This window comes from Ylistrum balloti, unplaced genomic scaffold (genome assembly GCF_031769215.1).
Source record: "Ylistrum balloti isolate Yb309-2 unplaced genomic scaffold, AGI_CSIRO_Ybal_v1 Utg370206, whole genome shotgun sequence".
Taxonomy (NCBI): Eukaryota; Metazoa; Mollusca; class Bivalvia; order Pectinida; family Pectinidae; genus Ylistrum; species Ylistrum balloti.
In genome coordinates this window covers 151,265-263,025 of record NW_026782178.1, presented here as the reverse complement: position 1 = coordinate 263,025, position 111,761 = coordinate 151,265, and the positions used below count along the sequence as shown (strand labels likewise).

Below are 111,761 nucleotides of genomic sequence, written 5' to 3'. Positions count from 1 at the left end.
AATGGCATCCCTGTACACCAGTCCTGTTACACGTTGACGGAAGACGCAAAGAGGTGTCAGATCGTGGTAACTGAAGGCTCCCCATACCATCACTCTGCCGCCACCCCACCTGTTAGCCTGCAGGACGCAGAAATTGGCGTAACGTTCGTTACGTCGACGCCACACACGCAATTGGCCATCATCATAGGAAAGATGAATTCGAGACTGGTCTGAGAGGAGAACTCGTCACCAGTCAACACGTGTCGAGGTGTAGGATAGGGATAGTTCATTAGAGAGGTCACAAAATGTCTTAAGGCGAGGGTTTTACTATATTTTGTGACCTCAGGGTGATATACCCATCCTTCGATCCGACATATGATAGAGCATTTTTTTCTCGTTTTTCATTTTAAACATTAAAAACAAATAGCTTTAACCGTTCACAATGTACACCATATTACACCAAGAAAATCATACGTTTTACTACTCAATTTATCGACAAATTGACATAGAAAATGAATTCTCCGTACCTAAAATAGGCAAGCAAAGTTTTCCATCGAAAAATTAAAACAAAACACAAACGGTCACGGGACATAAGTATTTGTGCACATGTTTGTATGCATTGTATCAGGCGATGACGTTCATTGTGAAGGAATCCGGAAACGTTACATATTTACGCGCGCGTGCCTGTATTGCATGGTGAGTGTGTAAAACAAGACCAATGAGCCTGGGAATGTTGCCTTAGACAGACCAGTATTACAAAGGTAGAAATGGGAGACAATGTTTACAAAAGGGCTTGTCAAGCAAAAGTGCCTTACCAAAATACGCAATATTGTAGGCCGGGTAGGTGATATACTGTTTCTGAATCGCTGGAATTTTTTGGGAGTCAAAGCGGAGGATGAAAAACAAAAGATAGATTGCTAAAGTTCTTACAGAACTTATGTTGGAGTTGTATCATTTTTGTTTTCCGCTCAAGAAATATCATATCTTCAGCAACGAACTGTAAGTAAAATGATCAAAACAGATCAAGCAGACCACAGTTACAGGACGTTTGGCTGGTCTCTTTACATCAAATAGCTTTACAATGACCTCAAAGTCTCATTTATGAAAAATGTAATATCTGGACAGCAATGGTTTCCGCCATAAGGGAATCCTAATCTTAACTTAGCGAAGAGCTGACTGACTCTACATGATCCTGGAGAGCCTGGTCACTGCATCCCAAACTGCTCACACAGTGCATATTCTATTTTCATCAGCTGTGTCTAGGAAATCACTTGTCTCATTCTGCGCAACTTGAAAAGCAGAATTTATACTCATGTGGTCCCCTCCTCCCCTTCTTCTAAGAGGCTCGGCCGTTATCGGAATGTTTTCTTGTACCCACCTATCTATTTGATGTGAAAATAAGACACATTAAGTGACTGTGATTTACTTTCTAGGTTCAAATATGTTCGGTTTTGCGCGTTTTCAATACACCAGTAATACATTTTATATCTTTTTCATGATAAAGACACGATCAGTTTAGAGGGAACATTTAAATTATCATTGTAGAGAGACACTTTCTTAAGTAAATTGTATAATAGATCATTCGATCTAAGCCGCATCAGCGTATCTAAGTGGGAAAGGATTTCAATTTTGAATAAAAAAATTGAAAAGTTGCATATACATTGAAACATTTGAATTTTCATCTTTACGTCCGCAACTGTGCTTTTCACACATTTGTATTATCTACTGCTTTTCAACGTTTCCGTGTGTGAAGAACATACCACAAAGATAATCATAAACTTATGCAATCTCAACACTATTATTTCCTGAAATATGGTAACCAGAAACAGATTGGTTTTATAAAGACTGTTTATGCTGTAGTGCAACAGCTGCAAATTGCTTAGAACACGCCATTTGTAAATGTTGTCGGTGTCATTTTTTACATAACAGATTGAAGACGGACTACATGTCGAAGTGATTACAGATACTGGATATGACTTCTTTCACAAGTTCCAACTATTGATACTTAAACGTGAGTTACAATATGATATGATAATGATGGGATATACCTAAGCTGTCAATACCAAGAGAAAGATAAGCCACTGAAAGATTTACATGTATCTTGAAAATGTACAGTTATAAGGTAAAAGCTTCAGACGGATTAGCGTTGCGGAACTGCTTCACAAACGATACCACCATGTTGAGAACTCTTAGTAATACCACGTTCTGAAAATAAGAACCGAGGTTATATGAATATATAATATCACCGATACACATATCGCGCGAGGAATACTGGATTTCTTTCGTGTTGTTGTTATTGTTCACTAAGGTAAACAGGTCAGATCACACACATGTATGGTCATAATATCTATCGGATAGATCAATACCATGAACTAAAATGTTCAATAAGCTTGTATGATGACATTTCATTTACAAGCTTTCTAACCAAAATGTAATCATCAGTTCATTTTATGACTAAATCCGACAACACCTTTGACAACTATTCTGCTGTGTACCAAAGCAGACAGTAGCCAATCAATAAGACTATTTCCATAATGAGCAAAATTAACTGCGGAAATCAACTATATCTAATTATATAATTCTGCCAATAATTCTCATGGGGTTGAATTATCAAAAGCTACTTGATTTCACGGATATATATACATATGCCAAATTTTACAGTTCTTTGATATGTGAATTCGTTGATTAAGAGTAGCCACGAACTGAACGAAAATAACACTCCCACGAGCAATTAATGATTTCATAGTATGTGTAGTGACTGATGTCGAACCTAATGTCTTTTACGAGTTTATTTTAAGAAACTATTAAAGTTATACGCACATATCTATAAATGTCTCTGACCAAGTCTGCTCGAAGAAATGTTTCTGTATAGAACGGATTTTTGCCAGTGGCAGAACCATAAAATATGTATTGCTACTACAACTAAGAAGGGTTGTAAAACGGCAGATCTACCTGAGATGGATAATTTTACCCTAGTGTTGTATGTGATATTGCAGTGTTATTGGTTAACCCTTCAACCAGAAAATCACACATTCTCGTTTGTGCAAATTCTGCGTGTTTAAGTATTTCGTAAACCTTTGACATTTTAGTTTACTGTAATGCCGATTGTATGTACGATGTAAGGTGTCCCTCGGTGATCACACATTTGTCAATTCTTAAGAGATCAATCACTTTTGAAGACTCGAACAGAAACTTCTTTCGTGTATAAAATTGTACAAAAGACACACAAGTGAATAGCACCTTTTTATTAATTGAAAGTAAGATACAGTAGAGCCAAACAATGAATTATACTGCATCCTACAGCTGTCTCGTCCTTCTAGCACTCGTCAGCAGGGGCGTGGCTAGCCTAGCAGAAATGTGTAAGCCTAGGCGAGGGGTCTGGGGGCCACCCCCAAATGAAAATGAATTTCATGATTTCAAGGATGTTTTGAATCGTTTTCTGAGACAGTTTTTTTTATTTATTTATATAACAATAAACTTCAGCCCCTGACTAAATTAAAGACTTTATTTTGTTTGAAAATCTTGTCGATCGACGTCTGGAATCCAGAAGCCTTCTTCATTTTGAAAATTTGCACTTAAACAACATTATAACGTGTATAAAGTTCCGTAAAGCAATGCACTGGGCATAGTTATTCAACATGTTTCTATTTATAATTTTTTATTTATCAAAAATATCAGATATTCATTTTCAAAATTAGTTTTGTAATTTTGTCCGACATACTCTATGCACGGATTTTTTATGTGTAAGCTACGCCCCTGGTCAGTGGTGCTAGGGACCTAACTTTAAGCCTAGGAGGCGACCGAAGGAAAATCCAAAATGATCAAAAGAAAAGACAAAATCTTGACGGGGAGGTGCAACAGCCCCATGATAAGATTTTATTTTTAATTTTCATATATCAGATAATTTTAGAACAGCGTCAAGTACATGTGTATTTTCTTAACTTGCTACTATTCGAGTGAATTAAAACGTGGCAAACAAGCTCTTACACAGATGGTAGATATTCAAGAGACATTGATATAAGGAATAGAATATGTTTAAGATATCTATTGTTTAATGTCCAATAGTAAACGAGGAAAATTATGCATGGGAGTCGAGGAAATGATGTACTGTTGATGTCTTCGTTGCCGTAATGACCAAATTGTAGTGAGCTTTTGGATTATCTTCTACTAATTTTTAAAGCATGTCATAATCTTCTGACAAGTAATTTGTTTTTCAATCTCAATTTATCTATTGACAGAATCTTTTTATCATACAGTAGAATTTAATATGATTTTTGCCTGTATCTATAACTGACATCATGTTTAGGTATTCTTTACTCGTGTTCCTTTCGTATGGCTCTCATATTGACTGGTGGTTGTAGTCTCTCTCCACACATATTAAACTTTCCCGATGTTTGTTGTTCATATCGGATGTTTCACATTCTTACAGTCATGGATATATGTATCCAAACATATTAAAGTGATTAAAATATGCGATCGTTGCACTTATCATTTTCACTCTTGTTTATACTGATCTACTGATAAGGCAGCATCATACATTTCTGAACGCCTAATTGTCAATGGACGAATTTCTTTAAAATATCTTACTCGTCCTGCCATTTCATTTCAAATAGATAAGTATATTATTTTCTAATATCGCATTTCTTTCTCTGTGGTTTTAGAAACATGCGGGTACACAGATGATTGGAGAACCCAATGCGCATCTCATTTTTAACTCGACATAGACAATGAAGTAACCTAATACGCAAAATATTAATCAAAGAAACGATAAGTTTAAATGTAAAATTTCTGCCTGGGATGTTTACACGTAGTCTGCACTACTAGTCTATGAAGCCTTCGTAGTAAGTGCCCAAAATTGCCTTCGTCTAGCCAGATTGTCGATGTAGGTAAAATGTACGTACCTGTACGATTTCACGTCCGTTTTATTGCTTTATAACTAAATAATATGAGTCTCGATTCTGATTAATTTACAATGGAATATCCTTATTACACCTACCTGAAGAAAGATACCTGCTGTTTCTGATGCTCTACATAGTTCTCCATATGATGTCCCTTTCTATTTCTTGTCTCGTTTGACAAAGTTCCGGAAGCAGTAAGTGTAGGCGTATCTTCATTAGTGTCGTGAATTCGACCTGGGACGATTGTATTACGGATGATAGAACGTGAAGCCATTTGTCAACGACGTCCAATTTATTTGAACAAATCAGGATGTTGGAGGAAGAAGACTTCGGTAAACCTTATAATACCTGACAGTGAACATCTTCATTTGTGACTTTCTTTTATCTGCTTTAACGAACATTGTGAATAACAATAATGCATCTATGTTGGTCTATTGCTCTAATTATTGATATATTTCCCCCGCTGTTACACGTACACGTGATCTGTTAGAGAACCAATATTGGTCAATTATTTTACTGCAGGTCTGGATGACATGTTGTACTCTCTTATTGGAGAAAAAAGTCACAGGATAGCTTAGCATCATACGGTCACAACGAATATAAAGAAACTTTGTTAATGGGAATCCCTCTGTGTCGCAATAAAACACCTAACCGAAAGGAAGAACTCCATCAAAGCATGTTGACATTCGTAACTTTTCATGTTATTTGTCTGCACTTTTCTAAACTATTGATTTTTTTATCTGATACATACGCTTCTAAACTACATTAATGACAAGCCTTAAGCATTTCAGATTATATAAAAAATGCTAGATGTATCTGACCTTCCACATTCACGTCACTATGAATATAATGAACCCTCCATTACAAAGTATAACATTTACCGATATATAACCAGGTATTGTGTTTTATAGCACGTGCTGAATTGATGTGTAATAAACATAATTATAAGTCCTATATGACCTCCATTCGGACATCAACTAAAACAACACGTTACAATCATCAGCAAAACGATATATATATACATATATATATATGTATCTGTAACTGATAATAGTACACAGGTCAGTACATGGTTATATGTTCGAATGCCCTCGAGCAAAAACTTCACCTGGCCACATTATACTGTCCCGGTGTCAGCCTAATGTAGCCAAGGTATACTTCAGTGGGATAACACTATAAAGTCGGAATCAGTTTTATACTATCATGATAAAGCTGACAAAGCGGACAAGTGTTGGCCTCCTGATGACACATTCACCCACCACGGTTACATAGAAGGGCAATCCTTAAAGGACCTTAGAAGCTGATAGGGCATACTCATATGACAAGGACATAACCTAAGCAGTCAGATTATTTTCCCATCAACACTCTGGACTCTGGAGTATTTGACGCATCACCTTGATGGTGTACAAATTGTTTTGCAGTTATTTAGGACATACCATGCACGGTCGTTATCGCGTATATATTTCATGAATGAATGACCACGGTGTCATGTGGTTGGTAATATTGTCTTATATCTATTTGTTACCCACTTTATATAATATTGTTCTTACAAGCCATACGCTGCTTGACAAAAATAGCGAATGTGGAATTTTATAACTGGTATTTTGATACCCAATCCCACAGTATATATGATTATACTTTAAGCGAAAGTCGCGGATTAAATATCAAGGGGAGACCTTAATGCTTCTTCAACGCAATTGCTGTTAGAAACTTTCCCTGGTTAGGAAATGCAATTAGTGAACATACATGAAAATAGTGATGTTTTCAATGCCATATAATTATAGAGAGATAACAGAATAAGATATTCCCTTGGATCGTAGCAGGACAGCCTTGTCTGATGAGGAAGATCGATCATTTTAACATTATCTATTTGAAGACTTATGTAGAAAATTGATATTTTAACAGTAAAATTATTCACTTTTAAATGACATAGTACTGCAGTTTATGCTATTTAGATAAAATTGTTACATTATTTTCTATCGAAATTCTTAGGTAAGCTTTGATATGATGTTTGCACCTTGGCTGATCTAGGTCGTTAGACCGTCATTATTTCCCCTTCTGATATCACCATATCTGTTATTTGTCTACTTAGTGTGATATGATATCGATTCATGACATAAATATGATCACTGACGCGATCATAACCCACCTTTGCTGTTTACATCCTGTTAAGTGTTTTATATTTACGTCAGAAAATTGAAAAATCCAATGGGAAATGCATAGGAGTCGTAACACAATCATATGGTCACTGGTATTTCACGTGCGATCAAGTATGTGAATGGTGCAAAGCAATGCCACATTTCAATACTGGATGGGTGTTTTTCTTGAATATATACAGCCATAAAATGAAACGGCACCACTTTTAACAGCAAGACGATTGTTGTGTTCAAGCTATACTTTCAATGTTGTTTTTTTTTCAATTATACAGAAATAGAGACAACAACAGTAAAATATGTTGTTGATATAGAAGAAAGAAAGGTACATAACAAAATAACTTACATAACCATAAACAACAGGTTTACACGTGCATATTCATAGAAAACAATATTTTATCTACAGCACTCCTTAATTCTTCTTGAATTTCTATCAATTTTAAATGTGACGATTTTCCGTCAAGCAGTGATGAAATATTAATTTTTAGATGAGATGTGATATTGAGTTGAATTGAGGAAATTAACCTCTGGTTGCACCTAAGTATAGGATAAGAGTCTCCGCTTTTACAACAATCTGTTATAAACGAATTGAACATTGTGTACCAACCTTACATTACAAATGAAAGACTTTTATTCAAATAATGAATCAAACCATGATGATTACAAAACTTTATTCTGTTTCATGTCTTTTATCGTCTGATGTTACCTTGTAAAAGATAAAAATATGAATGTTACAAATGTCCTTTTGACAGATGTCTTAATAGAGGCAAGTTTCAATGAAAGCACAAGGGGAACTCAAGGTTAAAATATACGTAAATACACGAGAAGATGTGATTCAAAATGAAGACATGAAGAATCTTAAATGAAAAACAGAGATGAATTCAAATGGTAAAGACAAGTGACCTGCCACAGCTACATGTAAATGTGTAGATAGTGTTTAAAATTCGAGTGTCCTGCTGTGTATGATACAGAAGAAACGTCAAGAAATCAGCGAATTACATGTTTCTTTCGCTTCCATTTCCACTTAAGCGAGAATGATATCCGTTTCTACTTCTTTGGTGCAGTATTCCTGGATGATGGCGGTCACCAATAAGGCTCCGTTCAGGGTCAGCATACAACATTTTCCATATCCATCTACCATTGTAATATCTTTTCAACCGTACGACACATAACGAATAAGTAAGACAAACATAGAGACCATTAATGTCAAAATACTAGTTTGCTTGGATTCTTCAGGGACGAGACTAACAAAATTGCTTCAATAATCTACTCTTGTAATATGTTTTCTGATTGATCCACAAACACAAATACAGACTGATAAGACTCGATATTTATTCTTTAGAACAGAATTACAATCTTGTCCAATTTGTAGAAACATATGATTGACGGATTATAGATAGAAGAAATGGACGTCGCTATACATCTATTAGATTACACCGTGGTACGTATTCTTGTATCAGTGCTTCGTCATCTTTTGAGATTGGTACAAGACCATTCCTATAATAAAATTATTTTTTCTCTTTTTAGTTTAAAGGCGACAGTCTGTATATAAGTCCATTTCTTGATATGCTGTCTTGTAAAATGCTCCTACAGAATGATGTTATCATCACATTGCACTATACTAAAATTTTTTTGGTACAGCACAGAAAAAATATTTCAATCGAATATATATAAAATCGCATCACTCAAAAATAGATTCAATTAATCTGAAATTCAGAGCACCTGAATGTCTATACATTGGTTTGTGTATATTCGATATAGATAATTGATATTTATGTCTTTTTGACAGTAAATGTTTTCATACTTTTTATGTCGTCGCGTTGGTGTTGCTCTGAAGGAACTCCGATGTTACGCTATCATCGTTACATTGGGTTGAATATAAGAAACCGCTCGAGTAACTTCAGGTAGTAAACAAAGACTCTGACGTCGACTGTATAACGAAAATAGGTTTTTCTTTATTTATCATCAAATGAAAATCGTGAAACCATAGGAAACAAACATGGAATGTCGGAATTAACGTAGACTTTAAATGATAAAACAAATGAACCCAATGTATCGCCGATACTGTTTTCTTGTGGTCACTTTTAAAATTTGGACGATTTCTTCACGAAAAAAACAAAAACCAGAAAACGAAAATTTGTCATGCAAATAAAAAGGAATTTACTATCAAATATGGTTTGATGGAACCACAGGAAAGTTAGAAGGCAACCGAGGTAAATGTACCTGAGCATTATTGTGATAACATTATGTACTTTCACAGCTATTTCATGTTGGGAATGCGTGTGTCTACGAATGACTAAATGGTGTAAGGGTTTTCGAACTTATTTTCGACACATATATCGACATAGTTCTAGGAATGGAATGATGAAATGAAAATTATCATGATTCGTTGACAAAATAACAATATTTGACATCCCAAAGAGATTTTTTAAAAAGTGAACAAGCTGGTTTTATTTTGACATTGAACAGTTTACCATCAAAGAAAAAAAGTTTTCCGACATTATCTGACTTTGTACTTTCCATTCTGTTAAATCGTGATGATAATAAGAGAACCAGTAACGACAAATGTCGACGATTTTGTGGTAATTACCAGAATATGTAGCACTGAATGAATAAGTTCATCCATGGATTAAGCAGGCCATGTGAAAACCACAGTTTGTTGCAAATAATCCACAAGGTATGATTCATTAAAATAGTGTCGCGGTTTAGAATAAACACACTGGCCCCCTATGCTTCAAACTTAAGGTCCCGAGCATCGCTGACGAGACCTAGAAGGTATGAAACAGCTGTATGATGTAGCATTGCTGACGAGACCTAGAAGGTATGAAACAGCGTTATGATGTAGCACCACTGACGAGACCTAGAAGGTATGAAACAGCGATATGATGTAGCACCACTGACGAGACCTAGAAGGTATGAAACAGCTGTATGATGTAGCACCACTGACGAGACCTAGAAGGACGAAACAGCTGTATGATGTAGCACCACTGACAAGACCTAGAAGGACGAAACAGCTGTATGATGTAGCACCACTGACGAGACCTAGAAGGTATGAAACAGCTGTATGATGTAGCATCGCTGATGAGTCCTAGAAGGATGAAACAGCTGTATGATGTAGCATCACTGATGAGTCCTAGAAGGATGAAACAGCTGTATGATGTAGCACCACTGACGAGACCTAGAAGGTATGAAACAGCTGTATGATGCAGTTCGATTCATTATTTGGCTCTACTGTATCACATTCTAAATTTGTATTTAAATGTGTCACTCATATGTGTATTTTTGTAGAATCCTGTATAAATACGTTCCCTGTACCAACAAGGTAGTGTGTACAGTTTACCTAATGGTTGACTAACTTGCATTCGATGAAGCATGCCCAAGTTTCTCTAAGGTTTCAGAATCCAATGCATTGATTCAACTCAAAGAGTGTTCATCCTTTGAATTATCAATCAAATATTGTCTATAATGACCTTATGGCTTTAACAGTTTAGGAAATCTTTTAAATCTTTCTGGATCTGTATTCTTATACACGTTACCATGCTTTAAAAAGTAATATAGCATCATGATTAGGAAGTAGATTTCCTCATTAATGTGTAGATTCGATGTCTTTGAGCATCAAGTTTAACTTCAGTTTCCAAAGAGATAATGTAATAATGTCTTTTTCACTTATCTATTGGAGCTTTGTCAGCATGTTCACATATATGTGCTGTGACATAAATCACCGATGATATTTTTCAGGCAATCATCAGTTTCAATAGGATTACAAATTTTGGCAAAGACAAGAAAATATTTATATATCACTTAGAAATGATCAGTTGTTGTGTAATACTGAAATTTGAATTGCATGAGTGGTAACATGAAATGACAGTCTAAAACATCTTCCCTTTAAATTTGTCACCGACTAGCTGAGCTGTTTCTAGTAGAGTGTCATCTTAAACCCGCGTCTGACACTTAGATAACGTTGAATATGAATGTCTTAATTAATTTCTTGGGCCAAACGAAATAGATACAATTGCATTTCCTGAAATTGACTACATAGAATTTCCATTTTACATAAAAAAAATCACAACTTTATGTGTCGAGCTTGTAAGAGAAAATTATCTTTTTTTTTTTTAAAGAAATGTCACTTCAGCATTTTGATGAAGCCTGGAATATATATCGTCAGACAGGAAGTATATCTGGTTCAAAATCGTACAACAGGCAGATAGTGGGAACAGATGGGGATGATACATGACAGGTTATCTTCGGACATCTCTTTTGCTCTTCTTATTCTTAGTTTCTGATCTGCATTAAGTTGTCAACACTGTAATTGTACCTGACATGAGTAAACAAAGGAAATGATATCAAACGATACCTGAGTAACACAGACGACTGTTCAGACAAGTTTTTTGTTGATGTATATGTTAACAGCTGTCTGACAATTGTAGTTTGATATATCTAGGTTGGTAAGTAGAAAACATATGGTACGCTTGTTTATATCCCGTAATCGTAAAACAGTACATTTACACTAACAGAATAGCAGAAATTAACAGAGTACGTTTATCAAGTAGCACTGCATACCAGTTCAAGAAGGATCTAAGTTTCCCAAGCAGATTTGGCGTAATGCTCTTCCTGACGTCATAAACTTTGGTATCGGTTTTTACTTCTGATGTGAATTCTGCTTTATACTTAAGTATCAGCTGATGACATGAAAACGCCAGCACTAATACAAGGACCTCTAAAACGTGTCTATATCTCACCTCCAGACCGGGCCTGTAGTACATAAACAATCAACCCCCCTAACTCCGTCATATCAACATCGTTGTTACAAGGTTAGGTGTGTCTAGACTTGTTAGAAACGTTGGATTATTTGTCGAATGCAATCATTCTCCATCTGACGTTGTAACACTAAAGTCTTCAGAGTAATACTCAATAATCGTATTAAACGTAAGAGCCGTCGACATATAATGCGGTTGCTAACAGATCTTAATACGACGTGGAACGTCAAGTAACTGATTACCTTGTAACAGCTTCAAAAATCACGTAAATCCTGACTGCAGTTTTCTCGGGCATTGAACTATTGTTTCCCTATCGGATGCTTAAATTGAGGCAAAAAGCTGAACGCAAATTTGATAAGTGATTCGAGACGTTCAATTTGCCACTTCTCGATCGAATCAAGATCACATTTTCTCGATACTAAACGTATCAACATTGCCGATCTTGTTCTGGTGACATTTTCCTCTTTCTGATCTTTATCATGATGAAGTAGTCTCCATAACAGCAACTTTACGCATCGTTATACATATTACTTTGTAGACATACTGTAACGCAAAGTTTAGAGCAAAGGGAAACTACTCGTATTATCTTCAACGATAGGACGTATTTTCACAAAATCCTCCTGTTATCCTGTCAATTCGGTCATGTAATATTTTTGCATTCTGTCACTTTTGTATCAAATCATTGGTTGCGCAAGTCAAAAATCGATTTTGATTTCACAATTGAACATAGACTGTGCGTCAAGAATTCAAAATAGCGCAACAAAGTGTCTGTCTCCGCATCATATTGTAGTCCACGTGTAAATTTTAAAATTTGTCAAAATGTATTCATTTATCATTATGGGATACAAATATTAAAGACTCGCAAAAATATCTTGAGACTTGTCTCCTTAAATCTCCTATGAAATGAAAACTTATTTAAGATCTTCTTTGAATGCTATTTTAAGATTAGTCGGTGAAACAAAAAAAAATAAAAACAAAATTGATGCAGTACAGTTTATCATTTGACACACACTGTTTTGCTTGCTGTTTGTCTGATCCATCATAACCAATTTAGATGTTGGTTCGTTTCAGATACCATAACTGGACAATAACGCTACATAATGAATGAGGTTTAATAATACACAAAGATGATGAATATTCTACAATAACATCTGCCTGAGATATACTGAACAACGTATCACTGTTTTGTTATTTTGTGTTGAAAGTACGTGTGGAGAAGCGCCAAAAGCAAAAACTGTAAGACCGTATAAAGATATTTTCAATAGACGAGTAGAATGCAGATATCAAAACAGTGGTTGTGTTTACAAATTATTTGATATTTGTATATTCCTATGATTAAATCTTCATATTAAAATTGTAAAAGTGCAAATCATTTCATCCCTGCATTGCGGCATCACTGACTTCAGGAACGAAAGGTTGCCACGTAAAATTCGTCTCGAAGTTCATACGTGTACTACAAAAGAAGCGTCTTGCCCAAGAAAACTCTTCCGCGTGTACCGGGTCGTTATTGTTTGAGAAGAGTGTCCACTGACTAATACCAGCCTGAATAGTACGACATCTTTTGTAGAAAGAGAAAACCATATCCGTTACCTTTGAGGAACATCTTAGATGATAAAATGGTTTCCCGTTAAATTCCTCTTTGATGACAATTGAGTAAATAGATGTGATAAATAGCAATGTGCTGACATCATTGCATACATCAGATTAAATCAAAACAGGGAATATCATTTCAATAAGGAAATTAAAGCCGATCGGTATTTCCGTTTCTGATACAATGTCTACTAATTCGCTCATTCAACAAGGAATATGCTGTTCCGTTAGTATTTTGGTGAAGGTGTATATGTATATATGATAATTTCAGAACAATACCATGTACATGTGTATATTCAGAAGCGTTCCGTCATTTAGATGAATTAACATGTAGCCAACAGGTTACGGCAAACCTAAAAACTAAAAATGCACTAGCAGAGCTTTTCACCTAAAATCAAGATTCGGATAGCATTGTGTCATCGGAATTTCCTGTTAAAATTCTAATTGTAGAAGCAGATCAATAAAACATGTCAGGTTAGGTCAACATAAAAACTTATCAACCATACAGTGTATAAAATATTTATTTCATTTTGATGTAGTGCATTGTTTTGTGATATATAAAAGGTAAGCAATTAGTCACTATAAGATAAAGAGACAACAACCGTACAAAACATATCAAAATTGTTTAAACGTTGACTAAAATCTTACTACTACAGACCATTTTGTTTAATTGGTGTTTCATTTCATATATAATAACATAAACATAAAATCATGATTGGAAACAAATTTCAAATATTGTCATAAGAATACGTTTTGGAAAATCTTCTTGTTGGTAATGTCAATAGAATGGAAGTCCTTGTTACACAACGAGAGGGACGTATCGATTACGACACGACAAATGCCCAGTGCACTAGCACTGACGAACATAGTGTACGAGACGGCACGACTCGACCAACTTTTTCGGTGTACTATAATCATATGTACACTGAGGTCGAAAATAGTGTGACGAGATGGTAAACAGGAAACAATACACCAGATGATAACAATGTGCTGTAGTCAATTCGGCTACACTTTAGTGCACATACGATTATAGTACAGCCGAAAAAGTTGGTCGATTCCGTACCAACTCATACATTACGTACATCGGTGCTAGTACACTCCACTCTGGTCATTTGTCTGATGAAGGTGACCGTTTAGTCATCGATACGTCCCACTCTTCTGATTGTGCTATAAGAACTTCTATTCTAATAGTAATCGTATATCTTTAAATATCATCACTGTAAAATGTTTTTTGACGAGAAATTCTACTGTCGGTTGAAAGTTAAAAAGAACTTAGCAATAATGGCAATTTGTTTGGTTCCAGATCCATAAACATTCATAACCATACGATTGTTTCTATACAATATGTAACGTTAAACACTAACCATCCGTATGTGCACAATAAGACTAACAATATGCACAAAAGACATTTACGGAATTATTTAAGTTAAGTGTTGGTATCATATTTAGCTGAAACACCAGCAGCTGGATATAGTTTTCCTATAGAATTTCGATTCATATCTCTATTGTTATATATCAATCAACGCTAATTAGAGTTACTCCTTCACAACAAATGAACACAAAAAAGTGAACTAACTTCATCATGGCCAATAACGGCCGATCAACATGACAAGATAGGCAGAACAAAATTATATTACATCTTCACGACCAATAAGCACAATAAGATTATACAGCTAATCAGTACAACAGAAAGCTACTGCCAATAAATCAATAAGACTTTAGAGTTATTCGCCGTCAAATCAACAAAAAACAAAAAAACGGGATATTCTGCACAGGTTGGCCAATTTCTAGCTGTTTTGTGCCTTTTTAAAACTCTTTCTAATTACATGTCAGCATTAGAAATAGCTTTACTAAGGTCAGTTTTGAAAGGTGAAATTGTTGGAATACTACTTGTTAATGTAAAGTTACACTGTTTAATTTAGCACATTGGGGAATCAGAAACTCAGTCACTGACTGGTTTATGCAATTTATAGTCAGTATTGGGTAAATACACTGGTCTGTACGCTATTCACATGTAATGCCTGCTGACCCAGTATCGGAATTCAATTGCTTTGTGTGAATAATTTCTTGTAGAGTATCAAACATGCACGAATATTTTACACCGTTCGGCTTAATGAAAAGTAAATCTGCTGTGGTTAAATCATGGTCAAGCTAATGTTTGTAAATTAATCTAGCTAGTATATAGTATTTCTGTCAATTAGATATTTTAAGTTTGTTAAGTGTTGAATTAAGGTGTACTAGAACATTAGTAGATATGTTTGTGTGTGTATTATGTATGTCCACATAAAACATCATTCGAAGCCTTAACCTATGCTGAATATCCCTTTATGTTAAGTATCAATAGTTATCTCCAAATGTTCATCAGTAAATAAGGTTTCAAATCATTTAAATGACAAGACAATTTAATAAAGTTTCCTTATCCTTAAAAAAACCTATTAACATGGTCAGAGTAAAATAAGGACTAGGTAAATCGTAACGATTACTAAACATATTCCAGTCACCATCTACCACTACTTGGAAGAGGTCAATTGTCAACTTTCTTTCGAAAAGTAATACTTTCATGACATACACAGAATACAAGCGCCATATTATCGTAATAAATATTTCTTCTGTGTAGGCGGTTACGTTTCGAAAAATTGGAGAAAATGATCATACGTCATGAAATTTATTTTTTGCTACACAGTCTACTTAATTTTGACATTGATGAATATGTGTTTTCCTTGGTAACAAACATATGGGAAATGTAAATGTGGTGTACCGGTACATTTAGTGACTTAAATACTTCCTGAAGCACTTAGTGTTATAATCACAGTGAACAGAACTAAAAAACAGGCTCCTACAACAATTAACAATAATGTCATTTTCTTATTTTTCCACCATTGTTTTCTTCGTATCAACACGGAGGTCCTCTGGAACATCTCAGTCTGAAATGTAACAAACGAAAGTAAATTTGCCTATCTATAATACACAGCCAATGTCTACGTTATACTGACACAGTTCTGGTCCATTAATGATATCACGTTCACTTATTTGAACGGAACGCTGATTTGACATATTTCCCACAGAAATTTTGTACACGTTCACGCGTGTCGTTTTCTAGGTTGGAGTAAAGACAGAACACTCAAGCATATCTCTTAGTTATATATACGTCACTAACTTTATGACATGTGGTATAGTATTTCTAAAAACATTGTTAAAATCTTTCCGTGGTTATTGCCATGCATCCTTAACTATCTAAAAGATTTTGTTCTAAAGGTTGATTAATTTAAACAATTTCAAATGGAAATGGACATATGCAGGGTACATGTCTGATATTATGGTAAATTGATGCTAGCTTATTATTTATTTAGGTGTTAGGATCGTATTAGCCTTTATTCCACCTTAGCCATATCGCGAAGTTCATTAGCAATTTTGTTGAATTATTTATTTTCTAAAACAATAAGAAAAAACATCAAATGGACATAATCATAATCCTAACTCAAAGTAATTTAAACTTGGGCAAAATATGAACAACAGACATATTTTTACAGAGACTTCTGAAAAAGTACAATAAAAATAAGTTCAGGTGTCCCGGAAGTGTAAGAGTCTTTTGCTTCATCGACGACATCTGTCAGTTAAATATTGTTCAACCCAAGTTAGTAATGTGACATTCTCAAATGAGAACAAGGATTAAGTAATAAGTTGAATTCATTAATCATACTGTCGATTTCGAGGTATGCAAGATCTTAATTGATATGTGGTTGTCAGTACTTGGTTTAACAGCGTCTAGAAGGACGTTTGACATTTTCGCTTCAGGCTAATTCTTGGTCTGGTAATGTTCTATGTACTTGTTAACGTTGAGAATCATTTTAAGATCACGTGCCTATCCCTACCTTTCCCCATTCATTACTACTTTCCAATGAAAACCTTTTACTTGATATGATCTACTTATTCAGGAGATGCTATACACGAGTGCTATAAAGTAACACGTTCCTGTGAATCCAAGGTTACTATTTAATAGAATAAGTCCATTATCCTACAAGCTCTATTCATAAATAATATCGCTGTATTAGTAACAAATGCATAATAAATCTATTAACCTTCCCGAAGAATAAATTTTGTAAAATTATGAAAAAATTTTACTATACAATGTCGATAGTTATTACCGAGGCGTTAAGGCTTTCCGCTTTCTCACACAGATCGTCGAGTTTCCCTTCCCTGTCTCTGATTTTAACAACGTTTTCCATCATTATATCTGTGATTTCTTGTGCCTCTTCCCGCAGCTCGTCGAGGCTTTTCGAGCGGTGGGATGGACGAAGAGGAACACTCTCTTCCGTTAGGTGTTTGATATTTGGAGTAGATGCACTGTGAACATCGCTCAGCTCAAACAGATACAAATCGTCTTTCGAATATCCATTTTCTTTGTTCTTTTTGTCCTTTTTCTTGGTCTTCTTATCGCTATGTTTTTCCTTTTTGTCTTTCTTGTGTTTCTTTTTCATCTAGAATATTGAAATCCAAACAGCATTTAAGAGCTATGTATGATTGAATCCAAACAAACCAGGGATAGAGAAAATGGTGGCTGGACAGAAATATATCTAATTAGATAGAATTGTTTCAGATATACACTCAAAATGCACCCACAGCAAACCCATTTATCAGGCACCTATCACCGCGATCGATTTTAAAAATTCCAGTAAAGTTCTTTTTGTACAAGAATATTCTGTTTTACTTGTAGGCACCGTGTACAGTTAGAATTAAATTGACAAGCAACTCGCTTCGATACATTACAAACGAAAATATAAACATAAAAGACCATTACATACTGGAAGCATTAACGTTAGTCTCAAACATTTACACAACCATATCAGAATCTGTAAATATGAACCATGATTATTCATTTAAGGATTAGTGTGGGGTTGTTACATCTGAGTGTGGTGTTGTTATATGTGATTGTATGTTGTTACATCTGAGTGTGGTGTTGTTATATGAGAGTGTGGTGTTGCTATATATGAGTGTGGTGCTGTTATATCTGAGTGTGATGTTGTTATATGTGAGTGTGGTGTTGTTATATGTGAGTGTGGTGTTGTTATATGTGAGTGTGGTGTTGTTATGTCTGAGTGTGATGTTGTTATATGTGAGTGTGGTGTTGTTATATGTGAGTATGGTGTTGTTATATCTGAGTGTGGTATTGGTATGTCTGAGTGTGATGTTGTTATATGTGAGTGTGATGTTGTTATGTCTCATAATGTCTCATAATGTTATGTCTCATAGTGTGATGTTGTTATATGTGAGTGTGGTGTTGTTATATGTGAGTGTGGTGTTGTTATATGTGAGTGTGGTGTTGTTATGTCTGAGTGTGATGTTGTTATATGTAAGTGTGGTGTTGTTATATGTGAGTATGGTGTTGTTATGTCTGAGTGTGATGTTGTTATGTCTGAGTGTGATGTTGTTATATGTAAGTGTGGTGTTGTTATATGTGAGTGTGGTGTTGTTATGTCTGAGTGTGATGTTGTTATATGTAAGTGTGGTGTTGTTATATGTGAGTGTGGTGTTGTTATGTCTGAGTGTGATGTTGTTATATGTAAGTGTGGTGTTGTTATATGTGAGTATGGTGTTGTTACATCTGAGTGAAGTATTGGTATGTCTGAGTGTGATGTTGTTATATGTGAATGTGATGTTGTTATGTCTCATTGTGTCATAGTTATGTCTCAGTGTGTTGTTATGTCTGAGTGTGAGTGTTATCATTACATTTGGCTCTGTTGTCATTGTCTTTGTTGCTGAATAGTTGTTCTAAAACTCAATTTGTTTCATTGAACCTTAATTAATCCATTTATAACTGCAATATAATATAATAATAATAATAATAATAATAATAATAATTTATAACTTGCTAAGTGTATTTTACTTCTATATAGCTTAAGTGTAGTATGTTTGTTTGTTATCGATATATCTGTTTTGTGGAGTATTTTACATCAATTTTGTTGAGTGGGCGCTGAGTTGAATTTCAAAAGCATCATTGCAACACAGTATAGATATATGTTTGAAAGAGTAACGCTTGTTAGTTCAGGTTCGGTGGGGAATATGGTGCAATTACGTTAAATATACACCTTCAGGCTATGGTTTGACGCACACCACACAAATATTACGTTAAACATACACCTTCAGGCTATGGTTTGACGCACACCACACAAATATTACGTTAAACAAGAGGTCTAATGGGTGTACATAACTCACCTGGTATTGATTTGTATGATTATAGGCCTTTGGTTTCACCAGGAGAAATCATTTACAAAACTTTTTTATTAATCAAAAGGACAGTTGTTTGAAATTTTAACAAGATTGATCCAGTGACCTCGAATATGAGTCAATATCACTTGGTCTTCTTAACATTGTCACGCGTTATCTTAGGAACCTTCCAAGCAAACAAAATCATCATCAATCTAATGGCTTATGAAAAGAAGGCGTTTATGTGCTTTGACAAATTTTATCCTAGTGACGTTGAATATGGTGACACTTCACTAGTTTGTTATTGAGATAAATAGTTTGAATTAAAATGTCAACGCCGGACGAACGACAGATGCCTGGCGAACGCCATACCATGCAACAGACTAAGATTGGTCCGCTACAAGCCAGGTTAATTTAGCATTACATATTCATCATTGTGTTATCAAAACGTAAATCAGTCACAGTGTGGTTATATGTCTTCTAATATGCATTTTGAAAAGACTAAAATATTCTCTAATAATTATGTGTATATAATGTGAAATCTAAGTACATGTTTGTATCAATAATGATGACGTCAATGGGACAACTTTCAGTCACGCTTTTGGTTACATCTCGCCTTTCACAGTAAACTAGGCCTTACACCTCTTTAATTTGAAATAGCATACAGATACAACGTGGAATTGCCATTATTTCTTGCTGTTATGAAAGCAATAACACTGGATGATTTGATTGTATGGGAGAACGCGACTTCCCATAGCTATCACGTCATTAGTTATACTACACGGTTGGATGGGGTTGTTAAAGGATGAGTTATAATTTTCCATCATTTCTACATCACGACCACTAAGGGTAATATGTGAACATTCATTTATAGATTCATATCGATAAAAAAATGGCTGATTACTGTTACTAGAACATGTTTATACTGATAGGAAAACTCACGCATTTGTCAACTGATACATACCTATGGAAAAAACATCTTCTCCCATTGGTATATCGATGGAGAAAACTAATATCTCAGTCAGTTTGTATACCGATGGGGAAAACTCTCACAGCGATCAGTCTGTATACGATGGAAAAACTCTCACAACGATCAGTCTGTATACCGATGGAAAAACTATCACAGACATCAGTTTGTATACCGATGGAAAAACTCTCACAGACATCAGTTTGTATACCGATGGAAAAACTCTCACAGACATCAGTTTGTATACCGATGGGGAAAACTCTCACAGCCATCAGTCTGTATACCGATGGAAAAACTTTCACAGACATCAGTTTGTATACCGATGGGGAAAACTCTCACAGCCATCAGTTTGTATATCGAAGGGGAACTCTCACAGTCGTCATTTGGTTTTTACTGATAGAAATCATCGTCGGGCAGTCACAGCGATCAGTCTGTATACGACGGGAAAACTCTCACAACGATCAGTGTGTACAACGTAGGGAAAACTCTCACAGACATCAGTTTGTATACCGATGGAAAAACTCTCACAGCCATCAGTCTGTATACCGATGGAAAAACTCTCACAGACATCAGTTTGTATACGATGGGAAAACTCTCACAGCAGTCAGTTTGTATACCGATGGAAAAACTCTCCCAGACATCAGTTTGTATACCGATGGGGAAAACTCTCACAACCCTTAGTTTGTATACCGATGGAAAAACTCTCACAGCCATCAGTCTGTATACCGATGGGGAAAACTCTCACAACCCCTAGTTTGTATACCGATGGAAAAACTCTCACAGCCATCAGTCTGTATACCGATGGAAAAACTCTCACAGACATCAGTTTGTATACGATGGAAAAACTCTCACAGCGACCAGTCTGTATACCAATGGAAAAACTCTCACAGCGACCAGTCTGTATACCAATGGAAAAACTCTCACAGCGATCAGTCTGTATACCAATGGAAAAACTCTCACAGCGATCAGTTTGTATACGATGGAAAAACTCTCACAGCCATCAGTCTGTATACCGATGGAAAAACTCTCACAGCGATCAGTCTGTATACCGATGGAAAAACTCTCACAGCCATCAGTCTGTATACCGATGGAAAAACTCTCACAGACATCAGTTTGTATACGATGGAAAAACTCTCACAGCGACCAGTCTGTATACCAATGGAAAAACTCTCACAGCGATCAGTTTGTACAACGAGGGAAAAACTCTCACAGACATCAGTTTGTATACCGATGGAAAAACTCTCACAGCGACCAGTCTGTATACCAATGGAAAAACTCTCACAACGATCAGTGTGTACAACGTAGGGAAAACTCTCACAGACATCAGTTTGTATACCGATGGAAAAACTCTCACAGCCATCAGTCTGTATACCGATGGAAAAACTCTCACAGACATCAGTTTGTATACGATGGGAAAACTCTCACAGCAGTCAGTTTGTATACCGATGGAAAAACTCTCCCAGACATCAGTTTGTATACCGATGGGGAAAACTCTCACAACCCTTAGTTTGTATACCGATGGAAAAACTCTCACAGCCATCAGTCTGTATACCGATGGGGAAAACTCTCACAACCCCTAGTTTGTATACCGATGGAAAAACTCTCACAGCCATCAGTCTGTATACCGATGGAAAAACTCTCACAGACATCAGTTTGTATACGATGGAAAAACTCTCACAGCGACCAGTCTGTATACCAATGGAAAAACTCTCACAGCGACCAGTCTGTATACCAATGGAAAAACTCTCACAGCGATCAGTCTGTATACCAATGGAAAAACTCTCACAGCGATCAGTTTGTATACGATGGAAAAACTCTCACAGCCATCAGTCTGTATACCGATGGAAAAACTCTCACAGCGATCAGTCTGTATACCGATGGAAAAACTCTCACAGCCATCAGTCTGTATACCGATGGAAAAACTCTCACAGACATCAGTTTGTATACGATGGAAAAACTCTCACAGCGACCAGTCTGTATACCAATGGAAAAACTCTCACAGCGATCAGTTTGTACAACGAGGGAAAAACTCTCACAGCGATCAGTCTGTATACCGATGGAAAAACTCTCACAACCCTTAGTTTGTATACGATGGGAAAACTCTCACAGCCATCAGTCTGTATACGATGGAAAAACTCTCACAACCCTTAGTTTGTATACGATGGAAAAACTCTCACAGCCATCAGTTTGTATACCGATGGGGAAAACTCTCACAGCCATCAGTCTGTATACCGATGGAAAAACTCTCACAGCCATCAGTCTGTATACCGATGGAAAAACTCTCACAGACATCAGTTTGTATACCGACGGGGAAAACTCTCACAGCCATCAGTTTGTATATCGAAGGGGAACTCTCACAGTCGTCATTTGGTTTTTACTGATAGAAATCATCGTCGGGCAGTCACTAAACGTTTCGTTAGAATGATTATGTTCTTGTTCTAAACGTAGAAATCTAAAGGTGGTGTAATCATTGGACCGTGTTGACCTGAAGGTATCACTTCTTCAATTCAGAATTCTATTTACCTTGCTAATGTTAAGAAAACAACACCATGTGGATATCACTGGAGAGTTTGTTATGTATAAATAAGGATTGTAAACCCCATCATTCCTTTAACACGCACTGAGAAAGTAGAACTGATGTCAACACATTAGAAATATACAACCTTCAAAACCAGACTTCCTACAGTTCAATGAAAATTGAAATAACATAAAATTGTCACGCTCTATACATCAATGTGTATTTAATTCCCGTGTTTATTGAAACTGAATAATGTTTAAAAAATCAAAGCGTGATGTATCAGCACAAAGATATTGATAGAGAATTTGTCTTCTAGCAAAACCATCATTATAATGTTGTCCTTAGCAAAAGAAATCATATTTCATGAAATGTACACGTTCCTTAATATATAAAACACATAGCAGATTTCATTCTGTCTGCATGACCAGTCCAATTTACACGTTTGTAATTCTAAGCAGATGTGCGTGAAAGTAGATTTAAATCTTTGATATTCTGCATTCCACTGCACCCTCCTTCCTTCTTTACGCCACAAAGGAGTAAAGTTTGATACATATATGTTTCCCTGACAGTGATATTTTCTAACTCTGACACATTTTCAGCATCACTTGCCAAGTAGGTAGGCGTTTGGTAGTGACCTCGTTAGCACTGCTTTGTGGTTTTTATCAATGTCTAAAATTTAGCTCGAGTGAAAGAGTGATAAACTACATCAAAACACGCAATATATTACCAAACTAGAGAATGCTGTTTATCTGGCCCGAGGGTTGGGGTGATAAATTATTTTCCAGAAAACAATATTTATTACATAATTAGAGGCAGTGTCTTCTTAATTATTATGTCTAGCCTGAGGATTGGAGAGACACACTCTTTTCAACCAACAGCATATACTACTAAACTAGAGAAATGGGAGAGTATGTGTTTAGGGATACAAGTCATCTATAGACATTAACAGCATTTACTCACTGTAACACTATAACAAACATACCTGTCAGCAAATGGTTGATACAACATAACTGATTTAGATGTGTTTATTTTCATATGAGATACAAAACGAATTTCAGCATTTTTCGTATTACCGATTTTTGTGACGACCTCCAAATGAATGAAAGCGAATGTAAGAATTTGTTTATCATATAAATAATATACTATTGAAAAAGCATCGTGAAAACAGATGCAGCGATAGTTTCACACTATGTTTCTCACTTTTATGACGTCCCAATTGATATGACGTCATGAGACTTCGATATCACCATGGAAACAAAATGGAACATTCATGGTCGAATGGGTGTTTTGACAATAATAACAAGCCAGGTATATAATCAAATATTCATGATATACTATGCGTTAATACATAGCATACGAAGGTAATCACAGACAGATATATTAAACTCAACGCTAGTTTCATCGTGTTGAATATAAATAACGTGCCCCTATGTACATATATGTACATTTTCTTATGCAAATAACGTTTACTTTTGCACTCAAAACAGTTGATGAATTGAGCGTCATCAAATGGATTAAATACTTATAATTTACAACTGTCACACAAGCGTGGCTGTATTTAGTTACCATGCCAGATAGACAGTAGGTATGTGTGAGGCTTTTGTTTAGGAAGCCGTATCACTTAAACAGCCCGGAGCAGAACATAGTTCTCACCTGTCAGTCCAATGCTATCCACAAGCATGTGTGTATAACTTTACCTGCTTACTGAATTGTCCATGACAAAATCGATTGTACGACATGTTTACAGTTAAAATCAATCCTAGTGTAAGTATAAATGGTTATTAAAGTGATTGGTTTAAATGGTTGTTTTAGCTAATTTGAAGAAAGTGTACACCAGAGTATGATATTGTGAACAAGTATCATGAATTAGTTTATATATGCATCACTTGCCTTGATGTGTCACTATAAATGTTCCTCAGAATTTACGATTGTAGAGTCTTCTGGGTTCTTGATCTCACATGGGTGAAAGATGGATTCCTTTAATATGTTCTTCCGGTTTCGTTGAATTTTGTCTGCTTTACATAGGCTTGCCCTGACCTTTGACCCCAGTGTTTGTTAGTGGTGTTACTGTACCATGTCGGGAATGAGTTGGCGTGGTATCACTTTTACAGACTGTGCTAATGTGGTTTTTAGCCTGTATTGTTAAATAGCAGACGGAGCGATGTGACAGGTATCAGAGGACTTACAAATACTCCTTATTCAGTACAGGTAAACACATGATACTGCATAATTAATACAGACGTAAACAAAATGTCTGACAAAGTATATAGTGTAGTTACTGAAGTCATTTGGATCAAATGATGAATTGAAATTCTAAATGTCATTTCAAATCCATTGGCTTATCCATGCGTACTGCCATACGTCCGTGCATCAACATCACTCTTCTGTTCTTGTTTTTTAGCTTCATATTAATCAGAAGAAAGTTAAGTTCAGATTATTAAAACTATGATAAATATTCATTGCAAAATAAACCCAACTGTTACTTATTAAACACTAAAATTTTATGCCTTCTGCAGTCGATTCTGAAATTATAACTTGCACCAAGACTTCCGTTAAAAGTGACGCAACGCCAACATTTAAAAAAATTTAAAAAGTCTAGACGGGTAATATGCCTCCTAACTGGGAAATTGGACGACTTTCATCTTTTCGAGTTTTCTGTATGTCGCCGGTTAATACATATTGTTTTTCAGCACCCTAAATAAATTTATAAAATGACATACTATGTACCGCAGTAGTTGTCTTGATGTTACGAAGAGTAAGGGTAAGCATTGTCTTGGAACCTATATTTCCACCACTGAGCTGTGATATGGGGACAGCCCCCAGGTCAAACTACACGTAACTGTCGATATACAGGCTTAAACATGGTTTACTTAAATGACCATTTAGGTCTTTGTCACGACAATGTGTCAGAAGGGAAGTCTGCCATTATTTTCTAATATCTAGTGTTGCTAATGTTAATTACGTCCAGGGAAAAATTAAGGCAAATGACTGCTGTAAAAGAAATGGACCCTTAGTGTTCAAGATTTTCAGTTCTGGTGGTTGTATACGAAGGTCAGAGAAAGTAAATGTCTTATTGTTTAGATATCATATATCATCAGTATGTCTTAAAGTGAAAATAAAGTGCTCGACAAGATCGAAATGAATTGCTTTGATGAACTACTCGATGAAATCAGCTATGAGGCACCGTTTGTTATGGCGCACTCCTTCATTCTGAGTTGGTATATGGCAGTCTAAAGCATATTCACCAAGCAGCTGAAAAAGAGAACTTTGTCAGTAAAGTCAATTTTGTCAAGCTTGGGAGTCGTTTGAGCAATGTGACAACGGGAGATGGACTCTGCACTACAGTTACATATCAAGTCTTTGGGTAAGTGAACTAAAATCAAACTCTCTTATAGAAAATATATTTGAGGAACGGACCAAGATTGGTCAAAAGCATTCTGGAGTTCTTCAGAATCTAAATTCTATATCTTGCACTTTTTAAGTGAATGCGAAGTAAGTCTTTAACAAAGATTTGAGTGAGCTGAGAATGGTAGGAAAGTCAGAGATGAAAATAAAAGTTTAGTTAAGTAATTAGACGAGCTAAAAGTAACACGGTTTCTTTATATGGATTGTCAGCAGAATGATTGTAATATGGAAGTAAGTCTAGCTAGCATATTGTCTTTGGAAAGACTAGATAACGTATAAACATAGTTTTCTTCCATAAACCAATTAGAACAGACTTAATCAATTTACATAGAGGATGTTTAGTAATGTGTGATTTTGCCATTAAAACATAAAACTAGATCACATAATCTGAATAAAACATGAATGTTATCAACGTGTTGTGATAGATTATGGTTAAGGGGACACTACTCGTACATTAACTACATTTCTGTAAACGGTATGTATTTTACTTGTACCCTTGATTTAAGGCCTATTTATCGAAACATGTAGCACTGGTTGCATCAGTGGCGTTTAGTTTCGATTTTTTGAAGAGTTATGCGCTTTAACCAGCTTTTTTAAAATCTTGTTTATCTTGTCTGGAGATCCTCTCTTTCAGTTTTCAACGAGTAACTTTTATTATTAAATGAAATTGCGATTAGGAAATCATTGTTTCATTTTCATATTTTCATTCACTTATATATATTACATTTCATGTTGTAATGGGAGGGGATGACTTGTGTCTTTATGGTTGAGCGTGGTAGCCGGTCTGCATTAGTCTCTGAGGTTTGTCGTAACCTACCGTCCATGTTTTAGATGTACTTGTCAGAGTATACGTATTCTCTTGACGTTCTTTTGAGATCATTCTTTGTTAAAATGTCTGAAATACATTGAATATTGGGACAGGTGCCCAACAACAATCTTAAATTAAACTGAAATCGGTAAAAACAGAGAGGACAAAATATAACAATCTTTCATGAAGGTATAGGAAAAAGCATAAGGAAAATAAGATGTTCTGAAAGAAGTCTTCAGCTTTATCGACAACTACGGAGGACGAAATCATAAAAACAGTATCTTCGTCGAGTTTGGTCAGAAGATCTTCCAAAAGATCACTGTAAAACCTATGAGAACAAACTATGTCCCTTAGTTGGTTGACTTGTTTTGTTTCCATATGAGACTGAATTTATCGAAGGGCTCATCAAAAAAGGCCACAAAGACCATGCATAGTCGTTTAATTTCAGTTGCAGATTGCAGGTATATAGACGATGTCTTGTCTTTAAATGACACGAAATTAATTGACAACGTCCATCATTTATACCACCCAGAATTCAAATAAAGGATACGGTAGATTCTTCTACATCAGCCGCTTATATAATTTCCTACACCGAAAACAATGTGGACAGATTTCCCCAAGCTGTATACTAAGCCTGCATCCCCAACCTTTGGTCTTTTTTCCATGTCTTCGTTGATTCGATATTTAAAGGACCTATTCCCATTATTGTCCTGATGGACAAACTCTTAACACTTAGGATTTTAACACATGCTGATTGACGAAAACCATTGAGAATTGTTATGGTCGTCAAAGTGACCTCATTGAGATATATTCTGATTCTTTGTGCAATATGAAATCTTGACGTGTTTGCTGTTTGTTTATTTGCCTAATGTGTCCGTTGTTGTACACCTTTTTTTCTCATATGAGAACGTGACATTACTTAATTAGATTGACCAAGACTTACATTTGCGGATGTCGTCGAAGAAGCAGAAGACGCATACTCTTCAGGGACACCTCATATCTTCCTTGTATTCGTTCTGGAGTCTCCGTGTACATCTTTCTTTTGTTAGCATTTTGCCTTAGTTTTATTGAATTTGAGTTTGGATTATGATTATATTGACTTGTTGGTATTTTCTTGTTTTTTCTTCTATTTTCAACAATTTTTTGGTCTTTGCTAAAATGCTAAGAGCCTAATTTTAGACATAAGAGGCGGCTGAGGAAAATCTAGTGATAGAAAAAATGTCAAAAACTAGATGGGGAAGTGAACTAGCATATGACATATATCGACCGACCCTTAATGAAGATATGATATAGTGAACCTATCCGGGCATTTTCAAACTTGTATCTTAAAAGATAAATGTTCTCTTTTCAAACGCAGAGCAAAATGGCAATTAGAAATGTCTGACGTGTTTAACATAATCGTATTATCAACAAATATACAGCTATGTCTTAAATAACATCAAGTGATACGAAAAGCTAACTTGCATTGTAGTTTAAGAAAACGGTGTATTGGCTGTCATTCAATCCATGAAGGATAATATAGAATCAACTATTAAGGGCGACTTTTAAATCTGAAATCACATTACACACTAATACTGATAAAGTATTGTTGATTTCGAATGATTAAGTTTTTCATCACTCAATAACTATGCTATTTGTATTTACTGTTCCAAAGAAGCAAATATTAGGGTTAGGTTATCATGTGAAATAAATTAAATGGGCCATTTCAATGTATGATTTCACAAGGAATAACTGAGGTAAATTGGTGTAGATTTACCTATTGTAACCATAGTCTATCTCAAATTTGATAAAAAAAAAATCAACTACTGTATGTGTTTTTGTAGCATAAATACTTTACTCCTAAGGAATCAGAATAACAGTTCCGCCGATGGATAATTCTATATGCAACTACACCTTGTATATAACCACACTGTACTCCTACAATAAAACCATAATTCATATACATCATATCTATAAATAGCGCACCTATATATAGTCTATTACTCTGCGACAACAAATCCGTGATTAGGCTTTGTCTAAATAGATCCGAGTGGACAATGGTGGAAAATGTTCTCTTATCTGTAGACAGGATGATAAGGTTCCTTAACCCTTCATACAGCAGTATCATTAACAACTGATAATATTATGAACTGCCTTCTCCATGTGCATCCCGTTCTCTTTCTCATATTAATTCTATTTCTGTCAGCAGACGAAACGAAAGTGAAACATTATGGTTTCCAAGTAATGCAGGTTTATAAATAGCCACTGATATAACAGAATAAAAGTGGTAATACCTAATTGTTAACCAATCAAATCATAGCACATCGGGATAAAGTATTTATTGAACAAGTATGCAATGTAGTCAAACAGTGAGAGCCAAACTGTACAATGACTATTTTATATCTACGTCCATCAGAAATTCGTTACTCTCAGGATAGTGTAGCCTATTATTTCGGACAAGGGCGATATTCTGGAATTTCAATCGGACAGACATTGGACGAGCTGTTACTTCACAAATGTCATGTTAATGACATCCCAACCATAACTGTCAGTTTACATAACGGATTGTGGTACTGCGGGGACAACAGACGACTCTGGGTGTTCCGAAAATGTGAAGAACTTGGAATAATCGACAGTGTTCCGGCATATGAAGGATATATCAACCCTTCGAAATTCACCACCTTTAATCAGGGTGTGTCTATTCGGGTCCGGGGAAGTCCTGGAGGGCGCGAATGGACACGGAGGAATCGCAAAAATCTTGTAATCAAGGAACCTGAACCACCAAAGCCTGTCAGGTCTCCTGTGTTTCCTGTGCCTGCTACAACAATATGTCACGAATCTGTAGTAGAAAAAGTGGTACAAGATGACTTCAAACCATCTATTCCGGAGTTGTCTGATTCTTCTGAATCTTTGACAGACATTAAAAGTATCTCTGATCATTCTGATGAATTAGAACCCTCGCAGAGTGAAGTGTGCTCAGAACACACAGGTTCATCTCTCCAATGTACTCCATGTTACGTAAAGTATGATACGACAGAAGGACAAGTCAACCCAGTTTTTTATGGAGATGAGGACGGCCAGCAATGCACGTGTGATACCACGGTTCGAGCCTCAGTGATTAGTTTGGCGGAATCCGTTGGTGATGTTGAACAGGGACATAATTCAAGTGTTTTAGGTCTTGTAACATCTGGAAACAGTGATACATTCGTATCTAAGTGCGACTGTTCTCGCAAGGCCTTGTTATTCATCATATTGGCTGTTGTATTTACTTTGCTGATTTTGATATGTATACCTATTTTGATTACACACGTTTAGAATGATTTGCTTGCTAAATCTTATTGATATGGTTTGTAAAACTATGGTAAATATGATAAGTTTTCAAAATATTTAAATTTGATTGATGATTTAGAAGACATCACGGTTCATACGAATTAACGGCCATATTGTAATTTAGAAACAGCAGTAATGTGGCAGTGTAAAATTGCAAAGAGTTTCAGATTTTGATGATGAACTATTAACAACGTGCCTATGATTTCCATATTAATTCATATAGCAATTATGTTATAAAGCTAAATACATCAAATAGAAATTTGAATATATCTTTAACTTTTATATAAAGTCAAGTTTTGCTATTAACCCGTGTTGTTTTATTGTTGGAAAATAACACGTGAATTCACTGCGAAGTCATCCATGACAATTTTGTACTAAACTGTACATTTTATGTTGTTTCCGTTCTACATTTTATATTATTTCCGTTCTACATTTTAGAAAATGTTGACAAAACTCTAAACTAATTTATTTCTGTTTCTAACGTTGTATGATGTTACAGTCTCAGTCGGAGCCGATCAAAACGATAACAATAATAAGAAATTTCATATAGAGACAATCAAAGTCTCAAACTTAAAACGCATCTACCCATCTAGATTTTGACTTTTCTTTTGATCACTTTGGATTTTACTTAGTCGCCTCATAGGCTTCAAAATTGAGACCCTGGACATCACTGACGAAACCTAGAAGGACGAAACAGCCATATGATGCTGTTTAATTCATTGTTAGGTTCTGCTGTGTCTTACTCTGAATTATGAAAGGGTGTTTTTCATTTATTCATTTTCCATAACATGGCTTATAAAAATCTTTCTAGCTGATAATGACTGAAATAGGGAAAGCCATGTTAATTGCATAGAGAGTAATTACATCGTACATCATACATTAACAAAAACTAAAAAAGCTTAAATATCTGAAAGTGAAAATAGTATCAATTTCCTGGTAAGTTGCTGGGAATACAGTCTATTCTTTCTCCCATAGACATGACGTAATCGAATGCGATAACATGAAAGTATCCAATAGAAAATCGATACGAGATCTATTTATACCAAGGGATTACCACTGACAACAACATACACTCATGAAAGCAAATCTTAGATATAGCCTATTCAAATACCCATGTATTGCAACATCAATTAATACTTCCCTTTTCTGATGTGTAGAGATTACGGTTTAGAATATTTTACAGATCTGTTTAGAGCAGGTCAAAATGCATGGATTTTCTTTAAAAGCGAATCAGTCATTTAATGTTAAGATGTAACAATGAAATGTCAAAAGTCAGTTAATAGGTTTGGTCGTGGCTACATTGTTTGTACTCTTATAAATATGTGTTTTTATTAAGGAGTTCCAAATGTATCTTTCCTAGCTTCATTGTACTATCTCTTTAAACATTTGAACTTACAGAATTCGATTTAAAGACTTTTGTTAATACTTTGAATCAGCACGTTAAACATATCTCAAACTTGTAGTATTGTTATGTTGCATTAAGTTATTTCTTCATCCTCATTTAACGTGATATCATATGGTCAATACAAGATAATCGTATTTATGTTTCTTAAAAACCTCAATCATTAAATCAACTACCAACAGTATTCAAATATACAAAAGTGGAAGTAGTTTCAATTTCTTATTAAAACAATATTGATTTAAACATGTACGAATATTTATCTATAAACAAACATGACGTACCAGGGTATAGATAATGTAATAATACCCAAGGTAGAGTCCATACAACAGCTAATAGACCATAGGAATATTAAACAAAAACACTTCTTCATGTCCTGTGCTGCAGATTTAGATAGTATGCAGTGTATATTATTTCATGCGATGCAACATTTACAAAGTTTTTAATACTCAAAACAGTGAAAAAGGATCCAGAGACATTTTGTTCAGCTTGTATCATTTCTTGCCGTAAATTACAATGCATAACGGAGAAAAAATTGATACAGAAAAAAAATTCAACAAACATTATAATTTTAGTAATTGAAATCGCAGTTTTTTGATTTGGAAATAGAAACAAAGGAGAAATAAGAAGAGAAATATAGTATATTCCGATGTACTGCATAAACACAAACTATGTATCTATCACAACAAAGTAACATTTACATAACGGAAATTGCTGTGTGCTACTGTAAAGTTCTGCAACTTACCAACAGTAAATGGCACTGGATGGAAACAAACACATGGGAAACCTGATTCTACAGAGTTCATCTGCACTAAACTCTAGATATATGACATGTTCCTGTCAATAATCTTTACCTTTTTGTGAATTGTATCTAGAACTCATATGAGTTTTGGATAAATAATAATATTCACAAAATGGTTAATCTGACAGCCTTTATACACTCATTAAAACTTACTTGGATCCGAAGATTATTCCACAATAATGAAAAATGGCAATTTATATTAAAAACTTGTATAAACTCAGATCTTCTTGCAAATTGTGGTAGTGAATATATTGAAATGTGTAGTAAGAAATGTAAAAATGTCTTTAATTCCTGGTATGTTTTAAATATCAAGTATTATGACAAAGTTTTTCATGAGCAGATATTGAGAGTACCTATTTGGTACAACAGTCAAATAAAGATAGGGGGAAGAACTATTTTTTATAAAGAATTTTATGAGAAAAATATTGTGGTAATAAATGATCTGATTAATGATGACAACTCGGGCTCATTCTATACGTTTGCTGAATTTACTCGTAAACTTCATGTTCATACAAACTTTTTAAGATATCAGTCTTATTTCGTCGCTAAAGAAACTCATTAATAATATACATATTCATGAGCTAAAATAAGTTATCCCCACATTCCTATTAACCTGGAACTTGTTCTTGGAGATAAAAAAGGTTCTAAAAGGTTCTATGACATTTTGATCCAATCTCATCAAAATTCATCGGGTGGAATACAGTATTTAATGATATAGACAAACCAACATGGGAGATTTTTTTTAAATTACCGTTTATTGTAACGAACAATACAAAACTTCAGTGGTTCCAGTACAGGGTTGTCCATCATATTTTAGCAACTAACTCATTCTTGTTTAAAATAAGGGTAGTTATCTCCCCTTTGTGTGTTCTCTGTAACTCTGAAACAGAAATAACTACTCACATATTATGGGAATGTCAGGAGGTACAAAAATTACTGTCTAGTTTTGAAATACTATTAGATGCATTGTTAATCCCTTTTTCAATGAACAAAAAGTCCTTCATTTTTGGGCTAATTCTTAGGAATAATCTTCCAAGCAATAGAGTAGACAATGAAATTATCATAATAACTAAGCAATATATTTATAAAATGAGATGCCTGCACAGCTCCCTTAATATAAATGCCCTTGTAAATACAATTAAAGATAACTATACAGTTCAAAAGTATGTTGCCTATGGTAAAGATGACACAGTTAAATCTAAATTTGAAAAAGAATGGAAAAAATGGGACAGGCTTATTAATCTTTAATTAAATTTTCATATGCACCTTAGTTTTCTATTTCTACTAGCTGCTACATACTTATGTTTGTGCTTTTATTTTGAAATGTCTATATGTATACAAACATGTAAATCCTTCATTAGCCGAAATTGTTTTACTCTCCTTTCACAATTTATTTTACATATATAATCAATCTTCAAGTTTTATCATCTGACCCAACCACTTTTTTCTCCTTTCTCTTTCCTCCCAAATCTGCTTTCTCTCCTGAAGTCTCTCCCTTTCTTTTTTTTTCTTTCCCTTATCGCTGTTTCTTTCATTCTTACATAAAAAAAAAGGTACAATGTCTCTTGAGTGTGTATTGATAGATGGGTGTGATACCTGTGTGTATATATTCACATGTTTACAAGGTTGAATATACCTTTATAACAATCAGGTGGTGCCTCCATGTACATGTATTTATGCTGGTCTGTAAGTTTGCATGCATGTGAACTTGAATACAAATACATATGTGTGCTGTCAGTATGATATCTTACGTTGGTATGGAAGGTTTGTTTGATAGTATACATACAATGTACGTGCCAATATATATAGTGTATGTATGCTTGTGCGTACATGTAAATAAAGTCTGTTTGTTAGTATACAAACATATACGTGCTAATATATATAAAGTGTATGTATGCTTGTGCGTACATGTAAATAAAGTCTGTTTGTTAGTATACAAACATATACGTGCTAATATATATAAAGTGTATGTATGCTTGTGCGTACATGTAAATAAAGTCTGTTTGTTAGTATACAAACATATACGTGCTAATATATATAAAGTGTATGTATGCTTGTGCGTACATGTAAATAATGTCTGTTTGTTAGTATACAAACATATACGTGCTAATATATATATAGTGTATGTATGTTTATGCGTACGTGTAAGTAAAGTCTGTTTGTTAGTATACATACAATGTACTTGCTAATATATATATAGTGTATGTATGCTTGTGCGTACATGTAAGTAAAGTCTGTTTGTTAGTATACGAACATGTACGTGCTAATATATATATAGTGTACATTTTGCATGTATGCTTAAGCGTACATGTAAGTAAGGTCTGTTTGTTAGTATACATACAATGTACTTGCTAATATATATATAGTGTATGTATGTTTATGCGTACATGTAAGTAAAGTCTGTTTGTTAGTATACATACAATGTACTTGCTAATATATATATAGTGTATGTATGCTTAAGCGTACATGTAAGTAAAGTCTGTTTGTTAGTATACATACAATGTACTTGCTAATATATATATAGTGTATGTATGTTTATGCGTACATGTAAGTAAAGTCTGTTTGTTAGTATACATACAATGTACTTGCTAATATATATATAGTGTATGTATGTTTATGCGTACATGTAAGTAAAGTCTGTTTGTTAGTATACATACAATGTACTTGCTAATATATATATAGTGTATGTATGTTTATGCGTACATGTAAGTAAGGTCTGTTTGTTAGTATACATACAATGTACTTGCTAATATATATATAGTGTATGTATGTTTATGCGTACATGTAAGTAAAGTCTGTTTGTTAGTATACATACAATGTACTTGCTAATATATATATAGTGTATGTATGTTTATGCGTACATGTAAGTAAAGTCTGTTTGTTAGTATACATACAATGTACTTGCTAATATATATATAGTGTATGTATGTTTATGCGTACATGTAAGTAAGGTCTGTTTGTTAGTATATGAACATGTATATGCTTATGTATATATAGTGTATGTATATTTATGCGTGCATGTCAGTTTGTAGCATGCATAATAACATAAGTTTGAGCGCATGTTTAAGTTAGTTAGTGCACATGAGTAAGAATGTAAATGAGTATATAATGATATAATGTGTATGTTGTATACTGTTTGTATGTATACAATGGTGTATATTTAAATGCTTGTACGATACATATGTCTACAAATGTATATGCATGCATGTACATATGTGTGAAGGAGCGTAAATACAGATGGGTATACATTTGTATATGTAAAGTCTCAGTCTGAATATATAAGTGTGTTCTTGTGGGTGTGTCTGTAAGAATATGTTTATTTTATTCATGTATCGATTGTACATTGTACTGAATAAGAAAAAGATAAGTTATAAAAAAAATATCAATTAATTAAAAAAAAATAATAGTAATAATATTCAGTATAGCATCAAAATGAATGCGTGGACGTACACGATATGTACTTACATCAAAATCATGTCAACTATAATATGACCATTCAATTTCTTCGTTCTTCCGGAATGCGATATAGTTAGTATGATATTGTTTTTATTTCCGATACAGACCCGTTCCGGAGACCAATTTGACCGACATTGGATGGCCAGTTACAACACGAGTGTGATGTATATGATATTCAATCTATAAAATTCGGCTCTTGAAACGAATTGTGATATTCCAGGGATGACAAACGATATTGGGTGATCCGAAAGTGTAAAGAGCAGTGAGTGATCCTTCCGCAGAGATAGGAATGCGCATGGAGGGGGTCTTCTTGCATACGTCAGGTCAGACCTGCCAGCCCAGCGGAGGGCCGACTTAGAATTTAAGGATACTGAAACTCTTGTGATTGAGTGTTCTGTAATGAACAGGAAATGGGCCTTTGTTGGATCCTACAAACCACCGTCCATTAGGGACAACGACTTTATTGATAGTATGACAGTAGGTCTATACAAGGTATCAACCAAGTTCGATTATTTTTTAATTATAGGTGATCTAAATTGTGATGTCTTACACCCAACTAAGGGTAGACCCATTTTTGATTTGTGTGATATTTTTGACCTTAGGAATCTTGTTACGTCTGCAACATGCTTTGTCAAAAACTTTACACCCTCTCTTGTTGATGTTATTCTCACCAATAGCCCCGATTTTTGTTTTAATACTCTAAATTTTAGTTCAGGTACTAGCGACTGGCATAATATCATTGGTACAGTCATTAAGGGTGATGTTCCTAAAGTCAGACAACAAAAGGTCAAGTTCAGAAGTTTTAAGAATTTTGACGAGAATGCTTTTAATTTACACCTTTTTATGCGTCATTTATTTTGATGATATGGATGATGTTTATTGGGCGCATGAGTATCTGATGCACGACGTCATTGATGCCCATATCCCTATTGTTGAGAGAAAGCCCAAACTTTTAAAACCACCTTATTTTAATAGTGAACTTCGCAAAGCTGCTCTTAGAAAGCGTATGCTGCTGAACAAATATAGGTCATGTAGGAGTTCTGTAAATTGGAACAATTACCGTAAACAAAGAAACTTGGTTGTTAAGTTACGAAGGAAATCCATTCGTAACTATTTCTTTGAGAGATGTGCTGGTGATGCTAAATCAAAAGACTTTTGGACTACGATCATGCCTTTCTTGTCCAATAAGAACAAGTCCAGCACAACTTAAACAGTTCTATGTCATAATAACAAGATCATCTCAGACCAGAAAGAAGCTTACAATTTAATAACTACTTTGTACATGTCGCTGACAATATAGGTAACACCTTAGACGGCATTGCAGCGTCGTCGCATGGAACTCGTTAACCGGCGGATAATTCGAGGAGAGATGTTGTTCCATTCAGCGATCAAGGCTTGGGCCAGCTCCTGCAAGTTTTAAGGCTGATTTTGACGTTCTCTCACGCGTCGCCCAAGAACGTCCCAGACATGCTCAATTGGTGACAAATCAGGTTATTTAGATGGCCAATCTAACACCTGTACGTTATTCTGGTGCGTTATCCTGTTGAAAAATGGCGCCAACGCCATGGCGTCTTAAGAATGGCAGAACCACTGGTCTAAAAATTTCGTTCCTATATCGAATGCCGGTTAAATTAACACAACAAGCCTGGTACGAGTCCCTCCACAAATACCACCCCAAACCATTACACTTCCGCCGCCAAAGCGGTCCCGTTCTGCGACGCAGCAGTTCGCAAAATGCTCCCCTCTCGCCTCCACACTCTGCGCCTTCCGTCACCGTGTTGCAGACAAAACCTGGACTCATCTGAAAACAGAACATTGTTCCATTGTTGTAGGGCCCAACGATGGTGAACACGGGTCCAGTTACGCCGATTATTACGGTGACGTCGCAACAAATTGGGTCCAGTGAAGGGACGCCGCGCTTTCAATTGGTAGGCCCTCAACCTGTTGCGGACTGTTTGGGGAGACACACGACGCCCAAACAATGTCCTTGTAGTCTCTACTGCGATTACGAATCGATTGCGCAAGTGTATCAATCGTATACGACGGTCATCCCTGGCGGTCATTTTACGAGGTCGGCCGCTTCGGGGATGATCGGATGTTGACCCAGTTTGGTTTTAACGACTTACCAACTGGCATATTGTCTTAACACTGCAACCAAAATGCCGTGCAACTCGACGGCGAGACTCCCCAGCCTGGATCATGCCTACAGCCCTTTCTCTCTGTGTTTGTGACAGCCGGGGCATAATGATAAAGTTGATATATAGCAAAATTCGGTTATTTCTAAGTCCTAAGGATCTAAGGAACAGTTGTCAGTTTGAATGTTTATGAAATTCAAGCGAAGATACAAGTTAGTCGCAGAAAACCTCGTGCAGCTCTTTCGCTAATACAGACTTTCACGCTTGAATGATTTTGGTAACCCCCTTGGATTTTGTAATGTAAAACATTACCATTTTCTAATATTGCACAAACGTCATTTTGTTTTCACTCATTTACAGGTATTCGCCAAGGAAACATGTTAACCTTTCTTTTTTGTTGAGTATATATATGTAGAAATACTTGAGTGATATTCTAGTTTTCTATATTATGTTCCGTAAACCTCACTTTTATTGTTCTTCTCTCTGTCATAACTATTATATACTGCTGAGTTATCTTGTCAGACTTATGTTTTGCTAATTTTGCATGCTAGTCTGCTTCCTGTGATATATGTCTCTAATTCTTTTGTCCCATTTGTTTACTTGTCATGTTCTGCTTTTTTATGTTGTTTGTCGCAGAAATAGCGATACAGCGCTAATATTGTCTCTATTACATATATATGCGACACTAAATAAAGTTTCTTGAATCTTGAAAGGAAAGATAAACCTAAATACACTACTCACACTTAAGGAGTGTTTAGTCCATACGTGATCACAGCAGTCCATCAGGATGGGGATGGACACGGAAGTATCCCGGAAATACTGCTATCAAGGAACCTGAAGCACGAAAGACGTTCAGAATGGACACGGAGGAATTCCAGAGATAATGTTATCAAAGAACCCGAAGCACGAAAGCAATTCGGAATGGACACGGAGGAATCAAAGATATACTGTTATCAAGGAACCCGAAGCACGAAAGCCATTCGGAATGGACACGGAGGAATCAAAGATATACTGTTATCAAGGAACCCGAAGCACGAAAGTCATTCGGAATGGACACGGAGGAATCACAGAGGTACTGTTATCAAGGAACCCGAAGCACCAAAGACATTCGGAATGGACACGGAGGAATCACAGAGGTACTGTTATCAATGAACTTGAAGCACCAAAGACATTCAGAATGGACACGGAGGAATCACAGAGGTACTGTTGTCAAGGAACCCGAAGCACGAAAGCAATTCGGAATGGACACGAAGGAATCACAGATATACTGTTATCAAGGAACTTGAAGCACCAAAGCCATTCGGAATGGACACGGAGGAATCACAGAGGTACTGTTATCAATTAACCTGAAGCACGAAATACATTCGTAATGAACACGGAGGAATCACAGAGATACTATTATCAATTAACCTGAAGCACCAAAGACATTCGGAATTGACACGGAGGAATCACAGAGGTACTGTTGTCAAGGAACCCTAAGCACGAAAGCAATTCGGAATGGACACGAAGGAATCACAGATATACTGTTATCAAGGAACCCGAAGCACGAAAGTCATTCGGAATGGACACGGAGGAATCACAGAGATAATGTTATTAAGGAACTTGAAGCACGAAAGTCATTCGGAATGGACACGGAGGAATTCCAGAGATACTGCTATCAAGGAACCTGAAGCACCAAAGCCAGTCGGGTCACTTGTTCCTATCTCCTACAACAATATGTAACGATTCTGTGGTAGAAAAATTGGTACAAGATGACTTGAAGCCATGATACCTTCGCAGATTTCCATAAAGTCTCTGATAATTCATTGAGGATTTCTAAAAAGGTAGGATAAATCCATGTATCCAAAGCACCTCACACTACGTGAGATGGAACAGCGTGTCAAGTTAACCCAATATTTGGCGAATATGAGAATTGATAATAACACTCGTTTTTTTGTTTTTGCTTTTTTTGTTTGTTTGTTTTTTTTTTTTTTTTGTTAAGTTATTTTCGGAGTTTTTCTTATCGTTTTGATATTCTTATTCGTAGTGGCGTGATTTGTTTTCTTTCCTGTGTCATTGATACATATTAGTTCTGTAAACAATATCGTTATATTGCATTAATAATTGACATGATTGGTCTACTCCACATTACTACTAGGTGAAACTGAGAACATATATATGTACAATATACATATTTGTAATCGAGATCATCGGTTCTTATTTTAATGTAAGACTTTTAAAGTTTGAATTACCTTACAGAAAACGTGTTTTAACGATTTGATTAAATAACTGGTTGGTATTTGAATGAAGGGACCGAATGCAAGCTTGCATTTAAACTGTATTTCTGTACGGAGTGACATGCAGTTGTTGACAGGAAAACGTACTTTGTAACATTTTTACAACTAGAGAAAATCTATTGATGAAAACGATTGATTTTGGAGTTTTCATTTAAGATATAATGGTGTGTCAGATCCAGTCACCCAGAACAAGTCCACATTAGTCTCTGATCCAATTATGTTGTTAGGACCCAAGCGCCAATAGCGAATTTCCTTTTGATTTCTATCGATGCAAACAGTTATTTAAAAGATTACGGTATAACCAGAATAATGAGAAAACTAAAACAAAGCAAGCAAGAAAATATGTCAACAAGAAGAATAAGACCAGGTGTTCCGGAAGAGTAAGTGGCTTCTGCTTCATCGACGACACCTGTCATGTAAACATTGGTCATTCCAAGTAAGTAATGTCACGTTCTCAAATGAGAATAGGGTATACAAAAAACGGAACCAACAGGCAAACTAACAAGCATCAAACACAAACAAACAGAATATTTCTCAAAGAGATGGGTATGAAGACCGTAAAACATAATTTTCATCAACCTGCTTCTTTTGAAACCTAGTGTTAAGATTTGTTCGTCTGTTGATGACTTCTTGCAAAATTGTGATGATAGGAACAGGCCCTTGAATATCGAATCAACTGCGACATGTAAACACCATAGTTAGGTGTTGCAGGACTGTTGCTATCCAGAAATGGAAAATTAACAATTATACAGCTTTGTGGAAAGATCGAGATAAACGACTGAGGAAGAAGACAAATAAGTACACGTATTCTTATTGCTAAAGAAAATTATCTACGAAGACTTTAAAATAACAGTGAAAAAAGTGTTTTCCTTGCGAAATGTCTCTGACTGCAATTTTACCATAATTTATTGTAACTATATACGAAAACAGAGATGACTATGATTGATTTTTAAGGGAAAGGAAACGAATAGAAAAGAATAAGGCCACATTCTTTTTCAGAATCTGGAATATGGAATATTGATATCAATAGTATTAATTAAACTTTCTTTCAAAGTTGATCAAAAAAGCGTTAGAATAAATTTTCAAGATATCACAACAAAGGGATTTAACACATAATTCACAGAAAGCGAAGCCGATCATGTCACCATCGCGTTTAAAGGTGACAATTAATTTTACTTTTATGCGTTCAATGACTTAAATAACACTTCATAAGCAGTTCTGAATATCCCATGTTTATCTATGACCTGTGGCATAAGTATGCATTGATATATCGAAATGATATCAGCTTTATTAGTGATCTTTATGATGATTGATATTGGGGTAATTTCGGTTTCGTTCACCACCAAGTGGAATGATATGTTCTCTAAATGAAATAGCATAACAATATCAAGGTTACCTGTGAACTATTGTGATTTTGCAAAGAAAAGTAAAGGGCATAACCGAGAGTTTAGATATGTTTCTTTCATAATATATTGACGACTGCAATACTGTATTAAAGGGAGACTACTCGTGGATTCTTACTAAATCAATCTCTTGAGTCGATTTGTCTAAAGCAAAAAGCTTAATAAAAAGCTATTTCATACTTAGTACAAAATCATGTACAAATGTATTGTACAGATTCACTGTGTTATATACATGTACAAATGTGTTGTACTGATTCACTGTGTTATAGACATGTACAAATGTGTTGTACTGATTCACGGTGTTATATACATGTACAAATGTATTGTACTGACTCACTGTGTTATATACATGTACAAATGTATTGTACTGACTCACTGTGTTATATACATGTACAAATGTATTGTACAGATTCACTGTGTTATATACATGTACAAATGTATTGTACTGATTCACTGTGTTATATACATGTACAAATGTATTGTACTGATTCACTGTGTTATATACATGTACAAATGTATTGTACTGACTCACTCTGTTATATACATGTACAAATGTATTGTACTGACTCACTGTGTTATATACATGTACAAATGTATTGTACTGATTCACTGTGTTATATACATGTACAAATGTATTGTACTGATTCACTGTGTTATATACACTGTGTTATATACATGTACAAATGTATTGTACTGACTCACTGTGTTATATACATGTACAAATGTATTGTACAGATTCACGGTGTTATATACATGTACAAATGTGTTGTACTGACTCACTGTGTTATATACATGTACAAATGTATTGTACTGACTCACTGTGTTATATACATGTACAAATGTATTGTACTGACTCACTGTGTTATATACATGTACAAATGTGTTGTACTGATTCACGGTGTTATATACATGTACAAATGTGTTGTACTGACTCACTGTGTTATATACATGTACAAATGTATTGTACTGAGTCACTGTGTTATATACATGTACAAATGTATTGTACAGATTCACGGTGTTATATACATGTACAAATGTATTGTACAGATTCACTGTGTTATATACATGTACAAATGTATTGTACAGATTCACGGTGTTATATACATGTACAAATGTATTGTACAGATTCACTGTGTTATATACATGTACAAATGTATTGTACAGATTCACTGTGTTATATACATGTACAAATGTATTGTACTGATTCACTGTGTTATATACATGTACAAATGTATTGTACTGATTCACTGTGTTATATACATGTACAAATGTATTGTACTGACTCACTGTGTTATATACATGTACAAATGTATTGTACAGATTCACGGTGTTATATACATGTACAAATGTATTGTACTGATTCACTGTGTTATATACATGTACAAATGTATTGTACTGACTCACTGTGTTATATACATGTACAAATGTATTGTACTGATTCACTGTGTTATATACATGTACAAATGTATTGTACTGACTCACTGTGTTATATACATGTACATACAAATGTATTGTACAGATTCACTGTGTTATATACATGTACAAATGTATTGTACTGACTCACTGTGTTATATACATGTACAAATGTATTGTACAGATTCACTGTGTTATATACATGTACAAATGTATTTTACTGATTCACTGTGTTATATACATGTACAAATGTATTGTACTGATTCACTGTGTTATATACATGTACATACAAATGTATTGTACTGATTCACTGTGTTATATACATGTACATACAAATGTATTGTACTGAGTCACTGTGTTACATACATCTACATACAAATGTATTGTTAGGATACACATACATGTACCAGTGTCTTGAATTTGTAGCGTTCATTAGCTAGTCGTTTTCTACTTCCTAAAGATGTGATATATTTAACCGAAGGATTACTGCTGAAATTTGACTACATTAGCAAATGTCTCATTTTGCTTCGAAAACAAAGGTGTAATATAAGATTTCATTTAAGCATGAAAATGAAAACATATTCATCCAACACTCAAGTCCGAGTTCCCCTGGGTCAAACATTTCTTTCGCTTACATTTGCGTCCAGATAACAATTTAAGGATTAAGAGTAAATTTCTGTGGTTGGTTTGATTTCATAATAGGTTATAGGGTTGCCATTTATTGCAAACATTTTTCCTGCCTAAATACAGGAAATCATAGGTAAATATAGCTCTCAGGTCGTTTGCCATCACAGCAGGTATAAGTCATGCCTAAATCCGTGATACTGTCAGTAAAATTAACTGAAATCCCAAGTTTGTTATCCGTCATGGACGACATGTTCAACACAACACCGCTGAGGTAGTACCACGGTACAGCAAACATATGTAGCCTTCACATCCGATACCTAATAAAATATATGAATATGGAAATCATGTGGCATATCCATATGTACACGTACGTTGTTTTAAACCTCCTGGCTTCTTGGTATTTAGCTCAACCATAAAAATGCACTTGATGCACTTTGCTGGTACATGTGAACGTTCTTAAACAAATTATTGTCCTGTTTACTTATAGAATATTATTATATACCTTGTACAAAATTTCTGCACTTATTTCAACAAAATATGATTAAGTATTTGATAAATCAAAATTTTATCTGAGTTTGATTTTTTGAGAAAGAAAATATGAATGATTTTCATGATACAGCAGAAAGTAAGTTTAATCTATAAAGATATTTATCTATTGTCATTTGTTCATTACCTGACACAGCATTCAGATATAAAACCATTGACAGTTGTCCTCAGTTTAGTATAATGATTTACGTGATGATGATATGCACTATCTCAAAACGATGTTAATTATTAATGTTTATTATGCTGATAAATAACTGATTGGTAATAGTATAGTGATGTTTTACATATAAGGATTACTCGAGAGAAAATTAACACAGTTCAGCAAGGGAAAGTAAGTGTTCCACTTTCACTAAGTCAGATCAAATATATACAGTAATGTGATAATGTATATGAGATTATTTAGTTGGCTGCAATAAAAAAAAATCAGCAATCTGATCGAACCCTAAAACACTTTATACGGCAATGCAGCGTTGGTTTTAGGATATTATGAGGTGTATGTAAGGTAGCAGTCAAAACGTATGCCACATGCTTCAAGATAGGGTGACAACGTTAGGCCGAGTTTATAATAGTCTGGTATCAGTGTGTACTGCTCTAAATAGAGTAGTGATTTAGTGGTGATCAGCACGAACACTAGAGCTGAACGCAGCTTGTTTACAATCCTACAGTCTGATTTACAGGTACTTGCTGATACCGTGTGTGTTTGCTTTCACGTCTATACAATGTCTCATAAGCCTTCCTGGCTTACTGATGTCGGTTTAATTTTATACCCTTATTCAAACTTATGGGGCATAAAGTGAAGGTCAGTCAGCCTGTTGAGGAGAACATGAAGCAGACGCGGGGCACAGTTTTACAGAACAGTTCCTGATAACGGTTACATCTCAGGTAATATATAAGTAATATATTTTTATTGTATGATTTTCTGTATATCTCTAGTGTGTTTCCTTCTTACGTACATACTTTTAGTGTTTTTAACTTCGCTGAACTACTTTGTAAGTAATATCGAAGTATAAACAAGCTTGCAAGTACGTCACATACCTGTTCGGCAAAAAATAGACGTATGTTGTATTGCCATATTGTATACATCTCAGTTATATTTACATCACAAACAAGATACGCCAAAAGGTTCCTAATAACAAACGGACACAATATGCTGATCCCCGTAGCTATATGCGGATGTATAAACCTATTCAAGTAGAGGACATTTAGAATATAGGGCTTTACAAAGGCTTTTGTACGATGAAACTGTTTTGATCATTGTTACGCTTTTCCAGTTTTGACCTTTAAAAATGGCTGCTTCTTATTACATATACGTACACATAGCTGTTTTTCAGATAAATACATAGGTGCAACTGATGCATGTAAATAAACACCTGCATACTGAGTAAGTACAGGATATATAACCCTACTAGTCCCCGAACCTGTAATAACCTAGCATACTGTAGTACTGTAATCCTTTACGTGGATGTTGCCTTTATGTGGTCAGGTAGACAGAGGAAGTGTGTATCGTATAGCATGATTTGTTTTAATGTTAAATATTTGCAAAACACATTAACTAGAAATCAAATTGAGTGAATGCTATTAAGTCAGTGTGAAGTCAGTTAATAATGATGATACATTTGTTACACAGCAATTGAGCCGCCAACTTTAATGTTTGTAGTACAGTATGACCAAGAACAAAGGGCAATTACTTAGTAAACTGGAAGGTGTATGTAGGAGTTTCTTGTTTGGCAATCTTCTAGAAACAAATTTATAGAAAGCGTAACAGTGCCTTTCTAACAAATCTAATACGTGGTATTCTTATATTCGTATAACGTTGCTTGACCATTGTGTAAATCTAAATTAAAACATTCTTCAATCAAAAGGGACAGCTGTATGATAAGCATGATGATTGCAATTTACATATTGTAAACTTTCCATTTCTGGAGAGCATCAACCCCGCTTCCCCAACCTACAGTAATCCCGATATCCAAGGACTTGTTCTCATTATCACAATGAGAAGCAACAACAACTCAAAATACAGGATTTCGAGAGATGCAGGTCGATGATCTCAAGGTGAACATTCTATTTCCTTACGTGATATAAAGCTGGACGTGTTTGATGTTCGTTGGTTTACCTGTTGGTTCTGTTAATGTTGTTCTGATTTGGGAACGTAACATTACTTGATTGATTTGATCAAGATTTACATGTCGAAAGTCGTTCTGAATACCTTGTCGTATTCTCTTTGTACTTTTTCTTTCGTTTATATTTTGCACTAGTTGTAGCTAATAAGCTGTATAGAAACATTTCTACAAACATCATCATTATCCTTGTACTATGTAGTTAATCAGCTGTATAGAAAGCAACTTTCTACAATCTTCATCATTTTTCCAAGGACAATGTAGGTAATTAGCTATCTGGAAACATTATACAAAAAATATTTGATTTTTTTATTATTATTATTTTAGAGCGATTCAGACATCCCCACCATCATCAGTTTCAAGATTTAATGTTTACATTGTAGAAATGCCAAACAAAGGTAAATGCACTCGATGGTTCAAAACCGAAAATGCTTTCGTATAAACACCGTATTACACTTACTTTGGAGCACACTGTGTATCGTTTATAAGTCAGGAAATGCTATTGAGTGTTCAATCGAGAACTGCATGATACATGTTTGACAGGATCAAATGTTTGTTTTTATATAATCGTCAGCATCTGTTTAATTAGTCTCTGGAGTATATGTAGATGCTGTTGATTAGAGGACAGCTTTATTGATCTGCTGTCTCTATAATGAGCACTATCATTAAGATACTATATATAAACCTTTAATCACCGTGTAATACAGCAGGGCATGGCCTATAAGGCAACATACAGAATATATATATAATAATTGTCTCCAAATTTCGCCGTCCAATTATGCTTAGGAGTACGATGTGTCCGTGACATTTGGTTGGCTAGACGGTATAATGATGATCGTACCAAAGTTTAAACATACAACAGTGCGACAATTTCTCACCGAAAGTAGTTGAAATAGAATGGACATCGAGATATTTCACTTGTTTGAAGGCTTAAGAATGTTTCGTGTACAGCTGTATCTCTCTCCCAGATTGTCCTTTCCAACAATTATTGTCATCTTACGTTTCGTCATTAAATAACAATAACCTACTTCAGGGCGCCCAGTGTTTATTTACTACATTTATTTGATAAATCTCGGAACATTGTTATTGGTATTTACAACCGATGTATCGGTAGTTCTATTGTAATTGACATTACCTTGGTATATCTTCCAGTGTGTTGGCTGTAATTATAGTGGACCGTGGTAGTAATAACTATGTAGTAAATAATGCATTTTTTTATATTGTTCAGAATATTGTCACCACGACGTCCACCATGTGTGTTTAGATAGAAACAAAGCATCATACTTAAATCGTTACGGTGCCCGGTATCAGGCGTGACCTGACAACAATCAATGTTACTATCTGACACCCCTACAGACACCACTTCATCGTTAAATGTTATTGATCAGAAGATCTCACTGTAATGATAGAGGGATGACCAGACATAGTGTCATCGATTGTTGCTGGTCTATCGCCTCTTTGCTGTAAGGGGATTTCATATGTGTATATCAATGTAGATATGGTGACCAATTCTTGTTAAAATAACTTTCTTCCAAAGACAATGATGATCAATAATTTTGTGCACAGGAAATTTAAACATTAAAAAGGTGAGTTATGTTGTTTGCATACTGTTTCTGAACTCCATACGTTATTTGAAATAATGCATACATTTTGAGTTAGTCATACAACACGTCTTAATTACCTTTCATTACAAGCAATACCTAATTATTTATCCCACTTAGAAGAGTATTTTCGTGTATCCTTTGTACTACATTTTTTGTCTTTAGTGCTGCCGATATATACGCCTCACCAATGCTGTATCATTTATCTAGAAATATTTTCTTAACAATCACTTCTTCCTTATGTGGTTTTATTGATATGAGTAAACGATGTATGTGGAAGAAAATCTGTATGTCTATGTGCATTTATCTATAAATTTGACAGTAACCGTTTTTGGTATGCAAATTATATGTATGTTATATCCATTGTTTACTTTGTCAGGATAGTTTCTATATTAAGACAGCAGTCTTGTTTATTAACTAGCATATATAAGTAGTTAAATACATTAAATATTCAATGCTGATGCGATAATGAAAATCGATAGATTGTGTTAGCAAATTCGTATCAACAGTCTGTCTTTTTACCACGGAGATACCATGTTTACGTTGAAGAATTATACAAGTCTGGTGATCTCTCATTAGTAAGCAAGTATCAGTTATTCATTGTAGCTTAGATGTATTCAATTCATGAAATGGTCATCAGAATTTAAAGCCTATTAACATTCATTTACGCTTTTGTAAATTATATTATAGTGCATAATGCATGTAAAAATAAGGCACTAAAGTGAAGTAAAGTAGGGAGGTCCTTTTTCAGCCCGACTATTCCCCGACTAGTTAAGGCTGTGTACCCGAAGACTGGAGTCATTTAGTCAGTTTATGTCGAACAGGAAGCTCTCTAAAGTAAACAAGGCAAATGACTTTTGCAAAATGAACAAATCGCTAAAAGAGCACTGATTCAATATTTGCATAAGAAAGGTCTAGTACCTAAGGATATCCATACTGATATGGTAGCAACACTGGGGAATGATGCCCCTTCATATGCTACAGTGAAAAGACGTGGTCAAGAAAGCCCATAATATCGTAATGGCTGACACGTGAGTTACATATATATATATATAGCCATTACATTTGGGATTTCAAAAGAAATAGTGCATTCCATTCTTACGGGAGAAAGCCCTCGGCCCATTAGGACAGATGATCAGAAGCATACCATGCGGACTTTGTCGCGTGCTAATCGTGAGTACATCATTTCACCCCAAAGGCCAAACAACAGTCTAAACAATGGAAGCACCCTGGTTCACCCCCGCCAAAAAGACACAAATCTGTCATTGCCATGGCTTTCAGTAACAACTGTGGCTTTAAAGTGATTGAGCATCCGCCTTATTCGCCTATTTTCGCTCCATCAGACTTTCATCTATTTCCAAAATTGGAAAAAGTAATTTCCGGTACCCACTTTCGGTCAGATGATGACTTCATATATACAGTGGAGGACATTCTGAACGGTCAAGAAAAAGCCTTCTTTTAAAGTGCCATTGAGGCCCTTTAACATTAAAAGCAGAGTTTAGATACTGAAGGGAATTATAATGTAATATGTCCGCCAAAAGTCAAATCCTTAAATATAAGGCTCACAACTTATCAAACAGCCCTCATATAATATTCTACCTGAAGATAGCTCGTTCTAAGTTTTATTGATTCATAGCTTCAGTCCTGGAAAGCCAATCAACACAGTAAAGTCATCATTACCAAAATAGATGCTGACGTGACAAGTACTGCACTGCTTATCAAAATGTTCTTATAAACACACGAGACGCTGCTTAAGTCCTATACTAGCAGGAACAATTTGCTGGTACACCAAATATCTTCCAAGCATACACATGATTATTTCAAAACGGTAGATTATATCAAACGCCCATCAATAATAGATTATCGCCTATATACATAATTCAAAAGTACGGTGTGACCTTCCAAAGCCTGTAAGAATGGATATGTCGGAATTTCCAAGTAAAAACCTTGAACTTACTCCCTTTTTCTTGCCTTAAAGGTTTTGTCGGTCTTTTTCTAAATCATTAGCTTTATGTGTGGTTGATGTTCGCGACCTTGGGGATACCCATGTATGTATTATCATATATTATACAATCAGATTAAACCTAAACACTAAATAGACAAGCCACATCCTCGAGTGTAGAATAACAGTTCAAAACCTCGGCCAACTTCTGTTCTGACTATATCAATGCCATGCATGTATGTTTATTATGGAAACGATATCTAGTTTGTTCTTAGAAATGTATTCTGTTTGTCTTACAGGAAAAGATATGGCAGCATCGACTACAGGTGTCACAGACTCCAATCCCATCCGGCTGGTCAGTACTTCTGGTGTGACGAATATCAAAGGTGTAGGAATAAGTGGCAAGAGAATCCACTTCTTTACAGACTTTTTCACCAACATGATTGAAATCAAATGGAGTTGGAATATAATCATTTTTATTGGTGGATTTACTATTACATGGTTATTATTTGCGTTGTACTATTGGCTTGTGTGTCATCTCCATGGTGATTTTATTAATTATGCAACTACCGACTGGAGCCCTTGCATCACCGACGTGAAATCGTTCGCATCCACCTTTTTATTTTCTATTGAAACGCAGACCACCATTGGCTATGGTTCTAGGTCCGCCACAGAGGAGTGTCCTGTTGTATATTTGGGGATTTTTATACAATCTATAGTGGGTGCAGGATTGCAGGCAGCTTTAGCCGGTCTTGTGGTTGCCAAGATCAGAAGAGCAAAAAAGAGGGCAAGGACAATTTTATTCAGTACTGTTGCGTGTATAGTAGAGGAAGATGATCAGATGAAACTAGTAATTAGAGTTGGTGACATGAGGAAGTCTTTTATACTGAATGTACAGGTGAAAGGCTACTTCTTCCAGAAGATGGCGGCAAAGTCAGGGAAAAGTTACCCAGTTAATTACCATCCAATGACTTTTAAAGGTGAGGACAGCAGTCTACAAATTTTCCTTGCGTGGCCGACACAGCTGGTACACGTGATCGACGAGAAGTCGCCACTGTGGTCTTTATCTCGAGAAGATCTCAAACGATACAATTGTGAGCTTGTGATTATTCTGGATGGTACAGTGGCAGCCACGAGTATGCCATTCCAAGCCCAAACATCTTACCTCCCGTGGGATATATTATGGGGCCACAGATTTGATACGTTAGGCACAAAAATGAACAAAGCAGGTGCTTACATATTGAATTTTGCAAATTTCCACAAGACTCATGCATTAACAACGCCAGTGTGTAGTGCGCGTGACCTCAAGAGAATGATAGACGCTGGACTGCCAGTTCCGAAAGAATGTCCCAGAGATTCAAAACATAATCAACTTTCACTTACCGCTGATGAACGTATGGTTCGATTCCAGTGTGAGGATAACGATGCGTTCGAACAATCCTTGTCAGCGGACAATATCCGGAAGTTTGGGGTCAGGACATCCGATATTAATTCTAGAAAGAGGACGTTTACGGTGTCGAGTAGATGACGTCCTTTTCACGTCATTACACTGATAATGTTAATAATATGGTGCTGACACATTGAAGTCTTCCTAATAACATACGATATGATGTATGTTCATATTGATTCCACAATTTATAGACACGTTAAAGAACAGTGATTTCATATAGAGTTTCCTTGCTAATATATCAAGAGATTTAATCAATTCTTAATTCAAGGGATTTTTTTACGTTAATCCTTAGGACAATACTAAAATAATTATTCGTTATCACTATTTATTTGCCGGGTTATACATTCAAATATGAAAATAGAAATAACATCTAACAGGATTTTCTATTCCATATAAGAACGCATATTGCATTTTAGCTCTCTCTATCAATCTCGTACTTCCTCGTATTGACTTTATGTGTTCAGATATGCTGTACAAGGTTCCTTAGTTGTAGTGTTACATGTACAGTGCTGACGTCGTCTGTTATCAAGGTCAAATATAAGTTGATCGGATAATCAAATGTTTTGAAATGACTCACAAATAATAAAGAGATTATATTCCAAACTGGCCTGAATAATGTCTGGCACTATCAATCTACATGTTCCTCTTCTAAAGATAAAATTAAGACATTGGCGAAAAATAGACTGAAAGATCAATAAATCCAGAACTGGTTCGACGATATTCTTAACACCTTTAGAGGGAGACATATAAAATATTTAAGACAAAATTTGAGCAAGAAAAATGTTTAATTAAGCTTATTACTGAAAAAACAAAAATATGTGTAAGGTTCGTTCTTCAAATACGCATTTATCTGTGAAAACAGGAAGATGGTTACGTATTCTTCGCCCAGAGAGAACCTGTAATTTATGTAGCTCCGATATTTGAGATGAATTTTACCATTTTAATTGTCAAAATGAGTCAGTAAATGTATAAAAGAGAAATACATACCAAAATATCAATTAATTTATCAAAGTCAAATGAAAATGCAAGGTTAGTTTGATATATTCAATGTAAAAATCTTCACACAAAAATATATAGATTTATAGAAAAATTATTTATAATGCAAAAGTGAATTATCAATTATTATTTACAGAAAATGTTGTAATTTTATACTTATTATCACACGCCTTGTATTATATTAACTATATGTATGTTACCTCTTGTTACACACTTTATGCGTCAGAGTGATAGAATGAAATCTTGAATAAACCCTTGAAACCTTAACAAAGAAATAAAGTTATCGGAAGCATATTTGATTTCACTATTTAGAGAGAAGGTGCCTAGTCATGTGATCATTGAAAAACATAAAATAAATCCCGTTAAAATTAATTGTAATTGGAAACAGAAACTAGAATTGTGTCATTCAAATTAGGAGGAAGGTCATTAGTCTCCGTTGGTAAATACCAAACATAAACAATGGTAACAAGCCAACAGTGTACGGTAAAAGGTCACGCCTTTCGGTTACACAAAGGTTTCGGTATAGAATTCAACTAGTATATTGTCATATTTGAGATAGTCTATCTCAAAATCGATATTTCAAAAGGACCGTTCGATAAAATCATATATAAAAAATCCGATGGCTGTGGAAATGTAAGAGAACAAGTTAATGATGTTTAAAAGGTCGCAGGGAGAAACATCGCCATATCTAGAGCTAGTCGCCACTAACGAGACGAGAACATTGTCCTTTTTGACCTTTCCAAAGTAAACTCTTCCCTGAGTATTCCGGAGGAATGAATAACGAGATCTGTAATTTCAATTGAGTTCACGAAGCAGCAGACCAACGATAGGGAAATCAATGTATAACGTGGTTCGTTAGACCGATAACATTACGTTAAAGACGAGTTTTTTTAATGTCTGGGTTCAAATCAATTAGCAACAACGTTTATTTCACACCTCAAATATGACAGTAGCACCCAACATTGATGTTTGAAATGGAAGATTAGCATCTGCATGACAATGCCGCAATATGCTTTATTCGGAAATAAGGGTGATTTAATATTAGGCATCCAGCACGTGATCATTATAACGTCATTGCTGTGGCCATGGAAACGGCGGCGGTTTACAGTCACAATGGCTGTTCCACTTTATGGACTACGCTGTCGATAATAAATAAGTAACTATTGTTTAAATCAAGTCTGTTATCAGCACAAGACAGAAACAAAGAGGGTGAATGCAAATATAAGCATTGAACTGTCATACTATGACTTTCATAGTCGTTATAATTGCCACATCATGACACTTGAATACCAAAATGTGAATTTATATATTAAATATTTGGAATTAGTAAACAGTAAATAATCGTGTTATTTAGAGTCTTTATGGTGCGGTTATTTACTTTCAATAAAAAAATAACCGTCTATTTTTCTGATATTTTGCTGAAACGTAATCTTAGGAGCTTATTTTCCTCCGCAAACTTCCGTTTTATTCAATATCAAAAGAGTGAGTCACGAACGTCACGCGATGATAGAAAGGTTCACCACCCGATATAACCAAAACGGTAGTACAGACAATAGGGCTAATTTGCGTGCTTATTTATAGTTTTTATAAAATGAAGGTTTATCGGCAATTAAATAATTTTAATACGCGGATTCAATTCAATCAGAATATTGGAATGACTATATTCATATAAAAATTATTGATCTATAGATACCCAATGAGAAGGATGTGCTCTTACAGACAAAAAAAAAGAAGTGTTTTCTTCATTTCTTCACATTTAAAGGACTTTTTCATTGATTGAATCGTGCTCAAGTAGAAATTTCTAACATTGCATATACTTGCATGTCTGCTGCGCTGCTTGCTTTTCAAAAGCATTAGTATGAATATAAATGTGTCACATGTTGGTTGTATGACGCTGTTCACGAACATCAGAGCGCGGCTGTATTCGGTAATCACTTTTAAAATCATCAAAACTATTAGAGTTGGTTCTTTGGGTTTTTTATTATTACTATATCGATCGCAAAATGGCGACAGAAAGATTTAACATTTCTAGAAATGGAGATATTTATCAATTAAATAATGAAGCTAATGCCGAAAGCGTTGCTCAATAAATTGGACACTTAAGGCTGACGGACAAAGTGTGTTGCATATCCATACAATCCGTTACATAGCAATTTCTGTTCATTGAAAATTACAGGAACATTCCTTTTTATCAAGGGATGGTGAATTTGAATTTTTATCCATTTAAGCTTTCAAAAAGAATAAAATTCTATATGCCCATATACCAGTTGCACGTTTGGATTGCCTTGTGTTTTCTGCTAGGTGATGGGTGATGTGTCTAACTGATAGAACAATCCAGCGTGTTGCACTCGAACCCAAAATTGATGATTAAGGGGCATGATATCATGGGGTTGAACAATTCAGTAGGGTATGAGTACTTTGGTCGTTGATCGTTTCGTCCTACTGAAAACAACATCTTAACTATACTTTTAACATCAAAGATTGTACGAAATACATTTCAGTTCTCAGATTCAGATACTGTAGAGCCAAATGACGAAAGCTGTATCATAGAGCTAATGTTATGACGATGATGACTGATTCTGTAACCAACAATACCGTTTGTTAATATCAACTGGTGTTTTCCAATAAAAAATTCTAAACTTTTGATTTAACGATAATGGATCGATGTTGCCCTTGTTGACCTTTCCGTTATCAATCGTTCTTCTTGATCATTAGAATGTTTTTGTCGTCTTTGTTGTCCACATGTGCACAAATTTATAACTCCTTCAAACAAAAATGTCATCCTGAAAATACAGAAGGCGGAGGTAAATTGTTTGAATGTCGAAGTTGGAGTGAAAGTGTGATCTGCAAGACATTGGTCCGACGTGTTATACTATACTAAGTTTAGACATCTTAGCTCACCAAAAAGACTACTGGAAGTAAAGCCCTTAAAAAAGGACAGAATTTTCAGAAAAATCCTTGTAAATAAATTTTCACACACTTGAAAAATCCACCGATATATCAGTGATTGTGTTGCTGTTGCTTTGTCTTCTCCGTTTCAAAATTGTGACGAAAACAGAACGAATCAATTTCTCTGTACAATAGTTATTTAAACGCCAGATCTGAAGATCAAGGACACGGTATACTCCTCCAAGGCAGCCGACTATCTTTTGTGACAATAAGCAGCTGGACCATCCTTCATAACACAATAGTGATAAATAAACTATATTACGATTGGATATGTCAATGATCAGAACAGCCATATTGGTTTGCTATAAGATGTAACATGAAGATACGATCATCGATTTCCCATTCTCAGCAGACATGTCTGATGGAGATGTCCTTTTACAAGTTTATATAGTGAACGCTGCTTAGTCAGCTTTATAGAACAATGGTGCAAACCTGAATTGTAGATATCTGATTGTTGACATTGCTACCATATATGAAACACTTATAGTGAGGCAAATATACGATCTGATTTCGAACAACGTTGCCATATCACCAATAACAACATATAGAATAGACTATGGTATTTCAAACTATTGATCAATACTTGATCAAGTAGCTGATTTCGGCTGTAGCTATCAACCATGACTCAAAATATTTAACACATAGCTACACCCTAGAAATCCACAAGAGAAAGAAAAAGCGATTCTTGAATTCGTTCAAAATCTCGTTTTCTGTGTCTTTGATTGTTGATAACAATACCTGGGGAAGGGGTGAATTCATCTACCACAATATCACCGTTATACCCTCAGATACTGGGAGGTAGGATGAAATCTGGCCACCATTTGTTGCCTAGCGGTGCATGCAATTCAATTGTAATGAAGAGAAGATGTGAAAAGAATGGTCGTGATTAAACGTGTTTCATTAGCAGAAGAAAACGAAGCTTTCAGTTCTCCGTAGGGAACAAATATTGAATTTAAAAGCATGATTAACCTTTAACAAATGTTTGTTATGCGTCACAATATATATACTTGATAACATCTACTTCAAATTTTAAACATGTAACTAACATCCATTAAAAAGTACACTACACTGTTTAGAGCTTGTATTTTTTTTAAACGTGAACGAGGTTGGAGTTAAACTGTGCAAATTCAATGGGTGTTAACGAGACAATGAACTTTGTTAGCAAACAAAAACATCTTAACTTTATCCGGAGTTACTTCCCTTCGACCGTGATGACCAGAAAACCCATGTCTAACGTCGTGGTCCGATTTCCTATGTTCACTACATGAAAAGTACATTTTCACTATACAATACAATTGGATAGTTGATTCAACGATATATCTATAAAACAAATAGAATACCTACCCAGTAATATTTCATCCATGGCTTCGTTTCATTTATAAGCTGAACATAAAGAAAATTATACAAGACAACAAACTATATGTAAAAATAATAATGATAAGATAAGCATAAAGCTTGCGTTTCATTTCTTTTTTAATTCAAATACGTCGATTGGAACCAATGTCACTCGAAGAAAATAGAGGATTACTTAATGAAAGATTAAGAACACCCTTGGCCTTGTTTTGTGTCAAAATGAAAGTGTGTTTGCGTTGGTATATACGTATTTTCTTCGTGAAATTTTTCCTTGTGCAGCTATTGAAGACACAATGCGACGCGCGTGCGCTGATTTCTCGCTCCAGGTGAACGTTTATACTATAGATCATATAACGGCATTTCAGAAAAATAGTAATATATCGTTTAAAAATTCCAAAATGTATGCCTCTGATCAGTAAATTTAACATTTCTTCGTTACCAATACATATATCTTTTTAATCTTGGAAGAAAATTAGTTGTACCTTTTTTTTAGTTGAAACTCACACAGGAATCTCCTTCATTGTCTTACCAAATTTTTAACAAAACGATTATTATGACAACTCAAAAGTGAAATAAATCTCTAGGTCATTGATAAAATGTAAAGGCGAATATCGTACAAACTAAACTCCGCATTAGACACTAGATTTTCTGCATTTTCTCAGTGTCAATTTTTTTTCTTTTCCAACATTACTCATGCAATCGTCCTCGTGAATCATAACAATGAATGTCTATGATTATGTATAATTGCTGCCATTGTGTGTATGCACTTTCCTTATAGCTAATAGGTTTGCTGTCACAGTCACACTTTATTGATTTGCAGTACGTTGTATACTTGATTTTACATTCTGCAGTTTTATGCGTTTGCATCTTGAATGGAAAATCATTTTAAAGATGCCCCTGACAGCTTTTGTTGAGTTGTATGAACCACTGACATGTCGGTGACCTCCAGCACTGGCTGCTGTACATTTTGTTTGTAATATGTTGTGTTTGTGGAAAGAAAAACATCATTAAATATATACATTGTATTCTCGAAAAAAATCATCTGAGTATGAAATTTCATTAGCAAATTTGTGTACTTTTTCTAAGCACACATTTTAACATGTTAATCTTTCTCCCAGACATAAAAAATATCTCATCACTACATCTTCGGATGTCAATATTGTGTTGTCTGTAGACCATGAATAATAACAAAATTCAAGCATGCCAATGTAAACTTTACAGTGGAAAAATATCGATTCTAAAAATATTTTTGATAAATCATTTTAGATGTGATTTGACAATGGCGCACTCCTTTTAAAAACATTATTTCAAAGCAAAATCTACGAAACCTTCAAAAATTGTAAAGTCCGTATCAAAAATATTTCATTTATTTATGAAGTGCAATGTGACCTGAATTTAGCATGTATTATTTTCAAATAATGTAACATCATGTAATATGCCTTTTAATTGAACAAATATTATAATTATTACAAAAGAACATCTTAGGCTTACAAGTATCACTCTGTAAAACGAAAGCGAAAGTTAATATTTATCGTAACGTTATTAATAAACGCACTTGAAATTTCAGACATGACCTTGAATCTTGCTGGTAAACGACTGGAATGTCAGGCTACAAGATGGCGACGGCCTAGTTGCGATGCTTGTTTAGAATCCACCACGCTGTATAATCAGTCCATGCTAGCGTATGTAAATGTTGTTTCACAGTGATATCGGTTTAAAACACAGTAACCGGTTATCATTTAAAAAGCATTGATAGTGTTTGAAAGTAGCTTAGAAGGTGTTGGTTTTCGAGTTTACTGCATTCATTGTGCATTATACTCTGATACAGGCTTTTAACACAAGTATACATAAGTTTCCGTTTGATGTAAACAAAAGTTATCAGATTTACGAAAGCACGGACTATAATAAGTCTGCGACGAAAGATATGATTGGAAACCGTTGCAGCTACTCCACTTGCTGCATTATTCTGAAGGGTTCTGATTAACTTCGTACGATTCACGACCAAGACAAAAATATCACATAGATATTCAGAACACTTCGAACTATTGTTGCATATGAAATAATCCATGCTTTGCACAGGTATGATGACAGATTTTGTTTTAATAAAAATCACTTAAGCTTCCATTGTACATTGTAACTTACTCTTTGAACATTTGAAAATCATATGTGTTCATTAAATCTCAAAACAAATTAAATTAACGGATTTTTTTTAAATGCACGTAGAGATTGCTGTAATTATTCTTGATCTACAATGTAACAATCAAATACAAATTCTGGAGATAGATAATTTTTTCCATTTGTCTGTAGTGTGTGTGTCCTAGTCTTTCCTGGTAATGTCTTATAAAAGATGGAGACTAACCAGCTGCTGCTTCACCTAGCAGAGGTAGAGGAATTGGCTGAAGATATCATATCTGACAAACATCAAATGGTAGAACTGGACAAGAAACGCCAGAAAACAAGGGAGGCAATAAGGCAAGTATCATTACTTCTACCAATCAGCATGACAGTTACATACATTACTGCAAGTTGTTACTGCCATAAGTCTCAGCAACAACTAAAATATGTCAGACATGTAGAGTTCTCTAGTGTTGCAAAGTACTTTCTCAAAAATATCACATCTGTAATGTATAGTTCTTGGAAGCAAAAGTTGTCGGTCAACATGTGATACAGTAAAATAAAATTTTATGGACATGTTTGAAGGGATAGTCTGTACAAGTTAGGATTTCATAGAATACTTTGAAGAAAACTTACAAAATCATCTACTTATGTTGTTATGGAAATCATACACCTTAATTTACCATTAAAACTAGCATATGATATTTAATTTGAAGAAATTATTTTTAGTTCTATCCCAGATTGTATCTTAAAAGGTTTGCATTGTTATAAGCTGAACAGAATGAAATATCTGTGCTTAATTATAAAATCATCAGGAAATGAGCCTAATTAAGTAATAAAACTGTAATCCCAGCAGTATGTTTAGTAAATTGCATACACACTTGCATATTTACCCAGTACTCAGTATAAAATCTATGATCCAGCAATCTTTCAGTTTCAAGTTTATTGATGTGCTATGTTTAGATGGTTTGGCTGGCAGTATTCCCACCAATTTCGCCAGTCCAAACTGACTACAGGAGAGATATTTTGATGCTAACAATAGTTTAAAAAGTCATTAGAATGAGTTCTGAAAAGGTACAGGATAGCCAGAAATTTTGCAAGTTGGACAGAATATCCCTTTAAGAACTAGTGCTAATTGTAATTAAAAAGAGATATGTAAGTAAAGTTCATGTACCCCATGACCAATCTAATGAAAATATCTCCTTCACAGTCATTGTGTCAGTGAGTCATGCCTACATTTGTGACCTCGAGGTCCTGTCCTAGATGCCATGTATTGTACCTTAATCACACTTCTTTCTTGTTGATATTGTGGCATTGTCATGCAAGTTTATACAAAAGTTATATGTTAAGATACTCAAGCAGATATGGTAATGACTATAAGTTTCCACTTTAAAGAAGGCTGACTAAGGGATGTACTGGCATAGTAACTGGAGTAAGGCTATGTGTTGATAGATTTCAGAGTGCTTCAGAAATGTTACAGGTTAGCACATGATACGCAACACTTATTGTTTTGATTGAGATTCTATGATATAGTATTATATCTGTTTCAGTCTCTTTATAACAAGAATGGCATTTAGAAACTTATAATACATTTGGATCAACATTGTTTTATCAACTATAGAAAAAACTCTGATTCCCTCTCATAGGTCCATGATAATGGATCTTTGCTAAACCAGAAGTGAGGATATACATATCATTATGTATAACATTTCTACACCTTTGTATAGTCATGTTTCTGTCCCTTTAGGCTGTTGTCAAAAGACAAGAAAACACAGAAGACTTGGGTGTGCTTTGGAAACATGTTCATCAAGCTGCCTGCAACAGACACCAAGAAGTTGCTAGAAAAGGGTCAGTTGATGTACCATTATAGATGTATCTGTATAAAATCAAATATAAAATGACACAAATTTAAAGATAATGTTAAATTTGCAATGAGAAATGTTTTGTAAACCATGACAAAGTTAGCTCCAGTTTACTGGTCCAGAATTTCCTTCCTCCAATCTGCTCTGAATTAGTTATGTCCCCATAACATTTTGTATAATGTATTTTATCATGTAAGTGTATTCCACTGACATTTCTTGTTTTGTTTGCAATGTGGGTAGCTAGCTAAGCTCACCAGATGTAAATTGCTTACTACTGTTCTTATTCAGAGCAGACATCACATTGTGCTTTCCCAGATATACATTTTTTTCTCAAGTCTCGTGTATTTCCCAAGAAAACAAACAAGCAAATTTTACTTGACTAGTTGCTTGTTGCTACTGTTTATTTCCGTCTGTCAGACATATAAATTACATGATAAGCAACATGATTCAAGTAGATGTGTAAAGCTCTATAATTTATGAGTTTATAATTGTATAAGATGAGTTGTTTCCCCTACATCATACCAAGCATGATATCACCAGGAGTACCACTTGCAGAGGGTATAGTATCAGAAACTTATTCAGAATATATTGCAGACATATTTTCAAATATTCAGATAGATAAACACTTGTGATGTAAAAGAAAATTATGGTTATAAATATATATATCATATAAAATAATATTTGATTACCATCTTTCAAACATCATCTTATGATAGTTTTTCACTTCTTCTAAAGGGATTTCAGCATTTAACCAGTCAGAGGGATTATCAGGACATTTTACTTTATGTCTTGACAAAGGGGCAGCAGTTATTTTTAGGACTCAAATATTTGAGTCCTGTATTCATGCTTTTATTGTGGGACTCGCTCAATATTTGAGAAACCATTATATTTACTTTCACTGGACTCATCAAAAATATGGGAAATGGTGTTCTGGACTCTACACAAAAAAACCTATAAGAGATATTGGATGTATTCCCTTAAAAATTTGACATTTTACTCGTCCATACTGTCGGTATCACTTCATTGATCATACATATCATATATACAACAGGCTTGTTCGTTAATCAAACCAAAAAAATGATGTTTAACTTTTTGACCTATAAATCTCATCATGGCATTACCAAGCTTTCCTGTACATTATACTGTAGAACTCTTATCCCTTCAAAAATTGACAGCATCGCTTGTAACAATTAGGTTTGAAAAACTTGTATGGTGCAGGTAACCTGTTACATTGTAATTCCTACTGGTGTCTAAAGGTGTTATTTACATGTGTGTCCTTATGGTACAATCCCTTTAGAGTTTGAATGGTTTTTTTTTTCAAGCTTCATTTTATTTGAAAATTTGATGAAACTTGCCTGAAATGTTGATCTGATAATAATATGTAAAATGCGTTGCTTAATTTTTAGGGGTCCGATGACCTATAGTCATCATGCTTCGTCCGTCGTCGTCCGCCGTGCGCCGTCCGCCGTGCGCCGTCCGTAAACTTTTCATTCAAACGACTTCTTCTCAATAATTGGAAGGCCCAGGCAACTAATATTTGGCCTGTAGCTTGCTTTGATGAAGCCCTACCAAGTTTGTTAAAAAGAATGACCTTGACCTTCATTCAAGGTCACAGGGGTCAAATGTCTTAAAATCTTCAAACAACTTCTTCTCAATAACTGGAGGGCCCAGGCAACTAATATTTAGCCTGTAGCTTGCTTTGATGAAACCCTACCAAGTTTGTTCAAATGAATGACCTTGACCTTCATTCAAGGTCACAGGGGTCAAATGTCTTTAAATCTTCAAAGGACTTCTTCTCAGTAATCAAAAGGCCCAGGCAACTAAAATAAGGCCTGTAGCATGCTGGGATGAAGTACTACCAAGTTTGTTCAAATGAATGACCTTGACCCACTTTAAAGGTCACAAGGGTCAAATATGTTAAAATCTTTAAACAACTTCTTCTCAATAACCAAAAGGCTCAGATTGCTGATATTGTGCCTGTGGCATGCTGGGATGAAGGGCTATCAAGTTTGTTTAAATGAATGACCTTGAACAACTTTCAAGGTCACAGGGGTCAAATATGTCAAAATCTTTAAATAACTTCTTCTCAAATACTAGAAGGCCTAGGGGGCTAATACTTGGCCCATAGCATGCTGGCATGGAGCCCTACAAAGTTTGTTCAAATGAATGACCTTGGCCCACTTTCAAGGTCACAGGGGTCAAATATGTTAAAATATACAAAGGACTTCATCTCAATAAGCAAAAGTCTATGAGTGCCGATATTGGGTCTGTAGCATGCTGGGAGGAAAGGCTACCAAGTTTATTTAAATGAATGACCTTGAACAACTTTCAAGGTCGCAGGGGTCAAATATGTCAAAATCTTTAAATAACTTCTTCTCAAATACTAGAAGGCCTAGGGGGCTAATACTTGGCCCATAGCATGCTGGCATGGAGCCCTACAAAGTTTGTTCAAATGAATGACCTTGGCCCACTTTCAAGGTCACAGGGGTCAAATATGTTAAAATATACAAAGGACTTCATCTCAATAAGCAAAAGTCTATGAGTGCGGATATTGGGTCTGTAGCATGCTGAGAGGAAAGGCTACCAAGTTTATTCAAATGAATGACCTCAACCCACTTTCAAGGTCACAGGGGTCAAATATGTTAAAATATACAAACGACTTCTTCTCAACAAGCAAAAGTCCATGAGTGCTGATATTGGGCCTGTAAGATGCTTGGAGGAGAGGCTACCAAGTTTGTTCAAATGAATGACCTCAACCCACTTTCTAGGTTTGGCTTGCTTTTTGTCAGATGACCGTTAAGGCCCATGGGCCTCTTGTTATTCATCAGTCCTGGGTTTTATCAGTTTCATCAAGTTCACTCAAATAGGGTGAGATCCAAGGACAAAGGAAATAATCTATAATATGTATAAGTTAAAATATCAGGGATGTTAAGGATGGTCTATGATTGGGTGATAATTGATCTTATCACATTTCAAGAATGTTTATCATTAACAACTCCCAAAAATACATCATATCAATATATGCATGGCTCTGACATGAACAGTTCAGAATTATCTGATAAACAGAAGATTGGAACGTATTGATATCATGTTTAATAAGTATAGCTTGATATTTAATAACTCATTTAAACTAGAATTCAAAACCTGAATGTGCCGTCATATGATGATGTCATCATCTTGATCATGTTCAGGCCCTATTTTAATCTCATATACACACACAATATTGGTCTATATTAGACAGGCAATATCATTTTAAATCTATCTGTTACCAGAGGGTGAAATCAATCAGTGTAATGTTTGATCAGGTATAAGGCTATCATTGAATAAACAATAGCAACACCAAGGCTGCTTAAAGAGGGATACCAGAGTCAACAGGATTCCGTGTTAGTCAGCAGCCTCCGCCTGGAAGTATAACAGAATGGTACACAATTCTATTTGAGTTTTCAAAAGTTAATACAATCAATTGATTGATCATGCAGCAGGAATTTTCCATGATAGTGAAATTAGACTATACAAACAATTATTATTAAAAATTATGCAAACTCATAATTATCTTTTAAAATTATGTATTTAAATTTTCAAAAGCTGAAACCAATCAGATGTGGAATTATGTGTATAGATTTAACAATTAAGTAAATATAAATGACAGATGTGTCAGACTAAAAGCTGTTAAAGGCTTCCTGGATTGGCGGAGAAGTAACACAGGCTAATTGTGTCCTCATCCTCATGTTATATCTGTGTCTATCTTTGATAGGGATTGTTTCAATGCTTTTTCCCTTTAAGTCATGAAATAAATCAACCTAAATAGCTGTAAGAATAGATGTAACTGGGCCATGTGTTTGTTTTGTCATTCTGTTTGCTGAATTAGAATCGATTCATCATATACAGGGTTTTTACGTCCTAGCTTGTTCAGATGTCTTCAGAGCATTCCAATACAGGTATTTGATATCAAACCCAAATGCAATTAAGGTTTTCAAAGTAATATTTTTGGGAGTAAGATAATGGACGCCTTCAATCCCAGTAAAAGTTGCCTATTATTGATATATGTGATACAACATGCACATAACTAGGGCAGTTAGTAGTTACAGAGACTTGATAGTGTGGTTGTGGATGTGGTGTCAAAAGTGCAGACATTTATTGTACCATTACAACCATAAATACATTTAATTGGGTAAACTGAGAGAGGATTGAAATGATTTAGTGATGACAATATAGCTATAATGCATGCCGTTCTAAAGCTAGTTATCAGGAAAAAGAACTGGGACAGAACTGTTGTTTGTTTTTCCAAGCTGAGACTAATGCGGTATGTTACTGTAAAGTTACTTTTTATTACTGTATGTGTACAATCATTAATTGTTGTAGGGATTTTGTTTTCATTGAATTTGTGGTAACTCATGATTAAAACATTTTGCCCATAAAAATGTATGATTTTCCAGTAGTTTGTTTCCAGATAAGCATTGAAGTTACATCCCTTTTGATTTCCTTCAAAATTTTGACACATCTGGGACCACTTTAACAATGAAGAAAAATGCTCAGGCAGTTTTTCATTAAGCAATATGTTAAGGGTGTTGAGAAAGTCTAACACATATTTGCATGACACCTGATTTATCAAACAAACTTCATTTAGACTTAATATTGCATTTTCTTTGTGTGACAATATCCACCATAAATTGTCAGACTGCCACCTGTAGACGGCAGGGATCTCTGTTTTTTAGTCCACCATCATCAGATGTTGGGCTATTCAAATCGTGCTACGTCCATGGTCCATCGTCCCTCCGTCCATCCATTGTCGGTCTGTCCATAAACAGTATTTATTATTACTATTTCTTGAGAAGAACTAGATGGATCTTTCTCAAAATTGATATGTAGCTTCCCCTTTGTCCCTAGTTGTAACAAAAAAAATGGCCAACATGTGGCCAGGTTTGTTATCATTATTTCTTGAGAATTACACAAAGGATCTCTCTCAAATTCCATGTGTCGGTTTCCCTTGGTTCCTAGTTGTGCCAGTTTGATTTTAGGTTTGATCAGATAAAGGAAATGGCCAACAGGCTGCCATCTTGTATTTCACCTAGTAAAGTTTGTTATCACTATTTCTTGAGAAGTACCCACTGGATCTCTCTCAAATTTCCGAAGAAGGTAAGTAGGTTTCCCTTTGTCCATATTTTTGCTTGTTCACTTTTGGGACTGATAAAACAAAATGACTGACAGGCGGCCATCTTGGAGTTTCACTTCAAAAGTTCATAATTGCTATTTCTTGAAACTTACCTCGTATATCTGTCTCAAATTTGATGTGTAGGTTTCCTCTTGATCACCAGTCATGCCCGTTTGATTTTTGAACTGATTAGAAAAACAAAATGACTGACAGGTGGCCATCTTGGATTTTCATTTTGAAAGTTTGTTATCACTATTTCTTGAGACCTACTGCATAGATCTTTCTCAAATTTCATTTGTAAGTGCCCCTTGATCCCAAGTTGTGCCCGTTTCATTTTGGGACTGACCAGAAAAAAGAAATTGGCTGACAGGCGACCATCTTGGATTTTGCCAAGTAAAGTTTGTTATCTCTATTTCTTAAGAAGTACTGATTGGATCTCTCTCAAATTTCAATTGTAGGTTTCCCGTGGTCTGTAATGCCTGTTTGATTTTGGGACTGATCAGAAAAAATCAAATGGGTTCCAGGTGACCTCCTTGAATTTGGCAGTTTAAAATTATTATTGCTATTTCTCCAAAGCATTAATATTAAGATTTCTTATCATTAAGAGCAAAAATAGAGAAGGGAATAGAAGGGAAAAGATTCAACATTCAAATAAAGATCAAACAATGATGGGCAGCAAGATGTTCCTTGATGTCACTGCTTTGATTAAACAAACTACAGCATTTGTTGGTCAGAAGTACGAATATAAATTAATAACGGCTGGGTATATTTATTGCCACAAAAACAGGAATTGTGATTTCTCGACATGTTGTGAAAAGATCTAATCTAAGCCCTGATATCTATACTGGTATATAAATTTCATGAGAAATGTAAGCATATAACTTGCAGTATGTCTATTTATTTTCTAACAGAGGGGCAACATTGATATTTTAGAAATGTAGATAATTAGACATTTGAATGTTATAAACAATTTTCAGCATGACAGCAGTTTGGTTTGTTTATATGTTATCACTGCCCCACTTGAAATTGATTCTCCAGAAATTGTCAAATGACTCGTTGAATGAGGTTTCACATTTATTACTCTTTCTGAGTTATATGTATTAGTGACCTGCACATGATAAATATTTCTTAATCTACAGTACGTTTTGTCATCTCATGTAAATGTTACACACTATATCATCATAACTGCAATGAAATATAAAGAATAGAGCATATCATTATGAAACTATAATAAATCCACCACAGGGAACCAGAAGGGATAATAGTTTTGCTTTTAGACCCAGCCATCTGTCCTTCCATCCTTATGCTATCTTCTGTACAACTAATCATAGGAACTTAATACTTAGCATATGGGTTCACCTTAGTGAGATGGTATATCACATATCAAAAGTAGGTCATTCTGACATACATTTTGACCTTTGACCCACATCAAATGAAAGTTTGTCCAGGCTCTATCTTCTTCATTACTAATCCTGGAACTACACAGTTGAGATATAGGTTCACCTTGGTGAGGTATGGTTTGTCACTTTTTTTACCTTAGGCCTACATAAAAGAAAAAGTTTATGCAAGCCCTGTCTTTTACACAAACAATCACGAGGACTTACCATATATCAAACATTAGGTTTGTCATTGCACTATCTCTACACTACTTATCATGGGAAACATCATACTTGGGGTATGAGTTAACCTTGGTGGGACAGTGTGAAAAATGCATCAAAAGGAGGTCATACTGACCTACATTTTGACCTTTGACCTACATCAAAGAAAAATGTTTGTCTGTGGTTCTATCTTGTACACTTCTAGTCTCTAGAACTTCATATTTGTTGTACAGGTTCACCTTGTTGAGAGTGTTAATGGTGGACTGTAATTAACCACTCATAAAGTGATAATCTCACTCTTACAATTACATTTAGTTACTTAATCAATGATCATGGTACATGTAGAAGCTGGTGGTTCAATTAAAGCATGATGAACAAGACCCTTTAACCAGGTGATCATACATGAATTAACATATCCTTTTGACCAATGTACTACTGCATGTTTCTGTTTAGAAAAATAAGTTTGGACAGAAAGTAATAAGGGATATTTACCTATCATGAATTGATGTCACAGTTATGATATGGAATGTGCTGAATGCAGTTGTTACAGATATAGCAGATTTCAGTTTCACACGGGAGTACAGTCATCTTCTAGCTTTGTGCTGTAGAAAATTTCCCTTTTACTTGCAAGGGACCATGTATTTGATCCCTAACGAAGTCACACTACTCCTTTCCTGATTCATTTGGTGCCACAGACCACTGGTAGTCAAATCTAGAGGACATTTAGGGGCTTTCTTTGGGCTAAGAAACCATGTTGATGTGGTGTTTGGTGGCAAACACATAAGAAGCGGTCAGTAGTGTGGCAGCTTTTATTTGCTCGTAGGAGCACTAGAGGAAATATTCCTTTAGTTTGATAGGTACAGTGATGGACTCGTAAGCCAGGAGTTGTGGATTTGATTGCCAGTGGATGCAATCTACTCGTTTCCTGTTACACCAGATATAAAACATTCATAATTGTTATTTGTTAAGTGAATAGTGTATAGAGTAGTATTTCAATTTTTCAGAACCAGATAGGATTGCTACCTCACAAAAAAAGAAAAAAAAAGACAGGAAGGATGGTTTCATTTGTAATCTGTAAATATGCTAAACCTGATACAGCATTGATTCCCATTGATGTGATGTACAACCATCCCACTAGTGCTATGAAATCAATTGAGATTTAGCTACCATCCCACTGATGTAAGATATATTGTAACCCCACTCATGTGATATATTAGTAACTACACTGTAGATGTACTGCTAGAGCCACTGATGTAAAATGTTGAATGGTACATTGAGACAGGAAGTAAAATTACAAATATTGTATCAATACAAATAATTTTGTCATGGAAGAACAGGTTAATCTGAACACAACATACCCTGGTAATCTATCTGTCAGTGTTGGTATAAGGGAAGTGAAGTATTATGACATGGATACAAGAAGGAGTTCCAACTGCGTGATACGGCAACTTCACACCCACAGCTGGTGTTGTCCTTTATTTACCGATGATGTCCAACACAGGGATGAAATATAACCATACATATAGTTCTCAAGAGAATTGGGATACCCTTGAGTGGTAAAGTTACAGTTAATCCAACTTATCCACACACATGTTATTATCGATAATCAATGTTTTTGTAATTGGACAAAATAGAGCTGCCAAACCCTTATTTTCCACATATTGACCAACAGCAACTATTTCATAAATTCTTTGTAAGCCCCAAACAATGTTTCAGTAATCAATTGTGATTCTGTATCACTACATCATAGCATACTACTACAACCAGTACTTTGTCATTAATGTTCAATAAAGATAATAACCATAGGTTAGAATGTCAGCAAATAATCAATTATCATAAATTGATTAATTCTCAATTGAGTCAATGATTACAGATATTTGCTAATAATTAGAATGTAAAAAACTTTTTCTACTTGAAAATGATTACAGAAAATTAGATATAACTACCAAAAAATATTACCAAAAATTTGTGCTAAATGCAAGCAGTTGCAAACAAAATTCATGGAAAGCTTGTTCAAACACAAAATCCATGAATTTGCTGATTACAAAAATGCAGTTAGTAAAAGTTGAACCAAGAACATGTCGAATGGGATACGATCAATAATTTGGATTTCCAAATAGTCGTGATTTGGCATAAACAATAAAATTTATTAATTAATCATTGAAAATTCCTATGAAGGCTAAGAACAAAAGTGTACGATAGAACTCAATCCTGTTTCATTGTTATACAGGTATCATGTGGTATCAATAGAATGAGAATGGGCTTGTATTAAAGTAGTAAAGCTTGATGGGCTAGACTAAATATATATGTTGGTATATAGTATAATAGTTGTCATTACTATATTGTTATCTTGGTCCACTTTGACATTTAGAAAGTTTTATGAAGTTCCTGATATTTGAATAAACCATTATCTAACATCAATGGTCACTAGTCAACAATTTCTACTGCATTTTATATTACAACATCAGGTTAACTTCAACCATCATGTTTCCTTGAAGGTTCATAATGATGGGATGAAAATGGTGACTGTAGTTGTTTGGTGTAAACTACATGAACATAATCAGGGTCACTGTGGCTAGTCAGATGTTGAATCATTTGCCTGAAGTAACCTGGCTTTGTTAATCTTTTGTGAGGCTGTTAGGCATGCTCTTCAATCTGTCTGTTACCTTTTTAATTGAGTTTCTATTTGTCCTACTTCACCTATCTCAACTCAACACACGTTGACTAAGTTTGTATGTCTGAAACTAAAATTGCCAAAATTATAATAAATGATCCAGTTAACTTGAGACTGAGAAAAAAATACTTTAACCCTATTTACAAGTCAAAAATCTCAAATTCTTCAGTCTTACAAGTTAACGGTATTCGTGTAGATATAGCTACTTAGGAAATGAATCTGAATTAATTAATTTGATCTGGCAGTAAATCTTATGTCACAGGGATCAGAACTTGAGTTAAACTTTCAAACAACTTCTTCTTCAGGTCCAGAAGGACTAGAATCTGTGATATTTATAAATACTCCCTGGTTACTAACAGTGTATCATTCATTTAAAGAAAAAGAAAAATCCAAAGAGAGAGCCAATGTGGCTTAGGGTTCAGTGATGTAAAGTCATCAACCACTAGGATATGCAAGGGTATGCAGGGCGTCCCACTAACGGTAATAATAAATTTAGGAAGCGGTGGGACACAACAAGTCGAGGATGGAAGGTTCAGGGTTTATTTACTGTTAACTCGAGTTTCGCCTGTGAAGGCTTCGACGGGACCAACTCGAGTCAACAGTATATAAACCTCGAACCAATCATCCCCGACTTCTTGTGTCCCACCACTTCCTAGATTCGTTTAAAGAAATGACACTTGTGTACTAGGAATGATTCACAAGGTTTTGTCTTCTTGTATTGGGTTTGTTTACAATAAAACAGTAACATAATGCTCTCAGAATAATAGATTGTGTGATAGATACTGTAAAATCATATGTTTTCGTGGAGCTTAATTTTCATGGTTTTTCAAAAAAACCCTTTTTTGTGGACATTTGATAACGGAGATAACTACAGCTCATTTAATCCACATCAACTTACTTAAACATTTTATGGACATAAATTTGTGGATCAAGTGTAACCTGAAATCATCAAAAATACAACGTCCATGATAATGATTTTACACTAGGTAGTGTGAGTGAAATGAACAGACATCATAATACCACCACTTCATGCTGAATCTGCTGTCCAATTGCATTGTTGGTAGTAAATGACATTTCAAACATCAGATAACACACTTTGTGCTTGACAAACAGATGTTAGATATTGAGAAATTATGTGACTGCTTTATCAGGAGATTTCTGTCATTTTAACCCTTCTCGCAATCTCCATCATTGTTGTTCAGAAGAACATGTTAGGAAAGGACAAACAGATAAATGAAGTCATCCCCTATCTTAATGCCACAGATAACAGAGACAGTAAAAGCAGGCCTTGTTTCTGTTGTCACTCCTTGTTACGTGCATGTATCTCCCAGGGGAGACAACTTGTACATGATGATGTGTGACTTAGTATCATGGTACTTACCTTGTTATGATCTCGTATAAATAATAAATGAAAAATAAAAGTAAACAAATTTTTATTGCGAGATAAAGTTTGAAATAATTGTCATTGCCAAACAGTATTGCAGATACAAGTACATTCTGTTAAATTAATACCTTAGAACTAGATTTTTATTGCAGGATTTTTACCATGTGTTGAATCTCTCTGGACTGACCAATGTTTACATTAAATTGTATATAAAACTAGTGAGGACATGCCCTAATGAATGACATGTTTGATATCGGAGAAAGATAACGTGGCTGGGGAATAGCAATGTGTGGGATACCAATAACACCTCTGACTGATAAATGGTGAAGATTGTACTTAAATGTGTCAGTTTGATTGAATACTCAATGATCTGATGATGGTGGGAATATCTGATATCAGCAGACGTTGATCACTTACTAAATAATACCAAATTAATGCACAAAGCAGTTTTATCAAACAAAACATTCATCTTGTCATGTCAATTGATTTTTAAGTCTGTAACATCTCCTGTGTAGATGTCTATGAGAGAAGTAATGTTATTGAAGGCCTTTGATTATCACAGTCCTTGTGGCCATGAATGATGGTGTAACGCCATCATCATGTCAATGTTAATTGTAAAACACTTGGTCATTTGTAATCATCAGGAAAACAGACTGATAATGATATAAAGCCAGTGGAATAACTGGGTGATTAAGGAACAGAGAGACATGTATACATGTATTCATCTAAATGACCTTGTCACGTTCACACTGACAAGTCTTTGTCAAATTTTTAACAACTTAAATTATCAAGTAAACATGTAAAGGCATATGATATAGTCATATAGTCTGTTGAGGATACACTATTTGGGCAGTGAATGACAGAGATGAAAGACTTCTAAAGTTGTTCAAATGTCCTAGAAGTCATGTTATGATAAGTAAATTACAATTTCGGCTCACTAAAGTTGTGAAGAAACTCGCAAAATGAAAGAGGCATAAACTATTTCTACAAAGTGGATTATCTTAACTTTTTTTCCTGCATTACATGCATATATATACTAAGAAGGTCATGACATCTCTTCGTACTCAAGTTCAGGGATGGGCTTATTACTGGACAATGAAATAACGTTACTGGTAGGTTACCATTTAACTGATCAGTTCTATATGCGAGTGGGATTGATTGCCACATTAATAAAGTAACTCATTTTTATGGTAAAAAAAAAGAACGAAAAGGTTGAAAAGATACAGAGATAAATGTTGACCTGGCTTAGTAGTTGTGTCAAGTTTGTCGGAACTACCTGGACCAACTTTAATGGTTTTTATACTGTAAAATAAGTAAAATATCTTTTCCAATTCAAAATAATATCATTATCAACATTTCAAAAATCCAAACTAAAAACACTGAAGTTCTGCGCAAAACCTTTACGGCAGTACAACATTCTATGTTAACAATATCAATTACACAGCAGACTTAAGGTTCTCAGGGACATTCACTGCTTATGTTATATCAGTAAGACCTCAAAATAAATTTTTTCTCAATTGTAAGTTTTACCAGTATTCTGCTATATGATACTCTCAGATGGCAGCTTAGATACTGGAATCTTTAGAAATCTTTGAGTTGTTACAAGTTATTGAACTACGATTCATTCACATGCTTTACTGTCAGCATGGCACTTCTTGCCATGTTGTCATCTTTTTGTCGGAAAATATTGCATTTTCCCGGTGTTCTCCGAGGACACAACTTTTCAAAACAGATTGATCGGAATTGCCTATCACCAACAATATAAATGATGGGGTTAACTACATTATTGATGAAATAAGATCGATACAGGAGGGGTAAGGACCCAAGGACCAGCTGACTGGGGGCCAGCAGGGTTTTTGTCTGCTTGAGAGTTGATAGGGTGGTAATAACAAAATGGGGTAGGTAACTTATTAGAAATGCGACAGAGATCGCCATCATGATTTTGGTGACTTTTTTACTTTTCTGCACAAGTCTTAAGCCTCTGTCACTGCCAGTATGAGATGGCTGTGTAGAATGTTTATATAAACTCCTCACAATGAGAGAATACAGAATTATCAACAGCACAAAACTTACCAGGAAAATCACCAGCTGAGTCACAGTATAGATAAAAGGTATTTTAGTATTTCTCACGGCATCTGTCACAGAGCAGTCATACCCGGTGACATTGCCAGGGAAATGTTCAACAATAGTGCCACTGATGGCTGCCTTAGGCCACGATATAAGAAGGGTTAGAAGAATAGCAATGCTGCAGTAGAGGTAAGTGTTTTTGGGTGGTGCATGGCTGAAACCTGGACCACAGACACGACGGTGACGCTCGATTGCCATCAGTGTTATGACAAAAGCTGAACCAATCTTTGCCATGTTGCCAATGAAGCGTTGAATTTTGCAAAATATGTCGCTGTAAAACATGTATGGCCAGTAGTTGTCCACCAATTCTGCAGGCATACTAACACAGCAGGCAAGCATATCCAGTACAGCAAGACAGAGGATGTACAGACGTAGATCAGATCGACTGTACCGAAAAATGTACACAAATAAAACAACACTGTTGCCCAGGATCCCTAGGACAATGAGAACACAAAGGTACACAACCGTAGGCAGTCTTTGTTTGGACTCATGGTGAGATATTTCCTGTAGAGTCAGCACTTGACTTATGTTGGCGGACATTGTCACCACTAAAGCTATCTGTCTGATCTCTATTGATCAGCTGGAATTTTTGGTCAGGTGTATTGACAGCAATCTCTGATTAGGTTTCTTCTTTGTATCTGGTACATTCTTACGTAAACTGTGTTTAAGATTGATTCTCCATGTAATCGTTTGACATGTCTTTCTTCTTTTCGTTGTATTTGATACTATCCAAGAACTTTTCCTTTCATTGACAGGAGGTTCACTACTGAAAAAAGCCATACTAATTAGAATTTGTAAAAGATATATCACCATTCATCTGGAAGAGATCTTTTACTTAATCATTATTTGGCAATACACTTCAGAGACCCCTTACAATGTGTCTACAAATTTAACATCAATGCTATCATTGACTGTTAGTGTTAATGCCTGTTTAGTGGGTTTTGTTAATTACAAAAGGCCCACTACTTGTACTCGACTGACATTGGTGGTAGATACAGCTGTGTATATCATACAAAATAACATTCATATCAACTCTACTGTCTACACTGATGACTGAGATGCTGTAATATACAAGCTACCACATGTGGCAGTCATGAACCTGTTAATGCTATTCTCTGTCAGCATCAGCTTAACCTCATTGCCATCCCACATCAGAGGTGATCTAAATGATTATGATGCCCTTGTATTCACTTCACTCAATATTCACCCTTTTAGTCCTGGTTGTAAACTTAACATTCATGTTCAAGTGGTTCATTTTGTGGGGTTTTTTCCATCAAAATTTGATTAACAAGTAAGACAAAAATAAACAGAAAAGATCACAACGAAGTGTTTCTATAAGTAACTAAGGTGTTTTATCAATCATTATTTAGTGGTTTATCAACCCTGCTTCTAAAAACATGTATATGTAGAGATTATAAATATTTAAATTTCCTTACTGCACTCACTAGTGATTGGACTAGATTATGAAATTTAATTGCAGGAATAAAATTTAGTTCCATGAAAACGTGAAGAGTTTGGTAAACTCCCTTTAGTACTTTAAACAAGTTATCTATTCTCATCCTCTATAATTGAGGAAAGATTCTGACATGGAAGCTAACATGTACAGATATCACGAAGTCTCAATCATCAGTGTAATACATTATCAATTAGTAGCAGATAACATATGTAGGAAATCTCAACCATCAGTGTACTACCTTATCAATAAGTACCAGAAAACACATGTACAGGTCAAATACTTTAACATATTATGTTTCATATTGTCCACAGATTTTATTCACTAGAATTTCATCCTATTGCTCTTAGTGTATTTATATTCAAATCAATTTGAACAACAGCTGTAACACTGAGGCATAATGTCAGATTAGAGTAAACTTTTTAACTCATAGTTAGATACTTTAAAACAATAAAAAAACACATTTGGAATGTTTACATATCTGATAATATGCAATCAGTTTCAATGTATTAAAATAAAGTTTTTAGATAACAGATGTACTTGCCTCTACATGAACACCAATCGTAGCAGCCGTCAGAATCCCTCTGGCTCTGCTCCAAACACAACTACAGCTTTAACTCATGGACTCCATATCAAAACAGTAAACTTATCTCCAAGCTACGGCCAATTCAATACTACTTACTGCTCTCAAAAATTTTGTGTATACTCTATGGTAAAATCATTTATCTCCGGTATCATTCTTGTTCCTCTGTGGCGGGTATTGATCGACTGTTCCCTGTTTTAATTAATGAAAGTATACTTGCCCTTTTATATTTTCTCACAATGTAAATCCAGCAGTTTGAACATCTAGTTATACAAACACCTCAGAGCACCTGTTACTGATCTCAATGTTTCTCTCTCAGTTGTGAATATTAAAGCAGTATAGCAGTGACCAGTAGCACTCACAGCCGTTGCATTGATTGATAACAGCAAACATGCTCTGTAGCTCCAAGGTACCAACTTAAATGCCAATCGTTCAGTGTATTCATGCTAAGCCTCCCACCTGTCATGATGACAGACATCCTAACATGTAGCTTTGGTAATGTCTCCAGAATTTCTATGATAATGTGACAATCGGATGTCCATTAGACTTAAGCTGGTCACTGCTTCAGCCAGCTCCTTATATAGGTCTTTCAGGAGATAAAATTGACTGAAGTTGGGATGACAAAAACATCAATCATGAGAGCTTATACAAATTTTTATTTTTTTTTTCTAAATTTCTAAATTATATACTTGAATGCTACGATATTGACACTACCTCAACATTCCGTCCAAATTCATACTGTTATATCCCCTTTGTCCATTATCACCTTTAGAACAAATAGTTGATTTATCAATGGCTAGAACCATGGTGTAAACAATATTGACAGGTTTACCTAATGTAAAGCTGCAGCCTAGATTCAAAAGATGCTTCATCAGTTATGCAATTTTGATGGTGCTCTTTATGTGTTCTGTGTACAGATACTGAATGTCATTCATATTATTTGTTGTTGTCAAACCATAGATTTTTCCTAATAGATTCTAGTCCATGTGGACAAATATTTATATTCCCACAAACCCTGACATAGCACATCATCATTAAATTAACTATTCTTTTCAGATTTTCTACTGAATGATTTTTAACAGCTCAGTCCGAGTTAGATTTCATCTCTATGTAATCAGATATCAATATGAACTAGTAACAGTTTTTAATCAAATGTTTTTTACCCTTTAATGACAAGAATACTAATTCGGTATTCTAATTTTGTCAACAAATGAACGAATTGAGCGGTTTAAATGGGTAGTCGTTTTGAGGCATCAGCTAGATTTTGTGGCTTTATGGTTGAGTGCCTTTGTTTATAGACATACATGTACTGAAGTAGGAAACAACCTCATGGATGGATGATTGTTTTGTTCCTATCATATTCATCATTCTCCTCTGTGCAGAATTTTTTTTTTTTTTTTTTATTTTTCAAAACATTTTTCAACATGTATTGACAAATAAACAGAACCATACACACATCTTTACAAACATCATCATCATCACCACAGTAATCATCATCATCATCACTACCATGATCATGATAATTATCATCCATTCATCATCATCATCATCATCATCATCATCATCACTACCATGATCATGATAATTATCATCCATTCATCATCATCATCATCATCATCATCATCATCACTACCATGATCATGATAATTATCATCCATTCATCAACATCATCATCATCATCATCATCATCACTACCATGATCATGATAATTATCATCCATTCATCATCATCATCATCATCATCATCATCACTACCATGATCATGATAATTATCATCCATTCATCATCATCATCATCATCATCATCATCATCATCATCATCACTACCATGATCATGATAATTATCATCCATTCATCATCATCATCATCATCATCATCATCATCATCATCATCATCATCACTACCATGATCATGATAATTATCATCCATTCATCATCATCATCATCATCATCATCATCATCATCACTACCATGATCATGATATGTGCAGAATTTTTTGATAAAATATTGTTTCGATATTGCCTGATGAGGATATTTTTTTTATATTTCAGATTTCAACGGATTAGACGTGGAAATCTCTGAGATATCAAAAAATCTAAAACCTAAGGTGAACAAACTAAGGGACATGGAACACAAAGAAGAAGCCAAGGGATTCGGTCTCACTTCCTTGTCCAGGGATGAGATTCAGGCTGTAGAAGCACTCTTATGATGTCTGTACATCTACAAAGCTGGACTCCAATACTGTTACTGACCACTTGATCTTCTGTATTATTAGTTTTTCCATAGATACATCTCAGGTGTTCCAGTTAGAAGTCAATTGACTTTGGAAGTAGTGGGTGTCATAGGCAGTACTTTTATATACCAGACTTATAGAGAACATTGAAATTGTCATCATATATCAGTATCTATTACAGTTAGAATAAAAATGATGTCCATAGTATTTTGTATGCAGTTTGAAACATTTTTATATCAGCTCAGTGACAAACTGATCACTTGACTTCTGTGTGAATCAGGTTTTCACAGAAACATCTCAGATGTTCAAATTGACTGATTGTACAGAAGTACATGGGCAGTAGTTTTATAGACCAAAACTTACAGGGAACATTGAAATTGTTCTTGTTTCAATAAGAATAAAAATGATGCTCATGGTTCCTATGGATACAAATTGAAACTATGCAAGTTCAATGACAAGCATCACAAGGACACATTGACTGGCTGGATCATACTTTACCAGTACTATGGTTTGGAAAACTGATAAGGTCAAAGTAATATGAGACATAAAACTATTGCTGCCTGGGTAATTCAGTCAGCCTGGAGAATACCGTCTTTACCACAAATAAGCCCCCACACCCAGTTAAAAAAAAGACTGTCAAAAGAGGGGAGGGGGCTTATTTCCCGCAACCCCCCTGTTCACGAGATGTACGTTTGTCCGCCATCTTGGATTTTTCGTCATAAGGAATGATAACTTGGCCTGTCTGTCATCAAAAATAACCAAAAGTCGCAAATAGGATCAATCATTTTATTAACAATGTAACAAAATATACTAAATAGCTAATCCTCCAGCCAGAATCCTCCGAATAGGAGAGTGTCGTCATCGGACTCGGCTGAATCAAATAAGCTGCTGTGGGCCAGTGTCGCATCAATTTCCTGCTGTAGGACCTCATCGATCTCGCGGACGTCCATGCTGACATCCTCACGAAGACGGCGCGACATCCTAGACAGTTACAGGCCACACACCTGTCCAGAATACGACGCACATCATCCGTGTTTGGTCCCCACACACGCGTCACCCTGGCAACTTCTCTCCCCTTGGACTGCAGTTGATAACTGGAGACGGCTCGACCCTCAGCACGTTCCTCCACTAACCAGTCAAACATGGCGTCGTCAATCTTAATGGACCTTGGTGCTGGGTTAGTGTCAAGCTTCTGCTTCTTGGAGTCTGTTCCTTTTCCATGGCCAAGGAGTTTCTTGAAGTCTCTGTCCCACTGTCTGACGAGTTTCCTGTCGACGGAGAATTCTCGTGTTGTCTGATGGAGATTTTGGCCATTTCCCGGAACCAGTTGACGATGTCCAACTTCTCCTTTACTGTGTAATGTCTTCGTGTAGCAGGCATGATGATTTGTGTCATGATTGGATTTTTACTCTCTAAGTAGCGACACTGATATGGCTTGGGACTCAGCAATTATGTTAACAACATTATCTTAATGCATTAACATTTCTGCATGTACAGCAAAAACATATGAAAATAATCACATTACCAATATGTGACAAAATAAGAACAAGAGGCCTAGCAGCCTTAACCATCACCTCATAAAAGCAATATTGAATATAAAGGTTAAAGGATATTATCAAGTTTCATGAAACAGAAATTGTGACACTGAATATAGTAAGCCAGTGTCAATGCATGCAAAACTGTCGTCCTATACTGATCATTCTCATAAAGTTATTTCCAGTGAAAAATAGCCAACAATTAGCTCAAAAATGCAATTTGACCCCTTTTGGCCCCGCCCATCAGTCCCACGGTGTCAGTCAGGATCAAAATGGGCATACCATCAAGCTGTCATCATTCACTCATAATTCTAACCAAGTTTGAAATGTTTTCAATGAAAATTAAACAAACTATGCTCAAAAATCTAGTTTTCCTATAAAAACTATTGTAAACTTTACCCCCTCCCCATAGGGAATGCTAGATCCTGGAGTCATGAAATTCACAATTTTGGTAAAGTGCCTTGAGATGCTTCCATTCATGAAGAGTATTTGATTCTAGCATATCCAAGTCAATTTGACCCCATCTGGCCCTGCCCCTCAGGCCCCTGGGGGGTGGGGAACTGTATAACTTACAATTTTGGTTGTTCATTTTAGGCCAAGGAAGGTTTTTTGCAAAATTTCATTGAAATCAGTGGTTTTTGAGAAGAAGTCGAAAATGTTGTTTACAGACGCACAATGCCAAATGAAGGTGATCACAATAGGTCACCATGAGATTTTGTCTCATGTGACCTAAAAGTGTAAAATATTTTGGTTAGTGTAACATCACATTAAATGGTATTTTCACATTTTCAGGTCATGTGACCATTTTCCTCCAACTTGTTAGGCTTAATCACCATGACACAACACAAAGTTGTGGTTTCCTGAACAGCAGGAAACTTCTTAGGAAGATGGCAAGATATGGTAATCCTGTGATGTCATTATTGTGGTCATGGGTATGACATTTCAGACCGATTGCTTTGAATAGCAAGTGGCTTCCACATTGTGTTCAGTAAGGTAGCTAAATGAGGAATTACTGCAAGGAGGAACTGGCACACAAAGTGATACTGGCCTATGACAGAGCAACAAACTCTGTAAAACAAACATTGGTGTGCCATGCAATAAAGCATTGTTTTCCATAGACAGATTTTAAACGCATCTTGCTTTGAAAACAAGAGGTTACAACATGAAGTGCCCACCATCATGTGACTTTTATAAAATGAATATCTTCCCTTCTTGCATTTTTTGTTTGGTCTTAATTATATGAAATTTGAGAATGATTCATCCTGAATACTAATCTCAAGATATAGCAATAACAAACTTTCACTGTCAAAGATCTACGATTATGGCCATCTTTTTGATACAGTAAACTGAGTCCTACGATGAAAAGTGTAAAACTAGAGACCAATTGTGATGACCAATAAACATGATATATACAAATTAAAACTTGTTTTAATACAATTTATGCAGGCATGCTGTGCATTCATTTGTATATAATAATTGTTTTGTTTTATTGGAAGGCACTTTAAGGGATAAGTGAGGCAGTCGCATGTATTACTCATGCGCAGTAATATGTGGCTATTTTTAGACGCTATATAAATAAATCACAAAGCTAATTTACTTCAGAAGCTGAAGATCAAGTATGGCGGATGAAGGTTCGTACAGTCAAGGTCATTTCTTTACCTTTAGCTCTCGCCTATGTTTTTTGAACATATCTATCTCTTTTTATATGATAAGTTTAGCCCACCTCCATCCCCTTTCTGCCTTCCTTTCAATTGTTATACAATACCATGTACTGTTGTATGTCTTTTCCTTGTATGTAGCATAATTAATTTCTGGGGTTTTTTTGTGTGTTAAGTGTGTTTGGCGGCGGGCTTGGACCCCCATCTAAGACTTTCTGTGATTTTATAATAATATATGTAAAATGTTGTATTTTTATAATAACCGTCGTTTAAGAAAATAAACGGCCAGATTCAATTCAAGCTAAAGTGTTGAGTCTTAACTTAAGTCTTACGAGCTTGCCATGATGGATGCCCTGTATAAAAACTCTTTATCACAACAAATACACAAGTTATCTCCCTTCAACATGAGAAATCTATATTCAAACATAGTAAAGATTTAAGCATGTTGACACTGTTGCAATTTTTCCAGGTTATTTCTAAAAGTGCACCACTTACTTTCAAAACAACATATGTGATGCTTGTCTCTACTGCACTCTCATGTAAACACGAGTATCAATGAAACTGATAAATGCTCCATGAAAACAACTTCACTGCACACAAAATTTTTGTGATTTCAGGCACTGAATTTGGTACACTGTTCATCCTCGTAATATGACCAATGTATACAACAAGTTTTATTATCTTAGTATTACTGAAAGTTATGCTCTGGATACAAAAGGTTTAATAAAGAGCTATAACTCCGTAATTAAGTAGATGTAGGCCATGAGTTTGGTGCACTGCACATCTCCCAATTATGACCAATATATACACCAAGTTTCATTATCCTAAGCTTAAATGAAAGTAAAGTTATGTTCTAGACACACATGAGTTACCAAAGGGCAATAGCTCTGTATTCAAGGAGTTGTAGGCCCTGTACCTGGTGTGCTGCACATTTTCTCAGTATGATCAAATTACTTATTTGATGCTGACAATCAACACTTTTACTGGAAGTTGCCTTCAAAAAGATGAACACTGCAATTATATATTTTATTATGTCTATATCAGTGTCGTCCACAAATTCCCTTTAAAGCAGAAAGTCAGGTCCACTCATATGTAGCATATATGGGTTTAAATCTAGTGTTCACATCTACACCAACCACCATATCTAGTTCAAGATCACACCATTCACTAAATCCATATTAAAATCAACACCTAAAACTAAACAGGATATCAAACTACCATTTACTAGCACACTGGTATTCAAATCCACACTGACCAGCTCCCCGAGTCTTGAACTGGATTCAAACCATTCCCAACAGGACCCTGGCAGAAGTCTTATTCTGATTCATGGTATCAGGCTGTGCAGTATTAACAAACTTCCCTTTCACCTAGACTTCCAGGATTTGATTCTCCAACCACATGGGTTTTCTCTTGGTAGACCAATTCCCTCCCACAGTAAAACCCCTCTTATGCATTCATCTGCGATTAGAAGTGATAAGGATAGCTTGACATCTTGTTTGAGAACTGTGGTGAAAAAATAAAGTTTACAATTTTCATTTCTTTTCCTGATGCTAAAGCATCACAGATTCCATACCACATCAGGTCATGTGTCACCTAATATCACATAATTTTGCTGCAGTTATAGGAGGACAACTGACCTAATCACATGTAGGCTTTCCACACATACGATTTCAGGCTTTCCACACATACGATTTCAGGCTTTCCACACATACGATTTCAGGCTTTCCACACATACGATTTCTCTATATTTTATTCTAATCTGTAGGTCCAGGAGCTGGATTCTCTATATCCAAAGAAGCAGTAAACCACTCGGGTAGAAATGCATACTTGGAGTTAGAAGGCAATCTCTGGCAGTTTATATCACAACCTGGCTCCCATTCCAGTAAATAGACAACACTGAAACAGATAGTTAAGAACATCGATACAAGAGAGAGCAATACAGACATCAGACATAGAGAAGTCTAACACAAAGGGTGGGCATCAATGATAGAGGAATAACACTATGATAGAGAGGGTGTTACACTATGATAGAGAGGGTGTAACACTTTGATAGAGAGGGTGTAACACTTTGATAGAGAGGGTGTAACACTTTGATAGAGAGGGTGTAACACTATGATAGAGAGGGTGTAACACTATGATGGAGACGGTGTAAAACTATGATAGAGAGGGTGTAACACTATGATTGAGAGCGTGTAACACTATGATAGAGAGAGTGTAACACTATGATAGAGAGGGCGTAACATTATAATAGAGAGGGAGTAACACTATGACAGAGAGGGCGTAACACTATGACAGAGAGTGAGTAACACTATGATAGAGAGTGTAACACTTTGATAGAGAGGGTGTAACACCATGATAGAGAGGATGTTACACTATGATAGAGAGGGTGTAACACTATGATAGAGAGAGTGTAACACTTTGATAGAGAGGGTGTAACACTTTGATAGAGAGAGTGTAACACTATAATAGAGAGGATGTTACACTATGATAGAGTGTGTAACACTATGATAGAGAGAGTGTAACACTATGATAGAGAGAGTGTAACACTATGATAGAGAGTGTGTAACACTATGATGTAACACAATAATACAGATGGTGTAACACTATGAGAGAGAGAGTGTAACACTATGATAGAGAGTATGTATCACTATGATAACACTATGATAGAGAGAGTGTAACACTATGATAGAGAGAGTGTAACACTATGATAGAGAGGGTGTAACACTATGATAGAGAGGGTGTAACACTATGATAGAGAGTGTGTAACACTATGATAGAGAGGGTGTAACACTATGATAGAGAGTGTGTAACACTATGATAGAGAGGGTGTAACACTATGATAGAGAGGGTGTAACACTATGATAGAGAGGGTGTAACACTATGATAGATAGAGAGTGTGTAACACTATGATAGAGAGGGTGTAACACTATGATAGAAATGGTGTAACACTATGAGAGAGAGATAGTGTAACACTATAATAGAGAGGATGTTACACTATGATAGAGTGTGTAACACTATGATAGAGAGAGTGTAACACTATGATAGATAACACTATGAGAGAGGGTGTAACACTATGATAGAGAGTGTGTAACACTATGATAGAGAGGGTGTAACACTATGATAGAGAGTGTGTAACACTATGATAGAGAGTGTGTAACACTATGATAGAGAGAGTGTAACACTTTGATAGAGAGGGTGTAACACTATGATAGAGAGTGTGTAACACTATGACAGAGAGAGTGTAACACAATAATACAGATGGTGTAACACTATGATAGAGAGGGTGTAACATTATGATAGAGAGTATGTATCACTATGATAGAGAGGATGTTACACTATGATAGAGAGTATGTATCACTATGATAGAGAGGGTGTAACACTATGATAGAGAGGGTGTAACATTATGATAGAGAGGGTGTAACACTATGATAGAGAGGGTGTAACACTATGATAGAGAGGGTGTAACACTATGATAGAGAGAGTGTAACACTATGATAGAGAGGGTGTAACACTATGATAGAGAGGGTGTAACACTATGATAGAGAGGGTGTAACACTATGATAGAAATGGTGTAACACTATGAGAGAGAGAGGGTGTAGCACTTTGAGAGAGAGGGTGTAACACTTTGATAGAGAGGGTGTAACACTATGATAGAAAGGATGTAACACTATTATAGAGATTGTGTAACACTATGATAGAGAGGGTGTAACACTATGATAGAAATGGTGTAACACTATGAGAGAGAGAGGGTGTAACACTATGATAGAGAGGATGTTACACCATGATAGAGAGAGTGTAACACTATGATAGAGAGGGTGTAACACTATGATAGAGAGGGTGTAACACTATGATAGAGAGAGTGTAACACTATGATAGAGAGGGAGTGAGGATGAGCGTTTGCTTACATGTTAAAATAAAATCAAGGAAACAAATGTCATTTGCAGTACATCATGTTATCTTTCAGTTTCTGTGACACTCAGTAAAGAGTTTGGAAATATCATATGTTTTACTTATATGGATGAAATTAATATTCCCATCTAAATCTCTAAATAATGACCAAACACTGTATTAAAACTACATGTAATGTTATGTTTAAAAAAATATTTTGAGGATTTGATTTTTATTTCCTCAAAGAGGTATTTATAAAAAAAATCAAATGTAGGACCATTGTATTTAGATATTAATTATTACAAACCAAAACCAAAATGCAAACTTTGCACCACACTGTTGACAAGCTTACTATTATTCCAGTGAGTATTCACAAACCAGGGATATGAATCTACAGGTGAATGTTACTGTATTCAATTTTTTTTAACTCTGTGTGGATTCAATTGATGACTACTGGTTAACCCAGCCCTAATTTACAGATTGGTTTTGAGATTCTTGAGTCTTTTAAACAGAGTTATCAATAACATTCATATTTATAGTAACAGTGACCTTGATCTTTGACCTTTTGCCCTGAAAAGCCATCCCAAACAAGGAGTTCGAGGTTGATCAGCCAAGGTGAACTAAAGTTATCATAAAAAAAACTTAGTGCAGACAATGATGCCAACATAGTACACTTTGTAATACCTATATGTTGATTTTGGTTGGTAGGAAACATAAAAAGGAGAGGAGCATGCAAAACATACAAACATATATTTCAGTTTATTTTCAATATTTCAAAAAAATTGTTTTAATTCCTGTCACTACGTTTCCAATTGTGACAGGAACGTATATCTGTGATAAATACATGTACCATATTTATTTGACAATAAGCCAATGTCTGGTGAAAAGCCCACTTATTTATATTGCAGTTCAGTAAACTTACCCAATGCTATTTCACTGTCTTGTAATAGGTCCACCTCCTGACTTTGAGTAAGAAGTAATATATATATTGGGCCCCAGAATTCCTGTAATAATCCCACCTTCTGACTGAGTAAGAAGTGCTATGTTGGTCCCCTGAATTCTTGTAATAAGCCCAATTCCTGACTGAGTAAGAAGTGCTATGTTGGTCCCCTGAATTCTTGTAATAAGCCCAATTCCTGACTGAGTAAGAAGTGCTATGTTGGTCCCCTGAATTCTTGTAATAAGCCCAATTCCTGACTGAGTAAGAAATAATATGTTGGTCCCTGAACTCCTGTAATAAGCCAAACTCATGACTGAGTATGAAGTGATATGTTGGCTCCCTGAATTCATGTAATAAGTCCATCTCCTCACTAGTAAGAAATAATATGTTGGCTCCCTGAATTCTTATAATTACCCCACCTCCTGAGTAGAAATAAGTAAAAAGTTGGCTCCCTGAATTCCTGCAATAAGCTTATCTCCTGACTGAATAAGAAGTAATATGTTTGAACCCTGGGCTTAATGCATGATTAATACTGTAATCTGTAATATTGTTTTTATAAACATCAAACACATAAAATTTTATAGGGTAAAAGGACAATGTTACCTGTGATCATTGGTTACAATGGTTTTCTTGATGAAACTAAGGAACTGGTCAAGAAAGTTGAAACAAACATTGGGTTTCCAGGGATCTCTCAGGTCCTAAAACAAAACAGGTAACATTAGCAAGAAATGTGTCATAGAAATATTCATATATATTATATAACGGGTTCTTATGTGATTAATCTTAGTCACGCTAAGTCTTAGTACAGTTTACAATAAATGTTTGTTGTATATAGGAATCCTACATTACTTACCTTGGCTATGTAAGGTAAGTCTGTTGTGTTAAAGGTATGTAATTTGTGTACTATCCCATCCCTATCACGGAAGCCAGACACTATCTGTCCAATGCCAACCAGAAAACTCTGGGCCCACCATTTGATCAGCTTGTATCTAGAATTCCCAGAAAACATGCATTAGGTTACAAAGGAAATAATTTTGATCTTTTCAATGAACAAATATATAGAATTAATATTAATAGAGGCAACTTCTCCAATATAATGTATGCAGCTTGTATCCAGTATACTTGACAATAGCTCAGACTACATGGTGGTATTCAAACAATAAAATGATAAGGTGTTTAGACAGAAAAAATATTCATACAAATAAAAATAAAAATTCAATATTATGTTTAAGTCAAAGAGACAATCCAATGAAATTTGTATATTCATATACACGTAATAAAATTTTTTATAAACCAATGTTCAAGTTTGCCTTTAACGTGGATCATTATCATGGTGAGAATTTGTGATCTGACCTTTTAAAGCTGAAATCTTGTTTCTGTGTCTCAATCTCAATGCTGGTTTTAAACTCCACATACTGATACTGTTCACCTGGATGTGCTTCTGAAATTGCTGCATCCACTTCACCACCATACACTGTAATACAAGACAGCTATTACTATATTAAACAATAACTATACCACCATACAGTAATGAGGATCAATTGATTTTATTTGCTGTTTTTCTCTATTGTAAGGAAAAGACAAAATTATTATCTTTCATTTATTCTATCTTTTTTGAAAATAAACAGAATTTGTGCAAGCGATTTAGGATTTTTTCATAGAAATTGTAAATACTTTGTAAATCTGAATCTTGCTCTTGAACATTTTCTTAATTCAGTATATAAATACATTTTTACGTACTTTATATCAGAATGCTAAGAAATGTTACCTAGAGAATGGGAATTTAACCTTGACCGCACAACAGAACAGAAACCCTCATTGGTGTTAACAAGACTATGAGTGTCTGGTGTACCATTTGGAGATCCTGAAAATACCATAGCTTGATTCTGAATGTCTATTGAAGATAATCATATTGTAAACAAGCAGGATAACATGTACAATAAATAAGTAATTATAAAACAAAAGATCATTTCTATGTCAAATTAAATAATCAAGGCACTTTCCCTATACATCATTAGCATATTTATATACCACAATTTCTTGATTGTGCATAAACATCCAAAATGTCAGAAAAACAGAGAAAATTTGGTTGAACTATTACATTTTTTATATGATTATGATTCATAAATCACAAAAAAGATACATTAAATATCTCATATTAATTCATTGTGTTACATCAGATTTTATTTAACTCCCTTCACTTTTCCATTTGTTTATACATAATCACATAATGTCAAAAAAAATAAAGTATGATTTAATTGTAACATGAAACTTTTATCATTTGATTATTTCCTTCTTTTTCTTTCAAGATTTTAGTACAGATGTACTTACTCGCCGTCACATACTGCTCAAATTTCCATCCCCAGTAACACATTTCATCTTGCATCCCACTCCTGTTTTTCTTCATCTCAGCATTTTTCTCTGTATCAAACTCGCACATGAAGAAAGTATTCTGGAAGCGTGTTATGGCTATTCTCCACCCCTCTGAGGTCTGAGAAGGTGTACACAGTAGTTTGGTCAGCAAGCCCCGCCAACACACAAAGTCGGTATTAATACCTCTGACCAATCAAAATAAAACTTTAATACTACATTTTTAAATCAAAATATTTCTGAATCAGTCATTTCCAAAAGAAAATATTCTAAAACAACATCTAATTAAGTTTTTTGATACATTAATCTGTTTGGGAACCACATGTTAGCTTCAGCATTTTCTCATCAAAATAGTTACTGAGTTAGCATTCTTTTAACTACTAGCTAGGTGAAATATTGCTGACATCATAGAAATAAGAATAGCATTTTTAGAAGAGAAAAAAACACATAGAAAATTAGACATATATACACATGAGCATAAATGGTAAAACTTCACAAATTACAAATGATTTCATCATAAAAAGTGTTAGTATTTCAAAATTTGAAGTATATGATGGTTTTAACAAGTCAAAAGGAAAATGTTAAATACCAGTATTTGTTTCTCTATAAAGCAAAAAAAAATTAATTGTGCACAAGCTCCTATTTTAAATCTAAAGAATTTGGCAATTGAAGCCAGAGTTTAGAGGTTCTGAACACAAAACTCTGTCTAGGACCAAAGTATTCTGTAACATGGTCCTTGCTGATTTTCCTCCCGTGTTTCGAAAAGTGTACAACTGCTAGTCATTTAAACCTAAATCTTGTGTTGATTTGTTCTGTCCTCAAGAGCACTTATTCCAGAGAAGATCTTACAACAGTGAGGTGCGCAGAAAGTTTGACTGATCTGATTCAGACTGGTAAGCAGATCTGTTCATGAGTATCTGTAGAGACTTTGTTTAGATCCATGGATCAAATCCAAGTCATGTGAGGTAATTGACCTGGATTTCAGACCAAGACCTCTGATCATGATGGAGTAACATGAAGTTACCTTGGGTCAACAGAGGGTATATCCATTGTTGCTGGTTTCAACTTATGAAGGTGTGGTTGTCTTCCAGTTTTCCACTACAGGCAATTTCCCTTGAACATGATAGATAGAATGACATACCACACTGCTCTTTTTCGGTTACATTTTGTGTCAAAGACCACTCTGAGTGCAAGCTAGAGTAGACTGAGATGCCTCATTGGAGCAAAAGTACCTTGATTAATGTGGCGTTGGGGGTTAATGCTATTAGAATACGGGAGAAGTGTAGCAGGTTTTAATAAGACAGGGGTTGCAGATTCAAAACCCACCTGGAGACACATTACTTCTTTACTGTTACACTAATCACCCTGTCCTACAGCATATGTTACATACTTACATCAAAGGCTTGTTGCTTTCTGTCTGTTGATTGCCAGGTTTGATTTTAAAAACAGAAAGATTACTCTTTATCCATCTCAGCAAATCATCAAGAAGTTCTGGTTTCGATTCATCTTTCCTGATGTAATCACTGTATCCCTTTCTAAGATCAAAACAAACATTACTGGAGTTCACTGGAGGAATGTAATATTTCATCTGCTTTCTACTTAATACCATTTGTCGTTGGCTGTCTTGTGAAAATGAACCAATTTCTATTGGTTTTCTGAAATATGGAAATTCAGTGTCATATTTAGATTTGGGATATAAGTCAAAGCATTTGGCGTATGACATGGCTAGAAATGTCTTCACAAACTACCTTGTTTACTCAAATGGTCAATGTCCGACAAGACAAAGTCGAACACGTATCATTAACAACGTGAACAGCACGTTGGTCCCATACGCTGTTGTGATGTCTTCATTAACAGAAAAACCACCGTTAAGGGGAAACACTCATAAAAACTTTCCGCCCAGGCACGTTTGTTTACACCCAAAATCCGGAAGTGCTTATTGACCAATCGGAACGTCAGCTTATATTTAGCCCTCAGCTTAAATATGGATGCGCCCTATGTTTTCGTCTGATGAAGAAATGTAGTGAAATTCCTGTAAAACAAAGTTTCTGGTTTTTAAATTGTGGTTATATGATATTTTGAAATAGATTGGACACTATGACATTTTGAAATTTACATTTTGGAGCACAGTAAAATAGTTTTATATGTTGTTATCGAAAAGTTATCGAGGGAAAGACCGTCGCCGCTTTCATTGTCCAGTTGTGAAATTCGAAACGTGTAAGTACTGACTCATACTATGCATAATGATAGTTGATAATGGTATAGAATTTCAGTTCTAACTTAAATCTTACAAAGGGACAGTGTCTATGATGTGTGCGTCCGTATGACAACACCCATGTGGTGCCTCTTACGACGGGAAAATATATAACAGTGACCTGAGTCAGTGAGTAATAGCACCTTCGTCGGGAATATTAGGATTAACTAGTTATACTGAAAAGGGTAAATCAATCCTTACTTTCTTTGTGTATGGATTTTGAATTTGAGTATACAATTTACGATTCCTGAACATTTCTATAGCGATATGGTTGATTTATGAACCACGTGGTCCTCCTACATTATACACTGATCCATGACTGATGTGAATGGCAAATACCAGTAGTGTATTGTAACAATAATAAACATGGCCCATCAGCATCATTCTAAATGTTATGCATGTTCTATTGTAGAACTAGTTATGAGTCGGAAGAGGACTCAGGCACTACCTGATATATATAAACCAAAACGAAGATTATGTTCTGCCACAGCATTAGCCAGTAATGGCCAAACAGCATCAATCAATACAACACATGGAGAAATCGGCGATGGTAAATACTATTGAAGTCATTTGGACCCATACCAATTTGTTTATAGCATTCTTAAACATTTTGATTGGCTTGATATATGTACCAGTATGTAGGAGAGAGATTTTTGTTTCTGTCCAAGTTCTAAAACGGTGTGCTTCATTAATATGTAACAAATGCTCATGTCCCTGTGGTTTTGGCAGATGATAAAACACAATAATGATACTAAGTGTGATTGAAGCCATTGATTAAATGAAGAATATAGAGGTGTTTGATTTATTCTTGCATTGAAATTCATAGCTGCTGCAAGGGATGTGAACATAATATACAAACTATGCTCCTTTTTTCCCTGAACAACAATACATGAGGGGTTCCAGACACATATCCTATATAGCTCTTGAAACACACACAAAATCACTAGCAGAACATGTACACTCATGTTTTTCTTATCTATTTTTTTTAAGTCTACCTTTTTAAAATATAATCAAAAAGATGCACTCTGTATATAAGCTTTTCACATGTGCACATCTCTGCATGAGTCCACTCCCCCTGCTTTTGCATGATTATCATTTTGACAGAGCTGATTGACATGAACAAGAAGTCAGTTTCTCCTACTGCATGGAGAAATATCAGTGATGGTAAATAAAGAGTGATAACCTTTAACTTAAAACACAAATATTACTCAAATAATGCATGAAAGGATTATGCTAAAGACCTCTGCAGAAAACAAAAACAAGGCTTGCTTTGAAGGCTTTTTGCTGAATATGTCAGGTTATTTTATCTCAGATTTTTTCATACAGTAATGTATGTAATACTGGAAACTTATGCCTTTTTATTTCAGTGATTCTAAATGACACCCATACCTTCTTGAATCGTCTGAAGGGTCTTTTCCCTGCTGACAAATTTAAGTATAAACTGCCACCTATTGTCCTGAAGCATCAGCTGTATGGTATGATGAATGATCGTACCAAAGTAGACCAGGAGCTGGTAAGATAAACTGACTGTGATATGAATCTTCTAAATTAGCAGGTAGTCTATGTGATACTTACACACTGAGCCATAGAGGTGTACTCTGGAGTCCTATTCCTAAATCCTGTCTGTTTGTATCTTTATGCAATTTCCATAGGGTATAAATGTTTAAAAGAAATTAGCATCTAATGAATTCCTTGTTTACTTCTTCATCAATTCATTGTAAATTCCAGTAAATGAGAAAGTTACATTTTTGTTGTTTCCTGAAACAGGGAATCATGCAGTGATGACAGAGGTTCATAATTGTTTCATTCTGAGATCCTAAGAAATTTCTGAATATGTGTATCTTTCCACAGTAATTAGCATGCTGTAATTAATTTCTGATTTACATTAAACTTGTGCAGAATGACCTAAGAAAACATGGATTAATCAAACTGTTCAAACTGGGATCAGAGGCAGATGAGTACTGCATTTTGTTTACCAATGACTATGAGGAGCATGTGAAGAAGACCATGGTGTCTTTGGCTATAAGTCCGATCTTAATTGGTAAGGTCAAAAACTCTCTTGTTTTTAACAAAATAGATATGGATTATTCAATTTATTTTAACAAACAAACTGGTAAATTCAAATCTTAATCGAACTTAATTTAATTTTTAATTATTAATTTCTGACAACGTTTATTATCTTTACAACATTGTATGTAATGATTTACAACAGCTGCTTCAGTGAACTTTTCAGTTTTTTGACTTCTGTTTTCTTCAGTTGAACTTCTTATTTTTTCCAATATGTTCTGCTTATGTAATTTCAGAGAGATTTAGTTCTAATGTTGTCAGAAAATGTCAAGATGTCTGTGTGACAAAGGAGACACTCATGATGGATTACAAATTCTCTGACTTTGAAATAACGTGAGTACAACTTCCTTATATGACAAAGTTCAACTATTAACAGCCATTGGAAAAGTTTAGTTATTGTATCCAATTTCAATTTCAACAATTTTTGACACATTTTTCTGTCTATTCATGTAATAAAATACAAGGTTGGAAGTGTGTAGGGCTGAAAAATGAAGACAAAGTTTGGTGTTCCAGACACATGAATGGAAACGATCCATCCGATATATTTTCCGCATCAACTTCCATTGAATGAGATGGTTTCTAACTCAGGAATAGTTAACTTGACTTACAATGTATTTTGCTACTTAGTAGGTAACAGTAGGACTTTTAGAAAAGATCATTGATTAACTTTTATATCAGGCAGTTTATGTAGATCAGTTCATTAGAAATGAGATAGAAAATAAGATGAGTAAAATCCTTAATGTCAGGAAATCAGAGAGACATTTGATACACGTGCAATGAAAAATGATAACAAATAGGCAAGTTTTCCATCAGTATACAACTAACTGGTGCATTGAATGAGCCATATATTTACATATGTTTAACATTTAAATAAATATATGATTTTAAAAAAGTTTGCTGGCACTGTTCTCTCTATGTTCAATTTTTGTCTCCTCTGTTGTAGACAACTACTAAAAGCTTCTGTGATAACTGTGAAAGATATCGGAAACTGGTGGTTGTCGATTCCAAATGCTGGCACATTTATGAAGTGTTTTCTGCGAGGCAGGAAAGCTGTCCTTACCATGATCAGGAAGTGTAAATACAAAGAGATACTTAGAAAGGTTTGCATACACCCAACTAATTCTTATTATGAAACATATACTCTGCAATTCACATGACGTCTGTCTATATTGACCTCTTTATGACCTAACAATCTTCACTGATTTTTTTATGACCTAGAAACCTATGTAAACAGACCCCTTAAATTTATGATGTAGAAATCTAAAATGAACCTGGATAAAAATCTAAGCAGATCCCCTTATGATAAAGTAACCTGTCGAAACTGGAACATTTATGATCAACAAACCTGTCAAAACTAGCACCATTATGACACAGTAACCAGTTTGAATTGGACTACAACTTACTCCAATCAGATCCCATACAAATTATTGTGATATGTGTAATGAAAACTGTTTTTAATTTCAAGTTCATTTTTCATAAGCCTTAAAGCCAACCATCATCAGATGGCGAGCTATTCAAATTTCTCTCTAACAGTGGTCCAACTGTTCATCCATGAAAAATTCTTGTACTAATGTTTCTTAAGGAGGACTGGATGGATCTGCCTAAAATTCCATATGTATGTGCCCATTCATCCTTAGTTTTGCCCTTTAGATTTTGGGAATGATTAGAAAAGAAAATGGCTGTCTGGCAACCTTCTTGGATTTCAATAATGAAAGTTTGTAAATGCTATTTCCTATGTAGGACTGGATGGATTTTTCTCAAATTTCATATGTAGGTTCCCTTTGGTCCATTGTTATACCCTTTTTATTTTTGGATTGATAAGAAAAACGGAAAGACTGAGAGGCAGCCAACTTTGATTTGGTAGTTGGCATATCATTATTTCTTAAGGAACTTTCATATAAGTAAGAACAAAAAGAAAGAAGAGAAAAGAAGGTAAATTATCCAACTTTTAACGAAAAAGTAAAGATCAAGCAATAGTGGTGGCCATATCCCTCTTGGTTTTTTTGTTTTTGTATCTCTTGTTTGCAATTTAATTAACTTTTGACTTTGACAATTTGTGTTATATTTAAATCTGTGTTTACAAGTGACATTTCTTGTGACTTTTGGAAATCATATTGACACGGGTTTTGTGTTGTTAAATGATTTACCAAACAACCCACACAAGTTCCCTCTGTTTTTCTAGGTTGAGATATGACTAACATCATATGTTAACAGATATCAAGACCCTGATTTCTGGAAAATAAGCTACCTTCACTTTGAGAGTGCTTTTTTTCACAGAGTAATATTGCATTTCCTTATGTCATCATTTTTTACTGATACATGATGAGGTGAAAACAGTTGAAATTCCCAATGGCCACAAGCGTAATAGTAAACTGATCTCTTTGTAAAGTGTTCATTTCCTGTTTTCATTATTATTAATGAAAGTTATTACAGTTTGTTGTTTTTTTAAAGGATCTAGAACATCGAAAATGGCCAAAGATCTGTCGCTTGGGTTTGATATACCACGTACATGATATAATAGGAGGAGAGTTAGTTCACTGGTAAGCACTGAATGGATTACAACTATTGTTTCATCATAAGCTTTGCTATAAAACCTTTTTTATTTTAATCAAAGAATGTGCCAGTTATATTTGGGTATGAATTGACAAAGGTAAAAGTTAATGTTACAACCAACCTGTATCAATACATGGTGTATTTATTTTCATTTGCATGGTGATCAAGTCGGGATATTTCAGAACATTTTCTTCAGGTTGGTAATGTCATCGGAATAGAAGTTCTTATTACACAACCAATAGAAGATTGCATGTTTGTACACCTTCTCCCTCAATATCTTTGATCCTTTGATATTTTGAGTTTATATCGAGTTGGGAATTGATATGAATTGTGCATTTTAATTGTTATTAAAAATGCTTACTTTAAACTTAGACCTTCAAACACAATGTTTTTCAGCATTCACATTTTATGAAGAATGGATGATATTTACCCACTTTTATTTTATTTTGTCAGTGTGCAGACTACCTCAGGACAACTATTAAGACTGAAAGAATGACAGAAGGTTATTTATGTGGAAAGAATGGCTGCATGATTGAGGGAATCTCAAAGTTGTTTTTCAGGAGAGTGAACAATGAAGAAACAGGTTGCAAGACACTTTGCGCCCGTTTACTTCAGCAAAGTTGTGATATTAGAAATGTTATAACACACTGATAATTTATAGATTTTAAACAGGGTCTAATATAACATATAAATCAATGCACTTTAATAATATAAAGCTTATGGGAACTTTTGTTCCAAAGAATAGTTGTTACGATTATGCCTCCATCAGTGATAATGAGCAGGTGAATTGCTTGTCACATTCACAACAAATGGAATATTGTATACCTTCTTCCTCAATACTTTGAACCTTTGATATTTTACACTGTTTTTTTTTTTAGTTACTGCTTTCCCACATAGGACATGTTGTAATGCACCTTAAACATATAATTTTGGTTCTTAGGAATCCAAAATGTGTTAATCAGGAAATGTTTCTTGATATGAAAAGAGTCAAACTGAAGTATTTTCTATTGAACATGTCTTGTTTCAGTCATATAGTATGTTGTTTTTGAACAGATGAAAGACAAAGGTTCTAGCGTATTATAAAATAACATTGTATGTATCAACACGTGTCACTTTTAACATTATTGAGAATGGTTTATTAGAACTTATTTCAATATTTCACATTTTCTACGACAGTGTACATGGACTTTCCATTTACATTCTTTTAAAAGTCACATAATATTGTTGTTTGTGTAGAGTGCCAAAGTTCATTCATCAGACATTCAGAATTGTTTTTCTCTAAAGAAGAAGAACTGGTGCTGGTGTTGTCAGTACAGTAGCTTGTTTTGTTCATATTTGGTAAGGAATTTTTCATTATTATTCAGCAAGATATAATAGGTGCTAGCATGATAATGTGTATGTTGTATCTAAGAAAAGGGGAGATAATTCAGGATGATGGAATGCAAAGAGGCTAAACAGATCGGCAGTATGAAAGGAATAAGACGAAAAAGTTTAACAAAAAGTATTATAGCTCTGACATGGTTAAGAGTCTAATAAAATATATATTATTTGCCTCTGTTAGCTTACCTTTTGAAAGGCAAGTGAGGTTGGGGCATGGTGTAGCATTCTTTTTTGGTCTTTTCACCTAGCATCGATTATTATTAAGTGTTTTCTTAAGGGTGAAGAATTGTAAAGCCATACTGTTAAAGTGATTAGAATGCTAAAATGAAGATTTTTCAAAAAAAAAAAAATGAACTCACCTACATTCAAGATCTTGATGTTGAAATGTGTGTATTAGAATGGTGTACATCAACTTTTAAAGTTACGAGAGTAAAATAAATTTTGAATCTTCAAACAAAGTATCTATTGATAAAATGTTCAGATAAAGATGCTGTTACTGTGAAGGTTGGAAAATCACAGAAGTGAGATGAGTTACAGGTCCACTAGATCTCTTCGTGTTTTATAGGTAATACAGGCCCTCTTCAATGTTCTATAGTTTACGTTACTGTTGTTGACCAAAACCTGTTGTTCACTGCCTTTTTGTGTGATTGTTAAAGGCTGTGGTTATCTGTTGCTGACAGAGTTATTTGTTCACTGACCGTTAATCTGTTATTTCTTCTGAAACTGTTTTCTGTCTGTCCTCCAGATATATAATTTTACAAGTTTAACATAGTCGAGACAAAAGGAGATGGGATTGATGGTAAGGGAAGCTGAAAATGAAAGTTTTTTGGTTCATATGAAAGCCTAATGAGCCTAAGGTGACATCAGAAGTAAAATTATATATTTACTGTGATATTTCTTAATTATGCATTAATTTTAAAGGGACTGAATGGTTAGATTTTGTTAAGTTTTTCTGTGCGTTTGATTTTGGGCAAGCATTGTAATACCTAAAATTAGACAATTCACAAAAATCATAGCACTTTTTGAGAAAAATTGATAATGATTATCAGCTTCAAACTAACACAGGTCGACACTCACGGTTGTGTCTACAGACATTTGCTGTTTTGATCGGAGATAGCCGAGTTTATCACTTTACCTTTCCGAACCTCGTTTTAGCCTACCGCATTGGTATGATTTCTAAATCTTGCACCATGCAAGTGCAAACACATTGTTTACACTCTCCAAATGATAATGATATGAATAGTGATGGGTCACTTCTATTTTGTTTAAGTTTTTTGACATTTTTGGTAACTTGCAAACTTGTAGATATTATAATTAGCAGAAAATGCATGACATTTAACAGATAATGAAATGTTATAATACTTTTTATCAGTTACGAAATGAACATCTAATCATTTAGTCCCTTTAATGCATTGCTCTCATTGTAAGAAATATTGACTTTTTTGTTCATGTGTCCTTACAAGTCAGTCTTCCTTACTAGACATGATTTCTGTACACCAGTGCCCTTACCAGCCAAGTTATCTGTGTAGTGGTGGCCTTACTGGGCATCATTTCTGTACACCAGTGCCCTTACCATCCAAGTTATCTGTGTAGAGGTGGCCTTACCAGGCATCATTTCTGTATACCAGTGCCCGTACCATCCAAGTTACCTGTGTAGTGGTGGCCTTACTGGGCATCATTTCTGTATACCAGTGCCCATACCAGCCAAGTTACCTGTGTAGTGGTGGCCTTACTAGTCCCTTTAATGCATTGCTCTCATTGTAAGAAATATTGACTTTTTTGTTCATGTGTCCTTACAAGTCAGTCTTCCTTATTAGACATGATTTCTGTAAACCAGTGCCCCTACCATCCAAGTTATCTGTGTAGTGGTGGCCTTACTAGGCATCATTTATGTATACTAGTGCCTTTACCAGCCAAGTTATCTGTGTAGAGGTGCCCTTACCATCCAAGTTATCTGTGTAGTGGTGGCCTTACCAGGCATCATTTCTGTACACCAGTGCCCTTACCAGCCAAGTTATCTGTGTAGAAGTGGCCTTACTAGACATCATTTCTGTACACCAGTGCCCTTACCAGCCAAGTTATCTGTGTAGAAGTGGCCTTACTAGACATGATTTCTGTATACTAGTGCCCTTACCATCCAAGTTATCTGTGTAGTGGTGGCCTTACCAGGCATCATTTCTGTACACCAGTGCCCTTACCAGCCAAGTTATCTGTGTAGAAGTGGCCTTACTAGACATCATTTCTGTACACCATTGCCCTTACCAGCCAAGTTATCTGTGTAGAGATATCCTGACTAGCCAGGCTTTCTGTGTACAGATATCCTGACTAGCCAGGCTTTCTGTGTAGAGATATCCTTACTAGCCAGGCTTTCTGTGTAGAGGTATCCTTACTAGCCAGGCTTTCTGTGTAAAGGGTATCCTGACTAGCAGGTTTTCTGTGTGGAGGTATCCTGACTAGCCAGGCTTTCTGTGTAGAGGTATCCTGACTAGCCAGGCTTTCTATGTAGAGATATCCTGACTAGCCAGGCTTTCTGTGTAGAGATATCCTTACTAGCCAGGCTTTCTGTGTAGAGGTATCCTGACTAGCCAGGGTTTCTATGTAGAGATATCCTGACTAGCCAGGCTTTCTGTGAAGAGATATCCTGACTAGCCAGGTTTTCTGTGTAGAGGTATCCTGACTAGCCAGGCTTTCTGTGTAGAGGTATCCTGACTAGCCAGGGTTTCTGTGTAGAGATATCCTTACTAGCCAGGCTTTCTGTGTAGAGATATCCTGACTAGCCAGGCTTTCTGTGTAGAGATATCCTGACAAGCCAGGCTTTCTGTGTAGAGGTATGCTGACTAGCAAGGCTTTCTGTGTAGATGTGCCCATACTATCCAGATTTACTATGTAAATTTGCTCAGTTTGTTTTTGGTTTTTTTTGTACTGGTGTACTTACTAGAATGTTTTTTTGTGCGTAAGACCAACCAGCTGTTCTATGTTGTCATCAGAAGATATATCTAAAACTACTAGCCAGATTTTTTCTGCATAAGTGTCTTTCATACACAGGCATTTATATTACATTGTTTTATAGCAATAAATCATATGGAAAGAGCATTAATGTTATTATAATAGAACTGTTGTATATTGAACAGAAGTATGTTGTATATATTGTAAGCTGACCTTCACTAGTATAGGTTAAGATGTCAATGCAGTATTATAGATATGGATTTGTAATGTCACCCGATTGCTAAGTGACAATTGTACCATAAGCTGTATCATCTGGTAAAGGCCAGTTTGTTTGTTTCAGTTTTATCATGTTGATTTACAAGGATTTTTTATTGGTACCTTCCACGCCTGTTTATAACTACAGATCTGTTGTTTTTGGTTTTATTATGCCCTTGTCATTTCAGGGGAGGGGGTCATGTAGTGTTACCCATTTCCGTCCATTGCATCCCAGCCTATTCCGAAACAGTGTCATATCTTGAGAATCACTCAACAGATTTGGTTCATGTTTATCTGATAATATCCCAACACATTTCAGATTCATGGAATATGCATGACTTAGACCTGATGTGTGAAACATAACTACTGTCAAATGTGTGAAGACTTCCAGGTGGTAAACTACAGTATCATGTCCACAGTTTGAATCTATTTATAAACAGAATTAGGAAATTTAGTGCTAAAATCTATGTTATTACACTTCAAATAACATCATATATTTATTGCTGGTATAATTAGGTAGAATATTTTCATGGTATTGTGTATGTAAAATTACTACTGTGGCCATATTTAGTACATTGTATACATTTAAAGTAATTTACCTTAATTCATAAAATGCCCAGAAATCAAAGGATTGGCAAAATATATTAGTATTATGATATCATATCAATAGTTTGGCATTCCTGAAAGTAATGAGATGGTTGTATGTTAGCAGTGAAGACATGTAATGTAAGGTCATAGGTCAAATTGAACATGTGACACAAGGTCATAGGTCATTAAGCTTGGACATGAATGTGATACATGGATCACAGATGATGTTGAACATTGTAAGATCACCAGTCATGGTGAACATGTATTTGTGTTTAGCAATTGACATTTTGCAAAGTGTCCTCTTGATCAAAATATTGTATGAAAATTGAATACCAAATTTGCTAAGGTGAATTTGACATCTTCCATGAAGCTAGAAATGAGATGTAAGGTTGCAAGTCATTGTGAACTTGTAGTTGAACATCATTGCTCAAGTTGACCATGTGACATATGAGGTCACAGGTAAAGGTGAACATGTGATGTAAGGCCAGAGGTCAAAGTGAACATGTAATTAGAGAACACTAGTCAAAGTGAACAAGTGAACAAGTGATGTGAGGTCAAAGGTCATGCTCGATCTATGGCATACAAGGTTACAGATCAAGATGAACAAATGATATGAGGTTCTACAGCTCAAGATAGATCTCTGGTGTGATTGATAATGTTAAATAAATTTGAAAGTGAAAATGTACGTGTAAGAAGAGTTGGATGTGCCGATATACCTTATATTTATTGTGTATCTGAATGTAGAGATGCTGAAGTTGTTAAATGTGAGGTAGTATTTAAGAAAGTATCACTTAGACTGAGATTGAAAGAAAAAATAATTTGTTTACTTTTTATAGCATATATTTATGTGTAAGTAGGTGATTAACAGATCTACAGAGAAATCACTGGGAGGTTAATTCATGCACTTAGGTTATTGTAGATATATGTTCAAGTGTTTTTACTGAGGTATTGTTGTGTAGCATTATCAAGACTTCTGGTATATTGAAAGTTACGGTACAAGTCCTAAACCAGTCCAAACACCTGCCTTTGTTTGAAACTATATGAATAAAAGTCGTTTGAAAATTGTCGTTATTATTTTGTTGGAGTTGCCCCTCCATTTTGGGACGATTTACGATATTGGACGATTTGTATATCCCAACACTGCCTATGTAAGATAAATATCTCTAATGTGGAACACATGTGTTTACTATCTTTTAATAACTTTTTCCCTTTTCTCTATATTTCACGGTGTAAATTTCCTTTTTTTTTCATTACTCACTTCTTGTTTTCACCACTTGCGATTCGAATAGAGGCACAATAAGAAAATGTCATTCATTTCTGTGCACATTCCACCAGCTTGCAGTGTTTGTTTAATGACAGGGAATACATCAACCCACTAGATAAGGTTTCTTACTCAGCAAAGCATCATGTTGGACTTTTGAAGCTGTTTTCATTCCGAGTGTGGAAGAATCTATTCTACTCACCTGTGGGTTGTAACTGGAGAGGATGACAATTTAGGTATCAAGTATCTAACCATTGATGTGAAATGTTCTTATCATAAAAGAATGTATTTGTACTAAAAGGTATGACGCCATGTAATTGTTTTCTGTCTGGGGGAATTAAAATAAAAGTGTTTTGAAAATCTTCTGACAAATTAAGATTTGAGTTGTATGTGAAAATAACAAAATACATTTTAGTCAGGTTATGGGTCTAGTTAAATGTTTTACAATAAATACCATCACACAAAAGGCTAAAAAAAATGGCTTTAAAGTTTTCTGAAGTGGTGCCGACAATTAAGTAGATGATATTGTAGTACAACCTTTTTGACTCAGAATTCACTTTATGATATGATTTTATGTGAGACCGCGTGGGGTACATTTTGTGTGTTTATTTGTAATGCGACTTTTGTACCAAAGTCATTGACGTCTGGGAGAATATGCTGATGCCACGTGCCCATTTAGAAACATGAATAAATTTTAGTTCTCACGTTTTAATATCTAGTTCGTCAGAGCTCGTCTTCAATAGTCCAACATTGTCAGTGTTGAAGATTGTACAAAAGACACAAGTGGATAACGCTTTTTAACACGAATTTACAATAAGATCAAGTAGAGCCAAACGATGAGTTACAATGAGATCAAGTATTTCAAAACGATGAGTTACAATGAGACCAAGTATTTCAAAACGATGAAATCAAGTATTTCAATACGATGAGATCAAGTAGAACCAAACGATGAGTTAACAGTATCATACAGTCGAGTCGTCCCTCAAGGACTCATCAATGATGTTGTTTTGTGAAAATGCACAAATTGTTTCATAAGAGGAACAGGTTTTGTTGATGACAGATCATACCGAACTGATTTTGCGTGGGGTTTACTTTTGCAATTAATGTTAACGTTCTTTCTTAAACAAATCAACTACGTATTAATAAAACATAATAATTGTATGAAACATATCTTATAACAATTGTTCCTACACTCGCCATCACATCAAAGTGTCTTCTCCTAATTGAAGAAACTTGCTAGCCAGAGAAACATTGGATCCTTGGACTTCTGAAAAATAGAGGTAACATTTTATTATAATGAAATAATAACTAGTAATATATCGCAAGGTCATAATATGTTCTATAACGATATGTTACAATGTATAATGTGGTTAGTGTTTTCCCTGGTACTAACCTCGATGGTTTGTTTCAAACAGTACGTTGGTGGTGTGAATATCGAAGGGTCTGCGATGCCCGGCTTGATATCGAGAACATCGGCGGCGCCTGCTCCAGCACTGCTAATCCTTGGCCAAATATTGGTGACGGTGAAATAGATCGGCATACAGTTTCTGCCATCTGTAATGGTCAAGTTTGTTTGATAAAGAAGGCTGTTTCAAGTGCAGATTAAAAATCTTCTATACCAAACTCCAGGTATACATATTGTGTGATATTGCCACATATCACTGAATATGATATCCATAGTGTTATTGTGATAATCCACACCACTCCTTTCCGTTTCAAAATGGCAAATAGATCTGTTTAAAAAAAGACCAGTGCTCTGTCACTCAAGTCACATGCGTCGGACCTCAATTATGGGACCGATTGTCCGAGCCCGGCGAAGAGCAACCAAGGAAATGGTAACAAGAACCGAACAACAGGTCCAAAAGTCATTGTCATGACTCTTTTACTTGCATCAACTATCCAGACGAACACACATTCATGCTGACATCACCTCTATCACTGTACCACATCTGTCTCACAGAAATTATTCCCAACAGAACCAAATGCATTATAGAAGCGAGCATAGAGCAAGGTCATTCAGGAGGTGACCATTGACACCAACAGTCCCGACGTCTGTCCAGATCCAACAGATGCGAGTTCGTCGCCAAGATATTCCTAACATACATCAACAACTACAGATCATCATGGATACTGGGACGCCCTGGCTACAGGCATTCGTATTTGTTGACTGATAACCATTAGCTATTGACACTCAAACATCTCAGGAACCCAACCACCCAAAAGCGAACTGTATTGAAGGTTGCCATTCCGCAAAGGCCCAATCACACCATTTGTGACTGAGGCTGTAGGGCGACCATCGCCCGGGCCACGAATCCTTTCATCAGACACCTGCTGCATATATTCAGGATCACTGATCTCTACAGGACGCCAGGTATTTCAAGATGACACCGCCAGGGCTGTATTTCTCGAAAGGACAACAATGTCTAACTCCTTTTCTGACTACAATGTATTATCTTGTAGACAGAGTTGGTCAACACATGGGTAGAGAACCGCAGACTGATACTCCCTCACTCCTTCCACCTCACACAATCGCAACCCTTCTATCATGAGACCAGAATTTCAAAGACCTCCCCTCGCCACACTGTCCATTGTTAATCGTTAAACGTAATGCGGACTCGTTTATCGTTATAGTGGGATAATCTGCATAATAAGCATTGTATTAATGACTCTATGCAAGGTGGTAGGACCAGCATGGCCTGTCAGTTGGAAAGGAAAGTGAATTATTTCAGGGTTGTCCACAGATTCAACCCGTGCAAGCTCAGAGCTTTGCAGATACATGGCCCTTTCAATACCAGCTTATAATTACGGCTATCCAGTAAACTGTGAAGGAAAAGCGGAGAAATCGACCATAGTCTTTTGCCGAAACGAAGCCCTTGTCCAATGTTCATAACGGCTACTCCTTGATAAATTGGACCCGTTCAGATAAAAGTTCTAAACACTTACCACTTGTATTCTTATCTCCAATGTAAGATGGGTACTGCATGACAAAGAACCCCTGGTTTTGTCCAGAACCGTCAATCTTCCATATAACTACGTGTATACATTGTTGTTATTTGAAAATTCGGAACAATGTGTGAATTGGAAAGAACGGGGCATTTGTTGTTGCAAGGTAACAGTTGCACTCTCTACAACAAAATGAGTGTCCTCTATTAAAGACAAGCCAACGGCCATTTGCGGCAGTGTTTTAAATGAATAAATTTAAAATAAATCTCAGCGATAATTTCAGTTAGCCTTTCTCCCAGTCTATGCACTCCCTCAATACATGGTATTTTTTAGTAGCTTCTACCGCTGTGCCACGATATAATATCCCATGATTTCACGGAAAAAATCTATCATCTTATCCTTCTCATCTGATACAAACAGAATGAAGCTATACTTTTCTTACACTAACTTTAGAATCGTTACCTTTGTAGGATGTCGCATAAATGTCGGAGAGGTAAAAACCTGGAAGAACTTGCATATTGGTTACCGGTATGTCTCCGACAATACGTCCGGCTGGAAAATTGTCGTTGGTATGAAAATCTGAAATCGATACTTCATTATTAGGTACTACTGTGTCTGTGAATAAAGGAATAGGTAAAAGGAAAAAGACGGTGTGAAGTAATATCAAATAGTACCTGAAGGACAATAAATAGTCATCGACGAGACCAAAAAAGGCGAAACCTATGCATGATGGAGTTTATTTCAATGCAGGGTTATACTATACCTAAAGAAGGTCAACATGGTAAAGGATTAGCTTTATTGTTAGTTGTTAATGAACAATGATTGTCAGTTTGATAAGGGGAACAGGTAAGAAAACAAAAATATCGTAAATATATATTAACTGAAAACCTTAAGCACAATATACAGTCATGTTGTCAGTTAACGCGGACTTCTCACACGTCTTATTCTCATAAACCAGGTACTGGAACCCCTGCAAAGTAAACAAAAACATCTCACGAAGTATGATGACCTCCACGAAGAATTATGACCCCACGAAGTATGATGACCCCCACGAAGAATTATGACCCCACGAAGTATCATGACCCCCATGTTTACACAATTTTGTGGATACATAATTTTTATTTGACTTTGAAAAATAATATCAAACGGCTCAGCTACGAATTTTTTTTCTTCATCGATTCATTACAGTTTCATGGAGTTGTGAACATTATACCATTGAAATGTTTTGTTCTCTTCCTTCAGATTATATATATGCAAAAGGACATGTGCTGATGATAATGACAAGATTGATAACAGTTTGTTAGAAGGGCATTTATGTTGTATGTCTGCACGCTTCTATGCCAGACGCTCCAATTGCTCACCATCAAGTACTACTCATGTAGTGTTTTATCTGACTCACCCTTTGAGTGATAGAAATGTGTACCTTTTGCTTACCTTTCTATAATCTGAGATGAGGCTACCGCGTGTACGTTCCGGTGGAGATCGGGCAGACCTCGTGTGTCTGTCGAAGCCGAGATATGTTCGGCCATTGTTTTCATCGTATGACACGCTGACAGTCCCGTTTATGATATACAAATCTATCTGATCCGAAGTATGTAATCCTGAGGCATTTCCTCTGTCCACTGCACCTATCTCAAAGTAAAGCATCCCCTCCCACTGATTCAGCATACAACATTTCGGCTCAGACGAGACATATGACAGGAAAATTAATACCAACCCTAAATGGAGCCTGGCCATTTTGAAACGTTTTTGTTTATTTGTATGTAGATATGTCTACCTGTCAGTAAATCCTTAGGTAGAAAGATTCAGATAGTATGGCGATAATCTCTCAAGGATAGAGTCTACCCGCCACTTACCTGTGATTAGATAAAAAGGTAAATTTCTAATCAACTTGAAATATTATTCACATGACTTTTTGCAACTATGCGTTCTTTTCAAATGGTTAAAGACAAGAGAAGACATTGACATTAACAAAATCAATATTCAATTTTAATGTCGATGTAACGAGGGAAAAGCATCTTCTACTTCAGTGAATGTGATTACCACGTCAAATCATCCTGCTGAAGGACGTCATACAATACAAGGTCTTCGATAAATTCTGCCTCATGTGTCTGCCAACAGAGGGACACAGTTAGTTTCCATATGTATGCCAATAGTCGGTTGAAAGGTCTTACCACTTAGGTAGACGAAAATTTTATAACCATTAACTCGATCATTTTTATTATTTCGCCCTCCGTATATTATCTCCTTGATTTGGGCGTATTTTCACGAAATACGCTTCGGTATAGTTCACAGCCATATATTTGTACAACTATTCATCTTTCTTGGAAAAGAAAGTTCTCATAACAAGAGAACGATTGTGTTCTTGCAGTTTAGTTTAGGATGGGGTAAGGTGGTGTACAGAGTTGGAAATCAAATGTTTTTATAGAAGAAATGTTATTTGAAGAAAGTATTGAAGCACTCTTTGGAGTTCATTAAAATGCATATGCTATTAATTTCAATTCTTGAGTAAACAATATTACAATTTGACTATAACTCGGATTTGATAATGTTCAAAATGGTGGTTAGTAATTTTAACACATACTTGATTGAACAGCTAGACAAGCCAACAATAAAACGTTGTTTAGATAGATTCTGTGAAGTTTAGGAATCCAATACAAACGGAAGAGGTCCAAATCCTTAACATTAAGAGGCAATTTTAAGTGTGGTAATACCGAAGTATCTATCATCGTATTTCTTGTTTTCAGATTTTCCTTCGTTGGCAAACATACATGTCATGTTAATCTTGAAGATTTGATTTAACATCAGGAAACAATTCAGCAAAGAGGAACATTCAGTTCTAATGGATATGCTATTAGTCTATAAAAGATCTCCACAAAAACTCAACGTCGTCAATATAAAGGTTATAAAGTTTATTTCATTTGACTTTAGACGTTCTTTTAATAACATAAGGAAATCATAACAAGGCAGATATTGAAGGCGTTCTTGAAATGTGATATCATAAGTCATAGTGGAAATGTAACGTAATGTCTTGGATCAAAGGTAGGATATATTTGTGTTCAACTATTGACGATTTACCAACTTTGTCCCCTTTATCAGTATATACCATAAAATGAAGATGAAATAAGACGTCTTCCATAAAGCTGAATATGTGATATGATGTGATGTGAAGTAAGATTGTAATGGGATATCACAGCTCAAGTTGACCTTGTGACATGTGAGGTCACAGGTCAAGTTGAAAATGTGATGTAAGAACAAAATTCAAGGTGAACATGTGGTTTGTGACTAATAGTCTATTGAACAAGTGATGTGAGGTCTAAGGTCGAGCTTGACGTGCGAGGTCACAGATGCAGATGTGAGGTTACAGCTCAAGATGGATCTCTGGTCTGGTGTATGAAGTAAAATAAATTTTAATTTCAATGAAAGTGAATATGGAAGTAGAAGAAGACCAAATTTTACCCATATACCTTTATTGCGCAACTCAATGTAGTAATGTTGAGGCTGTTGAATGTGTAGTAATATCTAAAGAAGTATCATTGAAAGTAAATACAATTTGGTTACTTTTACAGCAAATATTTACGTGTAACATATCCCCAACAAAGAAATCGTTTGAAGAATGATGTTAAATTCGTATAATACTCGAGTATTATTATGTTATGTTAACAAGAGTTCTGGTGAGTATATTTCAAAATATAGTCCTTAACCAGTCCAAATACCGGTCTATGTTTGAAAGATTTTGATGAAAATTTTCAGAATGTCGTCTATAATTGATTTTGTCTACACCACGTGCATATCAATAAGACCATATGAATTATCTCTTGTAGTCATTTTATCTGCAGTTCTAATTGAAGAGACTTGAAAGCCGGAGAAACATTGGATCTTTGGACCTCTGAAAAAATATATATAATTATGATTATTATATCAAAACCAGAACTTTTTCAAGAAAACGTAATTACCAGATGAAAGTTATACTTCTTTTACATCTTTCTAAAATATTCTAAAACAGGGTATACAAGATCTATTAAAAGGTATGACTGTTTTCCCTGGTACTAACCTCGGTGATTCGTTTTGGACAGTACGTTGGTGGTGTGAATATCGAAGGGTCTGCGATGTCCGGCTTGATATCAAGAATATCGGCGCCGCCTGCTCCAGCACTGTTAGTCCCTGGCCAGTTGTTAGTGATGGCCAAATAAAGCGGCATACATTGTGAACCAACTGTAATAGATTATAACGGTATATTTTAAAGTGAAAATCTAAAATGGCTATGTTTGATGTGTATAAGGAAATAAGGAAAACTTCCGTACATGTAGACCTTCAGTCAAAGCTTTTTACTTCTGGGTTATGATTGAATCCTTTATACTCCAGACATACATATCCATGGTATGATACAGATATCATAACAGTAGTGTTATGGCTGTACAAGATCTTTTTATTTGAAATTAATTATGTCTCCTCTAATTCTTCTACTGACAGACACACAGATGGAAATCATACTTTTACTATACCAATGTTCGAATTGTTACCTTTATATGTTGTTGTATAAATACTGGAGAAGAAATCACCTGGAAGAACTTCTACATTAGTTACCGGTGTATCTCCTACTATACGTCCGACTGGAAAGTTATCGTTTTTAAGAAAATCTGAAATGAATCGTACAGGGGTACCTTAGATATACTGTCTTTAGTAGAATTTACGTATTGGCAAGGATTTATCATCACTGACGAGGTTTAAAAACGTCTGCATGATGAAGTTAATTTCATTTGAGGGTCATACTGTACCTAATCTTACAGAAGGTCAATATGGTAAAGGGTTAGCGTTATCGTTAGTTGTGAATGAACAATGACTGTCAGATTGATAAGGGGAACAGGTAAGAAAACAAAAACGTCGCATATATATATATATATTAAATAATACCTGAAGCACAATATACAGTCATGTTGTCAGTTAACGCGGACTTCTCACACGTCTTATTTTCGTAAACCAGATACTGGAACCCCTGCAAAGAAGACAAGAACTCAAGTGTTTTGTATTGTATATTGTAACCCATATAACCTGAGTGGAAAAATAATATCCATACACTGTTGATGATTCAGAGCTGTTTAGGTGCTATACGCGTGTTCTATTAGAATACGGTGTTTAACTTGTGATTATGAAACATTTAGAACGAGGCGTTTGTAATCGTCCATGTGTTAATTTTCTATGACTCAGTGTCTCACATAAGACAAATTATTTAATGAACATCTCGCTGGGATGATAATGTACTATTATTACCATATTATAGTTACCTGCATTGATATCATCACGTGAAACCACGAACTTAATCAATTAAATTCTGAAATGGGTATTTCTTTTATCAACCCAGGTAATGCGATATATCATTATTGAAGTGAGATGTTTAAGTTTGAATTATTTTTTTAAAAAAATCATTTTATAGACACTTTTCATACCGATTTCTCTTAGTTACACAGGTTATACTGTGTAACAATGTTGCTTGCACTGGTTTAATGGGTGCACGATTCAGTGCAAAACGCTCTGATCACCTCCAATAACCACTCGTGTTGTGCTGTATCTCAAAATTTGATCTTATCAGCGGTAAAGTTTTGCTTACCTTTTTGTAATCGGAGATGAGGCTACCACGTGACCGTTCTGGTTGAGATTGGACAGACCTCGTGTATCTGTCGAAGCCGAAATATGTCCTGCCATTTTCTTGATCATATGACACATTGACAGTTCCGTTTGTAATATACAAATCTATCTTATCCGAACTATGTAATCCTGAGACATTACCTCTGTCCAGTGCACCTATCTCGAAATAAAGCATCCCCTCCCATTGGTTAAGCATACAACACTTCGGCTTAGACGATGCAGGTGACGTAACTGTTAACAGGAAAATCAATACAAACCCTAATTGAAGCTTTGTCATTTTGAAACACTGATCTATAAAGGTATATCATACAGAAGTGAATACTTAGGTAGAAGGGTTCAGAAACTGTTGTAATAATCTGTCGCCGATAGTGTGTCACTGCCACTGCGATTAGATAAAACTTTAACGCCAGCTTCACAACAACTAGAAATAACATACACACAGCTGTGATTTACAAGACAGACACCCCTAAAAAGTAACAGGATAATAGGATCATGCGTTCAGGAAGGGTACGTGTCATCTGCTTCATTGAAAATACTCACCATGGCAGTCGACGTCTCATCAAAATTATGCCAGGTTCTGACATGAGATATATAACAAAGTAACCATCAGACAAACTCACAAGCAGCAAACAAATCTAATAAAAAAATATATCATTTCTCAATGATATCATGACAAAGACCATAAACTTTCCCAATGACTCCATCTATCCAAATCATTTGCTTTTCTGTCAGCTTTCGACATATATCGCAAAAATTATGATAGAATAAGACACCGTATACAGAACTGTGACATTAAAGTATGAAGAATAGGGTCGCTTCTATTTTAAAATGGTAAGCTTGCCACAGGGAAATTAAAATCTTCCTGTCCATTATGCCTAGTTTTTGGTTAATAAATCTGATTAATATAAACAATAATTTAATTTGTAGTATCCATGAAAACTCCAGGGTCTGGAAACATCTGCATGGTACACTCTTGGGACTTACGTTTGTACAGACAAGAGGTCCATGGGTTTTAACGGTCATCTGACAATAAGACCTACATATGAAAGCGGCCAAATACGCCTAAAATAAATTGATCAACTACTCTACAGTTTTCATAGAAGACATTGTTGGTTCATTTCAAACATATATTCTTTATACATGCACTACACAATTGCCATTACTCCGCAGGTAATGCTTGTTGAAAAAACAAGCTTCATGCCTTATATCAAGACCCTTGGCCTTTCGATTATTCAGGAGATGTGAT

The 111,761-nt window shown here is 35.3% G+C and overlaps 8 protein-coding genes and 1 pseudogene across 8 annotated transcripts; 4 read left to right on the top strand and 5 right to left on the bottom strand.

Annotated features, from left to right (window-relative positions):
* Positions 1-16,151: 16,151 nt before the first annotated feature.
* Positions 16,152-17,855, bottom strand: LOC132551543 (vesicle-associated membrane protein 3-like). Its single transcript, XM_060215694.1, has 2 exons — positions 17,523-17,855; positions 16,152-16,301 (listed from the first exon to the last, which is right to left on the bottom strand). The coding sequence occupies exons 1-2, from the start codon at positions 17,853-17,855 to the stop codon at positions 16,152-16,154; spliced, it is 483 nt and encodes a 160-aa protein (XP_060071677.1).
* An 11,791-nt stretch (positions 17,856-29,646) lies between these two features.
* Positions 29,647-30,573, top strand: LOC132551551 (uncharacterized). Its single transcript, XM_060215704.1, has one exon. It carries the CDS (start codon positions 29,647-29,649, stop codon positions 30,571-30,573), a length of 927 nt encoding a protein of 308 aa, XP_060071687.1.
* Positions 30,574-39,263: 8,690 nt separating this feature from the next.
* Positions 39,264-51,833, top strand: LOC132551550 (G protein-activated inward rectifier potassium channel 3-like). The gene is made up of 2 exons (XM_060215703.1): positions 39,264-39,708; positions 50,605-51,833. The coding sequence occupies exons 1-2, from the start codon at positions 39,264-39,266 to the stop codon at positions 51,831-51,833; spliced, it is 1,674 nt and encodes a 557-aa protein (XP_060071686.1).
* Positions 51,834-58,657: 6,824 nt separating this feature from the next.
* On the top strand, positions 58,658-81,724 carry LOC132551561 (p53 and DNA damage-regulated protein 1-like). Its single transcript, XM_060215714.1, has 4 exons — positions 58,658-58,735; positions 59,361-59,525; positions 60,916-61,016; positions 78,050-81,724. The coding sequence occupies exons 2-4, from the start codon at positions 59,401-59,403 to the stop codon at positions 78,205-78,207; spliced, it is 384 nt and encodes a 127-aa protein (XP_060071697.1). The 5' UTR covers positions 58,658-58,735; positions 59,361-59,400; the 3' UTR covers positions 78,208-81,724.
* On the bottom strand, positions 71,871-74,801 carry LOC132551560 (C3a anaphylatoxin chemotactic receptor-like). Its single transcript, XM_060215713.1, has one exon. The coding sequence runs from the start codon at positions 74,503-74,505 to the stop codon at positions 73,453-73,455; it is 1,053 nt and encodes a 350-aa protein (XP_060071696.1). The 5' UTR covers positions 74,506-74,801; the 3' UTR covers positions 71,871-73,452.
* LOC132551559 (decapping and exoribonuclease protein-like) lies at positions 79,004-90,464 on the bottom strand. The gene is made up of 7 exons (XM_060215712.1): positions 90,017-90,464; positions 88,584-88,810; positions 88,021-88,116; positions 87,606-87,726; positions 87,106-87,241; positions 86,856-86,950; positions 79,004-83,320 (listed from the first exon to the last, which is right to left on the bottom strand). The coding sequence occupies exons 1-7, from the start codon at positions 90,343-90,345 to the stop codon at positions 83,179-83,181; spliced, it is 1,146 nt and encodes a 381-aa protein (XP_060071695.1). The 5' UTR covers positions 90,346-90,464; the 3' UTR covers positions 79,004-83,178.
* A 164-nt stretch (positions 90,465-90,628) lies between these two features.
* On the top strand, positions 90,629-101,727 carry LOC132551558 (inactive serine/threonine-protein kinase 19-like). The gene is made up of 8 exons (XM_060215711.1): positions 90,629-90,839; positions 91,289-91,426; positions 92,244-92,389; positions 92,776-92,917; positions 93,180-93,276; positions 93,887-94,043; positions 95,395-95,483; positions 95,950-101,727. The coding sequence occupies exons 2-8, from the start codon at positions 91,297-91,299 to the stop codon at positions 95,990-95,992; spliced, it is 804 nt and encodes a 267-aa protein (XP_060071694.1). The 5' UTR covers positions 90,629-90,839; positions 91,289-91,296; the 3' UTR covers positions 95,993-101,727.
* A 1,418-nt stretch (positions 101,728-103,145) lies between these two features.
* Positions 103,146-106,606, bottom strand: LOC132551549 (uncharacterized; annotated as a pseudogene).
* Positions 106,607-108,710: 2,104 nt separating this feature from the next.
* LOC132551548 (uncharacterized) lies at positions 108,711-110,792 on the bottom strand. The gene is made up of 5 exons (XM_060215702.1): positions 110,478-110,792; positions 109,784-109,865; positions 109,393-109,509; positions 108,924-109,084; positions 108,711-108,758 (listed from the first exon to the last, which is right to left on the bottom strand). Exons 1-5 carry the CDS (start codon positions 110,790-110,792, stop codon positions 108,711-108,713), a joined length of 723 nt encoding a protein of 240 aa, XP_060071685.1.
* Between the last annotated feature and the right edge of the window lie 969 nt (positions 110,793-111,761).

Excerpts from the sequence above, each read along its gene's own strand:
- LOC132551543 (XM_060215694.1), bottom strand. The coding sequence starts at position 17,855 with ATGAAAAAGAAACACAAGAAAGACAAAAAGGAAAAACATAGCGATAAG. Across the intron at positions 16,302-17,522 it reads CGGAAAGCCTTAACGCCTCG|ACTGAGATGTTCCAGAGGAC; the intron begins GTAATAACTATC and ends GTTACATTTCAG.
- LOC132551551 (XM_060215704.1), top strand. The coding sequence starts at position 29,647 with ATGACTATTTTATATCTACGTCCATCAGAAATTCGTTACTCTCAGGAT.
- LOC132551550 (XM_060215703.1), top strand. The coding sequence starts at position 39,264 with ATGTTATCAAAGAACCCGAAGCACGAAAGCAATTCGGAATGGACACGG. Across the intron at positions 39,709-50,604 it reads GACACGGAGGAATCACAGAG|GAAAAGATATGGCAGCATCG; the intron begins GTACTGTTATCA and ends TTTGTCTTACAG.
- LOC132551561 (XM_060215714.1), top strand. The coding sequence starts at position 59,401 with ATGGAGACTAACCAGCTGCTGCTTCACCTAGCAGAGGTAGAGGAATTG. Across the intron at positions 59,526-60,915 it reads AAAACAAGGGAGGCAATAAG|GCTGTTGTCAAAAGACAAGA; the intron begins GCAAGTATCATT and ends CTGTCCCTTTAG. Across the intron at positions 61,017-78,049 it reads CAAGAAGTTGCTAGAAAAGG|ATTTCAACGGATTAGACGTG; the intron begins GTCAGTTGATGT and ends TTTATATTTCAG.
- LOC132551560 (XM_060215713.1), bottom strand. The coding sequence starts at position 74,505 with ATGTCCGCCAACATAAGTCAAGTGCTGACTCTACAGGAAATATCTCAC.
- LOC132551559 (XM_060215712.1), bottom strand. The coding sequence starts at position 90,345 with ATGTCATACGCCAAATGCTTTGACTTATATCCCAAATCTAAATATGAC. Across the intron at positions 87,242-87,605 it reads CAAGATTTCAGCTTTAAAAG|ATACAAGCTGATCAAATGGT; the intron begins GTCAGATCACAA and ends TGGGAATTCTAG. Across the intron at positions 86,951-87,105 it reads ACTTACCTTACATAGCCAAG|GACCTGAGAGATCCCTGGAA; the intron begins GTAAGTAATGTA and ends GTTTTGTTTTAG.
- LOC132551558 (XM_060215711.1), top strand. The coding sequence starts at position 91,297 with ATGAGTCGGAAGAGGACTCAGGCACTACCTGATATATATAAACCAAAA. Across the intron at positions 93,277-93,886 it reads TTCTCTGACTTTGAAATAAC|ACAACTACTAAAAGCTTCTG; the intron begins GTGAGTACAACT and ends CCTCTGTTGTAG. Across the intron at positions 95,484-95,949 it reads GGAGGAGAGTTAGTTCACTG|TGTGCAGACTACCTCAGGAC; the intron begins GTAAGCACTGAA and ends TTATTTTGTCAG.
- LOC132551548 (XM_060215702.1), bottom strand. The coding sequence starts at position 110,792 with ATGACAAAGCTTCAATTAGGGTTTGTATTGATTTTCCTGTTAACAGTT. Across the intron at positions 109,510-109,783 it reads GACTGTATATTGTGCTTCAG|ATTTTCTTAAAAACGATAAC; the intron begins GTATTATTTAAT and ends GATTCATTTCAG. Across the intron at positions 109,085-109,392 it reads TTATACAACAACATATAAAG|TTGGTTCACAATGTATGCCG; the intron begins GTAACAATTCGA and ends AATCTATTACAG.